This window comes from Cyprinodon tularosa, unplaced genomic scaffold (genome assembly GCF_016077235.1).
Source record: "Cyprinodon tularosa strain WSP-4 unplaced genomic scaffold, ASM1607723v1 ctg106, whole genome shotgun sequence".
NCBI lineage: Eukaryota > Metazoa > Chordata > Actinopteri > Cyprinodontiformes > Cyprinodontidae > Cyprinodon > Cyprinodon tularosa.
Window position 1 is genome coordinate 1,749,126 of NW_024037849.1, and position 110,082 is coordinate 1,859,207.

The window sequence follows — 110,082 nt, forward strand, 5'->3', positions numbered from 1 at the left end:
TTACTTTAGTTTACCTAAATAAATCTTACAGAAATATGAAGAGTTTCATTAAAAGTGACATAAAAAGGAAAAAGAACAAACAATTTTAACTGCATTTTTTTTAGACTTTTAGTTTGAAGGCTATGCGTTGCTGCCAACCGGAAGTCTCACTTTTACCACCCTCCTCATTCTTGGTAAAAATATATTTTCCCTCACACCTTCACCTCCGTCAGCGTCATTAGGACACGTCAGCAGGAGAAAAAGTTGGAGTACAAAAATTATGAAACACATGAATCACACTCTGTGTTTTTCAAATATAGAGACTTTATGGCATATTTTTTTATATATCATATAAAATGACTGAGGTTTGCAGAAATAGGTTTCCTTACATCTCCCTGAAGGTTCCAATCTAGAATTCTTTTTTTTAATTAAATTCCATTTTTCAGCCCTTTCATTAAAGATCCTCCGTTGTGTTTCAGCCACCAGACACATGTTTGTTTACTTGACTCTGACTCACTGACTCTCACTGATTTGGGCAAACCATCAGCAGCCTACAATAAATGCATGTCTTTTAACACAGTTCATAGGTCTAAAATTCTAATATTTGTTTATTGAGAATGAGAATAATATTTCTTTATTTTTTAATTTATATATGAATTTCAGACTTGCATGAAATAAAGGAAAGGGCTTGTGGTAAAACTCAACTCACATTCATAACAACCAAACAAATAAATTAAATCCTTATACCTCCTTGAAAGCTGAAAATGGGATGGAAAAAGCACCGCTTATCCAAGTCCCAGCCCCTCAGGCACAACAATACAGGATGTGTAAACAATGCCCAAAGCACAAAGCAAAGAAAGACAGAGACAAAAGCAAAGACAAAGACAGCCACCAAACACACTATCTCCAACCCAACACACCTCTCCCATTATACAGAGTATGACAATCGCATAAACAAATGCATTACAAAATGTTAATAATCACTAACAACACTAATAATCGACATTCTCTATGTATCAATATATATCAAATAAACATGTTTTATAGTCATACTTAACAGTAAACATTCAATTTGCACTACAAGATATGTAAACAATGCATTATATGCATTACTTATAAGTCTATCATACATTGTATATATATGTATAATTGTAGATATTAAAAGAATTCTCTATATACAAGATTTCAGATATATATCCATTACGCAAAACTAAACCTTCTCTTTAACAACAAGATATGTCTTTTAGTATATAGTATTCTTAATTTACCTGATCTTCAAGATTTTTAGTAATTGTGTATTACTGGAACTATGCTTTCTAACATATGTATCAGAACAACTGACCTGACCACGCTCATTACACAGAGGACTTTAGGGTTAACGCAATGACTAAAGGACTCCCAGGATTCCACTTGTGGCTGCAGAAAATATCACAAATTATCACCTTTACATCTCTGTGCTTGACAGCTGGTATCAGTTGATGTTGGGATCCTGAGGCTTGCCGACCAGAGGGCGCCGAGGATCCTCTTCTGTTATATGTTTTCTGTCAGGAACTGGGGTTACTGTTGGGATCTGGAGATCTACCATCGGTCTCCAGCAGAGAGCGCTGTGGGTCTCCTGGGCTGGAGCCTCTAGCACACCTGAAGCTCATCAACCCATCAGGAGACCTTCCTACATAAGCAGCAGTCAGACCTTCCTTCGACGCCGCAGTGTTGACCAAGTTTGGTTAGCAAACCTAAGCCTCTGTTAATATAGTGAATCACAGTAGACTCTAGAGAGAAACTGGATTCTAACCTGCCTCTGTCTTCTTTACTCACAGAAAGCCTGATTGAAGTCTGAAGCTCTGGGTGAGCTTTACCTGGAAACCTGCCTGCCTGCCCAAGGAAGCTAAACCTGAAGATCTCAGTCTGGATTCCTCCTTCAGCTCTCAGGGAAGAGCTGGGAAGCTAAACCTGAAGATCTCAGTCTGGATTCCTCCTTCAGCTCTCAGGGAAGAGCTGGGAAGCTAAACCTGAAGATCTCAGTCTGGATTCCTCCTTCAGCTCTCAGGGAAGAGCTGGGAAGCTAAACCTGAAGATCTCAGTCTGGATTCCTCCTTCAGCTCTCAGGGAAGAGCTAGGAAAACTAAACCCAAGTCTGAGACTCTCTAGCCAGAAGCTAGACGCTGCTGCTGCTGAGTTCTCTGCTACTTCCACATTCTCTGGACCCAACAGGTTCCCCATCTCAAGGATCTGTCAGAACCTCTTCAAGGTACATTCAGAAATTACTCACTCGTCAAACCATCTAACTGCCTGGCTAATCAAACTCTCCATTTCTCCAGATATCAGTGATCCCAGTCCCGGACCTGTACCAGAACCAGTCCATTTTTTCTCTGTGTGTTTTCCCCAATAAATAATAACTTTTACTCCGTCTCCAGAGGTGTTCTGCATGTGGGTTTAGTCCTATAAGCCAATCATAACAGTTGAATGGTTTTCTCCAAACATAGTGTGCCTAAAATCATTTGGTTTATTCAGATGCAAGTCAAATCATGCAGGATATATTCTCTCCAATTAGTTTGTTGTTATCATTGCTATAAAAATGTAAACATTTATAAATCTTTAATTTTATCATATAGTGTTATTTGATTAAATAAATTGTGTTAGAGATATGGTATACAAACATATGATCTTTATTCAATAAGCAATATGGATGTTTGATATAAAAAAAAGATAAAATACGGCAAAAGAAAATCAAAAGACAAAAGTTTTGTCCTTTCTGTAAGACAAAGTATTATAGAGTCAGAGTGAGAGCATTGGTCAATCAGCTGAAGCTCAGCTAAAAACTGGATAAATCACAGAACAGCTATTCAAAATGCAGGAACAGATCTACAACGGGGGTCTTAAAAAGTTTAAAAACAACATGCAAACATTATTGGACATCTGCAATGCGTAAAATGCAATCATAGAAAATGTCTTCCAAGAGACAATTAAAACAATTACAGAGTCACTGTGGGCAGAGGTAAGGTACAGTAGATGACCCAATCTCCATATCTCCTCCTCCAGCTCCAAACCCTTCGGTGTCTGTCTGGAAATAAATCAAGGGCGCTTGTGCCAAGCAATTAAAAGAAGAGGGTTACTGCTCATGAAAATAGACCTAGAGTTTAAGCTTTAAGTTCAGGACCTACATTCAGCACTGTTACTCTTGCAGGAGGTCGTTGGATAATTCTCAACCTGGGGCCTTTCTGCACGGAGTTTGCATCTTCTCCCCATACATGTGCGGATTCTCTCTGATTGTTGCGACAACATGACTCTCAGTTCAATTAGCATCGCTAACATGTGTGTGTTTTTGTTTTGTTTTTTTCTTTTTTTTCCCAAGCATTTCATTGTCATTACACTGTCACAAGTACAGCGCAATGAAACTCACTCTGCATTTAACACATCTCCTTGGGGAGCAGCTGGCTTTCATTGTGCAGCGCCTGGGGAGCGGTGTGGGGTTAAGGGTCTTGCTGAGGGACCCAGAGTGCAGGCTGTGGGTGTGGCTTTCAAACTCACAACCTCAGGATTCCAAGCTCTATTCCCACTACATTGTTGGGAATATTTTTTATAAATCATAGCCCAATGTGGGGAACAACTGCTCTTGTAGGGACCAATGCCTGGCCCCCATGAGTACACATGCTGTTTTAAGGTTTTAGATGTTAGGTTAAGGATTAAAGTGTGAAGTGAATTTAATTTGGGGGTAGGCTTAGGTAACCCATAATGGTTAGGTTTAGGGTAAGTGTTGCGGTCAGGCTGTAGAAATGGGTTAGAAATGAATGGAAGTCAATGGAAAAATCCCCACATGGATAAAGAAACGTGATTGTGTATATGTGTGTGTGTGTGTGTGCATGGCTGTATATTTATTTGATGCCTTGCAAGGAGGAGAAGACACTTGCTGTTAACAGTGTACCTCATTAAATCTTACAGAGAGTTGATTGGAAGCAAAAATTGTGAAAGACAAAGGGTGCAAGATCTACTTAATTACACTTTATTATAAGATATTTTATTACAATAGCTTTATATATAAATATGCTTTAAAACACATATTATTATATGTGATACATATTGTAATCCTTTTAAGATATTTTCTCCTTATGATGTGAAGCAGATATGATCCTGATAAGGCCAGTGTCAATAATAATATATTGACCGTTTTTTTTAACCATTTAAGAGGAACTTTGCTAATATTGTGAAGCAGAACCAAATCATTGCAGTCACTCTCAAGTTGCATTGAAATATAATCACAAGTATCACACAGAACAATAGCAACAATATAAAACAAACCAATAAAACATTAAGGATTTGGGATTTGTTTTATTTCTTATTCCTAATTACACAATAATATGGAGGAGGATTAGGGCCACTGAAAAAATAAACACATAAGTTAACTGATTTTTACATTTTATTTCAGTTCAATATGGGGGTGGTGGGGGGGGGAGTCAGAATTCTGAGATTAAAGTCAGAAATTTTTGAGAAAAAAAGTCAGAATTCTGAGATTAAAGTCAGACATTTTTAGAAAAAAGTCAGAATTCTGAGATTAAAGTCAGTATTCTAATATTAAAGCCAGAATTCTGAGAAAAAAGGTCAGAATTCTAAGATTAAAGTCAGTATTCTGAGATTAAAGTCAGTATTCTGAGATTAAAGTCGGAATTCTGAGAAAAACGGTCAGAATTCTGAGATTAAAAACAGAATTCTGAGAAAGTCAGTATTCTGAGATTAAAGTCAGAAATTCTGAGAAAAAAAGGTCAGACTTCTGAGAAAAAAAGTCAGACTTCTGATAAAAAAGTCACAATTTGGAAATTAAAGTCAGAAATTCTGAGAAAAAAGTCAGAATTCGGAGACTTTTTTCCCATATCAAACTGAAATAAAATGTAAAAATCTGTTAACTTTTTTTATTTTTTCAGTGGCCCTAAACTAATCTTAAGGGTGTCCTATATTAGATTAAAAATGAAAGCAGGCGATTATAGGTGTGTTACACCACTTCTTCCAGCAGGTAGAGTAATTGATCACAAGTAATTTAGATGGAGAGCTTTAGCGCCCTTCTGAGGTGGGGAAATATAACGACAATAAATAAATAAAAAAGGCCACGTTCTTCTAATTTTAATTTTTGCAGCGGAAATAAACAGGACACGATCAATCCGTTTAAATGATCGTGCGTTTCTGTTTAATATATGTATTTAGATGAAAAAGTCTCAGATTTCTAATAACCAGCTGGTTAAATAAACCTGCCTCTCTCCCTCCCTCCTCTTCCTCCTCTCATCTCTCCTCCTCTTCGTCATTGATCTCCAGCTCTTCTCGCAGTCATGAGGTAAGGACCGACCGCTCCTTGTTTCCTCTCATATATTTAATCTCTTTCTCTAATATGGGTTTTCGGTCCGGAACCATCTGTGGGCTCGGCTGGGTTCGGTTCTGTTGATCTCTTTAATTGCGATCTAATGAAGCAGATCATACATATCTACATTGAATAAATTTAGGTATGTATTATATTTTTCTTGTATTTTTAATGCACAGTTGGTGTAATTAAAAAAAAAAACATTGGATTTTCATTTTGGATCCCATTTTAAGGTTCAATTTAGCTGCTGGGTTTTAGATTCTGGTTCGACCTGGTTTTCTCCTTCATGGATGGAGGATGGAGGATCATGAATCATAGATGTCGTCAGAAAAATAAAAAAACAAACAGCAAAAACAGCTAAATTGAGGTCAAATATTCTTATATGATCAGTAGAACCATCTGGGTGATTCTAATTCGGTTCTGTTCAGATTCCGTTTACATTCGTCCTTCTCTCCACCTTCAGGTCACATTGAGCTGATTGTAATGCGGTATCAGGCTTTTTCCGCCTGGCTGCTGTTATAAGCGACTACTGCGGTCTGTGCCAGGCTGTGCTGGTTTCACTGGGATCACTGGTTTCATTTGATGTCAGATATTTTATTCTGCTACTGTTTCATTGCTATAAAAACATCCTGCAGATTAAACATTGCAGGTTTCTTGAATCTGGTGAGGAGCAGCAGCCCAGCTTTTCCTGATCCTTTGTTCATTTGTTCTGTTTAACAACATTATTGTTGTTATTTCTGATAGTTTAACACTTTGATGATCCCTCTTTATTTAATGCAGTCTTTTCTCTCCCTTTTTCTAATAATAAAATCTTCCTAAACCTTGTTTATATTTTGCACTTTAATGGTGACGTCGTGGAGTTTTTAGCAACGCAAACATATATCAGTATGTATTCATCTTTACATGCTTTTAAGTTGAAAGTGAAAGAATTTGAAGCAGCCTCAATGATCATTAATTGTTTTAACTTGATATATATATATATTTTTATGTACCTGTCATTTAATTCAATGTATCTCTGTTTCTTATGTAACTTTGATGCCTCTTGGCCAGGACTCCCTTGAAAAAGAAGTTTTTAATCTCAATGGGATTTTTTCCTAGTTAAATAAAGGTTAAATAAAAAAAAGTATATTAAATTATAAATACTTAATAAAATCCTTAAAATAAATGCATGAAAGGCCCATTTGTCCTAGCTGCATCAAATCCTTGGGATGCAGATGAGCTTTGCTTAAATATTTGCTTTAAGAAAATTTTAATTCAGATTGAAAATATTATGAGATACTTTTTTTTTCTCTCAGCAAATGTTTGAGCCATAAAACCAAAAGATCAACACAGGTCATATTTAGCACACGCATGTCCAAAGCATCCCTCCCCTCCCTCCTTACTGTTCTTATCCTCTTAACCATTAATGCTATCAGATAAAAATGATGACATCCCTCCATCCCTGATTTCAGCTTCTGTACAGACAAGTTTCTCGTTAATACATTTTTAAACAATAAAAATGGAAGTAGCAGGGTAGGATGAGGCCCAAACAAAACATTTATTTTTGGTTTGTGCGAGTTAGTGTAATGAAAAATGACTGGGTTCAGAAACATCAGCATTAAATAGCTGCTCAACTGCATAAAGAAAAAAATAAATAGAAATTAGGTCAAAACAGTCTACAGAAAGTTACTGCTACAGGTATATAAAAATGTGAATTGTTGGATTAATTGAGATTCTGCTTAATTTTTGTTGGTGTTGAGATTTGTGAAGCTGTAGAGTTCAGTTCTAAAGGTTACAAATGGTTTATTATTTAATCTCCTTTACATGTATCCTATTTAAAATGAGAGGCTAGATATTTTTATAACTCATAATCTTCATTCAACCATAGTAAATTTTTTGGTTTACAAATGCATTTATCTCTTACATGATGATTAGAGAAAGGTGTCAGGATTTTTATATAAAGTATATGTTCTATAAAGCAATCGTTGGGTAATAACAGGCCTAAAGATGAGCATACTGCATAGGGTTTGCAGGAGCTGAGCTGAAGCTTTGTTTCTTTGATAATGCTCGCAGCAGACAGAGATGGAGGGTGTGGCCGTCAACAAAGTGCATGTGTTTTCTTAAAAGACTATATGTTGGTCTTTGTTTTTTTGTTTTTTTAATAGGAACTGAATCATTGGGGGTTCAGTTCTAACAGAAACTGAACCCCCTAGGGGTTCAGAAACAGGCATACAGTTGCAGCCTTAAAGCATAAGACTGATATTACATGTTATTGTGGAGGTTTTCTGTTCAGGAGATCTTTGTGAGGATTTAATCTAAAACATCAAAGCAAAGATATCTGTTTTTTGTCCATGTCAGAGATCATTACTCTACAAAACTTTCAGGCTAGCTGCTAAATCAGATATGAGGAGATCTAAAAGGACAAAATAAAATCAAGATACAGATGTCTGTGAAAATCTGCCCATCCATAAAGCTTTTAGTCCATCACAGAGTTAGTTATAAGTCTATTTATGGTACTGCTGTTTGAAAACATACCATTCACTGTTAATGTGGTTTTCTACCAGTTGGAGGTTAGAGGTCTGAACCTATTACCTTCATTTTTATTCAGATAAAAGAATCTTCCGAATAATGGCATAAGGGAAACTGGAGAAAAGGATCTCTTTACAAAAACATTTACTGGGATTCTGGATCCTTAAGTTAACTGTACACTGGATGATGTCTATTGGTTAATTAGGTTGTTTTTTTTTTTTTTTTTTTTTTTTTTTTTTTTTTTTTTTTACATCAATTACAAAACAGTGAATTTATGAGAGATTATTGAAGATTTTTTTCCCTGAGGATTCATTGTTGGTTAGATGTTGACAGACAGTAGGTTCATCCGGTCAGATTTAGTATCCTTTATACACTAGAATTATTCACAGCCCCAATTATGGCTGGATTTTTGTCAGATTATTCACCGAAAATCTCTAAAAAGTAGCAAAAGGTCAAAATAATTTCCAAGAGCAAGATCTTGAAAATAATCTTAGTCTCCATTTCACTTTAATTGTGAACGAAAAAGGCAAACACATGGATGCAGCCAAATGTTCTAAAATAATAATAACATACATTTTGCATGCTAAACAATTGGATCAGACAAAATAGGTCTGCTACTTGAGTTTTAATTCATTACTGTAGAAATCTATATAGTGAGGTGAATTTCGTCTGAATGCAAATGCTTAAAGACCTATCAAACCAGCACTCTACAGAGGAATTTAAAAGCACTCCCTAGTGAATCCAGTCTTCCTGAAATTCACCACTGTAGTGAACTACTGCATTATTCCTCTGATGTTGACCGCCATGTTTCAGTATCTTCCTGCCTATAACAGTCTCACCACACCAACCTGCATCTTTACTAGCAAGTCTGCAAAGTGATTGTGTATGTCTCACTTTTTAGCATTTATGATTTAACAGCCACAGCTGAAACTAGGGCTGCAACTAACCATTATTTTGCTAATCAATTAATCTGTTGAATATTTTCTCGACTAACTGATTAACAGTGGGATAGCCAAAGGTTATTTAAAGAGGACTTTTTATGAAATTAAACCAGATTAAACTAAATAATTTTTTTGGATAGGACATATTGACAGACAAAAAAATATTTTTATCTTAAATACAAAATGTATAACTTTTTTGACAATCTTGATATAATTACTGCTCTACGTGAGTCGCTCTGTTAGCTAAAGGTATGTTTAAGAGTCTCTATACTCCATTTAAAGATTAATGGATTACTAAATTAGTTGATGATTATTTCAATAATCGATTTATCACGATTAATCCAAACTAATTGTTTCAGCCCTAGCTGAAACCAATCATCCTTGTTAAACATGTTGGATGATAGTTTGTGTACTAATAGGGTTAACATAGAAAGTAAAGCTTGTAGTAAACTAAATATTTTGATCAAAATTATGTTCACAAATGGCCCCGGTGGTCTGGTTGTTTACAGCTAAGGTTCTCGCTCTGTTCTTTTTCTGTTTTGATTACATTCCAGGAAAAAAAAAAATTCTTTATCATACAAAACTCTGTTTCATACTTTTAACTGTTCTGTATATGACTCGCCTTTTCTGTTGATAAAGCCTTTTTATGGCACATCTTGTGGTTTGTACGAATTTCTTAACTGCCTTCAAAAATAAGGAAAGAAAGTAGGATTTATTTCTTCATACACATTTCTTTTTTTTTTTTTTTTTGTCACCCGAGGCAAAGAGAAACAGTTGCCATCCAAGAGGGAGAAGCAAATTTGTGGTACAGTAGCAAAGACTCTGAACTACGAGATCCTTATGAGACTAAATGTGTCATAATTGTTTGAAGAAAAGTGGGAGGAATCTCATTCTTTAGAAAATGTTAAGAAGTCGTGCTTCAGATAATACATATTTCTCCTCTCAAGGGTATAAAGTTGTTGGGAAGTGACGCTGAATAAATGTTACATAACTGTCAAAGAGAATGTGTCACCTCTGACCTTCACACATTTCCTTTCTGGCTCTTTGGGGCGATGCAGCTTGAAACTCTACGATCAGTCTGGTTGAACGGTTCGGTAACGACGAACACATTCTCCAATGTGACAGGCTGGAAAACATGGAGGCCCATGTTTCTGCATGACCGCTCCCTGACATCATCCGGTCGTTCATTTTGATTTCCATCTGTCTCCATGTTTTCACCTCATCAGCTGCCTGTGTGAATCAGCAGCATTTTTACCTCTGCTTGCTGAACTGAGCTGTTTGTTGCTGCAGATAGGAGGTGGCTCATTGTTGCAGTGAATGAATTCATACTCAGTGTGCAGGTCTGGAAGATTCCTCCATCTGCTCGTCATGCTGAGGCTGCTGCTGGGTTCAGATGGAGTCACTTCAGGAAACAGTTAGAAAGACCAGTGTTTCAAAATCACTGCTGATGACATATTATACATGACTTTATTTCATATTGCACCAATTCTCCATGGATACATTTAGCTTTTGCTAAAGCTTCATGAGGAGCACATTTTAGTGTTTTTGCCCTCCTATTTCTTAGCTTGGTATATGAAGACCGTTTTGGCCCTCAGGAGTTGTTCTTAAAAACTTGTTTTTCTTTAACTAAACAACAAGATTTGAAGCTGCAAAGGAAACCCAACTCTGGCTGTAGGAAGGCAGGATGCAAAGTTCAAACCTTCTAAAGGATTGAGAGCTCATGAAATCCAAGACAGACTTTACAGGACCGAGAGCAACATAGGATGCAGTGTGGAAAACTACTGTACCTCTACATGATCTAGGGGGAAAATGTGCATGAGAGTCCATGTGATTGCACATGGAAGAATTTTAAGTTTTATCCAAAACTTTGGGAGGTCTTTTACACTTGCAGCCATTAATTATCTTCCTCCTTTTTTTTTTTTTTTTTTTTTTTTTGTAGGAAGTCAGTGCTCATTTTGTAAGCTCTGCTCTGTGCGTCATATTACCGCATACACTGAGTCAAGTTCTAGTTCTGCTGAAGGTTCATTCTAAGAATGGATTGTCCGTGTCCTTGCTTTTTAAATGTTGTTGCACTGATTAGCCAATATTTTGGTCAAAGTGACCAATTTGTATTGTTTTTCTTTATTTAAAAACAAATATAGTTTGGTTAAAAAATCTACGAAAGTAGATATGTTGTTTTAACCAAACGATGGACACATAACTACCAACCAGCTAAAGTACAACAAATACAGTATATAGTACAACCATAGTTGGTATTGGAGCAAAGTCAACAACACAATAGTATGAAATGTCTTCCGTAACTATTTGGTCATCCAGGAGGAGTGAATCCTATAATCATTGACTTAATGTGATCTGCTTTGACAGAAAAACTTAAGACTAAACGAGAAGCTTACGTTTTGTTTGGATTATTCAATAAAAATGTTGTAATGTATGTACTTTTCCTTACATGTCAGTTTGGTGGTATTATAATAATAGTAATTGAATATTTATTGAACTTTATTAATCTCACATTAGAGAAATTCCCCTCTGCATTTAACCCATAGCTTTGGGGAGCAGTGGGCTGCCATTGTACGGCACAGTGTGGGGTTAAGGGTCTTGCTCAGGACCCGGAGTGCCAGTCTGTGGGAGTGAGGCTAAATCTAAATGATGACAATGATGATTATATAAAAATTAAAAAAATTATTTACATGCGCTCTTTAAAAAAATATGGCACACCAAAAAGCCACATTCATTTTAACTTATCATTTTAATTTTCAGTAGTATACATTCATTTTAAGGCTACACAATTTTGTTTTATGTTTTGCAGTTTATCAAAGTAAAATGGTAATTGCAAAATCTTGGCAACCAGAATTGATAATCCAAAGTTCTATTTGAATATAATGTTGAATATAACATCCCAGGCATTTATCTTTTGCTAGAAAATTTCTGCTTGGCCAGTCGGATGCAGACTCAGCTACCTGAAACACAGCTGATATGCAGGGTAATCACTGATACAGTATATTATCCTGTAAGATCAGTAGAAGTTTAGTGAAAACAAAGCTAATGTGTAAAAAATTGGGAAAACTGCTTACAGGTCTGTGTAAAAACAAACTAAATCTGATTCTTTAAACATATCTAAAAACAGTTTAAATTTTCTTTGATGTTAGAGGATCCCTTTAAGATGAATTAGATCTTTAATTTAGTGATGTGATGTGTTTGTCCGTGAATCCTCGTTCCTCTCAGGTTGAGGAGATGATCTGCAGCCGCTGCCATGTTTTGCTCCTGTTAGCTGTTAGTTTAGGTCATATTTATAACCTTCCTGTATTGCTGTAAAACATAATGTTAAAAAAACAACAACCTGGAATGCTCCTTTAAATCAGGTATCTGACTCAGAAGGTCAGGGGAGGAATGATTCCCTGTAGCATAAAATTGGTGCAAACTGCATTGTTGTGAAGCGTCCTTGCGGCTCCTTGGGACTCATGAAATCCAGCAAAGCCAGACTCAGAGCTTAGATATGATCATTTAATTCTGTGCTGCCTGGATTATAGTGATAATTAATCTTAATGATTATTTGTTTCAGACCCACTTTAGCTCCATTTAACTCAAGTCTTTATGCGTACACAAAAATAAGAGTGTCGATCACTCCCTCCAGCTGCCCCGCCTCTCCCATCCTCCATCCTCCATCTCTCTCTGTCCTCCCAAGAGAATTCATAGTTACCATGGCAACTGCATCCAAAGAAGAAGATCAAGAGGAGTAGTATGAAGGGGAAGGAAAATGGCGCCACACCAAGAGGTTTAGGAGTGTTGTTTGAAGCAGACTGCATTTTAAAATCAAAGTGTTTTTTCATCCAGTCTGCTGCCATTTGCGTTCCTCTGTAGAAGATCAGGGGTGGGTGGATGGGTATATGTATGTGTATGCGTGGATGGGGTGGGGGTAGGGTGGTGGGGTTATTCTTAAAGCTGAAGCTCTTCCTCACACATGGATTTCCATCAATATTCAGTCCGCTGGCTCTGTGGCTACCACAATATGAGTTAATATAGAATGTATTGCATCGGCTGTCATGTTAATTGGAGAATATGGGTTCTTGTTTTACGCTTATACTATTGTACTTTATGTTATGTATAGCATTATACCGAAACAGCTTTCTGTTACTGTTTTTGCTTATTGATTGATTATGTTGTTGTATTGGTGTAGTGTCCTATGATCTGTCATTTTATGTATGCAGCTGTAGCCGTACTTCTGTGCTCAGGACAAATTTCCCTTTGTGGGAAAATAAAGTTCATCTTATCTTACTGGGATTGTATTGCAATTCTGTATATGTCTGAGAGTGTTTGGATATTTGGGATACATCTATGGGTGAGGATGTTAAGAGCTCTGGTGTTTTATTGTTGGTCTTCTGAGTGTAGGTTTGCCCCAGTCTTTAGTGTTTTTCATCATAGTGCACACCTTTATGCTTACTTTCTTTCTTTTTAGTTCATTGCCCACCTGAGTGTAAGTACTGACCCTAGATCAGTGTTTCCTCCTCTTGAATATTCGTCCCACAAAGGCTCATTATCTCAGCTTTATGCAGGCTCTGCTCTTTTTACCCCTAGTTGTTGTTTGAGGATTGTTTTCTCTCTGTTGATACATTCAAGCAATGTTTTTTTTTTATGTGCTCTGATTTGAATAAGATTCTTTTCAAGTCTCCAGTCTCTCTTATGCTCCCTTTCGTGTAGCACACTTTAATCTCTCTGCAGCTCCCTATATGTGGGTGTGTCTGTGTGGGCAACCGTTTGTGTATGGCTGACAGGGAGAGAGAGGAAAGGTACTGGCAAAGACTTTATGTGAACGTGTCACCATAGTAATAAGGCAGGGGATGCTGCCTTGTTGCCATAGCAATGATTTACATCAATATATGCAAAGTCTATGGTGTTAACACACACACCAGCTGAGCTCTGCACTATAATGCAGCTCTCAAAGAGAAATGTATACTTGTGAGAACCAATTATTCATGAGGTTAATTTATCAAGACAGTTTATTTTTTTCTTTGTTTGAAATTGTTATTATGTACAGTTGTAAACAGATCTATATACACTTTGTGTATAGACCAAAACCTTTTTATTTTAACTTTTGACCTTTATAGGAACAAAAGCTTCACCTTTCTTGGTCAGTTAGGATTGCCAAAATATTTCTGTTTACACAATCCCAGAAAGTTTTAGCTGAAAAGACACAAGAAGACAAGAGTAGAGGAAGATTTTATCACAACAGGAGCAAATAAAAAGGGAATGTAGTATATAAAGCCTTGGAAGGACTACCAATTCATGATGTCCAGTGGTTTAGAAACAAACAAAAGTTGTTAGTGTTTGGACATAACGACTTACGTTACATGTGCAGAGAAAGGGGGAATTTTCTGAACTTAAAACCAGCATCACAAAATGTTGAGTACAGAGATGTTGGGAGTGTGTTATTGGGGCTCCTTTGTGCAGTAGAGGTAGGTACACCTCACAATACATATGACAATAAAGACAAATAGGTCTTTAAAATGCACAGTAGTCATCAGGATAACATTGCGTCAGTTACATTATGGCTTAAAACTAGAAGGAAGTACCTTTTTAGGAGCTGCTATCTTAAAAGTCTTGATCTCAGTCCCATAAAAAATGTGTCTGTGTGTGTTTTGAATAACCTAACGATGTTACACCAGTTCTGACGAGGGGGATATGCCACCATTCCAGCAGTCTACTGGGAGAAATGTGGAATTAAAAAGTGACCAGAGGCTGAGACTCTGTCTCTGTATGTCATTTCGGATGAAAATATCAGAATCTATTTTTACCCATCAGTTATAATGCTAATAGTTAAAACTGTCTGAAGCATTTATTTATATTAATAATCCAGTCCAAACAAGCAGAACAGAGAATCAACATCAACCAGAAGATATAAATTGACAAAAAACAATGACTGTTGAACCTGTAATAACATAAATATCACCATTCTTGAATTATAAAAAATAATGATTACACCAAAAGCACAGGTTACCTGCTGTGGCCTGAACACAGTCCTGAATTGCAAACCCATTTTGTATAATTAAATGTCCAAACTTGTATCCCTGCAGTCTATTGTCGCAACCTTTTGGACTTTAGCCTCAGACGACTTCTGTGTTTATGTTATTCTGTACGGAGGACCTAAACTGAAAAATAAAACCAGCCATTTCAAATTTAGCATTTAAATCAGGCAATTTGAAAATGGAAAGCAGTTAAACTCTTATTGGTTAGAATTCCACAGTTGGTTTACAAAATGAAAAATGAAGGAGCTGGTTACATCTGAGGAACAACTGCGATTGGTTCAAATTATTTGCAATGTGTTCAGGGACCAGAAGGGTCACAAAAAAGGTAAATGGAGTGGGTGAAACAAAAAATAAAAATGCAGTTTGAAAAAGGATTTGAAAATGCAAGTTAAAAAAAACAAACGGAATAAGGAATAATCTTTTTAAATGTGTGGTTAGGAAAGGTATTTCGAAATAGGATGTGAAAATACGTTTTTAAATTCCATTATTTCATAAACGATTTATAAATACAATTCATCTTTAAGAATTCACTTTTAAATGGATTTAGATATTGCATGATTTATATGTTAAATTTGAAATGGCTGGTTTTCTTTTTCACTAACTCTCCAGGTCCTTCATAGTGCTGGAGGGTCATTTAGAGCTACATCGCCCCAATAGAGACTGGAATTAGCTTAAAGCGTTACTTTAGCTTAAAATTTTAAATCTGTGGGAAAAGAATCACCCAATGAGTTGATCAGAAGTCAGCAAAATTAGATGTTCCCAGATCTAGCAAGGATCTACTTAAAGCAGCTAATTATCACACTATATACCACCAAGTGGCCAGGGTGTGAATTGCTATTAAAAAAAAACATTAATTTCATAAAAAAAAAATAATAGACAAAGAGTTAAACAATGCATTTTGGGTTGATCCTGACTGACCTTAAAAATAAAACATTTAGTCTTATTCAATATCAGGCAGTAAAAGAAAGGATTTGTGGCTTTATACAGTTCATTTATATATGAAGGTTTCAGCCGTAGACAACATATAGACCACCATTCAGATCCTGCGCCCCCTCTCTGCTCTAATTTCTATTGGTTTAGCGTTCCAAATTATTCTCATATTGACACAATTGACAGTAATTTTGCAAATCCTTTCATTTACATTAACCAACAAAATATTCATCAAAGATGCACCAATCGTTTTTTTTTCCTAACCAACCACACACCTATACATGTGTTGGGCGTATTGGCCAATATCCGATCCCGATCCATTATTACTATTGAATGGATTAAACACATACCTTGCCATGTGAATAAAGGCATCATGCTTGACATAAAAATTATATTTTGAAAACAGCTATAAATCATCAGCAGCTGCTGTAGAAATGAGTAATCAGTGTCATTCATCCCATATCCGATCCAGCTAATTATTCAATAATGGAGGCAATATCCGAATTGAGTATCAGAGTGATGCATCTTTAATATTCATGGTCATGTCTATAAACAGCTGAAGACAGCCAGTATGACATTATATTTATTAGGCTACAGTTTTCATTAGTGTTGCACCGATACCAGTATCGAGCAGGGCCCCTATCCAGCACTAAAATGGTGGTATCAGCGAGTACCGACAAATAGAGCAAATAATTTTATGAAACAAAATTTAAAAATACATTGTATTTTCTTTGTTGGTTTCAAATTGAAAAACAAACCAATGAATGATATTTGGATTTAGTAATCAGTTTAACCCTTTTGCTTTTGCTTTCCTGCAGGGAGCGCTGTAGTGGGTGAAGATGGCCAATGCCGTGGTTTCCTACGACCATCTGGCCCTCCAGGTGGAGGTTCTCCGGAAGGAGAACTCCCACCTGAGGAGAGAGCTGGAGGACAACTCCCACCACCTCTGCAAACTGGAGACTGAGACATTTGGCATGAAGGTGAGTGAGAGGATAAGCAGCTGTTGGACTTCAGATATAAAGATAAACTGATTAAATCATTTTTCAAAACCATAACACTCTGGAACCAGTTTTCCTTTTTTATTTACTTTTAATTGAGCATCAATACTAAGGTTAGGGATTAGAGGTCATTTAATAGAATGCTCTTTGGTGCACAATCAAATTTAGTTCTAAAGGTGGAAACATTTTACAGCCTCTGCATTTTCTGTAGGGTTGAAATATGAATCTTTAATAGAGGGTGATGCAGCACATGTTTTCTTTCCTGGTTAAAGTATAATTTATTTGTGTTATGAATCAAATATGAATGTCATAGTTTTTAACACAATCATATATTTTTAACATGCATAGTTGAGGATTGTCAGACCTAAGAAAATGATATTAGTAAGTGATCAAAGAATTTCTGTTAAAAGTCATAAAGTAATTACATATTTTTGTAGCTTTTTTTATTTTTTGTCAAATCTGTCCATATTTCTTTAGCCGATAAGATTTTATGTTTTTATAGTGTAACCCCCCCCAAAAAAGACTGAATTAAATAAATTATTTTCAGACCAAAAATAACCAAGAAAAAAGCCATTAATCCTTCTGAAACTAAATGCCTACAGCTTTAGGCACGCTCTCACACACGTGCGTAGTCTCGTGTGCAGATGTTGAGCCACTGGATTATTCCAGCTTTATTAGAATCAGATTCAGGGAGTGCAAACAGAAACGAGACAGCAGGCTCACATGCAGATGACATCTGTTCACGATCCACCTGCAGGAGGGAGAAAGTCTGAGTCTTAACTGTTCTTCTGTTTAGATTGAGAGGGATGTTGCAGATATACAACAGGGATGATAACTGACCTTTCTTTTAGTCACATCTTAACTCTGGATTTCCTTGGATGCAGGAGATGTTAAAGCAGCTACAGAGTAAATTGGAGCAGGAAGCAGGAAACCTGGCCTCGTCCGGGAGAACTGACGTGCTACATCAACTCAAAGGTTTGACTCTGTTTTTCACTCTTATAAAGAACATTTTCTCCTCATTAACAACCAAACACACCATCAGAGGCTGAGAACTCCACTGGGACCGTTTTCCGTGTCGAAAGGAAAGAATGGACTCAATCAGCTAAACTGATTGGCTGCAACTGGCTGAGCATCATTATGACTCAGTTCAATTAAAGACCTGGTTTATCCCAATTCAATCATCTAAACCTGGATCCAGTTAATGTGAGCAAAGATTAAAAGCAGAAGGCTGTTTCCTGTCTGCAACACAAGTGAAATAATATAATCAGATGAGTTCAATTAATGCAGCAAGTGAGTCGGGTTTAGGAGAGCTGTAAATCTGAACAGAAAAGAAGTGCACAGTTGTAATTTCCATCTAAATCAATCTATCTGCTCATTATAAAAAGTTATGTTATACAAAGTGACCCTCTGCAAACTAGTGGACATCAGTCTGAATATCGTGTAACTTTCCCATATCTGGTAAAAAGGCTTTAGTGGGTGTTATTGGGGTGGGACTAAATTAGTATAATGAAAGTAAATATCTATTATTAGTTTAACGTCTTTAGCAGATTCATGATGTTAAGAGCAGATAGAAAGAAAAAATATATATATATATTGTTCAAAGCTTAACAATCAGAAGAGATAGAGTGTAAAAGCTGAGTGTTTAAGCAGTCGGTATGATTCTAAATATATAAACAAAGATGTTTTTATTTCAGTAAAGGCAAACAAAACAGATTGTGAGCAATGATTTAATTCTCAAACCCCTCGTCTAAGCAGGTTGTTTTCCTAAAAACAACACTTCATTCTCTTTGTTAAGACTGCTCCCAATTTCACATGAAAACGGTCAGATTGACTTGACAACAGATTATATAGTTGAATCATTTCTTCCATTGAAAGCTGTTTGGCAACCACAAAGTGTCTCAGAACAGGAGCAGATTGCTTATATCCGCTAAAGGTGATATGTGTAAATTCATCGCATATAATTAGAGTGATGTATTCTGTGGACGGAGTGTAAATAGAGCTGATAGGTGGAGTTAAAATAGAGCATCTGGTGCATTTTTGGATCATTTAGCTCTCAGCTCTTTAATTGTCAAATAAATGTTAATAGCCTACATTCAGAATCCTTTATAACTTTAGCAAAAAAAACAAAAACATTTTAAGACACTGCTTTTGAAAAACATGTAGATTTATCAGGTTTTATGGAACACATTTTTTCTCTCTACACTTTGCAGAAATCTAAATATTTTCTATATCTGCAGAATGTTTTATTTAAATAACAGATAGCTAATGAGTGATGCAATATTTAGTCATTCTTCTTTTGGTTGTTCAGAGCTCTACATGGACCTCACCAACTACTATGAACTGAAACACCAACCTCACAATCTGAGGCTTCTAACCTCAGGTCTGGGAGGGGCAGGGATGAGAAGCACTGGGCCAGCTTTGAGTGGAAGCGTGGAACTAGAGGACCACTTGGCCCTCGCTCCATCCTCCTGCTGCTCCTCCTCCTCATCCATGGCAGCGGCGAACAGAGCAAGGAGCCCGCTCCGAGCCGCATCTCGGCAAAGCATGGTGTCTAGTGGGGAGGTCGCCATGATGCTGCCAAATCACTTCCTGGATGGAGCTCCACCGCAGACAGCTGTGATTAGCGATGGAGATGGGCGGATGAGTGACCATCACTTTGAAGAGCTGTACAAAGAAAGGTCAGTGGAGGAAAGCTGCCAATCATTGTCCAATATCTTGAACATTTGAGCTTAAAAAAACTGATTTTAAACTATATCTACTTTTCTCATCAAATTCTTAAAATTACAAATTAGCCAACTGTCTGTTTTATTTACTAGAGTTGGTTTGGATGGTGATATTTCTGCATTTGTTGGCGAAATTCAAAAAATGTGATGTTAAAAACATGAGTGACGGACGAGGATGTATGGTGGTCAAGTTGAGAGTCTAATCAGAATTGTCTGAAATAATATGCATTTTGTATAGTAAAGAAAAGGTTTAGGTATATAAAGATGTAAACAAAGATAGAAATAACATCAACTATTCTGCTAATTAGCTGGTTAAAAACGGAACTAATTCATATAGACAACTTGATTACTACTAAACATAACAACTACTGTATTATTAGCTAATAAAATGCATGAGTATTTTCTCAATTCCTTTTTAGTAGACTGCTGCCAGTGAGATGAGTTTTATTGAATTATTTTTTAAAGAGGTTAACGGTGGGATCTAATCTCTGTAGGAACCTTTTGCTGGGTGAGATCGACCGTGAGGAGCGCGAACGCCTCGAGGTGCTTTCACATACGTGTCACAGACTGGCACAGCTACCAAGCATCGATGAGGTAACAACAACACATATAGCACAGATGGCTCCTCCCTTGATGTAACCACCTATAGTTTACCTGTGATCTCTGTGTGCCGCTGCAGATTTCTCTGCAGTTAGATCTCATCCGACAGAATCTGGAGGATAAAGTCCACCGATCTTTGATTGCGGAGCGCTACTTGGCCAGCAACGAGATGGTGCACAGAACTCAGGTGAGACCTCTGGCAGCTGCTGGACCACATGTCACACAGATTGACAGAAATGTAACGGAGAAGGTTAACGGCTGCAGTTCACTGCTGCTGCACTTGAGTTCTCGTATGAAAGAAGCTGTATAACACCACTACAAAGTAATACATGTTAATATATTGACTGCAGATTACAAAGTTAGTGTTTAAGGTAAAAGCTGCTGATATGAGATAGATATCAATATGGTTTCATTCTGGTTGTTGCGTTGCAGATGCGTGCAGCTCGCCTGGAGCAGCTGGAAAAAGAGCTGCAGGAGGTCCGGGGGAGTCAGGAGAGCCAGCTCCAGGTCAGACAGTGGTTTTGTCCCATTACTCGCTCTTCCACCCATTTTCCCCCTTATATTGTTGTTACTCATTGTGGTTTTAGAGCCTACTGTGTCCTAATTCTCCTGAGTTGTCTTTCACCCCTCCCTCTTTGGACCCTCGGTCCACACTTCAGCTAAACCTGCGTCAAAGCGGACTTCTTTAAAGTTTATTACCCACAATTCATTGGTGCTTGGGATGTTTTGAGCAGAAAGACAGAGCTATAGTGATGAGTTGTTTGTAAATAGTTAAACTATTATCATTCCTGTGCATGAATTCAGAGTAATTGTTGGCTGCAGCTTCTAAATCCTTTTTAGAAGCAAGATTTCAAAAACATATTTCCTGACACCTATATCTCAAAGGTGCAAGTTGATGACCTAACCCTTACTGTCCCGATTCTCTAAATTTGCACAAGGACTTCTACGAAGGATGCACTTCATAGAGGGGCTGCAGGATTTTGTGTGACTGTTTGAACAAATCCATTACTCACACAGATACACAATGGAAACACAGTGATGGTTTTTAGTTTATAGGGTGCTTTATTAAAGCTCTCTCTCTCATTGAGGAAAATGTTATGTAAACATGACAAAATTAATAATTATTAATTTATTATTTACCTTTTTATTGTCATTAAATAATTTTTTTTATATGATAATTTTTGTATATGATGACACAGTTTGTCCTTCATGAAAAGAAAGAAGTTTAAAGGAAGGTTAATTCCCACAGCATTTAGATGGACAGTTAAAATATTTTGCTAAATGTTAGCAATCCTTCAGTTGCACCATGAGTCTCATTACAGGAGTCGCTCCCAGCCTAGCTCCACCTGGCACAGTGTCACTGAGCCGTTATCAGCCCACACCCAGAAGCCTGGGTATAGCGGCTCTGTGAAGGTGGAGGTAAAAGTGTGCAGGTGAATCATTGTGTCTCGGGAAATGCAGAAAAAGGAGAGCTCTCCAGCAGGATAGTTGAGATAAACCCCCACCCTGTTGGTGAAGGGTTGAGGTGAGGAGGACCGGAATCTCTTGTTGTTGTGGCATGGGGTGTAGAACCCATCGGAGCACTCCAGACTCCAGGACTGCTCGTTGTGTCCCAGCAGGCAGCTCACGCTGTCTCTGGAGATATTGTTGTAGGTCACACCGATGTCGACACCGCCGCTCCACAACACCTCCCAGTAAGCTGTGTCCAACAGCCCCTCCCTGCACAGAAGCTGTGGGCATTCGTCGAATCGCTCTGGGTGGTCCACAGATAGATGTGTTAACCAGTCCCGAGTTGCCTTTCTGTTCTGGTCAGTTAAGCGAAGCTCTGAGTTGGCCGTGTTGGGGTCGAAGGTCAGATAAATGGCACCTTGTGTTAAAACAAGAAAAGAAATAGTTTCATGAGCCTCTGGCTGTAAATTTTCTCCGAAAAAGCATTAAAATCTCTTCTCCTTTTTTCAAAATGTTCATTTTAACGACAATCCCCCCCTTTAACGACCGGCCTTCAGAATTATAGACAGGTTTCAGATATTACAGGCTAACAATGGAATCAAACGACCCACTCGTCGGTTTCTATTTGCATGTTTCCGAGCAATACAAGGCCTTATCTATATAAAGACTCAAACTCACTGCGGATCCAGACATTTGAATTGAGTGTTTTTTTTTTTACTTTTACGGAACACAGAATAATGCTTAATAATAATGTAAATTACATAAAGCAAGTTCTTGGTCTAATGTTTCTGGTCCAAGTAAAAGTTTAGTGTCAGGTATTTTATGATTTTAATTACATTTGCCTTTGAGTCAGCACTTCTGCTGAAATTTTAACTGTAAGATCTGTGAAAATAACCTGTTAGCCCTGAAAACTAACAGATTCCTGAAAGATTTTCTTTACGTCTTATGACCTAAAATCGATCCTCTATGCAGATGACACTATAAGGTTAAATAAAAGGAAGAAACACATAGATGTCCTCAGAGAAATATATAAAGATGCTTCTTTACTTACAGTTTTTCAAAGACCACAGGTCTTCTGTTGGTTCAGTACTGCAAAATAAGAAACAGTCCCCACAATAAAAAAAAAAATCTAAAAAGTGGCTTAGATTTGTATAAAGAGAACCTTTTCATTTCCATCCTCCATTAAGGTGACATTATGAAATACTTTAACTTACCTCAGGTGAGTTCTTAGAGGGAATAAAGTGATATCAGAGGCCAGAGCTTTCTCTAAAGATTTGACCTCCTCCGCTGGTGGCACAGGAGATAAACTATCCTTCCAGAGGTTAGTCTTGTCTTTTTCAGGAGCTGCAGAAGAAACTAGTATCAGATGCACTTGGGTCAATTTCAACCTGAACAGACCTGCAGATAGGTCTATTAAACATGCAGGCTAGGTCATGCATATAAGAGATAATTGATCTGTTAAACAATGATCCAAACATCGACAAAGAAAATAGATGCAGAGCTAATAATACTGAGCCTTACCTGTAGCTGTTTTTGATGCAAACATCGCCTCACATTGTGGTGCTGGAGCTGAGGTTTTCTCAGTATTGTAACTAGTCAGCTGACTGACCTCAGGTGTTTCCAGACCATTTGCTGTGCTGTTAAACTTCTCATCTGTTTCTGTGTCTGTCTTTGTTTTTGTAAAATTAATTTCTAAATCTGCTTTGCTGTTTCTGTGTTCCTCCATGTGATTTCTTTGAGCCGCCTTATGGAGTGGTTTCTCCCTCCCGAAAAAGCTCTTTAAAGGTTCTTCTGCTCTCTCTGCTCTGGAGGCTTTCATGCTGGTTTCACTTCTGGAGTCCTCCTTCTCTGTTCCATTCTTGTTCTCTCTGTCTCTTGAAGGACCAATTTTAAAAACGTTCGAGAGTTCTTCCTTTAAACTATTGAGGTCCTCTTTTAATAGGGTTAACGGGTTGTTAGTCCTTTCCGCTGTCTGGCTCGCTTTGGGTTCTGAATCTTTGTCCGTGAACAGTTTTTTCACTTCCTCTTTAAGCTGGTTAAAGTCCTCTTTAATCAGAGTCAGAGGGTTGATCACTGTTCTCGCTGTTTGACTCATTTTAGGGGAATCTTTTCCCTGCTTTTCCTTGCTGTTTGCCTCCTTAGGCCAGAGATCCCCCTCCTGTGTTTCAAGTTGCTTAGGATCATTTTGAAGGGACGGTTTGCTGGGAATACTCATTTTCTATCACCTTCTGGGCTCCTTTGTTTTAATCTTCAGTTTTACAGCTCCATCTTGTTATTTTCAGATGTGCTCTGAAATGTGCAGTCAGCATGTAGTCCTGTTTAATGAGAATTATATTGAATTACCTATAAATATTAACTGCATGTTACCAGAAACTGTGAATATTAAGAATATTGAGTTGAAAATGAATGATTGATGATAATGATAATGATAATGATACATTATGATGTAATTGTAGCACGATGTGTTTTCTATACTGTTTCATACATCTAGAAAAAAACAAAATAAAAATGCAAACAAAAAGTGACCCTGATGGGATGTTAGAACTTCCCAAAGACATTCAGCAACAGTCATGTGTGTCGTCCATGTGGACACAGAAAGAGCCAAACACACAAAAAAAACAGGGGATTTTCACAGACCAAAGTCAGTTGATCATATGTATATCTGAAGCACAAACTGGTTTTGAAGAGTCACACTTTTTAAAAGTCATTATGAAATCATCAACCCATTCTTAATCTCCTCAACATTCATTGTCCTCATCAGTAAGTCTAGAATATAATAGAATAGAATAGTATAGAATAGAATAGAAATCAACTTTTTTGTCATTATAGTGTCACAGTACAAAGCGATGAAATTCACTCTCTGCATTCAACCCATCCCTTTAGGGAGCAGTGGGCTGCCATTGTGCGATGCCCAGGGAGCAGTGTGGGGTTAGGGTTTTGCTCAGGAACCCAGGGTTGAGGATGTGGGGATCGAAACAGGTACTTGCAACTTTCTCAGAGCACAAGCGCACTGCTCTAACCACTAGCATAACGCTCCCCCAAGTCTCTGTATCAAGTCTGATGCAGAAACTTTTATTTACAGCCTGACGAGGATATTGGAGCCAGAAACAATACCAAATTTCTTTGGTTTTAGAGCAACCAACACAGCCCGGCCAGAACACAGAAAAAAGAATGTGATACTTTAGGCTTTAGTATCTCCTGGTTTGTCCATCCATTCATTTTCCATCACACTTATCCCAAGCAGGGTCGCGAGGGGTGCTCGTGCTTATCTCCAGCTGTCTATAGGCGAAAGGCGTGGTACACCCTGGACAGTTCGCCAGTCCATCGCAGGGCAGGTTTCTCTATCCATAGGTTTAAAATCATTAGAGATATCACTTTAATGTTCCTTCACAGAACAAATGCGGTTACCATATAAAGATTTTAGGTCTTGATTTGACCATGTTTAAGTGTAAAGATTTTTGGAAGCCAGCTTTGATCATTTAGCCATCAGGGGACATCTTTCTCCATCTGGTCAAGCACTGGCTCAAGGGCTCTAAGGAAGCTGAATCACTGGAGGCTGGCTGCACAGACTGCAGCATCACTGATCAGATTCCACACAACCTGCTCAGCTGCAAATAATAAGGGTTTAAAAGAAATATTGCTCCTTTACTGAAATTCCCTCTAACAGAGATTTTAGGTGAGACTCTTCTGCTAGCAAGAGAAAGGACAAAAACTCTTAATATCTAGAAATTATTGTCAACATAGAGGCTTTAAGTCCAAGTTTTAAGCTTACACTGTGATTTGGTCATTTTATATTTCATCCCCCATGAGAGATAACCACACACATAATGTCAGGATTTGAGGACATTTTCGAAAAATAGATCTCTATCTTAAAAAAAACACCTTAATTTGTACCAAGATTAAAATTTGTCATTATTATACCAAAATGTGGTATGTTACTTTCAAACTTCTACTTTGTTTTTATATCAATACCCCTTAAATTGAATTGATTCAACTATAATAATATCACAAAACTAAAGAGAAGTATGAGATGTTGGGATTAGGAAACTGGAAGTAAAAGTTGTGTTCAGGGTTTTCCATAAACCTCTGACCGTGATCAGGCTAAATAAGGATTCCATTTTATCAACATAATGATAGTGTATCAGATACTCACAGCTGCTTCCCTCCTTTTTTCATCATTGTTCATGAAAACAAAAACAAAATAAAAACAAAAAAACAGACCTCAATCTGATAGAATCCAGAACTGGAACCAGCGTCTCTACCAGAAACTTGCCGTCACTAAGCTCACCTCTGCTCTTGTCTGACCTGTTTGGCTTCATATTTTAGCTACACAGAAGGACCTGATTGGCTAGAGGAAACAGCAGTTCTGGTTTCTGCTTTGAAGAGAAGGAAAATCCAACATATGTTTAGATCAGTGCTGGGTTTGTCTTCTAAAAGGCTATGGGTAGTTTCAATAGACAGGCCCCTTTAAGCTTTACATCATACTCTTTTACCTAAAGTTGAATCAGCTTAGGTAATCAAAGAGGGCATTGTCTACAATTTGGGCACCAACAGTTTACATGTTTTACATGTTTTTAATTGAAGATGTTGAAATACTGGCTTATATTTGTGAAAAAGCCCTTTGGTGTAGCACAAAACACACAACATATAAAAAATCAGATGTTTTGCTAGTTATGACAGAATCTCTGGCTGCAACTTAATATTCCTTCACCAGATATTGGTAAAAAAAAAAAAAAAAAAAGATTTTTTTTTTAATAGGACAAATTAAAAAGAATCCCTCCTAAATTTTGAATTCTGACTTAGAAGGCTTAAGGTTTTCCTCAGGATCAAGTCTTCCTGTGTCCAATCAGGTGCTGCACATATAAAACATGGTGAAAGCTGCAGAAAAACTGAACTGTTTATTTGCATTTTTGAAGCATTTATGCAGTAAAACTGCCACCAAGGCAACCGCTCAGCTTACTGAATTTGAAGATCTAATTAAAAGACCTATTGATCTTTTTTTAAGTCAAGTATCAACTAAGTGCTCTTCCTCAGGTCCAAATCTGTATACTAGCAGTCAGAACACTGATCACTAATATACACATTTGGACTCAGACCTCAAGAGAAATTAGAATTTAGTTTGTCCTCTGTCACACAGCAGAGAGAAGCCGATCAGGGCAGCAACTTTGTTCACTGGCCTCCATTTTGTCAGCTTCTTGCTGCTACTGCAGCAGCAGTCCGTCTTTTAATGGATGCGTTTGGATCGCAGCCATAGATTCAAGACGACGCCAAACATCCAGGTTTCCTTTGTTCAACTGAAGGAAAACACAACAGCTCAGCTCTTTGTGCGATCTTCATTTACAGCTCTTCATTGCAAACGCATCACAGCCGGAGGGGTTGCCATGGTGATGAGATATATGCACTCTGTGGGTGTGCGTGTGTGTATATGTGTGGAAATGTGCTTTGATATAAACTTTTAAAGGATTCCCGTCTGTGAATCCAAATGAAGTTGTTTTTAAATCCCAGTTGGTGTGAGCGAGGGTCCCTAATGGAATGTTGGGCTTGCATATGTTTAAAGTTAAAGAATGAATGAATGAGATTCCATTAAATATCTCAAACTACACATGCATGAAGGTGGTAAAATTAACATCTCCCAGTTAGTTTTGCTGCAAAGACAAGATTCCATGCTTAAAAAAAAACACAACTCAAACTTGGATCATATTCTCTGTCATATAATCTCTCAGGTTTTCTGCATCATTAATTTTTTATTGAACTGAGCTCCTGCAGTATTTCAACTTGAAGGAGTGTCCCACTGTTTAATAAAAAAAACTTAATTTAAACCTTCCCCTAAACATTCTCTTAAAACAAAGCAGAGCTGGTAAAGGAATGAAACTGGGTCAGAGAGTGTCTCACGCCTTCTGTCATTTTTGTGTGCAGCTATCTGGAGCTGAGAAGCCCCCTGCTGGAGAACCAGAGAACAGCAGTTCATCATCAGCTACGGCTGCTGGAGCTGAAGCTGCAGATGGGGGCAGCAAGGTAATAAGTCCTTTATATTCTACTAGTGATAGAAAGATTAGACATTATGAAGCATTGAGGTACTTTGGCCAAGCGCTTAAGCAAAGAGTTATATTCTCTGAGCTTCATTTACATGTGAAACCATCTTCTGACTAGTGCATAATTGCAGTAAGCAATAGGGTTTGTGATGCTTGCATGCATTTGTATCCTTTAGGGCCTCTGAAAATGAAATCATGTTGTTTAGCAAAATTTTTTTTTTTAACTTTCAGAATGTACATTTTCAAAGAAAAGTAAACATACAAAGCCTGCCTGATGTTGCAGGCTTTATACGTTTTTCGGTCACTTTAGTGAAACTTTAAAATATATGTGCTAGTTCAACTTGGAAACAGTTTTTTTATTTAGAAAAAAAGCAAAAAGAAGAAAAAATAGGATGCTATATGCACACAAAGGTTGGTGTATGTTTCCCTATAATGTGGACAAGGAGTTCGTCCATTTCTGGCTTTCTGGTGGCTGATTAAAACTGGATGAATACGGTGTATACCTGTTTGCTTCTAAATTAACAAAAGTCAATTTTGGAAAATAGTGAATGTGTATTTAAGATATTGTAATAATGTACCATGGTGGGATTTTGCTCCAGTTGTCTCTGCATTCTCATGAAAGGCACTGCAAACCCTCCATATATATATAAATATACTCAACTCTCATGGATGGGACCTTGAGTCGTCTGATTGCAGCTTTTAGCCAATTTCTATGGTTATCTCCAATTTTTTATCTGTTTACGTTTCCTTATTAGGTGGAGATGGTCTTCTGGCTGCTCTCCATGCTGGCAAACAGGGACAAAGATGAGATGTCCCGGACTCTCCTGGCCCTGTCAAGCTCTCAAGATAGCTGTATCGCCATGAGAAAATCTGGCTGTGTCCCCTTGCTTGTTCAGATCTTGCATGAAGTCCCCAGTGGAGTTCCTGAGGAGACTTCAGGTGGCTCTGTTTCCAACAGCTGCAGCCGAGACACCAAATCCAGGGCAAGCGCTGCTCTCCACAACATTATCTTCTCACAGCAGGACGAAGGCCAGGCCCACCGAGAGATGAAGGTCCTGCATATGCTGGAGCAGATCCGGACCTACTGCGACAGTGGCTGGGACTGGCTTGAGAGTCATGCTGTGACGCCTTCACCTGGAGGGACTAAAACATCTGGTGAGCCAAAAAATACTCACTCAAGTTAGGTTAAGCAAATGTTGTGGCTTCATTTACCCATATAGTGATGCATACTATCTAACCATTAGCCAATTAAATCCTCACTAATATCAAAGTAGAAGTTCTTTGTTCTGAAATTGGCAGTTTATAATTGTGGGAAAGTAGAACTAAAATAACCAAGCAGGTACCAAGCAGATACTCAAGCAGATTACACCGTGAACAGATCACCATTCCAACAGGGCTACAGAGAGACACATAATTTTGCACATACATCCACACCTAAATTACAATTACTAACCTGCATACTAAAACCAGTCTAAAAATATAAAAGATTCTGTCATTTGTTGCCTGATCTACTAAAAAAACTGGAATATAGAATGACTCCCAAATTCTTTAGTTCAGGTATTCCCAAAGTCGGTTCGAGTTTCACTCTCCTGCTGCTTTTACAGGTTTCCCTGCTTAACACAGCTGATTCTGTTGACTGTACTTCAGCAAAAGCCTGTTAATCAGCTATCAAGAAAAATCAGCTGTTCTGGAGCAGAGGGAAACCTCTAAACCATCAGGAAAGCGGCCCTTAAGGCGCAATTTTTGGCATGCTTGCTTTATTTGATGTATTTAAAACTATAAAGCTTTGATCTGGCTTGAGTTTACCTGTTTTTTTGTTTTTTTTTCCATGGATGTGTAGATATTCCTGAACCTGTGGACCCTCAGATCTGTCAGGCCATGTGTGCCATCATGAAAATGTCCTTTGAAGAGGAATACAGACGCGCCATGAATGAATTAGGTTTGTGTTAGCCTTATACTAATTATTCTAAAAATGGAGAACGTACATTATTTTTAGGCATTTTTTAAGTTGTAGTTGTGAGTTTTTAGTTGAGAGTGTGTTCTTCTCCAGGTTGTCTGCAGGTGGTGGCAGATCTCATCCACCTTGAGCATGAAATGTATGGCATGCAAAATGACCCCATCAACATGGCACTGCGTCGCTATGCAGGAATGGCTCTTACCAACCTCACCTTTGGTGACGTCGTCAATAAGGTAAGGTCAAGCAGGTGAAGAAACCCAGGCAGGCAGGATCAGGATCCAAGTCTTACTTGACCTTCAGTGTTTTATTATCCCACTGCTCACCAACAGCTGTTTTCATATTACTGCAGGGTTCCTATGCATGTTTGAAAAAGTCTGCAATCTGACTAAAGATTTTAGCCCAGGACAGCTTTGGAAAAAGAAAGCCGAGTATATATGATAAATGTGTGTATTTCTAAATCTAATGCCCTCTCTCTATCCATCAAGCAACTCTTTTTGTCCTAGGTTTTTACAGATAGAAAACCCAAATACAATAGATAAATACATTTATTCTAAGTAATTTACAATTGGGGCTGAGAATATTAGTGAAAACAGTAATGAATATGGGATTTTAAAATAACCCTTGTTATTTTAAAATGTTAGAAGAATTAGCTTGTATTTTACTTAACCTGGCACCGTGATCTTCCTTCTGCAGGCCACCCTATGTTCAAGAAAGAGCTGTCTTCAGGCTCTGGTAGCCCAGCTGTCTACAGACAGTGAAGAGCTTCATCAGGTGGTGTCCAGCATTATGAGGAACCTTTCCTGGAGGGCAGACATCAGCACCAAGAGAGTTCTGAGAGACATCGGCTGTGTGTCTGCACTCATGACCTGTGCCCTGCAGGCAACCAAGGTGGGTACAGGACATCTAAATTACTTGAACCTGGAAAGGATAAGGTTGTTAGATATTTAAAAAAAAAAAGCTTTAGATCCAGTGAACATTATCCTGTCTTAGAATCCTAACAGAAGTTAAACCACTCCTACAGTAGCACATCATCACTTCATTTTACTGTTTATGTTGATGAAATTAAGTCATTGAAATGCAAACCTTATCTGCAGATTACAGAGCTAGTATTTTGAAATTGAATGAAGTTTAATCTTTTGTTGAGATAAATCGTTTTTCTTTCACCAATTATACAGGAGTCAACCTTGAAGAGCGTTCTTAGTGCTTTGTGGAACCTCTCAGCACACAACATTGACAACAAAGTGGCGATCTGTTCGGTCGAAGGGTCTTTGGGTTTCCTTGTCAGCACACTGACATACCGCTGTCAGACTAACTCTCTTGCCATAATAGAAAGCGGAGGTGGGATACTTCGAAATGTGTCTAGTCTGATCGCCACAAGAGAGGATTACAGGTGTGTAACATTTCTTTGTGAGAACATATTTCTTTTAAACATCAGTCTATTTTCCTTTACTATTCTAGAATGTAGTGGTTTTTTTATATTTTATTTAAGTATCTGTAAAAATCTGAAATAAAATAAATTCCTATTTCTTTCTGCACAGACAAATCTTGCGTGACCACAACTGTCTACAGACTCTACTGCAGCACCTACGCTCTCACAGCTTGACCATAGTGAGCAATGCCTGCGGGACTCTCTGGAATCTTTCAGCCAGGAGTCCCAAAGACCAGGAGCTTCTATGGGACCTAGGAGCAGTTAGCATGCTGCGCAACCTCATTCACTCCAAGCACAAGATGATCGCCATGGGCAGTGCTGCAGCTTTAAGGAACCTTCTTACAAATCGACCTTTAAAATACAAGGATGCTGCAGTCATGTCCCCTGGCTCCTGTGTGCCCTCTCTCTATATGAGGAAGCAAAAAGCTTTTGAAGCTGAGTTAAATGCCAAACACCTAGCTGAGACTTTTGATACGCTTGAGAAACACAGCCCCAAACACCTTAGCCACAGCAAACCTCTTAGGCATATTGAAAGTCTAGCAAAGGATTATGCCTCGGATTCTGGTTGCTTTGATGATGACGAAGCCCCCAATAACTCCAGCAGCTTGGATACTGGTAGCTATTCTATGTTGCCCATGTATCTCACAAACTCTAACGTTGTGCAAAATCAGCTCCATAGGAGAGATAATGAACCTGAGAGAGATACAGACCTGCCTCAGATGCCTGAGAAAAAACAAGCTCCTCCTGATGATGTGGTCTCTGCTGCAGCAGAAAAGCTTGCTAAAAAGATTACCAACACAGTTGCAAAAATCGACAGGCTAGTGGATGATATCACCATGCACACATCCTCTGAGGACAGTTTTAGCCTCAGCTCTGAGGACCACCTAGCAGACTGGCCTTATGCACAAGATGATCTTAACGAAGCTCGGGCAAATTCATGCTCCCCATGCCGTCTTTCCGATGTAAGTAGCTTAGCCTACAGAGAACGCCTCAGCAGAGCTCATGCTCTTTTACGGCTCAAAACCACCCACACAAGTGTATCAACAGACAGCCTAAACAGTGGCAGCACCAGTGATGGATACTGTGGCAGCAAAGACCAGATGCGACCTGCTCCTAAGGCTTTAGCAATCCAGCAACAACGACCCAACCAACTGGACTTCAAAGTGGCTCATCAGGAACATCTCAGTGTAGGATCAGTTGGTCCGAATCAGGCAAACGAGCAGGATATTCCAGAGAGAGATTCTGTGGACAATAAAGGTATGAATATCGTGGAGCAAAACAATACAGACAACGAAAAGAACCAAGAACCACAATTACAAACCCCTGTCAGTGCATCCACTAAAGTTTCCTCTGATGTAAGCATGGCATCAATTAAACTTTCTCCTAGTTATCAACAGGTTCCACTAATTCAGAGTGTGGCAAAATTTGGAGTTGCAAAGACAGCCATTAATGTTCAGGCTGCTCAGGCAATGAGGAGGCAAGCATGGGTACCTACTGTAATGACTGGTGGAAGTATTACAAAATTTTCTCCAATGAATTCCACTAGAAGTCCAACAGTCGGGACAATGGAAACAGTCCAGAAATATTCAGTGGAAAACACTCCAATCTGCTTCTCACGCTGCAGCTCACTCTCTTCCCTTTCTTCAGGTGATGGAGGGCTTGATGGACAGAGTGAGAATGAGCTGGAGAGTGATTCATCTTTGGAAATATTTGAGGTGGATGATGAAGAAGAAGTGAAGAAAGAGCAAGAAGATGAAACTTTACAGGATCTGAGTGACAGCCAGTTGCTTAAGACAGACTCAAAAACCTTACCCAGCAATGAGAAAAATCCCATTGGGATCTCTTGTACTCCCAAAAAGGAAAAGGTTTTCCTTAGGGGAGCGTCACCTGCTATAAATGAAGACAGATCTCCTTCCAGTTCATCTGAGAACTATATCCATGATACACCATTAGTTCTAAGCCGATGTAGCTCTGTAAGTTCACTGGGAAGTTTTGAGTCTCCCTCTATTGCCAGTTCCATCCAAAGTGATCCCTGTAGTGAGATGATTGATGGAACAATAAGTCCAAGTGATCTTCCAGACAGTCCAGGACAAACCATGCCTCCTAGTCGGAGTAAAACCCCATGCTGTGTTGAGTCAAATTTACCAGAGACCCACACAACAGGGATACCAGGACAATGGGAGAACAGCCTGCGGAAGTTCATAGAGATCACAGATTCTAAGGAGAGGTTCAACCCTTCTGATCTAGAAACCATGATCTATTTTACAGTTGAAAAACCCACAGAAAATTTCTCTTGTGCTTCCAGCTTAAGTGCTTTGCCTCTTCATGAGCATTACATCCAAAAGGATGTGGAGTTGAAATTAACTCCCCTACTCCAGCAACATAATGAGTCTCTCCCCTACCCTGATGAGGATGAGGAAGGATTTGACAATGGGGAACGATACAGTGAGGGCAACTCTGAAGAAGATATTGAGATTCTGAAGGAATGCATCAACTCAGCAATGCCTTCTAAGTTTAGAAGAGTAAGAACTTCCCTGCTGACTTCTATTCCCTCCAACTTACTTAACCCCCAGACCCGAAAACAAATGCAACTACAATTGAATGTTCTTTCAAATGGCAAAACACAAATTTGCCCTAGAAGGAGAAATATAGACTTGCAAAAAGACTTGAAGTTGGATGATTCTTCCCTCACAGATTCTGCAGAGGGTACACCTGTCAACTTCTCAAGCACAACATCCTTAAGTGATGAAACACTTAAGTATCCTCTAAAGAACAGGGGGTCTAGAGACTGCACATATAAAGGCCTTAGCAAACAGGAATTGTTGGACAAGGATGCAAAGAGAATTGAAGACTTGAGGATATTTTCACATTTCCACAAACCACATGGGATGAACTACCCACCTGAGATACAAATGAGCAGAATAACCAAACACGTGATACCCACTCAGAAGCTGTTAATGCAGAGCAAAGAGGTAGCTGACAGAGTGGCTAGCCTAAAAAATAGAGATAGATCTCCCAATCAACAAAGGAGGCAAGAAGATCAAGGCTCATACAGAAAATTCGAACTTCCAGTTATAAAGCAAAACCTAGAGGCCAATGTCAAGTCCAGAACACAAAAAGATAACAAAATATTTAGACAAATGACACATTCTTCAGAGGACAGTAACGACTTCTATGGTGAAGAAATTACCAAAAGAACAAGCAGAAAACAAATTAAGGAGGCAACTAGAAACACCCTCTCCCGGAGCATGACAAATATAGGTAGGGGAGATAATTCCCAAGGAAAGCCTAGAGGATTTCAGAGATTGAAACAAAATCTTTTACGTGATGAATCCCTGGCATGTTACTCACTCAGCTCCTCTGTCAGTTCACTCAGTGAGGCCGAATATGATGACCATAAATCAAAAGCACAGCAAATGTGGCAAAAAAACAGACACAATAAAACTCTCAATACAGCACATCAAACAAAGGCTATTAATATGCACTATCAGTATGACGAACAAAGCTCTCCAAGCTCTGTCAGCATGGACTCAGAGGATGACCTCCTGCAAAAATGCATAACATCTGCCATGCCAAAGCAAAGAAGAAAAATGGCTTCCAGGAAAAAGAAAGAAAATACTCTTAAACAAAAGGACTCTGACAGATGGGATATGAATGAAGAAATTGATAGTGATGATATGGGTTGGGATAATGATTCTGACCTTAATAGTGTTGAGTGGAGAGCTATACAGGAAGGTGCTAACTGTGTTGTCACTGGACTGCAAGCCTCAAAATCTCAAGATCCATCCTCTGAAGAGACAGAGTCAATTCTGTCTTTCATGTCCACATCCAGTTTTACACCGAAAGAAAAGAAATTTGCAAAAGAGAAAAAGGCTAATAAACCCCTAGACTTTGCTCAACGCAAGCCAGTTCCCAACTTGCCAGTTGTTTTCAGAGGCAGGACAGTAACTTATACACCGCAGCAAGTGACAGCTCCATCACAACGACCACCTCCCAGAAAAATGCCAAGCTTGACAGATGCTCCAAAGAACCCAAACCTTGCTCAACACAGGTCAAAGAGCCTTCACAGACTTGGCCAGCCGCAGGAAATTGAATTGTCCCTTCCAAAGAGAAGCTCTACTCCACCACCAAGGTTACCAAAAAGCTCATCCTCTGGGTCATCACAGAGCTCAACACCATCCAAGCAGTCACAGAAGAAAACAACATACCAAAGTCAGACAAGTAAAGCAGTCCAGAAAAAGCCTGCATCATCAAGTAGTAGCTCACCAGCCAGTAGTCCCCCTGAGAGAAAAGGACGTTCCCCTGTTGTTAATAAAAATGAAAAATCTCCCCCACCTAAAACTCAAAAGTCACCTGTCCGAATACCTTTTATGCAGAATTCCACTCGACAGCCCCGACCTTTATCTCCACTGGTAACCAACCAAACATCACCCAAACAAAGTAATCATATTAATGGGAAAAGAGTGTCGCCAGCCAATCGATTTGACATGGTTAGAATGACGTCTGTTCATTCAGGAAGGGGTGAATCTGATCGAAATGGATTCCTTAGACAGCTGACTTTTATTAAGGAATCAAGGACAGCATTAAGACGGGATGGCTCTCCTCACAATTCATTGGGATCACAAAAGGGATCCCCTCGAAGAACAGCTCCTGGAGCTTCAGCTGTATTTCTGTGCTCATCACGCTGTCAAGAGCTAAAAGTTGCAGTGCAAGTCCCAAAAAGGGTGCAAGTAAAAGAGCCTGCAAAAGTACATCAACCTCAAAGGACAAACCCTGGTTCTCAAAGGCAGACTACAACTTTGTCAAGGGCAACATCTAGTGAAAGAGATCTACCTGCAAGACGACCTGGACGGAGAACTAGTTCTGAAAGTCCCTGCAGGGCAGCCCAGCGAAGTGCAACTGGTAGAGTTTCTGGAGTCAGGCACCAACAGGACCAAGACACCTTTAAGCGTCATGCTTCATCACCAAGCATAAATATACTGAGTCGTGTTACCAGCCGTTCTTCGCTCCGTTCCTCATCATCTGATTCAAGTGGAAGAGCAAAAAGTGAGGATGACACAAAGAAGAAAGGCCAGAGATCCACATCTCGACGTAATATTGGAGTTACTTGGAGAAGAATCAGAGATGAAGAGGTACCACAAATTCTGAAAAGCACGCTGCCCGCCAATGCATTACCACTGGTGCCTTCTCCTGATGGAGAAAAGCCGAAACTACCCGCTCTTCCAGGAAAACTGCCGACAATAGTACTTGCATCTCGCAAGACAACTGACGCAACAGTCCAGACAGAAGATTTATCCAATGACAAAACTAACTCAAGTACCTCTCCAACTGAAACAGCTCCATTGATCTCTGAGGAAGAGGCTAGAGTGGCTTTCCTTAGGAAATTTAGTGCTACCTCTGTGAGTAACCATCAGGATGCAGATTCAGATGGCTCACTGAAAAGCCTCAGCACTACTGGTACATCAGACAGTCATGTTGGTGGAGTTGTCACTTTCCGCCAAGGATCCCCAAGCAAGTCTGCCAGAGTCACTCCATTTAACTACATCCTAGTCCCATGGCCTGCTGTCTGCAAGACCCACAATGCCAGACAGCTACAATGACAGAAAAAGCTGGGGAAAAAGCTGAGTTGTAGGGTACGTGGTCGATTACTAATCAGCATGAATGACTGCAGACTGAAGCTCAGCACTGAGATGGAAAATGTGCTGGTCCTATACCTCAAATATTTTCCCTTTTTTCTTTCCCATTTATTCCATTCAAACTATTCTCTTTGACCAACTGATCAGAGCTTCCATTTACTATCCTACTGCATTGGATGTATGCATGGAGACAGGTTGGCCCGAATGGATCACCAAAAACTTTCAGTGATGTTCTTTAATGGACATCTTTACAGAACATTGCATCTTTTTATACTTTTTTTGTATTTGTAGACTAATTGCCTGGTAGAAAAGTAGTCAAAGCATAAAAGACAATGAACATTATTCCAGCATATACATGAAAAATCATCTCTTGGAAACAATCGGATTAAACAGTAGTGTTTGTGGATAAATGTGAACTACCATTCAGTTGGACTCATGATGAGAAGGTTTAAATTGTGGTTGCCTAAAAACCTACAACTACTCCAAATTACATGCACAAAATGACTTATGAAATATTTTTACTCACCAGAAATTAGAGCCTTTGGCAGTTGTTTTATCACTTGACAACTAAGATGCTTCAGACCATTAGACTTATGGAAGTCCAAAGAGACGTTTCTCCAAATGAATATATCTACAATTACAATGTTCTATTTGTAATCAGTCTGCACACTTATATATTACCATTTTCTTCTCAACTCATAAAATTACTGAAACATGTTTGGATGTATGTAGACAAATTAACATGACCACAGTTTTCTGACAAGATTTCAACTTTAAAAACTGAGTTACTAACAGGTAAAAAAGATCATGGTCTGCTTTTGGGGTTAAACAAATTCTGTTTCAAAAACATAGCCTCTGCCCTAATATTTTAGAGCTGTAATGTGATAAAAGTCACTTCATAAATACAAGTATTTGGTTACCACAGTACTGGTCTTGATATTACAATTCTATATTTATCAGTCATATTAAGGTGTCATTAATGAAGGGATCAAAAGTTAACCCTGAAATTCAAATATTCTATAGTCTAATTGTAGTATAATGCAGAATAGCTCATATGCACTATTGATTTCTGTTTTCATTAGGTATAATAGATTATGCTTAAACGTTAAAGTAATCCTCTACCACATATGTTCAGTATGTCAGATATTGCACCTGTTTCTTTCACTAATAATCCTGCAATGGCAGTATCAGTCTCTGTTACATTCTACAATCCTATTTCTTAATCAGGTTTGTACATAACCCACCATATATAAAGAAACCTCCCGGTGAGTGTTAACGGCTGACAGCATGCTCACATACTCACTGTGTACATACACTGGTAAACATTAAGGGTACTGAATAATGCCATGATGTAATTCAGAAGGGAAATATTTTCCAAGTCCAATGTCATCTGTATTTTTGTGACACAAAAAAACATGTAAAAATGCAAACTGTGTACTGATGAACAACACAACCAAAAGCATCTGGTAATGCATCATGTTATTTAATTTTATTGATATATTCAGGTACTGTTATTGAGTATATCAACAATATGGTATCATTAGTGGTTTGGCTTTTCCAACAGCAGAAGGTACAAAGTTAAAACAGATGAGCAGTAAGCAGAGACTTCTTAGGCTGTGCTCTTATTGAACGCAGTGCAGAAGTGGTGCAGGTGCTGCCAGGAACCCAGATCATTCAAATCAGTGTGCCCACCCTGGTGAATTTTCAGAATAAACACAGTGATCTATCTACCATCCCACACTATTTTGTTTGGGGAAAATAAGAAGGCCTTTATCTGTACAGATACGTTTTGCCTGATAACTCTGGGAAAGAATATAAACTCATATGAACTTTTCTTCTTTTGAGCGCCATTTGAATCTTGAATCGCAGCAGTGGCAGCCTGTGGTCAATGTGAGTCTCTTATTGTGTCTTATTGCTGCACGCCTGCACCGCAGCTGCACCATGATGACTGTGAGTCCAGTGCTTGGCTGGATATTTTCAGACATTTAATTCAGTCTTTTTTAGTCAACAGCCTCTCACTTCAGATAACAATCCATTCGCCGATTGCGTTCTAGAAGCTCTTCATGAGGCAGTGGCACAGATTAAGCCCTGAATTGAATTAATACATATCAAATGAGCCCTGTAAGTCTATTCCTGTGCTATTTTCCTTGTGTCTGTTCTCCATCTCACTTTCCAAAGCAGTAAAGAAGGTGTAGCATATAATTTGTATGAAATGGCCTAAAATGCTTGCAACTAAGACTATGCTTTTAATACGCATATTGATGTGCCAGTCATTACAATGATTAGCATATCAAGGCTAAGGCTTTGTCTGAATGTCTGCCCTAACCCCTAAATCCCTTAATCACTATATGGAGCTGGGACTATATAGTAGACTTTACAGTAAACTCAGTTAACTGACTGTTCGGACAGGTGATCATTGCTTTTAGCTCCCCGTTGGTCATGTAACTCCACCTCCCTGCACTCTGCCTGTGGCTTCTTTGTTATTTGTTGGCGCTGTTGGGTTGCGACAGCCATAGGCGACAATGAGGCGCTGTGACAACAAATCCCATGACCCTTAAGAGGAAATTTTCTCGCAAAGTATCCAGGATATATCTGCTCATGTAGAGACCATAGATGATCACTACTTTTCAAGATGCAATGTGGGAAATTTCAAGTCCACTAATTTTTCATCCACTAGACATTCAGACACTCATCTAAAACGGCGTAACCACTATACGGTGCCCTATATGGTGGTAAGGGTGGCTTTCGGACATAGCCTAAGTCTCCACTGTATTATTTGACCCACTAGCTAAACCTGGAGATGAATACAGTATTTTGTTTGTACTTGAAAGAATTACTGTCCTCTTAAATAGACATCTCAGCAGGGACACTACAGAAAGTCAGAATTACAAGTTGGAAAGTCGGAGCAACTGGACCTTATTTCCACTTGAATCAACGGCAGTGAAACTCTTTTTAGCGGTTCTTTATAATTTTCTCAACATTTCGTCAGCTGTACCCATACAACTTTTTAGAGTTAATAAGTAAAGATGTGGCAATATTGTTTATGTCAGGTATTTGTAAGTTTTATTATTGTAACAGTGGCCTGAGTGGCCATATACAGTACAAACAATGAAGAGAACAAATATCCACATAAGGGAAACTGGATCAAAATCTCCTAAGAGATAAAGTCAATACAACTTTCCAGTTCTGTGGTAATTGGAACGCATCAGTAGGTTTTTGGTTAGCATATTGATGCTAATAACTATCACACTTTTTTGATTATTCACAGGATTATTAGCTAAGTTTCAAGTTCTCATGAATAGGTTTTGCCTTATATGAGGTTGCTAAAGACCAGAATGTTTTGGCTTATGAAGCCTTGGAATACTCCTACTGGTTTGACATTAGCATAAACCAGGTGATGTTAATGTACTTTAACCACACACAATGTGGGATTTACAATTAGACTAAAAGTCAAAGTCAATAAAACTCATATCGTGAAAAGCCAAGCCGCACAGTTAGCTGCCATGTTGTATTCTGAGGCTGAACTCTCTTAAATCTTCCACATGCTAAAGAAACTACTCTTAACCAACAAGTACAGTATATATTACCTGCTGTCTGCTTTATGGTCTAACTTTGTACCTATTACAATAGGATTTTAGGTGGTTTTCCCAGGAGTTAATCTCTGCAACTCTGTACATGTTAATATCTGCTTAAGTGTGTTGCTGTAAAGGTAGCGATAGGTGGTGAAGATTTTACAGACAATGAATTTTCACTGTAATTGTACTTTTCCTCTGTCATGAGCCCTCGAAGAGGTTCATGGAACACACGTTAACCTTGTTTAAGTGGCTGTTATAATAAAACCACCCTATTGTACTTCTGTAGCATTGTCTTAAAAAGCAATGTAACCTCTTCTTGCTGCATTCTCATCCCCAGCAAACTTTTAAAGACTGCTTCATCTGAAATACTATCAAAGTCAAGAGTTTTTAGAAGAAAACTACAAAATTAAATAAGAATGTCTGCAGTATAACTAATAATCAGAGACATCACGGGCAAAACATGGGAAACGGCTTATTTTTGTGTATTCATTGAAAATCAGTACTGAATATGGAGCTCAAAAAGGCATGAAACCCAAGATCTTTCATCTTTCAAACCAGCTGTAACTCCTGCTGCTATATTGCAATCTACACTGAAGAATTATTTCATATTTAGATTGTTCGGCAGGTCAAAATAATAAAAAAACAAACAAACATTCGAGCAGAAGAGTCGGGAAAACAATCGGATTTTTGCTCTTGCTTTAGCAAGATGCAAACTAAAATGTGAAATACTTTTCAAATACCCAAATCTGAAGCCAAGCAGCTGGCGTTGAAGAGATACAAAGGGTGGAGTATCCCCTTAGGTTAAGAACAGCTGTGCTTAGGTCCTGAATTTTTCTTCAACAATACCATTGATGGTCTTACTCACACCTGAACTGAGAAAAGTTTATAGCTGAGATTAATTTTAATATCTTGGCTCCATTTGAAAAAGGTCTGAGAGGCATTATGTGTGCCATGTTTAACATGCAAAATAACAGAAGCGTGTTGTTTAAATGTCTTCATTCCAATAAAAAGTGATGATTCCTTAAACTGCTGCATTGTCTTTCTTTTAAACAGGAAGATTTCAAAGTTCACTTACTGTGCTCAGATTTTTTTAGGTCAACAAAACAGAAAAGAACACTAAATTGTTGGTTTGAAAATCTCAACATTACTGTGTGGTATGGAGGCTGCAGCTCCGCAGACTAGAAGAAAGTGAGAAGAGAGGTGAGAACAGCAGAGATGATCATCTGGGCTCCTCTTCCCTCCATTAAAGACATATATACCAGTGCTGCGTGTCCCAAGCCCGTAACATTATCAATGACCCCACACAGCCCCACCATGGACTGTTCTCCATACTGTCCTCTGGGAAGAGGCTTTGCAGATTCTGATACAGCTTCTTCCCCACTGCCATCGGACAGCTGAACTGTTGACAAAACTCTAAATCATGTTTTTTCCCCAGCTTTTATTGTCATTACACTGTCACAAGTACAGAGCAATGAAATTAACTCTGGATTTAACCCATCCCCTTGGGGAGCAGTAGGCTTCCATTGTGCGGCGCCTGGGGAGCAGTGTGGGGTTAAGAGGCTTTGCTCAGGAACCCAGAGCAGCAGTCTGTGGGAGTGGGGCTTGAACTCAGAACCTCTGGATTCTGAGCTCTAAGCTCTATGCCTTAATCACTAGGCTGCTAAATGCAAAAATCAAATATTGCATATTTGCATCTATATGTATTAATGCTGAACTTCAATATCAATGCGTTTTGGCACTATGTGTTTTCTCCAACAGTGTTCACATTTGACCCTGCTGCACTTTATGGAATGGAAATGTTATGAAAGCTGTACAAGTGTCAGTTTATAATGCAATCAGTTGTTCAATCAAATCACATAAGTCATATATATTCGGAAATTTAAAAAAAAAAATAATCAGATTTCACAAAAAAAAAAAAAAATCCGTCTTCAACAGCTGCCTGAACAACATGGGGCGCTATTGCCCCAGTTTCTCCTTTGTCATTGGACGGACGTCGCACGTGACGCCATGACGCACGCCTGACTTCCGGTGTCGTGGTAGATTGACTGTATTCATGTATTTTAATCCAGACTCGGCTCGGTTTCCAGCAGATTAAAGTGGGAAAAACACGATTCTGACGAGTAGAGCAGAACCCTGAACGTAACGGAAAGTTTTCTGAATACCCGGAAAACCTTGGTAAGATTTAGGTGGCTGCTTGTTTACATGTGAAAACGGAACTTAATTCAATTGTTCGCATAATTTAACAATAATCTATTTTTTTTTTACGTCACTTTAAGCACTGACATGAAACATATATTAACACAAGCGGTTCTTTTCTATTAATAAATCGGCTGACAGACTCAGTTTGTACAGATTTTATTTAATTCGTAATGGATTCAGTGTTTCAGATGGAGAAGGTGGAGCAATTCTCATGAAAATGAATATTGGTTCTAAAAGCAAGAAAAGGCTGGTTCTACCGAGCCGACCTGAGCTCCCCACTATGGATGAGATCCTGGAAGACATCAACAAAGCTGCTCCTGATGATCCAGTTTTTAACATCCTTGATACAACTGAACAAGGTGGGTCCACACAGAAGACATTAATTAATCCATGTCTCCATCTGCCATTATTCTATCATTGCCATCAAACAACTATGTGTTCAAATGAATGTGCTTGTTAAAGATAGGCTATGTGTCTGCACCTTGAAGCTCTATCTTTCCAGCTCTTTTCCCTGAAAAGAGATCACTCTGGACCAAGGGCGTAGGTTTGGGCAGGGACACTACTTGTCTTAAGTTGCATTGGTCTGATGTCATTGATCCTACGCATTATGCATGCTCCTATTTTTTTTTTTTTATGCTTGACATGAGCATCAGGGTACATTTTGTTTAAAGAGAAAACAGCATTTTTTGCTACATTTATACAAATTTTATAAGCACTACACACAATGCTGCTTATCAATGTTTGAGGCATCAGTGGCTCAGAATAATGTAAAATTGGGACAACTTAACACTTTGAAAAGGGTTACATTTGAACTTACCAGTGACTAAGGGGGAAGGTAAATATGTGCCTTTTTAACCAAGTCTAGTCTAAATATGTCTGTTATATGTGTATTTATCCTGTGTTTTCTTTTGAAGAAATAGAATTATGCAGAGGTAAAACCTACTCTTATTATTTTTATCTGATATATTGATAATTCGGGCTGTTCAGTGAGGCAGTGGGTAGCACTGCTGCCTTGCAGAAAGAAGGTTCTGGGTTCGATTCCCGGCCTGGGGTCTTTCTGCATGGAGTTTGCATGTTCTCCTCTCATGCGTGGGTTCTCTCCGGGTACTCCGGCTTCCTCCCACAGTCCAAAACATGACTGTTAGGTTAATTGACTTGTCTAAATTCTTCTTAGGTGTGTGTGTGTGAATGGTTGTTTGTCCTGTTTGTCTCTGTGTTGCCCTGGCGACCTGTCCAGGGTGTAGCCCGCCTCTCGCCCATTGACAGCTGGAGATAGGCACCAGCACCCCTCGCGACCCCACTCGGGACAAGCATGTCAGATAATGATGAATGGATGGATGCTGATATTCTCTGTATTGTAAAACAAAACAAAATAACATATTCAAGGGACTGTAAATAGATGTGTTGTATTTACATGGGCGCGGGAACTATAAGAGGAACTGACACTGAGCATTTAAAATATTAACTTTAATAAATAAGTAGTAAGAAAAGAAGCAACTGCTGCAACAACACTGTATTGTAAATTATAAACAAAATTTTGGTAGGGTCATGTCCCTATGGTCCCTATGCAAACCTACGCCCATGCTCGGGACAAACTCTTTAAATAACACTTTATAACTTAAATGTATTAAATAACCAGGAGACATGACAACAGATTCTGATAGAAATTGTAACCTTACTCAGGTCAAAGAAATTGCTTATAATATGCAGAATGGCAGCTGCTCACCTCTCAGGAAGTGGCCCCAATTAACACTTAAAAAGGCATTTTATACATCTCCAGTCTGCCACATCATCATATTTTACATCATACACATTAGCAGATGATTAGACATCCGTAGCTCCAGCCTTTTCAAAATAATACACTGTGTTCTTAGCTGAAGGACACCGCTCTCATTCTATTTCCAAATCTTTGCCACGTATAGAATGAAGATTATAACTGTATATCCGGACAGAGGAACTGTTTTAATTAGATTAAAATGTCAGTTCTGACGTGCAGCAGGCAGCCAATACCAAGGTGTAATAAACTCACACATCTGCAATGATAATTATCCTAACAAACAAACCCATTAATGTCTGCTCATGACTAGGATATTAATCATAGAAGAACATATTTAGGGACAGGAATTTTATTTGTATAGCACAATTTAGTACAAAACACTTTAAATACTATAAAGTGCCCTATATAGTGATTAAGGATGAAGTTCAGACACATTCAGAGGTTAAAGTGAAAATCCTGTATAAATGCACTCTGAACAGACTTTCAAGGTCATGAAAAAAACAGAAACCCTGGAGTAAAAATCTACATGCTTGTTTTTCATGCAAAGGAAAATAATAGTAGTATGAAAAAAAAATTATTATTTGATAATAATTGCAGTTTAGCTTTTTGGCAAAGGTGTTCAGCCCTAAGCAAACCAATGAAAAACATAAATTGTTCTTATAATTGATTTTTCCATCCTTTAACCTGCTCACCTATTTTTGGACCTTCTGTGTTCAGATTCATCCCAGCCTGCAGACAGTGAGGCGGAGCTGCGTTTCCAGCAGTGTTATCGGTATTTAGAGCTGAACAAGAGACTGAAGGAAGCTCAGGACCAGTTGCAGAAAAGGAGAGAAGAGCTCCAGGCGGCGGGTGAACAGCTGGACAGAACTGTGGAAGAGGTTAAAGGTCAAGTTTGCTGACCTAACACTCGACACCTCCTCTTTCAGTGACTCTGCCTCTGTTCACTGAACTCTTCCCCTGGAAACCCTGACAGAGCTCAGACCTGGGACTTTGAGTCAGATGGAGTCGGATGACCTTTGACCTCACATCTTGAACATTTGCATTATCCCCAATCATTTCTGAGAGTTACTACTTTGTGATGCTTTAAAGTCAGTAGTGCACATTATAAAAGAGCAAGTGGGAAATCGGCATTACAAGTAAATCTTGGAACACTAAGAGAAGGAAATAAAAAAAATCATTTATTTAAAAAAAGGAATATTTGTTTTATTTTGTCTACATTGTTTTTCATGTATGTGAAAAACTTTATTCTTAATATTTTAATGATTAGATTAAAAGCATAAAGCAGTGCACATATAATGAATTAATTCTAACAAAATCATAGTAATTAAACAAAAACTATGAAACTTAGTAGAAATAAACTGCATGATGTCTCTATGCTAGTCTTTACTTGTTTAATATCAATTTTCATGTCCTTGATTATTTGAAGCATTTATGTTTTTATTTTTCATTAATCTACTGATCTGAGAACAAGAAAACAAAAGGTGGATCCCATAGTTCATTCTGGAGTTTACAAACAATATTTGATGAAAGTTCATAAACCGGACATTAAAACACAATTAAGGTAAATCAACAGAAAAAGGTAATGTGTTTTTTAAGCACCATTTGTACAAAACTGACAATCATATTTTTGAGGTATAAACATCTGCAGAGAATACCTTTTAGATAAAAAAAAAAAAAAAATCTGTATTAGTAAAGCTACACCTCCCAGATCACCATCTGTTTGTCTCGAGAAGTGGTTTTGTATGCATGAGTTTAACCTTCTATATTAGTTGATAATACAAAAAAATATATTTATCCTTAACAGTTTAGGCTTGCATTAAATGCTTCTGGACATATCTGGACAGTCCTATTTTCTGCTCTTCCTCTAACTCTCTCCACACAGTAGATGGTGCTGTTGCAGAGACCTGAGACATCCTGCACCAAACTTTTTATGCTGTGGGACGAAAATCTCCGAGCTGAAAGGACTCTGCCGTCTTTTTTTGTTTATGCAATGAAAAAAACAAGAGTTTAATTGTGATTTATTTTTACTTGCTCAACCATGAATTAAACTTACAATATTTTTATGGAATAAAAAAATAAAAACAAATTATTGTAGGTCTGATAGTTTTTTTTTTTTTTATCTATCCTATAGATCTAGACAAGGGATCTTCAGAGTTTTTCTATGCGCTACCCCCAGATCAATGGTGCAACTCTTGGATGTGTTTTTGGGGTGACTGAGACTTTCTAACAGCTTGTTAATGGTGTGCTAATGATAACGATTCTATGGTGAGCAAAATATATCAATAATTCCACATATTAATCTGTAATTCACACACACATTAGCATTTTTTCTGAAAACTTCCACAAACCCCTCCTACAGTACTTTTGCTACCCCCTTATTGAACAGCTCTACCCTAGAAGATGATTTTAATTCATTTATAGCAGAAAAATTTGAATGTTTACTGGTCTTAGAAGAGTTAAATGAATGTCCATTTTACTATCTAAATCAAAAGCAAAAAGAAAAAAATGGCTAAAAATAAAAAGATTTGTGTTGTGCTTACATTTTCCATTCAAGGGGATATAAATTTGTAATCGGAAATCTGATCTTAATATTACAAAATGCGTCCATGTGGATTAGGTTGATTTGGTTTAGGGCCAGACTTAAAGTATTCTTCAACTCCAGACGTTATTCAAAGGACAGCAAATAAACCATGCATGATAAGGAAAGAAATTGTTTATTAATGATGAAATTCACCACATTTCAGAATTGCAAAGGAGAAAAACAGGTATGCAACGTGAACTTGTTTGTTTTTATGTGGGTGAAGTGGAACTGAAGGTCAGAATTAGATTTATCTTCCCATGTCTTGAAGTTGTTCTGGCATACAGCTCCTGGATTAGACAGCAGCTGTCAACATCTGTCAGCGCAGGTTACATGGATCAAGTGTTTCAGGAGTTGAACATCTTAAGACAACAAATCGGCTCCAAATCTCAAATCCAAGAAAGTTAAAAGAGATTCCCCTTTTCTACAGAAATATGACCCTTTAACAGAGTCTTTGTGACATAAGGAGCACTTTTTGATTGGATCATTCAGGACGAAGGGTAAAAACGTCACTCTCTCATCCTCTTCCTCACAGAGCCTCCTCTTCTTCTGCTGCTATCTGACTGACAACAAAACACAAACAAAACGTGAGTTATTCTCTGGGCATTTAAAAATTGTCATGTGAAACATTTGGCTGATAAACATGAGCTTCAGAAAAAGAGATGGGGCCAATGAAGGTTCTTAAGTGCAGGCAAAGAGTGAAACTACAACATTTTACAATAAGAGCAACTTAAGTGACACAAATATTCACAGTGGAAAAAATAATTCCCCTTCAGACTACCCTCAGTCAGGTCCTGGCAGGGATTCTGGTCCTAAAAGGTTTCTATCAGCAGCTAGCAGAGACCATTTTAGCCACCAGGGCTGTTTTCCCACATGAAATCTTCCTTCAGGGAGATCCAGAAAACTAAAACCATGGCATGTTTAGGGAACATTAAGAGTAACTGGTAATGTTAGAGGAAACTTCCTGTTCTCTTCTGGTTTATTTTAACAATGTTCTATCAGTCACATATGGTATGCTTATTTATAGACCCTTGTTAGCCCAATTAGAAAAAAACAAAAAATGGTGTTTATGTGGAGAAAAAGCTTTCCTAATTAAGCAAAAAATAAAACAAAAGAATAGTTGAATATAACTCCACCAGTTCACATTATTAAAGCCCCTCCCCTATTAAAATCCCTCTGATTACTGCTATAGGCTATAAAAATATCACTTTCATGGTTTAATTTTTAACCAAAACATTTTCAAAATAGTTCCCTTTTGGATTATTACCAAGTTAAGTTGCCCAAAGAAATAAATGATGCATGCTAAAACTGTATAGTTTATGTTTTAAAAACCTATTAATATTTGTTATTTAGAGATGATTCATCCATTTCATAAAAAATATTAAAAAATGTCAAGGGTGTGCTATTAGACTGTTTATTGGTTACTATTCTATTCCTTTATGATGACATCATTATTTAAACGTAGACTGATATGAAAAAGTCTATAAATTTTACCCTAGTGAAGTATTATTTAAATAAAAACATTTTATTAAAACACATGCCTTTTTTTTAAATGGGTGTTTCTTACAGATCATTATGTAAACCACAATTTTTAGCTTCCGGCTAACAGTGGGAAAAGATTTAAAGCCCATTTAAAATGCCTCAGCTTGCTATGTTGTGAAAACTGTAACAGGATCAGTCAGCTGCTGTTGGAGCTACAGGCTACAGAGGAGAAACAAATGCATCCAGGAGGAAGAATTTAATTTTTTAGGGTCATCACTGACAAAATTTAAGCATATTACTCACCGATTAAGTCAACCAAGAAAAGGCTGAAACAGGTGGCAAATACAGAGGGATTAGATGATGTTGTTAAAATAGGTTTCTCACAATTTTATTTAAAGTTAGTCAGTAAGGATATATACTTTTTCTGCAATGTGGAATGAAGACTTCATGGTATAGGACTACTGGTTTTCAATTAATTGGATTAAACCACAAATGCTCTTCATTGAAAAAAGGTTTTTAGAGCTTCCCTTTAGTGGCTAGAAACATGCGTTCTAAAATACTTCTAAAAATTAAAAAATATTACAGAAGTATTAAGAAAGATCATTAATTTACAAAAAGAAACTAATAATTAAAACATATAAAACATTTTAAATAAATTCTGTTAATTTTACACTTCACTGTCCACTTCTCAAAAATTAAAATCTATTTTTAAAAAAGTAATTAGAGGGAAAGAATATGTATAATTTTTTTTAACATTTGATAAAATATTAAAGTAAGATGAAACAGATTTACTTCAAATCAAAACATACAATAATTTAAAATCTATTAAAACTACAAAAATTATAAAAAAAAAAAAACATTATGCTAATGAAATGTATCAGGAAAGTAAAATCATTTAACATGAGGTAAACCCATAAAGAAGCAGACCGTTCCTATAAAATAATAAAGAATAAGAACAAATATCTCTACCCCGTGGGACTAAGTGGTTATAAATGTGTTAAATAAATTCATTAAAATCATGACAGGAATACATATTAACCACTTTCTAATTAAAGTTATACATCTCTGTTATTCACAAAGATTAAAAATTCTCATTTTGTCAGATAAGACAAGTTCTATCACAACCATTAATTTAGAGGAGGCCTGTAATGAAGCCATTTTCCTGGGTTTGTCCTTAGCATTGCTATTCCATGCTACTGATGCTGCATCCATCTCTCAGGGTTTTTTCTGGACTTATTATCCTAGTTCTGTGAGGACCATATAAATGTGATATAACAGGTTTTACTTACTCTACGCTCCTCTTCACTCGGTTCAGAAGGAGCAACTTTAGCATTTGATGTTTGTCCAGTTGAGCTTGGTAAACTCTTAGGTTCAGCCTGGGCAACCTGCTGCATGGGTGTCACTAGAGTTTTATTCTTCATCAGAGTGCATAGTACTGAGGTGGAAGATGAAGAAAAAGAGATTTAACTTCCTGAAGCAGAAGTGAATGGGTTCTACCAGTCCTGTTGGGCCTTTTAAGCCTTCCTACCTTCTCTAGTGAGGTTCTCAGCGGCACTCATGGCCTTCCCACTGAGGTCACTGACCATGTTGTCCACCGTGGCCTCATGGCGGAGGAAGATGGGCCGAACCACTTTGTTGTAAATAATCTGGGAGCCATTCCATGACATGGGAGCCATGCACCACAGCAGGAACAGACACTGGAAGCATACAGTACATATGCAGCTTCTCCACACTTTCTAGAAGTTTTCTAAAGGTTCCCAGAGAGGGAGTTGCATTAGCATGAAATACTCGAACCTTATTTTTTTATTTATTTTTTTATATATTTTTTTTAATTTTGTCCCTATTTAAAAGCATTCAAAACCCCTTTAATGTCAAAAAATGTAAAAAAAAATGGTCACTGGGTGTTTGTGGCCCTGCTCTGATAATACCATGAGACTAACAAAACAAAAACACTGCACTTTAGTTAATATATATTTTTAATGCTTTAAAGAGTTCATCTGTATTTGCTGCATTTGCTTTAGGGCCAAACTTGGACTAGTTAGAACAAAGTCCCAAAATAAATTAGATGCTGTATTTGGAATATGATGAAGTGGTTGGTTTCTAACAGCTTGTTTCCATTCTAAGCCTTTAGCAGGCAGGAGAACGAGGGTTTGGCCTCTGTCCTTGTCATTGGTCCTGGGATGTGTTCTCACTCTCACCTTAAAGAAGTAGTAAAATGGAAACCAGTAGAGGAAAATATCAGAGAAGAACTCTCCAAGGCTGAAGACACCGTACACCACCCAGTAAGTCAACCACTTAGTGTCATCTTCTTTGCAGGGACTTTCAATGGCTTTAACTCTGTAGGAACATAGAGAATTTTTTTAAGGAGTTGAATTATACATTTTCTTGATTGCTTTGTTAGAGAAGGGAGATAATTTTTTTTTACCATGTTCGGAAAACTCTACCAACCTCAGGATGATACTTTAAAGTATCCTTCAAACAAAGGGCAAAGCTGTATTTTGCTCAGGAGGATGTCTAATGCCACCACACCATCACTCCACCAGGTCTACATAAAGCAGAATGCATACACCCCCCTACTACTTGTTATTTATCGTGCAATTTTAACCACCTGCACTGTATGAGTAACATCACAGCTTACATTGGGATATATGCAATATGAACGTTTTTTTCTTTAACTTTATTTGTAAATTAGATTTTTCAGCCTGGGAACGGATACAAATTTTGCTTTAATGTTTGCAACATCTTGTAATGAAAGGCAAAAATATGCCTTATGGCTTCTTACATTAAACAGAATAAAACAGGAAATAAATATCCTTTATAGTCCCATAGAGGGAAATTCAGGTGTACGAGCAGAGAGGCAGTGTGGCAGACAAATTGAAACATACAGACACCTGCAGAGGTAATATTACCTTTGTGGGTGTCTGCATGTTTCCATTTCACAAAAAATGATCACAAAAACATAGTATTCTCATGTTTGAAGAAACTCATTGCTGTATAAGCTGATCTAGATATGTGCAAGTATATTAATGCATAAAAAAACAATAGGGTATCTAAAACAAATAAACAGCAGGGATGTGAAAATAACCTGAGTAATATTGGTAATAATGTCTGTCTCCGGATATGTCACTGAGGGAGCTCTCCATCTGCAACAGTTTAGTCAGGTAGACTGATCAAGCATCAAAACTTATTCTAGAAAAAGGAAGCATGGCAGGAATTTACAGTTGCAAAAGGGTTTTCCAGTCAGAAACATTGAGGGCATACTTTGAGTTAATATTTATGTTGTGATATACATGTGTTGTAAAGTATATATGCTACCGAATTGGAATAATCTAAGGCCAAAGTTGATTGGGTCAAAGCCTGCTGGGGCTTTCTTTTGGGCTTCCTTAGTTTAGAGAAACAGATTGAACATATTAGAGTCCCCACATGAATAATTTATCATGGTTCTTTGTGAATATTTTAAGTTGGGGCAAGGGGAATTAGCCAATTAAAATTAGTTCCCAAACAAACCGTATTTGATCAGAAAATCAGATTAATACCAAGATAAACTGTCATAATTGTGGCCTCCTTCAAGTCCTGTCGGATAAAATAAAAGTCTGATTAAAGCACCTTTCTTGCAGATGCAAGAACCTTATACATTTATAAAACCTTATACATGTATCTGACCCACAGTCAATGACGTCACAGCTGGAAAATAGTACACATTCATCACCAGGATGTGGTCTAGTCAGTATGAGACTGATTGTAACTATACAAAGCGTATGGCGTCCATTAGAACGTCAAGAGAACAAGCTGAGAAAAGAAAACTCACGAGTAATATGCTGGATAGACAAATCCAATCAGGTTGCAGAGGAGAGCAGCACCATATCCATATACCAGATAAAGTCCGGTCAGTGAGACAGCACCTGTACAGAAACACACAGCATTACATCTGACGTAGGTTTTATCACTGTCTTCAGCCAAGTCCTCTGCTTTTTAAGGCTTCCTGTGCAACAAGTTTCTCTCCTGTTTTTTTATTTTATTTTTATTATTAAATAATGTAGTCATCAATAAACATTGGGTGTATTTGCCAGATCTCCTGTAAGGACAGACCGATGGAAGTATGGCTCCTTCAATTTGCTACCTACAATATAACCTTAAAAGGTTTTTGGGAAATGTTTTAATGAAGCTTTTCAGCTTTAAAGGTAATCAAATTGTGATATAAAAGTGAAACCATTTCGTGATTATGCTTTTTATATTGATATAATGTTATCCATAGTGGTTGTCTACTGATTAATCTTCCAAAGAGCTTGTGACTGACTTCTTACGCGTTCTACATATTTAGTTTTTCTGGTAGGTGCTCCATACCAGTTGCTTATTGGTCACCACCCTGAAAGTGTAGAGACTTCATAGAGAAATGCAATATCTGTAACAAGCTAGAGGTGCAACAGCGGCTATAAACAATCTTACTTTTTTCTCTGGTTTGTTAGCAAGAAGTTGAAACTTTGGCTAAGTTTTGCAGGTTTTAAACCCTAGTTTAAACCAAACCTGAACAACAGTAAAAACAAGAGCAACATACAGCGTACTCACAGACGATAAGCACTGACAATTCCTTCCTACCTCTGATCAGCTTACGTTGCTGTTCAGTCATGGAGGCCGTCCTGCCCTGCTGCCTGTCTCTGAGGATAATCTGCTTTGACGTTGCTGCTCTGAGAGGGAGACAAACGCTGCCAGGCACCACACTGACATCATGTTCCTCTCACTGTGTCACTGATCCACTTCAGGCTCAGTATGCTGCTGTTTAATGCTCACGGGATTTATAATACAGAGCTGACCCTCAGAGAGTGCACCTGTTTTCTTTTTCTCCTCATTCTTATTCTGGTAATGCCTCAGCTGCATAGGATTTATCTATGAATGCCCAAATAGACTTGGTTCATAATAATCAACAATTTAATAGATACTATAAACTTAAAAATGATTCTTATTTTTGCTGTCCCCTTCTAAAAAGAACTAATTAATACTAGATCATATTTTGAGGCAATTTGACTGTTCATCTTTTCCTTTGCTGTGCTACCAAATTTATGGGTCTCCATAGCAAGTCATTACTACTTCCTCACAAAGTTGGCAATGTTTTTATCCCGGAAGCCCTTCCTGACTCAACAGGAAGGGCATCCAAGCAGTTATCATTTACAGTAAGTTATTTAATGTACTGTAAATTTCTGCACAGTACTTATAAACAACTTTAAGAAGTCCAAGGACCCCATTGTTGCCACTGCTGCTCTGGGGCAGGCTAACAGAAACATGGCTGCCATCCATCGGCCTAACCGTGACCTCTGTTAACCACCATTAATACAATACAGTAAAATTTACTTTTTAAGGAAGCCCAGCTTACTGCATGAAATAAGTTAAATAGTAATTGGTAGCCTTAACTAGTTTTAAGCACAGTATTTAAATTGCATTAGTGTAAAGCACTTATAGCATTCCTATATATGAAAATGCAAAGTTATACTTCTTAGTAGGAGTTTTTTTTTTTTTTTTTTTGCATTGTTAAAGATCATTAATCAGATTGCATAGATGTTGTTTTGTTAGCATGAGCTACAGCTATAGTTACTTTCAAAATAGGTATCTAGCACACTAGAATGCCCAGTTACCGTGCTGCATAATAAGCAGGCTTATTTCAAAAATATCTCACTAAACACATTTAAAAAAACAAAAATCCTTAGTAAAAGAAGTATGTTTTTAAGGATTAAATGTGAAGTCATTTTTTTGCTTCCTTAGATTTCTAAAAATTGAAATACAAATTAATTTTTTTTAAAATGACTGCCTTTTTTCTTGAATTAAGCAGGTAGGTGAGACACTTTGCCAATAGAATAAGATTATTTGCATTTAAAGCAAGAAAATACAATTTCATTGTCTTATTTTAAATGCACAATATCTAATTATCTTATTGTAAGAGTAGAAATACTTTTTAGATAGCCAGATCTGCATATTCATCTACTCAAATTCTTATTTTTAGAAATGCTTAATTATTTTTAGATAGTATTTGCAATGTATTTTATTTTGAAAATTGGATATAGCCCATGAATGACAATTGGCCTGCAAGCTGTTACAGATATAATTCTGTAGTATAATTCTGACTCTTAAAAATATAGCAGCAAATACCATGCCAAGATTAACATTAGAGGAGCAGTTAAGCAATAATTAAATGGCTTTTTAGGTCAAAATAACAAATTCTTATAACACAATCCAAGTGTCCCAGTGCTGGTTTTGCTGAATCTAACCATAATACAGAATCATATAGCTGTTTTTTTTTTTTTGTAACTGAACAAAGTAGATTACACAACAGTTTCCACTTTACCTATGGCGATGACCTTCTTCTTAATTCCTGTCTTCTCCTCTATCTTTCCAAGAAAATCAGTGACCACGTTCTTCTCGTTAAGAAACTTTTCAGCTCGATCCTTGATTGAAGTGAAGACGTTCAACAAGCCCATGTTCCTTTGGTAACCTTCAATGTGATAACAGAGAAGTCTGAGGAAACCTGCGGTGGAGGCAACCGGAAAGCTGAGGGATAATCCTCTGACAGAAACAATCTGCTTTAATCAAGAGGTAAAGCTATGATGAAGGGCAGTGGATCGTTAACAAGTGAATACAAAAGGAGAGCCTTTTTAGAACAGATATCTAAATTCTGAAAAAAATACAGTGGTGAAATAACTGCTGGGCATTACTTCCCAGTTTCAGATTAGATTATGCTGCAGTCAGTTACATTTAACTTATAAGACATAACTGGATTCATGAACCACTGGGGAAAGATGGAGAGAGTTTCCTTTTGCTTCATGGAGCAGTTGGGCTGAAACCTCACATATAGTTATTAATCAAAATGGTGTATTTCAAGATCATCTTATTAAGCTGATAGATTTGTCCTGGAAAACATGCAGGGATGTAGGGGTCTGCCCTCACTGTCTGTTTTAGTTGTTGAGTCCTCAAACAAGACACGTCCCCCATCTTGCCTGCTGTTGGTGGTCAGAGGGCCTGGTGTATTGCAGCCTTGCAGCTGTCAGTCTGCATGACCGACTGGAGGTTTATTCCTGTTAAAAGAGATTTTTTTCCTCTCCACTGTCGCTACAAGCATGCTTAGTGTGAGGGATTGCCTTCGAGTCAATGAGTCGATGCAATCAACTGGTTTTCCTTAGATAGAAAACTTTGAATTAATTTGACTGTATGATATAGTGAACTGTAAAGTGCCTTGAGATGACATGTGTTGTGAATTGGCGCTATATAAATAAACTGAAGTGAATTTATGTTAACAGTCGTCCTGGTGAACAGTCAGTTTATGATGAGTGTGAAGCAGCTCGGACAAGACAGGATCTTCAGCCACAGTAAAAGAATTAGAATAAAAACTGCACAATCCCTAAAAGTATGCAAAAGTAAGTGCTGTAAAAAGCTAGTAGTGATATTCCAAAAAGCATGTTAGCAAGTTTGTCCTGTGGCTGCAAGATCAGGTGAATACTGATGTTGTTCTGGATATTGGCCATTCTAAAGATAGGGAAACCAGCTCAACCAAATCAGGAAAAAAAATTTTTTTTTACTTTCTTGAGTAAAACTGTTCCACTGGCGTGAATTCGTTATACTAATAATAATGTTACATTCTACTTATGAACTCTTCTTTGTATTTATGTAATTAAGTTGTTGTTTAAACTTCAAAGTTTATGCAGAAATGTTTGAGTAAAATATACTTCTGTAATTTTTTTTTTAGAATCAATACTCTTCTACTCCATAACCTGCCTATGCCATTTACACTGCTCTATTTGCACTACCTTGTACATTTTACTTTTTATACTTTTTATAAATTTTTTTTTATTTATCCATATTTTTATCCTAAGTGTATATATTAGTATATTTTTGCATGCCTTATACCCCAGTGTTTTTAGAGATTTTTATAATTTTATTTACCTATTTCATATTATATGTTTCATGTTGCACGATTGTACCATAAAAAATTCCTAGTTGTGAACCCCCTTACTAACAATGGCAATAAACCCGATTCTGATTCTGAGCTGAAAAATGTCAAATCTCTTTGATAATTGGATTTAGCTTAGCTAAAATAATAATAAATGCTTTGGGTTCAATTGGAATGTAAATATATGTGGATTAAATTTTTAATGAGCACATTGGATCAGTTCTTTATAGAATAGAATAGAAAATCCCTTTATTGTCCCACAATGGGGAAACAGCAGACAAAAAAGATTATAGAAAAACTGGTCACACAAATTTGGACCTTAGAAAAATGTATAAGAATAACATAATAGTCAAAAGTTAACAAACAAAACAAGAAAATAAATAATTTGAATGGAACCAATACTGGAGTTGAGGGGGGATGAGGGAGGATGGCATCCACCTTCTTATTAAAATAATCTTAAAATTCATCCCCCATCTTAAATGACCATCCCCCCCCACCCCCCCACCCCCAACCCCTGTGACATTTTATTACTAAATGTGTAAAATGTCTTCTATTCAACAGTAATGCCAATAATATTGCCCTAACAACATTTGGCGGGCTGTTGGCTTACGAGTAGCCTGAGCAAAAAAATACAATCAAAGAAGTTGCCTACCATGAATATGAAGCTGATCACAGTGGGAAACCTGTCCTCTACATTTATCCCTAACTATGTAGGGGCAGTGATCGCCATGCCAGCGACTGACTGCAGTTATACTGTACGGTGTCTTGGTCAAGGTCAATGACCGGCGTACCTGACATTTAACAACCTTACCATGCATATTGCTTTAGGTTAATAGACTATGTTAATTAGGATATGTATGCTTCCAAAAAAAAATTTAAATCCACCATCCCACTTCTTTTTTTTTTTTTTTTTACAACTAGGCTACTGAATAGAACCAGGCTTTAAAACTTTTGATTTTTTGTGCACCTTTTTGCCACAGTGTCTTGGGGTGTTATTGTAAATTGGTTCTTTAAAGATTGAACTGAACGTAAAAGAACATTTTGCTTCTGGGGTTTATATTTCTATGAAAAATACATAATAGTAAGCTTAGGGTCATATCATTTGGAGCCGGCACATAAAGAAGACTTTGACTGCAGCATGTACAGCTCTGCTTGAACTTTAGCCTTTCAGATCAGAATGAGTCAATATGTCCTACCTCATCCAGGGTTCAGTCAGCGCTCACTCTGCTGTCAGACTTCGGACGGAAAACAAGCTTATTGCTTTGTCATTGGACCAACGTGTCAGTGAGTACCATGTTAAGAGTTTCTAATTTGTTAGAGAAGACAGACTGCTCAGTTTCAACCCATGAATAGTATGAAAATATTTACAGCAGTCCAAGAGTTGAACAATACAGCTTTTTATGGTGCCGCACCCAAACAAGCAGAACAGAAAGCAAAAATTATTTAAAACCACTGTATCTGGACAGCGGCTGCAGGATGAGGTATGTGTTTTTTTTTCATTCATTCTTCTTCCTATTAGTTTTATTACCTTCCATTCCTCAGATATCACTTTTTCAAGCTGTTGAAAAAAAAAAATTCAACTCACTACAAATCGTTTCGTACCCTTTCAGTGCTCATCAGGAACGATCAGCACTGGAATCCAAACTAGTGTCCTTGGAGTGTCATTTCACATGGGATCTGGACATCAGCAGGTCTAAACTGCTCTGCCTCCGGGAAGCTCTGGAGGACATTGGCCTCGAGGAGGGATACTGCTGGCTGGGTCACATTTATAACCTGCAGGGCTTCATTCACCATCAGCTAGGCCTCATTGAAGAGGCCCGGCGTTTCTTCTGCAGAGCTGCAGAGGCTTTTCGGCAGCTGAGGAACACCGTCTCAGATGAAGGCCCCTGGTTGGTGGTCAATTATGGGAATATGGCCTGGCTACACCTCCAAATAGGGGAGCAAACACAGACCCAAAAATACTTGACAAAGATCGAAGCCCTGATGATGGAGTACCCGTCTCCCTCTCTAGACGACCCCCATCCAGAAATCTGTGCTGAAAAAGCCTGGACTCTGATGAAGTTCGGCAGAGATAAGAAGCTTCTGGCTGTAGATTACTTCCAGAGAGCAATCAGGATGCAGCCGGATGTGGTGGAATGGCAAACCAGCAGAGTGTTAGCATTAGTAAAAGCCTTCATGCACCACAAGGAAAACTTTGACTCTGATTTATTGGAGAAAGTAAAAATTGCCAAAGAACACGACCCGGAAAACTTGTATCTTTCTGCTCTTTACCTGGAAGCTCGAGCTCAGAAAGGCACAAGAATTCAGGATGAAGCCCGAAAATTGGCCCAAAGAGTGTTAAGAAAGCCGGTCAGCAGCTATAGTGGCATGAAACCTTTACTAAGGCTCTATAGGATCTACGTCTCCATGGATGAAGCTATTGATTTAGCAGAAGAGGCTCTGGAAAGACATCCCAATGCACGTTACATGAAGAAATGTGCAGCAATCTGCTACAAAAGGAAAGTCTTCTCCCCGAACAACAATCACCTCGAGCGAAGCCTGATAGAGAGAGCCATTGGTCTTCACAAAGAGACCATTGCTCTTTATCCTCATTCTTCCCTAAAAATGCAAATATCTTTGGCCAACATATACGCAAAATCAAACCGGCGAGCCAACGCTGAGGAGTTGTTTGAGGAGCTGCTCAGAACTGAGCTGGATCCTGAAGAAGAGCAGATGGTTTCCAGCTTCTATGCTAAATATTTGCAGTACAGTCAGAAGGAGAGAAACAAATCCATCACATATTACATGAGAGCAGCCATGATTCCTCACCACAGCTTCTATAGGGAGGACAGCATCAGAAGGCTGGAGAAGATCAGTGAGGAAGAACGGCAACCAGTGAGCAGAGATATAGAAGATTTCCTGCTGCATTTATCACAATGAATGAGATCATGTTCAGTTTTTAATGTGGGTGGACTTTGATAAGCATTTGGCTCCTAATGTGGGCCACCACTAGAATATGCATGCAAGATTAAAAAAATCATAAGAAATAATGGACTGTAAATCTATAGTGTATATGGAAATATCCCTCCACATTATTATTTCTAAATGTTAAACTTTCAACATTTAGCGATTTAAGCAATTTCTAGCAGATGTTCACATTTAGGCATTTTATAGATTTAGTTTGATGTTTTTTATCATTTCGGCAAAATCCAGATGAAAAAATTTTTGCATCATACTTACAACACTACGTTTGTTGAGTGCCTTTGTCAAAATTGCTATTTTGATTTAATTAAAAAGTAACTTTTTTTTCCAGATGAGGCTTTTTTTGTAAATACAAACATACGTCGGTGTTGCTATTACAACAACGTTTTTCTTTTGAATTAATATTCCAATTACTATTTTCTCTATTCTGACTTAGAATCATTAAGTATTTCAGTCTAAAATACCAGTGTAGTAATAACGAATCAGAGCACTGTGGTCGTTTTTGGATCCTCCAGCAGAGGGCGCTGTTATTCAATTAATTTGTACATCCTCAAATGCAGAAAAATCATAGAAATAAGCTGCTGTAAATAAGAAAATATCCTTATTATTAGCTAAACCTTAATTAAACAAATCAAACTTAATTAAATACTATATAATACTAACCCTAACTGATTTACTTAGACATTTTTTTTGTTTGCTTTGTTTTCTGTTTTTTTTTTTTTTGCTGTGTCTCTCTTAATGTCTGCTTTTTTAACCTTTTTTTCATTAACTTACCCATTTTTACATATCAATTAGCTTACTTAGCATTAATAAATAATTATTGACACAAATCATTGGCTTAACTATTTAAGAGATGGGAATAATTAATAGTATTTATTAATAAAAGGCTGACTAAACGGGTATTCCACTTACCCTAATGCCCTGTGCAAGTTTAAAAATACCCTCCTTTTAACTGTTCATAATAGGGATAATAGCAGTAAATAGTTTAGCTGGCAACATGAAAACAGGATGAAAAACCTGTTGAAAAAACACCTGTGTCTTTTGTTGCAGGGATCAATAAGCCGTTTATAAAACAAACCTGGTAGAAAGTGAGAGTCACAGTAAAAGTTTATTCCATAAGTCAAAAATAGTTATAAAAAACACCTTTGCTTAAAAAAAGAGCTCTTTGGTTTAAAATGCATCTTTAAATGCTGACGTTTGAGTGGCGTTTGATCAGTGCGCTCAGAAAGCAGCAGGAGCTGCTTCCGTCTGGAGAAATTACTGTCAGAATGGAAAGGTAACGTAAGGGTTCAGTTTATGGCTGAAAAGGGCGAGTTAAAGCTCCTCCTTCTTCTTCAGGATTATTTGCCGCACCATGTCAGCGATCTTCGGGCGAATCTCTTTCACAGAAACCCTCGGCCCCCAAGCGTCCACCACTTTACCGTCAACGTCGATGAGGTACTTCCAGAAGTTCCAGTCAGGCTCTTTTCCTGACACCTCTGCACAGAATAAGAGATGAATCGTTCAGAGCAAAACTAAAACATACATTTCAGGATTTCATTTTTTAAGACAGAACTTTGACTCATGGAATAAAAGTGATCATTTCTTCCCACATCACATGTGACTCACCAACCAGGTGTTTGTAAACATTGTTGGCTCCTGTTCCAACGACTGCGATTTTGCTGAACAGAGGGAAGGAGACGCCGTAGACTCTGCGCACAAAGCTGTCGATCTCCTTGTCGCTGCCGGGCTCCTGCTGGCCAAACTGGTTGCAGGGGAAGGCGAGAACATTGAAGTGATACGGCCCAAAGTCCCGCTGCAGCTCCTGCATGTCCCTGTAGTGCTCATCGGTGAATCCGCACTCGCTGGCAACGTTCACCACCAGAGACACCTGAGTTCACAGGAAAGCTAAATCAGTGATAAGTGAATGTGGACATGGCAGTGGTAGCATCATGGTACTGTCTAGCTGTCAATTAAACAATATTGTTTATAATGAAAAGGAAATAGATGAGATATAAAGAAAAAGCATTTCGAAACTAAAAAGAGAAAACTTTAGGAAAAAATTAGATATTGGTTTGAACCCAACTGTTGACATGTCTTTGATAGTTCAAGTACTATTCTAAGTAGCTATTAGCTCGACTCCTGCTGAAGAATATCTTCTTAATAAACCTGCCTAATGTCGGTATCAGATAAAGTCTTATTAATTTCCAAATACCACACATAATCTTCTAGCAGTCACTGTAACAATCTACACATCAATTCCAAGGCTCTGGGCGGCCTTTTAAAGCAAAATAATAAACCCCAGGACAAAAAAAGAACTTTATCATTTGATAAATATCAGGGTTTTGCCCTTTGTTTAAGTTTATTTTTAGTTTCTTTGTTATTTCTGCGTCTTTGTAGTTGTTTTTTTGTCAGTTTTGTTTGACTTTAGTTACTCTCTGCTGCCCCCTGGTGCCTGTTCCTTTCCCCTTGGCTCCCTTCTAGTTACTTCTATTCACACCTGCTCTGAATTAGCTCATTAGTCCATCCTTTGTTCTTTTCCTAATATATACACCACCTCTGCAGGTCCTATTTGCTAGATTTCTTATGTTTTGTTGATTTGTCATCTCCTTGCTCTCCATGTGTGTTCACCTTGACGTTTTTAGTAAATCAGCAAAACTCATCTCTGCCTCTGGGTCCTCAAAAACCTCCACAAAAGAAAAATACTCAAACTTAATTTTTTTTCTTCTTTGCTTTATATCTTAAAAAAACAGAACATCTCTTAGAGATGGGCTGCCGTATAGAGATCCACAAATAGACAAAATACATTTTTTGAGATCCAATGATACAGGCAGCTAAATTGCACACAAACAATCCCCACACAGAAAATAAAAAATAGCATAATTAAAAACGGATTTTTCCGGGGTTATTAATATTTAGTTACAATTAAGAAAAACAATTGGATATTTGTTGAAACAGAACCTAACTATTTTAACATCACATAAAATGATTGGTCTTACAGGAAAAGAAGCAAAGACTCCAGTTATTATTTGTTAATATATGCAACAGGTTATGCCAAGACTTGCATCTAAAGACGAGCAGTTCCTCAGTGGAAACCCTTTTAGAAGTTTAGGTTTAAATGTTTTAGATGTATTATACTTTTATTTAAATCCCATGAGCATGGGCGGTTCTAGACAGGGGCCAATGGGGGCCGGTGCCCCTGCCGGTTATGTCCCGGCCCCTGTTATGGCCCCTGTACTGAGGACATAATACTCAAAGAAATTCTAATGATGATCTGCACTGGAACAGACATGGTAACTGATAGGTCCTTTGGATCTATTTCATTTTTTTTTTCTTTACAAATTCTGTTTTACCAAATATTTAAAAAAAAGATAACACGATAGCTTCAGTGGGATGTAGATAGGATCCCAGTTTTCATCTGCTAAATATTTTTTACAGCTGAATTTATCAATTTTTCTTAAGTTTTAATTCAGATTTTTATAGAAAATGGTAATTTTAACTTAAATTAAGTCAAAAATATGTAAAATCCCTAAATAGTGAATGGATATTGACCTAATAGGATATAAATTTGAAATTAAACCTAATTAAATAGAAATTTCACTTAATGCAGCTCTCTTAATATATTTGAATCCCCTGCCCTGGTTTTTTATTTTAAGCTTTTCTGGGCCCCCAGGAAAACATGCTGGCCCCCTCCTGCCCCCCCCCCCCCCACCCCCCCCCCCCCGGGGTACATTTGGTCTAGAATCGCCACTGCCCATGAGATAGAAGGAAATTGTTTGCCTTAAAACCTTTTATACTGACGTTTTATGCATTTCATTAAAGGGATGCGTGTCCAGTTAACAAACAATAATAAACAGACATGCAAAGGACATCATTCTTAAATGGTTGAAGGTAGATGTTAGTTTAATGTTTCTAGGTGAAGGTTAGTCAGATCTGGTGGTTTGAATGAAACTGATGGGGCTGTTCAGCTGCAAGGCTGCAGGTCTGCAGGCCTCCTGCCACGTAGGCTGCTGCAGGGAGGACATCCTGGGCAGGATGCAACCAATCTGAGCTGCAGCAAAGCTACTGTTGGTCATATCTACAGACGAGATTAAGGATGAACAAAGGTGCATTCACATGCAACATTCCCACATGCAGATGAGTGAGGAGACTCCCCATCTAAACTAAACAGGACTCACCGAACCGCGATACTTCTCCAAAGAAACTAGCTTTCCTCTGCTGTTGACCACTTTAAAAGTATAAAAGTCTTTCTGTTTACTTTCTGCCAGGTTAAACAGTAATAATAATGTGACTGACGTCAGTGAGAGAGCCGCGGGAAGCATCTTCACAGTAAAACTAATGAGACTGCCAACTCAACAGAAGAGAGACGCGTCAATCTCTGTCAAGCTACGAGGAGTCAAAGCATGACTTCCGGTACTTCCTAATGCCTACAAAATAAAAGGATGGGCGTTTATTACAGAATAAAAGATTTCCATTAAAAGTAATTTGTTTATTTTTAAAAGGGGAACCCTCTCTTCTACATAACTTAAAATATATTTAATATTTTATGTATTTCTTGTGGTAAATATTGCAGTTATAACAGCAATAAAGTTTTTATTTCAGAAGTAGAGGACAAGTTGTGAAAGATCTAAAACAGACAGACAGACAGAAAGAGACAGACAGACAGACAGACAGACAGACAGACAGACAGACAGACAGACAGACAGACAGACAGACAGACAGACAGATAGATAGATAGATAGATAGATAGATAGATACATAGATAGATTATCTCAATTTAATAGGATTTGAAGACACATTTTCAAATTGCAGTAATTAGTGCTTGATTAATATATACAACTTAATTTCTTCTTTTATGATCAATTGAAATGTGAGATTAAAGCAATGTTTTTATATGGATTTCTAATTGTATGATTTAAATGTTTAATTTGGAATTGCTTTATTTCTTTTTAAGGAACTCTTATGGCCCTCCATAACTAGTCCAACATTGTTGACTTTGTTAATCTCTTCTTCCTATTATAGTTATTATTGTTCTTCTTCTGCTCATAATAATAATAATATAGTATTGTTGTTGTTTAGACTAAAGTGAGTCTAAATCCAATCCCATTATCCCCCAACATAGGTGTGATGACTCTGTTCCCATTTGTTATTTCCTGCTTATTGCATAACTTTGGTTATATCTTCTTCGTTTATGTATCACTGACCCAAGCTTGATACCAGCTCACCTAAGCCTCAACCAATAATAATAATAATAATAATAATAATAATAGTAATAGTAATAGTAATAATAATAATAATAATAATAATAATAATAATAATAATAATAATAATAATAATAATAATAATAATAAATTATCTTGGTACATTACAAACTGATTTCTCCTTGTTTTAAACAGAATGTACGTTTTAATAAAAAAAAAAAAAGGCAGCAAAAAAGAAAGAAAGAGTTGTAATTTTTCCTGTAAAACAAAAACTCGAGTACACAGTGAAATAAAACTTTGTGATCGAGACAGCGGTTATTTACACAGGCCAAACGTCACTGGTATTACGTTCTAACATGCCCAGAATCAGTTTGTTTTAAGATGCAGAGTAGGAGTTGTTTCGGTATTTTCTTTACGAGTTGTACCTAAATGCAGCATATAAATACCTGTCTGGTCATGGGCATTCCGGAACTTTGTTGGGATTCAATACATTTAGCGATACTAACCCTCGAAAACTACACAAAGTAACGGGTGCTCAGTTACGTTAATAAGTAGCTTAGTTAAAATATTAAACAGTCCAAAAATTATTCTGTATCACGGGTTTGCAAAGTAGCAAATATAAGATCTTGATATCTTTTTTCTGAAATTGAACTAAATAAACACTAAGGAAAATTTTATTCAGCCTTAGTAAAATAAAATGCAATATGATTTATTTACGGTTTCTATTATTAGCCGTGTTTAGAACTGTATACTCCAACTGAATTTTTATTTGTTTGTTTTTGTTAGAGAAACATTAATTCAAATTATGAGTTGAGTAAACTAAAGCCATTATTTTCTATCCCAAACTAATTTGATCTTGCCATCCTTTTATTAGTCATCAGCTCATCTATCTTGGTGTTTAGTCGTTTATTTAGTAAAAATGTATATAATGGATATTTACGTAGCAGTTGTTTGAAAATGTGTGCTTTGCGCTGTATTTTCCATTTCTTCCAAATCCTTTTTAAGTCCACATCAGAATGTTTATTTGGAAAACACTAGCAAGTATATAATACTTTTAGTAAAATATACCTAAACACAGATACACCGTTTGCCGTTCCTTGTACCGGAGGAAGTCGGTGCCCTAATAGAGTCAGCTCATCGAACCTGTTCGGCTGCGAACCGCACAATGCTAACTCCCACAGTGCAGCGGGGTGATGTATTAACATGGCGTCAATGGTTGCTGTTTGGACCAGGGCCGTGGGGCTGGAACACCACCACGTAAAACACAACTATGGAGCCAACTAGACAATAATTTCGGATCAGCTTTTGGGCTCAAAGTAAGTAAATATCCGCTCTCTAGTGTCGTAAAGTTAAAAGTCTTCCTGTTTATCAGGTGACCTGATGCTGTGTGGCATTTGGGTGCCAGTGTTATTTACGACCCTGGTATAGCAGTTAGCATAGGTTAGCCTGTAGCTAATCCGGCTACGCAAAGATAATCCAAAAAGTCAGTTTAAATTAATTCTAGATAAGTAAAGAACCATGCTTCATTTTTAAGTTGTCTTTATTACTCTCAAAGACTTAATCCCACTCCCCACTCTTTTACTAATCTTTAGTTTCAATCATTTAAAGATAACTGGTGCAAAAACTGCTACTTAGCATCACATAAACACTTTACTTCATCTGTTTCGGTCAGGCATCAATAGTCACACCTTTCGCTTTCGTTTCCTTGGAAAACAGTTTTGCTTAATCAGTTTTTACTCTCACATGAAACCACTCATATCTTTTAATCCTTTATGTACAGATATTCTTATTTTATTATTTTATTTTGAAGGTAGGAGTTCATCTGAATCAAACTTCTGAACTATGTCTAAATTCTGACTTGTAACCATGTAGTTCTTGTTTCGTTAGAGAAACCTCCTTATTTCCCAATGCAGATCATTTATTATTGATGGAAGCAGTGAATAGCATCACTGGGGACTTACAAGTTTCCTTTGTGTCCCTGTCGCTTATCAACTCTGTTACATTGTCTTTCAGATGTAAACAATAAGAAACTTGCTTAAAAAAGTTATTTTAAACCTCATGTACAGCATCTTATTAAATCAGTAATGGCTATTCAAAGATTAAACTGTGGATTGGCAGGGGAAGCACAACTCAATATACTTCTGAGGAATTAAATAATAAAAAAAGAAAAACAAATACAAGCAGAGTAAAGGCAATCCAAGATAAAAACAGGCTGTAAAGCCAATAGAACAGTTGGAGCACAAACTTAATGATACCTTAATGGTTTAACAATCATAAGCAGTTTTGAAAAATAAATGTTTTATAACTTTGACTTAAGTGAACTTGGCCTGGGTGTGTTAAGGTTAAAATGAAGGTGTGGTAGTTGCAGGGATTCTTTTATTTATTTATTTTTTGTGGAATGTGCATTGTGCGCTGCTACATGAATACATTTCCACATGATATGGCTTTATAATTTTTTACTAAAAGAAAATTGACCAGAGTCAAGAGTTGGAGTATTCTTAGTAAATCTGTTAGTTTTGAAATAAATAATAATTGAAGTAATCATTACATTGTAGTTTGGGCTATTTGTACACTAAAGTAAAAAAAAAACAACAAACTGCTACTCCAAATGGAAAACAAAAATGTTATTGAAGTGTTTACAGATCCAGAAAACTTCTCGGTTTCACTGAAAACTCTTTAAAAAGTGTAAAAAAAAGAAAAAAAAAGTTGATTTTGATTAAAGCTACAGTGTGTAATAATTACAGGCATATAAAGTCAGAAATTTAATATATTATATATAACTATGTTATTTATCATCACCTATGAGCTCAGCCTTTTAACCATAATATTTGCGTTGCCTTAGAATTCGTTATTTATAATTACATAGGAGCGGGTCTCGCAGCCATGGAGGCTGACATCTTTGCGCTACGGCAAGCGCAGAGGCAACAAACTAGCGATTGCGAGATCTCCCATGACGCTCGAAAATAACTACGGCAAGTTGAGAGAGATGAACTGAGACGGTACTGAACAGTAGATGGCAGTATTATTCCTGAGAAGCGTTTAGTCTGCCTGAAACCAAAGAAGAAGAAGAAGCAGGTATACTGCGCCTCAGTAACAAGAAAGGTGAACAAGGCAGCAGGCGTGAGTGACTTTGCAAACTGTTTGGCACTGTGTGGCCAAACATCAGACGAATGGAGGATCATGCCTACTCTGTATCACAACGAAAAGCGGCGGACACCGAACCCCCGTCATCTAAGAAGCGGAAACACGACGAGAATAAACGCAAGCGTGACAAGAAACGACAAAAAACACGGATCAACATTGGCACAGCATTTACACGATGGAAGTCACTGATGGAGGAAAAAGGTTTTCAAAGTGACGCTCAAGTTGCCAGTTTTCTCTTGGACAGGTAATTAATCCTACACACACAATTGTCTAATATCACTGCAGTTTTTGGAGTACAGGATGCTCAGACCTGTCTAAAACAATAACATGCTGCGTGATGATGCTGTTACTCTCCAGTATACTTATTCAGCAACGTCCCTGACGTTTCATAGGTAATGATTCAGTAATTTTCTGTAAAATAATTTTCTGGATATATACCTCGGTTACTTCTCTCCGGCTCCTTTGGAGATCTTCAAGCCTTTCCTCCTCTGCTCTCACCCCGCTGGCACCCCTCCCTCGCCTGGCCCTAGCTGCACGGCCTCCCTGCCCTCGTCCTCTCCCTCTTCCTCGCGTTGTAACCCCCGTGCCACCAAAATGACTTGGACTCTGTAAACGGGGAATATATATTCTTCCAGCGAACACAATCTCGCTGTTAAACTAATGACTACAATTACTTCGTCTGTTTATATCACCATGCAAAGCAGCTCACCAAAACGTCACAACGATGTAGAAAAAATAACGGGTATATTTATTATCTTAAGTTTACATGAAATCTATACCCTACACAGACTAATGAAATACTATCTGTAAAATTATCTATGTAAACAAACCTCATCACTTGAGAAGGTGATGCGGACGTCGTGGAAGACATTTTGTCCCGTAACGCTTGCCATACTGTTGGGGGGGAGAAGCGGTGGGGGGGAGACGTTCATGTTGCTGCGGTCTGCAGTCTGACCGCTAGATGTCGCTGAAAATTACACACTGTAGCTTTAATAGCCAATATTGTTAAACACATATATTTTCTGTGATTTGTTGTGTGGGGAAAAAAAAGCATCAGTTTTTAATGGAACAAAAAAAGAAAACCAAATGCATAATAAATAACTAAAGGGTTTAAAATTCAGCCATAAACTAAGCACATACGGTAATTCCTGTGACTTTAACATTATTGATTTAAAGTACAGATACGTGCATCTTATTGACTAATGCTACATTTATTTTAAAATTTTTTTCACAGGTTTTAGTTCTTCCTAACTTTTGAACATTTTCATCTTAGTGTCGACTTTTATGGTAATGTTATTAATTAGCTATTCCTTCATGAAAAATCAAAATATCTTGTATTATCTTTTTTTTCTTCAGAATTTAATAAGCAATTACTCTCTATATGGTGGATTGGTTTCCAGGACCAAATGTCGCACAGTCTGTCTGTAAGAAATTGGATTATAACTAATATTTTTGATACTAGAGTCCAACATGATGTTCTGTCTCCTTTGTGAGATGTTAGAAATCGATACCCAAGGCGATACTGATTTTCCTTTTTTCTTAGTCTCTTAAGGTCTGACTTATTGGTTATAATTTGAACTCGTTTGAATGTTTCTTGACACTAATACACAAACAAATCTACATTGCTGCAGGATGTTTGATATATGTATTAGTTTTGAATACTAATTTCTGCATCTGAGGGGGAAACTTCTTTGTTTTGATGTATTTAAGAAGTGAAATATGAAAAACCTCATATTTAATCACTCAATCAAGAAAACATTTAAGATATTAATCTCTTGTTATTTATTTGTTCATCTTAATTTGGCCAAAATAGATATCTCATATTAATAGCATTGATAGCTGATTGGACAAATTGTGTCTTTATCCAGACTTTCGGTGGCCTGCCTGGTGTTGACAGGTGGAAAGCAGCAGGGCACCGGGGATGGAGGAGTCCGTAGGTTCAGTAAAAGCACTCAAACAGTCCCAGTCCAGAGGAGCAAAGGCGTCATCCAGTCAGAGGCCAAACAAAGAGGGTGTCAAGAGTGCGCTGCGCAGCAAAGAAAACCTCACCGCTGCTAAAGATGAAAGAAACGCAGGCAGCCTAGTGACCCGAGCGCCAGGCGGCCCGTTTTCAGACAGCTCCCTGGATAAGAAGAGAGGACGGCTGTCCAGGCTGACTGGAAGGACGAGTTCAGGGGAGAGGGCTAAAGGAAAGGTGGGAAACGCCCAACCCGCAGAGTCCAGTCTGCCTCATCCTGGAGATGGCAGCAGCAGTTCATCGGCAAACAGAGAGAAAACCGCTTCTGTTTCACCTGGAACACCTGAAAGGGCGCTCACAGAGCAAGCTAAAAGCTCAACAGGGACCCCAGCTAGAGACAAGGCCCAAGGTGGGTTACACGGTTTTCCTCAGATCTTTAAACTTCCCTGATTCTATGTGATCTCATTATGCTCTGTGATGTTGCAGTGGTGAAACCTGCAGCTCTGATGCATTCACCTGCTGAAGAGGGGGAGGAGGTAAGGCTCGCTGTGGAGGAAGGGCTCCTAGCAGAGCAGCAGCTGGGCCTCCGACAGGTCGAGGAACGCCTCCACAGAGACCACATCCACCGCCTGCTCAAAGTAAGACCCAGAACTCATCTGTGCACTAAAAGTATCACATTCTTTTATTCTATTATCTTACTGTTTGTTTTTCCGTAGATATTTACCCATGTCTCAGAATTCTGAACTGATGTCTCTTGGTGGATTATTCTACTAATTGATGATTTTTTTTCTATTAATCGATTAATAATTGGATATCAAAAGGTTTCTTAAAGAAGATTTTTTTGTCAGAATTTAAACCAAGTGGAAGTAAAATATTTCACTTGAGGATTTCTGGATAGAGCGTATTAATGGACAATTTTACAATTTTGGTGTAATTACTGCTCTAAAGTGGTTGCTCTGTCCACTAAAGGCATGTTTTAGAGTATCTATAGTCGATTAATTGCTTAAGCCCTAATAACAATGAAGACTCTTCTTAATAAAACACTCAGAAGTTTTTTCTAAGCAGTGAAAAGGGCATTATATTACAGAGAAAAGTTATTTGTTGGTGTCTTCTCAGAAAAAAAGCTTTTACATGAAAATAATTCAAGTTAATGGCAGGATAATTAGAAAACGGTTTTGGGGTAATGTATGTATTGGTCAACTCTGAGTTGCAATATCTGTATCGTATTAGAAATAAAAAAGTTGTACCTGGACACCCCAATCAGCAAGATGGGAGAGGAGTGATGATCTAGGGCTTGTTTTACAACCATAGAACCTGAACACCTTGAAATCAGTTGACCACGAATTAGTCTTGTAGTCAAGACCACACAAACCGAACCCATAGAGGCACCGCACACATTTATAGTTGATGGGGATGTAGGTGCAGTGTTCGCAAAAGCCACAGAGGGGCAGCGATCAACATAACAGGCTGAAATGCACAGAAAGAAGAAGAAACAGCCCATACAGGCCTTTTTGTCTTTTAAATAACAGATGTAAAAAAAAGAAAAAGCAAAATGCATTATATATTATATGGTTAGTTGTTTCAGACTTTATTTCTGTTATCTGTGATGGAAATGGAAACTAAAATCCTTGTTTGTACCTCGGGTTTGGCCAGTAAAGTCAGTCACTGAATGAACAGTAACAACACTGCATTCAATCATCTTTAATCAGCATCATCTAGATGAATGAAGATGTTTGAACTATCTGTGACACGTGTTTAAGGTGGCTCTATAAACTATACACTCACAGCTTTTTAGATTTAGGCCTGTTTTGGATTAATAATTTATTTTAATTTTTTTATGCCTTGGGTTTAGATTCAAATCTTCATTATAGCCTGAGGAATAGCATCTATTTGATCACGCACTGCTGTGATTTTAAACAGCCTGTATGCTATAAACTTGTTTTTTTCTATAGCCAAGTCGGTACATTCAGATTGGTCTTTTTCTTAAATTTTACATTAGTTCTTCAATTTGGAAAACCTTTTCTTCTGAACTTAAATGTTAACATTTCCTGCTGTTTTTTTCAGCCGTCCCCTGAGTACCCAAACTATCACTATTTGTGCAAAGTCTGCTCTGTGCACATCGAGAACGTCCATGGAGCTTACAAGCACATCAAAGAGAAGCGGCACAAGAAGAACATGATGGTTTGTTTTTTATCTTTTTGGGGGGGTTAAGCTGTGAAAAGCATATTAGTTGTATTATAAATTGCACATTTCTTTGGCGCTCCCTGCAGGAGAAGCAGGAGGAGGCGGAGCTTCGGGCTCTGCCAGCACCCTCTGCTGCGCAGCTCAGGGCGCTGGATGCAGTTGTCCTGGAAACCGCTAGCCAGCAGGGGATCTCGGAGCAGGATTTTGAAGTTCGTAAGGCCGTTGTGACGAGGATGGAGGAGGTCATCAAGAAGCACCTGTCAGGTTGGACTCTTCAGTGTCTACACCCGGATACTAATAGCATCAGCTGATGTATGGAGTTTTAAACCTGATCTGTGCTTCTACAGCGTGTTCTCTCCGTCTCTACGGCTCGTGTCTCACGCGGTTTGCTTTCAAGACGAGCGATGTCAACATTGATGTCACCTATCCTTCCACAGTCAGTTTTCCTCCCCATATCTTTGTCTTTATTCAGCATGAGCATACTGTAAAGCAGAGAAAGTCTCATTATGTACCTTCTTTGCTCAGATGACCCAACCTGAAGTTCTTATTCAGGTGCTGGAAATCCTCAAAAACAGCCGTAAGTTTGGCTTCATATTTTCAATCTTTGAAGTTTTGAAGCAGAATACTCGGTAATTAATGCTGTTTTTATTTATTCTATCTAATTTCCGTTTAGCTGAATTCTCTGAAGTCGAGGCAGATTTTCATGCCAAAGTTCCTGCTGTGTTTTGTCGTGATGGAAGCAGGTCAGTGCTGTCGGCTGCAGGTTAATCTGATCAGTTATGGTCTGTTTAAAAAAAAAAAAAACCTGAAGCCTTGTCCTGACATCCTCTTTTAACTGAGTATCTGTCCTTTGTCTTTGCTCAGTGGCCTGATTTGTAAAGTGAGTGCCGGCAATGATGTCGCCTGTCTCACCACCAATCATTTGGCTGCCCTGGCTAAATTGGAGCCCAGACTGGTTCCACTGGTCCTGGTGTTCCGCTACTGGGCAAAGGTAAGGCTCATAAACTGGAAATGATTGCAGTTCATAATAGTTTAAGGTGGAATGCTCCCTTTATAATGTGGGGTGGAGTTTCTGTCTCAGCTAGTTGAGGTTGTGTATATTTAATAACCCATGGAATGATGGAGTTTAGTAGACACATTAGGACCTCATCTACATTAATGCAGAGGATCTACTGGTGTTATCTGGAGTCAAACACTCAGCTTTGATGTAAACAAATAAGTCCAGAGCAATTGAGCTAGCATTAGCTAACTCTACAGTAGCAGCCATTTAAAATTGCCCTTCCCAGTCAAACGCCAGCCAACTTCCAGCCACTGGAGTGATTCCCTCCTTCTGCTGGTCATGCATATTTTCTTACTCTGACTCCACCCTTTCATTGAATTAATGGGAGATGGGGCTTCTGTTTAGATCTTAATGTCCACACATCATAAGAGAAAGAATATTTTAGTACAAAGATTGATGTTTAAAAAAGGAATCTTAAAGGACCAACCAAGGGCCCATCAAGGAAAGTGGGGAAAGTTTGAATGGCTACTACTGTATAGAGGTTTCCTGGTTAAAAAAAAGAAAATACATAGGTTTCCTTTGTTTCCTCTTTCTTGTACTACTTGAATATTTGTTTTGGCCTTTTGTCCATTTCCCCCCATCCTTTTTTCTTTTCTTTCCTTCCTTCTTTTAATTGTCCTTCGGTCTTCCTGCCAACCAAGCTAAAACAAGACAGAGGAACAAAGATATTGTGTAGTTAATGAACTACATGTCAACATCCTAGCTTAACAATTTAAAAAGTTGGAGCTGAAGGTTAAATAAGTTTGCATAACTGACTTCAGGTCTCTTTAACCTATCCTGCAGTCTTCACAGCTTACAGAAAATGCCGATAAATCAGCACTTATGAAAGTAGTCAGAAACATCTGTGATGTTGAAGCCAACTTAAACTTTGCAGTTACAAAACGTGCAGCTTCAAGTGGCTTTGGTAAAGCTATATGCTGATGATGTTTTGAGATGTTATGGAGGTTAAAGATTTAGGCTACGTTCACACTGCATGTCCTAAAGCTTAAAGGAATACAGGTGCTGGTCATAAAATTAGAATATCATGAAAAAGTAGATTGATTTCAGTAATTCCATTTAAAAAGTGAAACTTGTATATTATATTCATACATTACATACAAACTCATATATTTCAGATGTTTATTTTGTTTAATTTTGATGATTACAAATGACAACAAATGAAAATCTCAAATTCATCATATCAGAAAATTAGAATATTACTGAAGACCAATAAAAACAAAGGATTTATAGAAATGTTGGCCAACTGAAAAGTATGAACATGAAAAGTATGAGCATGTACAGCACTCAGTATTTAGTTGGGCCTCCTTTGGCCTGTATTACTGCAGCAATGCGGCGTGGCATGGAGTCGATCAGTCTGTGGCACTGCTCAGGTGTTATGATAGCCCAGGTTGCTCTAATAGTGGCTTTTAGCTCTTCTGAATTGTTGGGTCTGGTGTATTGCATCTTCTTCTTCACAATACCCCATAGATTTTCTATGGGGTTAAGGTCAGGAGAGTTTGCTGGCCAATTAAGAACAGGGATACCATGGTCCTTCAACCAGGTACTGGTAGCTTTGGCACTGTGTGCAGGTGCCAAGTCCTGTTGGAAAATGAAATCTGCATCTCCAAAAAGTTGGTCAGCTGCAGGAAGCATGAAGTGCTCTAAAACTTCCTGGTATGTGGCTGCGTTGACCCTGGACCTCAGAAAACACAATGGACCAACACCAGCAGATGACATGGCACCCCAAACCATCACTGACTGTGGAAACTTTACACTGGACTTCAAGCAACGTGGATGAAGTGCCTCTCTTCTTTTCCTCCAGACTCTGGGACCTTGATTTCCAAAGGAAATGCAAAATTTACTTTCATCAGAGAACATGACTTTGGACCACTCACCAGCAGTCCAGTCCTGTTTCTCTTTAGCCCAGGCAAGACGCTTCTGACGCTGTCTGTGGTTCAAGAGTGGCTTGACACAAGGAATGCGACAGCAGAAACCCATGTCTTTCATACGTCTGTGTGTGGTGGTTCTTGAAGCACTCACTCCAGCTGCAGTCCACTCTTTGTGAATCTCCCCCACATTTTTGAATGGGTTTTGTTTCACAATCCTCTCCAGGGTGCGGTTATCTCTCTTGCTTGTACACTTTTTTCGACCACATCTTTTCCTTCCCTTCGCCTCTCTATTAATGTGCTTGGACACTGAGCTCTGTGAACAGCCAGCCTCTTTAGCGATGACCTTTTGTGTCTTGCCCTCCTTGTGCAAGGTGTCGATGGTCGTCTTTTGGACAACTGTCAAGTCAGCAGTCTTCCCCATGATTGTGTAGCCTATAGAACTAGACTGAAAGACCATTTAAAGGCTTTTGCAGGTGGTTTGAGTTAATTAGCTGATTAGAGTGTGGCACCAGGGGCCATCAATTTTGAACCTTTTCACAATATTCTAATTTTCTGATATGATGAATTTGAGATTTTCATTTGTTGTCATTTGTAATCATCAAAATTAAACAAAATAAACATCTGAAATATATGAGTTTGTATGTAATGTATGAATATAATATACAAGTTTCACTTTTTAAATGGAATTACTGAAATCAATCTACTTTTTCATGATATTCTAATTTTATGACCAGCACCTGTAGTACACCCAAAACATGATTAGCCTTCATTTTCTACTCACCCCCATGCTGAACAACACTCTGGAGTACTTTTTTGATATCTCAAATGCATCTGGAGATCTGGGAGGCTTCTTGCTGTCTGCTGACATTCAAATAATGGAGGTCTATGGCGCCCGAGGCAGAAAGGTCCATAAAAGTCCACAAAAAACGTGTCAATATTCCTCCATACTGCTCGTCCAATGTAATCCAAGTGTCCTGAGTGGGTAGCATCCAGAATTTACTCGAAACGAAGTGATTTAGAACGTTTTAGAGCATAAACAGTAGTGTATAGGATTTCCTAATAGCGCCCCCATTCGCGCTCACGATTCTACGGAAGCCGGCAGACCAAACCAGCGCATTCAGCTCGGCAAAGAACTCATGCTCTTCCTCAACACTGAAGTCCTCAGACATTTTTCTTTCGTTGTTTCTTTCTTTGCACAGGTAAACAGCACATTTCTTCTTCTACGCTTGCATTATCGGCAGAGCAGACGCTGAATGCGCACTTTCTTCCGGTTTGGTCTGCCGGCTTCCGTAGAATCGTGAGCGCGAATGGGGGCGCTATTAGGAAATCCTATACACTACTGTTTATGCTCTAAAACGTTCTAAATCACTTCGTTTCGAGTAAATTCTGGATGCTACCCACTCAGGACACTTGGATTACATTGGACGAGCAGTATGGAGGAATATTGACACGTTTTTGTGGACTTTTATGGACCTTTCTGCCTCGGGCGCCATAGACCTCCATTATTTGAATGTCAGCAGACAGCAAGAAGCCTCCCAGATCTCCAGATGCATTTGAGATATCAAAAAAGTACTCCAGAGTGTTGTTCAGCATGGGGGTGAGTAGAAAATGAAGGCTAATCATGTTTTGGGTGTACTATTCCTTTAACTCGTTTTTTGTGTAGAATCAGATTGTTTTGGTTGTCCGCATTGATCGTTCACATTTACAAATATATGCTACTTGTATGTGACTTCCTGTGTGAACTGCCTTCATATAACTTAAGTGTTTTGCATGTGCAGTAAATGACGCAACAACGTCACAAGTAGTGAGAGTGTTGTGTTTGTGGGAGTAAATATGGATAGCAACCCTGGAGCGCAGCGATAACCCATTGAGTTTGACCTGGAAAGAGCTATTCCCCAAAATATAAATGAAATTGAAAACTCGCTTTCTCTACATTGTCTGCTCTCAACATTACCGTCCGCCATGTTTGTTATTTTTTTGTCCACACCTCCACATCTTTCAGACATTTTGATGTGTGATTAAAACAGACTAATATCAATATACCTACAAATGCAGCCTTGTGAAGAAGTCACTACATGATGCACTGTGTTTTATTACTGCCCTTTATCATTGAAGCACTGAAGAAACGTTGAAGAGTTTTTAATTTTTTTCCATGTTTATTGCCCCAGCTGTGTCACATCGACTGCCAGGCAGAAGGCGGCATCCCTTCATACTCCTTTGCCCTGATGGTCATCTTCTTCCTGCAGCAGAGGAAGGAGCCCATCCTTCCCGTCTACCTGGGATCCTGGGTGAGTGCATCCCCTCACCTAATAAAAACAATCTTAGAGAGCACTTTCCACAGCTAAAACATGGATACATATTCCGTCTTAAATATTAAGACGCCAACTAGCTGTAAAACTAATGTTTTGACAGATTCCTTTGAATAGAAATCCCACAACTAACAAAGCTCTCTAGTTAAATTGTTTAACAAATTTTACTCTTTAATGCAACCTAATTTACTGCTGTAGAAGGGAACCCCATTTCCTTTAGCTCTGTTTTGATACATATAACATTTTAAAAATGTGTAAAAATTGTTTCAGTGCTGTGAATGAATGCATTTTATATATATTAAATGCTCCGCATTTTTAAGGTAAAAAAAACGAAAGTTAAGCACTGCTTTAATTCAAGATTAACAATGAAAAATATGAACAGCTGTTAAAAACGCTCCTAAACAGCTGAAGAGGGTTTTTCAGAAAGGCCAAGCTAAGTTCGCCACCAACTCATTTGATTTTCCTCTTTCAGATCGATGGCTTCGATGTGAAGCGAGCGGATGAGTATCACCTCACTGGAATCTTTCTGGACATGTTTGTCAAGTGGGAACAGCGACCTCCGAGCTCCTCGGAGGGACGAGGGGAAAACCGGAACGAAGCCAAAGCAGAAGGAGGATCTAAACCAGAGAAGAAGAAATCTGATGATGCTGAGCGAGCAGAAGGCCTGGTGAGTCAGTGAGGCCCTAACCAACCTGTTTTCCCTTTAATAAACTGGGATGTGCAGCTCAAACTGGAAAAAAAAGGTTTGCTGTTCAACTAAATCTGGAGATGCCCTGCGTAATCTAAAACTTAATTTTTACCCTTGATTCCCAGATGGGTAAAGTCTCCATCTGTGCATAGTTTGCAGGTAAAAGAGAGGAACTGACTTGACTTCAATCTGTGGAAAAATAACTCGTCACATAATTTTGAAGTCAAGCTGGACACAATTTGAACTGACAGCTAAGTACACCCCAACGGGATGACAGCAAATGGAAAAAAAAACACTGGAAAACAATGAGCTCCAACATTAGAAACCTAAACTTATAACAACATCAAGTAAAATTAAGCTATTAGATTATAATCAACATGAATAAAAAGAGAAAAAAAAGATACATTGAACAGTTCTCAGATTGAGCATGAAGATAATGCGAGTTACTTGAATTAATGCATATTTAGCGCCCCCTTCTGGCATTGTTGTTCCTTCAAACACTAACCCTTGTTAGTTTCCACAGGAGCTTGATGCGCTCAAGCTTTAGTTGGTGTGATCAACCCTGCAATCCTCACATGGTGTCAATTAGGCTTAATAGGGAAGATGAGAAGGAAAGATGGCTGCTACGCAGAAACACTTAATTTAACCAACCCTTGTCCTTGAGAGGAGCTATGAAACCAGGAGTTTAGTTATTCCAAGGAGGACGGAGATTAGAAATAACATTTTTTATTTATTTATATTATTTACCTGTTTGAGAACCCCTTCTCGACCTGAACTTTAAAGAGAAATCTGTTGTTTTAACAACCTCAGAGGTTAGTGATGGTTAATGAGACATCTTAAGCATTTCGATAGCGAGCAGAGCTTTTTTTTATTTTTACCATGACTCCTGTTTTATTTTATAGCTGCACTCTATCTCTGGTTCTGACTAATTCAAGCTGCTTTCTCCCATAGAGCCGATTGACTCTGGATCTTGGAAAGGGAGTATCACTGGGCCAGCTGTGGTTGGAGCTGCTACGCTTCTACACTCTGGAGTTTGCATTGGAGGAATACATCATCAGCATCCGCATAAAAGAGCTCCTTTGTAGGGACGCAAAGAACTGGCCCCGCCGTAGGCTCGCTATAGAAGGTAAGAAAGAACCAAGGCAGTAAACCCATCTGGAAGAGCATCAGGAATTCACGTTTCGTCTCTTTCTAGACCCGTTTGCCTTGAAGAGAAATGTTGCCCGGAGCTTGAACAGCCAGATGGTATTCGAGTACATCCAGGAGCGCTTCCGGACTGCTTATAAATACTTTGCTTGTCCTCAGAAGAGAGGCGCAGGAGGGAGACGCCATAGGAAGAAGGAATCAGGGGGAGAGGGTGTGAAAGCGGAGCGGACCCAGGACCCGGATCTTTCTCTGAACAGAGAAATGGAGAACAAAGCAGGTGGAACGAGTCAGAGAGTGGTGCCGGTTTCAAAGGAGGACGGCGAGTCTGACAGCGAAGATGATGATGATGATGGTTCAGATATGTCTGGGGAGAAGAGCTTAGACACTGGAATTATGGATATGGTTCTGCACGATGGGAACAAATCTTCCTCATCCCCCAATGGGCTGCTGGACAGTGACAAGGAAGGGGAGGAGGAAGAGGAGGATAAGCCTGTTGCATCGCAAGATCTGCACTATGTGTTCGATAAGATGATTTTCACTGGTGGGAAGGTAAATCCTTCACTTCATGGGATTAAAATCAACCCAATCTCACAGTGGTCTGTACTCTTTTACTGAAGGGATTAATTCCTATTCTTTTCAGCCTCCGACTGTGGTGTGCAGCATCTGCAAGAGAGACGGGCACCTTAAAGACGACTGTCCTGAAGACTTTAAGAAGATCGAGCTGAAACCTCTGCCTCCCATGAACGACCGCTTCAGAAATATTCTGGACGGACTCTGCAGATTCTGCTACTGTACGCCCAACACTACATTTATCACTTTCTTTCAGACGGCATTCATTTAAATTCCCATAACTATGCTTGACTTTACAGAAACTTATTTTTCTAGTCTGACTGAATCTGCTTGTTTGCAGACGAGTTGTCACCGTCACATATTGAGCAGCAGAAGAGGGAGCAGATTCTCGCCGGCCTGGAGAGGTTCATTAGGAAGGAGTACAATGGTGAATTTTTTTTTTCTTCTGTGGACAAAGCTCCCCTCATGCTTCAGGACATGAGATTAGGGTGCCTCCATTTATTGGGAAACATCTGGAGAATGATTTATATGAATGCTGAGTATTTCCCCATTTAGCAGATTTATTCATATCTACACCAACCTGTAGTTATTACTGAAGAGTTTCCGGTTATAACTTTGCACCTGTTTATGGCCAATGAGACTTGTTTACGTAAAACTTCATCATAATAGATGAGAATATTAAGAAAGATTTAAAACATTTGCAGCCTTTGCAGGCGTTCAAAGTCAATTTACTAATAAGTGAGACAAATATTGTGCTTTTTTTCACAATTTTCTTACTTTTTTACACTGAACTTTTGGTTTCAATCATCTCTAAGCCTTAATAATGGAAATTACAAATAAAAAGGCTTGAAATATTTAACTCTGTGATGAATATATATCAAAATGCGCCTCACTAACTAGCATCATTGACAGATGTATTGATCTTGTTCATGGTATTATAAAATGTTAAGATTTACCTTTATGCTAAAAAGACATTCTGGTAAATAATTTCTGGCACAATACGAATCATTTGCTGGTGAAACCAACTTGGACTAAAGACCATCCATGACCCAGTCTCACATTTTTCCTTTAACTGCTGTGGTTTAGGGGGGCTCAGTGGAGCAGTGGGTAAAACTGCTGCTTTGCAGCAAGAAGGTCCTGAGTTTGATTCCTGGCCTGGTTCTTGCGGCATGGAGTTTGCATGTTCACCCTGTGCATGCATGGGTGTGGTTCCTCCCACTGTCCAAAAACATAACTGTTAGGTTAATTGGCGTGTCTTAACTTTCCTTAGGTGTGAGTGTGCGTGAATGGTTGTTTGTCCTGTTTGTCTCTGTGTTGCCCTGCGATGGACTGGCGATCTGTCCAGGTTGAACCCCACCTGACAGCTGGAGATAGGCACCAGCACCCATCGCAACACCAGCGGGGATAAAAGATGATGGAAAATGGATGGATGCTGTAGTTTTTTCAGACTTCTAGAGTCTGGGAAAATCACAGAAGAGCAGATTTAGACCAAATCAGATTCTAAATGTAATCAGTTTTCCATAAAGCTGGGATATTCTTCTTTCAGCAAATCCAGTGAGAAACTTCCTGGTTTTAATCTGGCTACCCTCTGCTGTTTGTAGCCTTCCCTTCACTGTTCCTGTCTTAAAGTGCTACAATGGTACTTTTAGGTGAAAATAAGACTGTCATGTTGTTTCTGATATTTTTACTGTACAGATAAAGCTCAGCTCTGCTTATTTGGCTCTTCCAAAAATGGTTTTGGTTTCCGGGACAGTGACCTCGACATCTGCATGACTCTGGAGGGTCATGATACTGCAGAAGTGGGTAGCCTCCTCATTCAGAGCACTCATTTCATTGATTCTGTCCATCATGTGAAAATATAATAATCTGGTTTGAATGTCAATTTCTCCACAGAAGCTCAACTGTAAGGAGATCATTGAAGGCCTCGCAAAGGTGCTAAAGAAGCATGTAGGTGGGTAAAGCTGATTTGATGCTTGGTTTTTCTTTCTGAAATTTGTCAAACTGCTGATGTTTAATATCTTCCTTTACTTTCAGGTTTAAGGAACATCTTGCCTATCACCACAGCTAAAGTGCCTATTGTGAAGTTTGAACACAAACAAAGTGGTTTGGAAGGAGATATCAGCCTTTATAACACATTGGTTAGTGAGGCATTCGCTGCTTTCATCACCTAATGTAAACCTGCTGCATGAATCCCAAGTTTCCAGTTTTAATTAATTTGGAGCAATCCTCTATTTAGGCCCAACACAACACCAGAATGCTGGCAACGTATGCAGCTCTAGATCCTCGGGTGCAGTTCCTGGGATACACAATGAAGGTCTTTGCAAAGGTAGGTTATATGGCTTTTAATCATTTTCTGAAAAAACATAAAAAACAAAAAAAGATGAAATGCTGTGAATAGACACAAAAAACAAACTGAAGTGATCAGTGTTGGGAACAAAAAGGAAAAGGTATCTTGTTATTGTTACTAGTTACTTCTCTCAGAGAGTAAATGAGTTAGTAACTCCTGTTACTGCACAGTCAAACTAGTTAATAGGTAAAGTAAATGTGCAGTTATTCAATTGTGTTGCTTCAGATCTGCTTTTAAATGGTTTTATAAAGCTTTGTTAAATAAAACAAGCATTTTCAGAGGAGCGGGGCAAATTGCGTTCTCATTCCCGAAGATAATCTGCATTTTCTTTGCCTGTTTTACATTTTTTTCAACTTAGCCCAAAATATTTTACTAAGTGAATGCACATCCTCTAAAAAGGAAAACATGCAACTCATTCAGACGTTCTTTTATGGTCATTATGGTGTTTACTCACCCAACACCTAGTAGCAGTATCCATGGTGGCTCATCTAACTACAGTTTTAAGGTAAAGATGTATAAAGGGGGAAATATACTTGCTTGCACCCATAAAAGCGCTGTACCCTTTTATAGTTGATACGGATGAAGGTGCAATACTAAACCCGGAGGGGCAGTGATCAACATAACAAGTAGAAATGCTGGAAAAAAAAGGCAGTTGAGAGAGAGGGAACTTCTATTAAACACGTGTGAGAGCATGCACACTCTGTTTAAAAGTTGCTGTTTGCATTGCTCATCGCAGCTTACTTTCCCAAAGAAGATTTACAAGTTTTCCACTATGTCAGACTCGCCACCGATAAGTGAAAATGTGGACGAGCAAATAGGACGGCCTGACATAAACATATCATCGGAATGATTAACAATTAGGAGAACCCCTTATTTTAATAATCCACCTGGAAAAATAACATCCTCCACTATACCTTTAAGACTTGATAATTATTGAATAATACTAGATGTGTTACACAGAAATATACGGTGGAATAAAACCGTAGGTTTACCTGCTGCACACAGAGAAATGTGACGATGGGGAATCTGGTGCATGGTCAAGTTACCAAAATTCACGCGGCAAGTATAAACCAAGCTTAAAGTTGCATTAGTAGCACTGAAATTGAAATGTCCACAGCGTAATGCTGCTTTTACCATCCTGACAGGTACTACATTTTTGGGGTTTTTTTTTTAGATGTAAAAGTTTTCCCTAGACTTCTAGCTTACATGCATCTTGTTGTCTTGACCAAACGGTTCAGTCTTTGTTAAAATAAAACTTAACCATCTGTAGATTTATGTCTAGCTTGCAGGTGCTTTGGTGCAGGAGTGAAAACCTTTATAGTTCAGGGCAAACTAAAACGGCCTCAGGCTTCCAGAGCTTGGAATGTTGAGACTCATTTGCTTTTACAAACTTGTTTGAAATAGCTGTCTTGCATGTATTTCTGCATCCTTTCCCTGTAGGTCCTTTTTCTGTATTACAGTTATTGGAAACCAACCGTACTCTTCTCTTTACAGCGCTGCGACATTGGAGATGCCTCCAGAGGAAGCCTGTCATCTTATGCCTACATCCTGATGGTGCTTTATTTCCTGCAGCAGAGACAGCCTCCAGTGATCCCCGTCCTGCAGGAGGTATCCTCCTCAGATTACTGACTCATACATTTGTGTTTTTAACATAAAATATTGTTTGGCTTTGATTTTAATCAAAACATTTTTCCAGATCTTTGATGGTAAGACTGTTCCTGAGCGGATGGTAGACGGCTGGAATGCGTTCTTTTTTGATGACATTGACAAGCTGGTGAGATTATTGAACTGAGAGCTGATGGATTTCTCTATCATATCAATTTCATGCTTCGGATTTGTGATGTTAGTTTTTCTACCTGCGCAGCGTCAGCACCTCTCGGACCGGCAGCCAAACACGGAGTCGGTGGGGGAGTTATGGCTTGGGCTCCTTCGATTTTACACTGAAGAGTTCGACTTCAAGGAGCACGTCATCAGCATTCGCCAGCAGAAACGCCTCACCACGTTTGAAAAACAGTGGACCAGTAAATGCATCGCCATCGAAGGTGCACAAAGAGCTCTGCTTTAACTGTATCTGTTGCTGATGCGTCTATCCTTTAATTAAACTTTTCATGTTTTCTATTCTCAGATCCCTTTGATTTGAATCATAATCTGGGTGCCGGAGTGTCACGCAAAAGTAAGTATGATCAGAATATGGTGCTGACTTATAAGCTTGGGCATTTTTTTGCAAAAATAAGCCACTTAAAAAAATTTGAGAAACCTTATTCAAAGGTTATTGTCTGAGTTGAAAATAAGCCATTAAATCTGTAGTTCATCAATTGCAACCTTTCATCGTCTGAAATATTTTAGGGGTAGAGTCTGGACAAACCAGTTAAACATCAGCAGCACAGATACATTAAAACTTAGAATAGTGAAACCCAAAGATATTTAGCACCAAAGAGGCAAACATTACCCTATACAAAAAAAACAAAAACAAATTTAAGCTATACCTTTTCACCCACAGTTGGATATATTTGTGGTAATTAAACTGATAAAACTAACATTACCAGAAGACCCTAAACCTTCCAGCTTTTTGCTGCTCACTTTTCCTTTTTTTGGATCCATATATAATATTACAACATTTATTACAATCCAAAGAGCTTCTTAAAGCTACAGTGTGTAATTTTCAGCGACATCTAGCGGTCAGACTGCAGACTGCAGCAACATGAACGTCTCCCCCCCACCGCTTCTCCCCCCCAACAGTACGGCGAGCGTTACGGGACAAAATGTCTTCCACGACGTCCGCATCACCTACCTTCTCAAGTGATGAGGTTTGTTTACATAGATAATTTTACAGATAGTATTTCATTAGTCTGTGTAGGGTATAGATTTCATGTAGACTTAAGATAATAAATATACCCGTTATTTTTTCTACGTCGTTGTGACGTTTTGGTGAGCTGCTTTGCATGGTGATATAAACAGACGAAGTAATTGTAGTCATTAGTTTAACAGCGAGATTGTGTTCGCTGGAAGAATATATATTCCCCGTTTACAGAGTCCAAGTCTTGTTTGTGGCACGGGGGTTACAAGGCAAGGAAGAGGGAAAGGAAGAGGGCAGAGAGGCCGGGGTGAGCGTGCAGCTGGGGCCAGGCGAGAGAGGGGAGCCAGCGGGGTGAGAGCAGAGGAGGAAAGGCTTGAAGATCTCCAAAGGAGCCGGAGAGAAGTAACCGAGGTATATATCCAGAAAATTATTTTACAGAAAATTACTGAATCATTACCTGTGAAACGTCAGGGACGTTGCTGAATAAGTATACTGGAGAGTAACAGCATCATCACGCAGCATGTTATTGTTTTAGACAGGTCTGAGCATCCTGTACTCCAAAAACTGCAGTGATATTAGACAATTGTGTGTATAGGATTAATTACCTGTCCAAGAGAAAACTGGCAACTTGAGCGTCACTTTGAAAACCTTTTTCCTCCATCAGTGACTTCCATCGTGTAAATGCCGTGCCAATGTTGATCCGTGTTTTTTGTCGTTTCTTGTCACTCTTGCGTTTATTCTCGTCGTGTTTCCGCTTCTTAGATGACGGGGGTTCGGTGTCCGCCGCTTTTCGTTGTGATACAGAGTAGACATGATCCTCCATTCGTCTGATGTTTGGCCACACAGTGCCAAACAGTTTGCAAAGTCACTCACGCCTGCCGCCTTGTTTACCTTTCTTGTTACCGAGGCGCAGTATACCTGCTTCTTCTTCTTCTTTGGTTTCAGGCAGACTAAACGCTTCTCAGGCATAATACTGCCATCTACTGTTCAGTACCGTCTCAGTTCATCTCTCTCAACTTGCCGTAGTTATTTTCGAGCGTCATGGGAGATCTCGCAATCGCTAGTTTGTTGCCTCTGCGCTGCCGTAGCGCAAAGATGTCAGCCTCCATGGCTGCGAGACCCGCTCCTATGTAATTATAAATAACGAATTCTAAGGCAACGCAAATGTTATGGTTAAAAGGCTGAGCTCATAGGTGATGATAAATAACATAGTTATGTATAATATATTAAATTTCTGAATTTATATGCCTGTAATTATTACACACTGTAGCTTTAAAATAGATTTAAACTTATAAATGGAAAAACTATCACCAGTAAATTACAGTTTAAACAATGAGGTTTTCAGTTTTGATTTTAAAGGAGCCAACTATTTTTATACCCCTCATAAGGACGAATGCTGCTTTCCCTTATTTACTTTTTGAGTCAACAGGTTTCGGGCAAACTCCGGTTTCATCTCTGTTTAGATCTGACAGACAAGACCCATACGTTTTTAAGTTTTCAATATCAAACCTTTTAGATCCAAAACACCTGATTGACTCTTTTATTTTATAGAACTGGTAAGACTGTAAATCAAAATATTATTGTCTTATTCCCTAAATTTGGAATTCTTTTTAAGGTTCCTGATGGTTCTGATTCAATTAATGATGATGATGAGGATGGTCTATGTTGTGAAGTCCATAATTGCACTCATGTATTTTGTGGTTGTAATTTTGGACGGTGGTTTGTGGCCAGTATGGCTGAAAAATCCAATATTCAGTTTTTTTTCTCTTCCTTAATTTCAATTTCATAATAAAAAGTGACAGATGACATATATTCCAGAACTGATCAGTTGCTAGGCCTTACCAAGATTTGAAACGACAATGAACGTTCTCTGCTCTAAAAATCTCTGGTCGATCATTTCTATGATATTTTAAACCCATCCTCACTCGATTACTTAAAGAGCATTTGGCTCTTGTTCTTGGTGAGAGATATTGTAATGTAGCCAAGCATATAGAATTAAACTGGTCCAAGGATGGAGCCTTGAGGAACCCCACATCAGATTTTTGTTTGCTTTGTTTAATGACCATACAAAGCAAACCTGAGGTCCAATTTAACACTTGGTATCTTTTTAACACTCTTTAACATATAATAGTTATTTGTAGATGTAGTCTCGGGTTGACCTTGTTTACAAATCATTGTATATTGATCGATCACAATATAGATCTTGTCCATTGCCCTAAACTCCTTATTTTTTTGGCTCCTCCAGTGACAAATTTCATCATGAAGGCCTTCATAAATGGGCGGAAGCTGTTTGGAACTCCCTTCTTTCCCATCCCTGGTACTGAAGTGGTATGTCCCTCATTACTTTTTTTCTCACAATTATGTGGTGATTTTTGCTGATAATACATTGTTTTTAATCATCACCTTTTTCTGTCTGTGCAGGAATACTTCTTTGATTCAAAGGTGTTGACGGACGGCGAGCTGGCGCCCAATGACAGGTGCTGCAGGATCTGTGGGAAGATCGGGCATTACATGAAGGACTGTCCAAAGAGACGCAGGTTCAGTTATTTTGTCATTTAAGCTAATGCAATATGTGATACAACAGCATTTTCTACAAAAAAAATCTCCTTCTATATTATATTTTATGTGGGATCCAACTCTGACTAGTGAAAACAGATCAAGACTTTGTTGAATCTTGGTCACCAATTCAAAATTATTCATTGATTGGACATCATGGTCTATAGAAGGAAGTGTGTTTAGAGGTGTTTGTCCTTCATCAGTTGCTTATCTCGTTTTTTATTTATTTGTTGTCAAGAAACATTTAGATTGTGCAGCTGCATTTTTCCTTTCTTCAATTTGTGTTAATAGATATCATATTATGGTTTCCCATAATGTATTTGATAGCTACTGATTTTCATGGTTAAGTAAAGAACAAATCAACACAATGAAGATATAATTCCTACCCTTTTACTCGTACTCGTTGATTCATGCTTAAAGATTCGCCGTATGGGCCAATCCTGTTAGATGGTTTGCATCATGTCCAAAGCTAATTGGGGCTTAGGATGTCACTCAAGGACTTCAAACGATAGTGGGCAACTTAGCCAGCAGCACCTCAGCCCAATGGTTCCATATTACTTATTCATCCATTCAGATATTAAACGACCTATACAAACTGCAGTTTATTTATTTATTTTTTCTTCAATTTTTGTTAAACCAGGGTAAAGAAGAAGGAAAACGAAAAGGATGAGGACAGTAAAGAAGAAGATCGAGAACCGAAGGATAGGCGTTGCTTCCAGTGTGGAGACATAGGACATGTACGGAGAGACTGCCCTGAGAACCGCCACCTCAAACAGAGGAACACGGGGGCCCCAGGTTAGTACACTACTTCTTTTGGCTTTAAATAAAGATTTTTTTGCGCATTAGAGCATTGTAGGTAATTATTGTTCATATCTAATTCAAAATAGAAACCCATTTTTAAGCCTATGAAGTTAAATATTTGATTTAGTCTATTTGTAAAAGACTTTTTGTGCATCTCAACCAATGGTTCCAGTAAGCAAAGATGGCTTTGTCCATATGGATACTAGTTTAGTAATGTACTGGTTCTTCCTTCGTAATGGTTAACAGCATCCAATTAATTAATTAATGTCACATAGATGTGTTCTGATCTGATAAACATGTAGAAATAACTTTCTTTGAAAAACATATTAGGTTGATAGTAGTCATTGGACTCTGTTTGTTATATCATGTGTCAGTAGGATTGAAAATAATATTTTCTTCTTCTGCTACAGCTTCTCACATGGTGCGAGGTGTGGCGAACTCTCAGTCCATCCCCATCCCTCAGACAGCTGCAGACTCTCCTGGAAGGACCAGGCAACCTTCTGAAAGTGTGAGTTCATTAGTCAGACCGCTAACGGTCAGTTTTCAGTAAAATGGGAACATTTGCATGAGATTTGGATTAGTTGTTTAGATGTTTGCTGTTGTAGTTTTTAAAATGCTAATGTGCTATAATTATGGAAAGAAGTGTCTGGTTGTATAGCTCATAATCCTTGCTTATATCTTTATTTTGCTTCCTGTCAACAGTCGGACAGTCGGCAGACTCCGCCCTACTCCCCACAGCCCACTGCTGGCCCACAGAGCTCCCCCCTCTCCTCCAGCTCCCCTCAGACCTCCCTCAGTAAAGCCACTTCGGTTGGTCCACAGAAGCCGCCTGCACACTCGCAGGTTCCACTGCCTCTCTTCAGCTTTCCCACCACCCATCCGGGCCAGTTTCATCCTGCGACTCTCACTGCACTGGGGCTTCTTCCCACCCACCAGTCTCAGGGGCAGCCTCACCACCCTGTCCACATCCCCTCCACCTCCTGGCCCATCCACGGGCCAGTCCTCACTTCGTCCTCTGCCACCGTCCCCTCTCCGCCCGGCCTTAAATTCGCCCTGCGCTCCGTGTCGGGGAACGGGAGCCCCACGGGAACCGCGGGCAGCCCCAGCTCCGTGAGCCTGAATGACCCGAGCATCATCTTCGCCCAGCCAGCGGGAAGACTGGGCATGGGGGGGCCGGGACGGGAGGGGCACTGGCACAACAGCGTGGGAAAGCCCGGGTCACTGATGGGCAATGGCACAGTGGTGAAGTCAGGTATTCACTGGGGGACGTTTGGTGGCACCAGTCTGTGGGGGGCTCTGTCTTGTTATTTCTGTGTCTTTAAAGAACAACTTCATACTAATTCCGCTTCTGTTATTCTGAGGCTCAGCTTCACAGGAAGTTCCAGGTTGATGTTTTTGAAAACAACAGGAATCAATCAACAGCAAACAGGCTTCTTTTTCTGGCATTTTCAAGTCTTTGCACAACCATGAAGGAACCATTTCCTGTTTAAAAATCCAGTTCAGTTTCTTTCTTTATTTGTTGAATTTCAGACAAGCTAAGCTAACCTGGAGTTACTAACAGATACTAACAGATGAATATATGCACTAAACTCCTACCTGGGTTATATCTGTGGGAGTGTTAGCCTAGTGTTTAGAGCAGTGCGCTTGTGCTCTGAGAAGGTTGCAAGTACCCGGTTCAATCCCCACAGCCTCCACTCTGGGTTCCTGAGCAAGATCATTAACCCCACACTGCTCCCCGGGCGCCACACAATGGCAGCCCACTGCTCCCCAAGGGGATGAGTTAAATGCAGAGTGTGAATTTCTCCAGTGTGAGATCAATAAAGTTCAATTATCAATATTATAAATATTGATAATATTATTAATAATATTGGATCATGTTATTATAGTCGTGTTTGTTTCCTAATGTTGGCACCTCAGTTCATAATCCAACTAGCCTGATTATCTGTACCAAGGAAAATGTGTAACTACGGGGACAGCTTCAATCCGAAAAACATGCTGAACAAGTTGCATCTTTACTCTTGAGATTCCGCAGATATAAACACAGAAAAACATGATTTGGCCCACAAATATCACAACGATCACAATTGTGTGCAAAACTCTTGCTAGAAAATCACTGTTATGCTTGGATGATGTGAAGAAGCTTTGAAAATGTTGGAAACTTCTTCTGTACGTAGTGTGGCTACAGAGAGTAAAAGCCATGCGGCGTATAAAAGCTGCAAAGGCTTTTTTCCACTAATTTCTTTTTGAAGAAAACACCTTCCACCTCTTTAGGTGAACAGAACTTCCAATAACTTGATTTTAGCAGGGGATGTCTTCCTGTCCCTCTTTCATAAATACCCAAATTGTGAAATAGCTGCCCTTTCAACAGTTTTCCCACCTGATTTGATTCATCTAGTGACAAAATGTAAAAACTGTTTGTATGTCTTGGGAAAGAAAGCCAATGATCTTTAGACAGTTTAATCAAGCATTGCTTTTTTTTTGCATCTTTAAGTTGGAATTGGTTTAATATAATTGCTTTTTAGATATCCTTTGTCCTTTATTCAGGTAACAGCCAACGCTATCCATATTCTGGGTTGGGGGCAACACTGCTACACCGATTTGTTGCCAGCAGAGCAGCAGCGCCTTTACAAACATGTACTTTGTAGATTTGGAAATAGGGGAAAAAAAACTGATTTGGGTTTGCTGAGTTAAGGTTGCAAGCAAACATTTGCTTCTTCACTTGCAAAAATGTTTCCTTGTTAGGGGAAAACATATTTGATCTTTTTATGCTTTTTTTTTTTCTAAACTAGTCTCGCAGGCTGCTGGTTTATCCCTTAAACTGAAGGGAGTTTATATTGTAGGTTGAAATTAAAGGAAAAGGAGCAGTTGATGTGCTTTAAAAGACTTTCTGATAGAGAAAAACTGTCGATCAAGATTATAAGAAAGTATGACGATAACACGAAAGGAAGCAAGGAGCAATCAGAGAAATAAAACAGGTAGAAAACTTTGTAAATGAGAAGTTTCTGATATTTTTCTAATTCATTTTCCTTATCAGAACCCAACCACCAAGTCCAGTTTGAAGGTGTGAGCCAAGGTTCACGAATGTGGGAGCACAACAAACCCCCCCACTACACTCTTTCTCCATCTTGGCCCTACAGGATGCCCCAGAACTTCATCCAACAGGGCAGCGTGCAGCCGGGGAAATCCTTCATGGGCCCAGGTGAGAACAGACATGCCGATGATTGATGGCGCAGGGAAAAACATGTTCTGATTCTGACTTTTCTCATTAAAGCAGGTTCTGTGGTGCATCACAATCCGAACTTCCCTCTCGTTCCTCATGTTCAGCATCCAGTCAACCGGAATTTTATCCAGCAGAAGAAATAAGTCTTTTTTTTTTTTTTTTTTATTCGATTTCTGGTCAGTAATAGACAAAATAATAGTGTACCCTCTGCTTCAATTGATCACAACTTTAAAAAGAAGAAAAAAAATAATTTTATCATTTTTGTACAGTTTTTAAGTTTAAATTTTTGAGTCTCGTTACAATGATTTGTGATACAAATGTCAAATATTTTAAATGCCCCCGTTTTTGAGGGGGTCCAAAAAAGTGTTTTTATGTGTAAAGTAAGGAGGATGAATTGTAAACCTTTATTTTTATTAGCTGTACTCATACTTTGCTTGCTGAAAGATGAAGGCTTCGATTAGATGTTTGTTTTGAAAACAGCCTAACGTATCAGTATGTAGTACCAAAAGAAAGAAAAAAGGGGGAAAAAAGGAAAATGTTTAAAAAAAGCTTCAAAAAAATAAAGAAAAAAGCAAACATTTCTGGTGTTCCTCTTTATTTTTAACAGCATTCAGTTATTTCCGAAACACCTTTACAAAAACAGGACAGTAATTGAATTAGAACCGGACATCAAACCTGGATCTAAGAAACTAAACGGGAAGCTCCTGACCATTTAAATGTGTCCTCCAACTTAACCATGAGTTCATTGGTCCAAGTAGATTAAAACACTCAAGTAACAATGCAGATTTTAATGTTTCATAATCAACACCAAGGCTAAATATGTATATAACATCATAGATATATCAAATATGTATCAAATCCACTTTATTTATATAGCACATTTTAACAACAAAATGTTTCCAAAGTGCTGCGCATGCAATAATAAATACAATAAAATGAACACAGCCACAGGGAACCAAACAACTTCTGCAATGCTAAAAGCTAGAGAATAAAAGTGAGTCTTAAGATGAGATCAGAACACTACACAATGGGGGCCATGCGTATATTGAGAGGTAGAGCCCTCCACAGCTTACATCTGACAACTGAGGACGCTCTGTTCCCTCTGGTTTTACTATTTGTAGTAAGGGGTCACAAGCTGGAGCTGGCCGCCAGGCCTCAAAGCAAACGGGACAGTAAATTTGGACGTGGTCTGTGATGTACTGAGGTGCCAGTTCATTTAAGGCCTTAAAAACAAACAATTATTTAAAATAGATTCTAAAGTTAACAGGGAGCCAGTGCAAAGATGCAAGGATTGGGGTGATGTGTTCACGTTTTTGGTGCCTGTTAAAAGGCGTGCCTGCAGCGTCCTGGAATAATTGCGCGCAGGAAAGTGCTTTGTGGCTGATGCCCGAATAAAGTGCATTGCAGTAGTTCAGACGACTTAAAAGAAATGCATAAACGACTTAAAAGATCAAAGATAAAAATGACTCTAATTTGGATAAAATACATATTTAGTAACTTAGGAGATCCTCCAAGAATGATTATGGAAATGGGCAGAAATATAAAAAGCACAAAAGAACATCCATCTTTTACCTTTGTCATCGGTGAACTACTCCAGGATGACAGAAACAGATTGTCAAAAGAATGGCTGCTGGCTGTAGAAAGGCCTAACATGTTATAATTTCTTGTTTTTTTGTTTTTTTTATAAGAAGGCTTTCTTATTTTTTGATACTTTTCTTATGACGTTCAGCTCAATGTAAACTTTATGCTGGGACAGTTTTAGGCTTCTCAAATGTTGCTGTTTTTCCATCCAATATGGGTAAACAAAGTCAGTGTATATATTAAAAAAAAAAACAACAGGCACCAAAAACAACAAATCTGGTTGACGACAAAGTAGATAAAACCAAAAGGACCAAAACATCTTTAAAAAAAACTGAATGGAAAACTCTTGAGCTGTGCTTTAAAAAAAACGGGTTCAGTCATACATTGTGGATCAAGTGGAAGCTGATTCTAGAATTGAGGTTTGACTGCAGAAAAATATTGGGCAGTGTACTACTTTGTAGGGGGAACCACAAGTATTTGTTAAATGACCTTAAGGACCTGGTGGAAATAGAAATGATAAACTAGGGGAGGGGGTAAGGTGGTTAAAGCTTTAAAAACAAAAGTTTAGAGTTCTGCAGCATCAACTTAAGGAGCGATGTACAACTAGCAATAAACAACGGAGCTATCTTTAAAACACAACAAATCATCAGAATTTTTCAGCTACAACTCAAACATAAAAAAAAAAATTTATTGTAAGAAAAATGTTTCATATGAAATTTGACCAGATTTTAGGCCCAAAGTTCTATCAATCCTTCCAGTCTGGGTTTTTCTGTTTTCTGCTTCAGACAGCTTTTCTTTTTCAGTCTCAAGGGTGAGAGTATTCTTTCAAACTGCGGATTAAATTACCTGAACTATTGCAGAGAGTTTTAAACTGCTGTATAAACTGGTCCAGTAGTCGGATAGGATGTTTTAGCATTTCCAGTCAGAAGATTTTCTCTGACAGCTTATTTTTTGTCAGCCACCCTCCATCATGGTGAGGCTTTTCTAGTCTGGGTTTAGTTCTGTTTGCCTGCTGTGATGAACAGTTTCTTTAAAAAAAAAAAAAGATTTTATTTGGATCCTAAATCAGCTCTATAGAAAATGGCTAACTCCTAAAATTTTGATTTCATGACTGGTGTAATCAACTCTCAGTAAGTTTACTATGAGTCCTGTGCTTGTGCACAAACTATAAAAAGCCATCATTAATGGAACCCCCTTGCAAGGAGTCACACCATTTCACACCATCTCGGAGACTTTGATGCTATGAAAGGTGCTGCCCTTACATTTCAGGGGGAAAAAGAGAGAGTGGCAAATGGCCTGTACTTGTATAGCACTTTTTCAAGTCAGAGGACTTGACTTAAGCACTTTACATTACATTTACCCATTCACGCATACACTGATGGTGACAAGCTACATTGTAGCCACAGCTGCCCTGGGGCTCACTGACAGAAGCGGGCTGCCATACACAACACTGGGCCCTCTGACCACCATCAGTTGGCAATGCGGTTGAAGTGTCTTGCCCAAGGACAAAAAACTGAAAGCTGGAGCCGGGCCCTGAACCGACAACCTTCTGTTTGTAAGGCAGCTCCTACAGCTTTTAGGTGTTTTACTTTTTTCTGTTTTAGTCACATATACACAGGAGTTATTAATTGATAAACCCCAAAAAAATCCAATAAAATTAAAAAGAAGAAAACTGATTGTTTTTCTCATGTCTGTATTTACTTGCACTTTGCATATTTAGACAAGCATTTATTTTCCTTTCATGCCCCCCCCTTCTTTTTTTTTTTTTTTACACATTGATGTCCCTATTAACCAAAATTGAGCATGTGCCACAATAATGAGAGCCAGTAAATTAAGAATATTTAAAAGTTTGTAATTACCCAGAGAAAGCCTAAATAATTTGGCTCTATCAAGTACACTGCTGCATTGTATCTATCTTTTTTTCTTTTCAACATGTGTCATGCCTGGATTTATGCTTTTAGAATGATAAAGGATGTAGATTAAAACAATAATGTTTAACGACTTGTAGTTTCTCTCATACGACAGCAGATGTCAGTATAATGTTGAAATCCTGAGCCTTAGATTAAATCTAAATCTTACTCCAAAAGCTATGAATTGATTTTTAAACATTTATTTACTGTGTTTTTTTCTTGTTACGATCGTCATCTGGGATCTACTGGCTGTGTCTACCCTTGCAGTGAACTGACTGGGTAAAATACCTGGTAATCTAATGCCTGAACAATTCTAGGACAGCCTCTTCATGAGAAAATATGCAGAAAAATCCACAATATGTTATTTGGATGCAAGTGTTTTCCTTTAGGCCTGGAAGAACCAAACTATATCTGATATAAAATGAATACTCACATAGTGCTAAAGGCAGTTTTTCATCATAGATTTACCAATAGGTGACTTCGAAAGGCTTAAAAAAAATCATAAATAACAATATTTTACAGTGTGAAGCACAGGTGTGGAAATATATCTATACTGGATGATTAAATGGTGCAGCTCGGAAATTAGTAGCCATAGCAGTGAAAAAAACAACAGCAAAATCTAAGCAGCATTTTAACATATACCTTAAGAACCTTGCATGATAAAAACCCCAAGCAAACTAATACATTTGTGACAGATTGACCTATGGAAAATATAGTCATTGTATCAGAAAATACTGGTCTATTTTCTGCAAAACTTTTTTTTTTTGTCCAGAACTGATAAATTGGGTATAAGCAAGGTAGCTGGTAAGAGCGGCTCACTAAATCATATTCTATCCCCAGAAACCAACCAAAACTAATGGGAAAAGTTTGCAGAAGAATGCACAATAAAGTTACACCTGACACCAGGCTCAGATTGGGAACGATTTTCGGCCCTGGCATTTTTTCATTTACACCAGCATAAAACAATAAAATATAGAGGCAAACAAGCAGTTCAAGAATATTTACATGAATACTCAGTGGTGTGTCAGCATTCACTGTGAGTCTAGGTGGCATTTGGGCAATGAAATGGAATAATGTAAACAGACTCCAAACCCCATCATACACCGCAACATATTCTTGCAAAATATTCGAACATTAATTTGCCAAATATAAAAGGAGCATCATAGTTTGGTTTAAAGAAAGAGTTTTAGTTTTATTAGAATTTAGTTTGTTGCAAGGATTTTACAGTTTGAAGAAATAGAAAATTACACCATATGCCAACCGTCATAAGGATGTGCATGACAAGGAAGGGCTATATATACTGCATGCATCAATTAGGTAGTTACTATTGTATTACTTCTTGAGCTCCTTGAGTTATTTACTGTTACAGGCCGGTATGATTTAAGAAGGGCTGGCCCTCGCACGCTGACATTAGGACCGGCCCACAGATTACCGGTCAGAGCCTGCCTGACACTGTTTATAGGAAGTTCCATAAAATACCAAAAGGTTCGAAAAATCCTAAATATGATGAAGGACATAATTAATTTGCTCATCTTGGCATTTAGCAATTTTTTTTTTCTTTTTTCTAACTGGAGAGTTATCCCATTCAATAGCAGGCAGTTAGAAAAGCAGTTAGATGCCTTTACACAGGCTGGTTAAATAGCTGATTCTCACAAAGTCTTATGACCAATATAGATAGTTTCTTTTATCATGTGCCTCAAATAAATTGCAATATGTGTTTAAAATGATAAATTGTGCAGTCAAGCTCCATGGAAACTGAATAATGTACCTTATATTTAATGTTCAAGTGTTAGACTATAATTTTCCACATTTATTTTTCAGATTTTTATGACCACTGGAGTAAATATAATGGTTTTCCAAGTGTTGAAAATGTTTTACCTTCTCAACAGTTTAGTGATCAGAGGGATTCCTGCCCTATCTGTCATCACAGGTTGACATGAAGTGCTGGTAAATATGCTTCTGATAAAATTCCAGCCTCTGGGTATGTGCCTGGCCTTGTCTACCTGTGCCTGAGCGACTGCAGGGCCGTGATTTTTATCAGTCATATTTACGAACAAATAACTTTCCTCCGTGGACCGACTGTGAGCAGCGGCCGGCGGCTAGGCCGCTGTGGGAGTTAATCATCTCCATGTCAGTCTCTGAGCTGGAAAATTCCCAGATGGATGCTTTGAAAGGCGATGTGACCTGAATGCTGTGATTTTCCTGCTGGTGAATTGTTACTGTCTTTGATATAATACCCAGTGCATTCTCAGACTGTAGGCTCTTTGTTTAGTTCAGATCAAATCACAAGAGGAAAGCATTTTAACCCCCCCTGGATGTTACACATGACTGACCTTTTCTTCCAGTTTACTTAGAGAACATCTTGGTGTTCTGTTTCACTTAAAAAGATAAAACTGAGTCGAATTTAAAAAAACAAACTGCGGTGTCATTTAATCAAAGGGAACTGTGCGTTGTTTGTTAAATTAAAATGCATTTCCTCTGCTCTCTTGCTGTGAAATAAATGAGTCACCCTGACACATTTACTTGAAGGTCAAGACCTCGTCTCCACTGATTATTAAGGGATCTTTATGCCAGCAGCCAACATCTGCTGCTGTTTAACTTAGGACTCTGTCTCACAATTCACATAATGTTGCAGTATTTATGTAAAAGCTGTCTACTTTTGTAGTAGAATACAATCCCTGCTATTTTAACTTAAAACAATATATTTTGTACCCCTCCTCTCGCCCATTCACTGCTGGATATAGGCACCAGCACCCCTCGCGACCCCACTCGGGACAAGCGTGTCAGATAATGGATGGATGGAATATGATATTTTTTTCATGCTACTGACTATTAAAAAGTATTTCTAACCAGAAGTGAGCAGAATAGCTCTAGGTGGTCTTTTTTTTTCCTCAAGGAAAAGTAAAAAGTAGCTGTCCAAAAAAAATTATCAAGATTAAAAAACAAAAATATGATAAAAGGTTTCTCAAGTTCTGAGTAACTGATGAGAATATCTAAACGTAATATTTACATAAGATATAATCAAACAGAGAAAAATATCAAGTTAAACTCAATATAAATCCAGTTAAAATAGCCAATATAAGCAGTAAATACTTTTCCAGATCTATTTTTTAATCAAACTTATGAAGCAAGTACTTACAGAAGGTATTGTTTGTATGTAAGAACAGGGTAAAATACCTCCAAAGACAATATCTACTGTTTGCATGGTTTTTATGTGATCTCCTAAATGGCTTAGCAGGCTGCCCAAGTAACTTCAGCTGTTGGTCTTGGTGCATTGATAGTTAAAACAAGTGTCTTCTTCATTGAGGGAAGTTTCATGTGATGGGTGGAGAAGCCAGAAAATCCAATTAAGTAAGCGTAGAAATACTTCATGGTAATGAAAATTAAAAAGAGCAATGCAGTAACATTACTCCTAAACACTACTACTGTCTCTACATCTTGTCCACGATTCAATGCAATTAGTTGGGTTTCCTTTAGATAGAAAACTTTGAACCAATCTGTGTATAATTTGACTAAACCATTTCTAAAGGTTGTCCAGGTGATATATGTTGTAAAAAAAATAAATAAACTGAATTGAAATAAAAACTTAACTGAAATTAACCCTACTGGTCATTTTAAATGTTCTTGACGGGGGACTTTTAAATGCAACCATTGGACTGCATTTCCAAATGCTAAATGAAAGGCTTGGTAGCTTAGTAAATTCTGTGGAATGTAAGCCCAAATGTTTAAGACATTTGTTATTTACACAGAGCAGCTGCTTTAACATGATTGATGTGTCCTTAAAATTTTTTTTTCTTTCAAGTTGCAGTTTGGAGTCCTTATGATTATATTTTAAAATATGGCTTGTTTGTTGACAGATATTCTGGAGTAAGAGTTGCTCCATCTAGAGTCCACTAGATGAGTGCAGGCTGTGGGGATTGAACCAGTTACCTGCAACCTTCTCAAAGCACAAGTACACTGCTGTAACCACTAAGCCAACACTTCCCTGCTAGTAGTTCTTAAATGTAATTTCTAACATGTGTTGCCTGACACTTTCAGGCAACACATTTGTATCCAAATCTATAGAGATCGGTAACATCTGAAGGCAATTCACTGAACTACAAAACTAGACTGATCAGAAAAGGCAGCTGAAAGCAAATTTGTGGCACACATCGGATTAATGTTGTTTAAAAAAAACTTGGTATTTTAAAAGAAAAATCCAATAAATCCATAAAACAGACAATTCAAAAATGCTGAAGGGATAAAAGTGTAAAATACTTTTGCACAACACTGCATTTTTACTTAGCAGGTATTTATTGGCGTCTACAGCTCCAGCAGTTTCTCACATTCTAAGTTGTTTTCTTGGGGCAAACAGTCGTTTTTCGCACCGTCAGTCTGCGTGACCATGTGAAACAGATGTTTAGGAGAAAAGAAAGCCTCTCTGGAGTGGGAAACAAATAGTTCCCCTGTCATAAGTACTTTTTCTTAGATAGGTATAACACCTTCTGCACCCATTAGCACCCTTGGTAAAGATGTGTAGAAGTCTAAAATTTGTGAATATTTAATTACATTAGTATAAAAACCCAATCCATGCTTTAATTACATATATACAGTATTTTAAACCAATTAAAATAATGATCAAGCAGAGCTTAAGTATTGTTTAATACTGATACAGTAGTGTGGCAGCAAACAAATGAATCTATCAACACTCCTTGTTTGCACAATGCCTTAATACTCCAAAGTTTTGTATCCCCTTTTTTGTTTGCTCTTCTTTTAACTACTTCACCATTTTTATTCCTCTACTGGAGGCTTACTTTGCTCTGTAGTCTGGTAAAACATTTTGATATTAATTTGGGTTCATTTTGTAGTTAAAAGACCCAGTAATTGACCAGTATTCTTTTTTTCTGATAGAGCTCTGGCCCACAGCATAACAGACCCTCTGCCATACTGAGCAGTCATCCCATGAGATGATTTTTGGAAAAATACACACATAGACAAAAACTGTGAGTTAATGAAAAAAAAACCTGCATTGATTACAGAAATAAATGGTTTGATGGATGCTGTTTCAAGACAGCATGTTTGAGCTATTTTCAAAGAGCTCAATAGGGATTAGGTCAGGGCTCATAGAAGGCCACTTCAGAATAGTCAAATGTTCTCCTCTTAGCCATTATAGAGTGTTTCCAGTTGTGTGTTTTGGGTCATCATCCTGTCAAAAATGCATGAGCTATGACTTAGACCAAGCTTTCTGACACTGGGCATCACATTTCTCTCTCTAGATTCCCTTGATAGTCTTCAGATTTTTTTTGTACCCTGCAGAGATTCAACACCCTGTTCCAGATGAAGCCAATCAGCCCCAGAACAAGACAGCTTCCTCCATGTTTCACAGTAGGGACAGCACTCTCTACTAGATATGCTTCAGCTTTCTGTCTGTGAACATAGAGCTAATGGGCCTCTCATATATCCATAGGACATTCTCCCAGGAACTATGTGGTTTGTCAACATGTAGTTTGTCAAATTCCAGACTGGCTTTTTATGGTTTGTTTTCGACAACGGCTTCCTCCTTGGTTGTCTCCTATTAAGTCAACTTTGGCTTAAATCAAGGCGAAAGGTGTGATCTGACACTGATGTTCCTTGAGCTTGAAGTTCTCCTTCAATCTCTTTAAGAGTTTATCCGTGCACTTCTGTTACCATTCCTATTATCCGTCTCGTCATCGCTAACCCAACCTATATTTGTCATCAATTTTCCTTTTCTGGCCACATCTAGGAAGGATGGCTACCTTCCCATGGATCTTACATTTCTGAATAATACGCGCATCTGTATTAACAGGACTTTGGAGATGGTCCAAGCAGTCTCATCCATCAGACTGACACACTTAACTGTGTTTATAATTGCATCAGTCAACGGGATGCATCTGCTAAAATAATCTCTGATCTTTTGCAGTTCATTATCAAATTCATGAAGAAATATGTAGCAGCACCAAGCCAAAAGAACGCTTTCAGCCGTGTGGAACCATTTTGATCTCATATTTGTTAAAATTTTCTCGTTGTGTCATCCTGTTCCTATCAGTAATCACTCAAGTTATCTGAATATAAATAAAATTTAAATTGACTTTTAGTTTACTGTACTTACTATACTCATATTGTATTTTTTTTTTAATGGTAGTCCACATGTATCCTCATTCACACGTTCACCTTAATTTTCACCTTAGGATATATGTTCACATCACTTGTAGACTGAATCTATAAAAATTAACCTTTAACTTTAACATTCTTGTCTATAATTTTCTTTTTACTCTCCTGAGACAACTCTTTCTTTAGCTTTTCTGGTTCGTGTCGAGTGTGGTACACACCATGTCACCAAACTGCAGTGACAACCTGTAGTCCTATATATAGGCCGCTAATTGACTGACTGATTGTAAGCAATTGTGATGCTAATCAGTGGACAAACCTTGATTTAAATGTCCCTTTGGTCACTTTATTATTTTTTTCTATAGGTACCATCATTTTTGAACAGGCTGATAATTGTTTTTTAAATTAGTTTATTTTTCTTTTATCTTTCTGTAGAAACATGATTGAAAAGCAGTGTCAGAAATTCATTAGTTAATTTTAAAAGAATTAGATTCATGTTATTTCTGTGACAATTGTTGTTTTTATTTCATTGGAAAAGTGGTACCAACCAATGAAATTTTATCCACGTATATTGCTGGTTTCACAGCATGTCCTTTTTTTAAGTTAGGAGAAGTACAGTAGGTTTCTGCCTTGTGTCATATTCATGCCGTAGGGAAACATTGAGCCATTGACTACTGGTATAAAGTCTTAATAGCCCTACTTTTGATCCAATTGTTTGGGGTTAAAAATAAAAACACTTTAAAAGCTTTTTGTTATTATTTGATATTATGAATTTCCTATAATAAGGGTTCCGAAAACCTTTTTTTCCCCCTATTCTTAAAGTTTTTTTTTTTGCCAGGGTGGAAATTTCCAATCTTTGGTCAGACAGGAACATAACACTGCAAATCGCAGAGCCATTGTGGTTCAAGCTGCTGATTACAGCCAATGATTCCCAAACCCTTCCTCTTCTTTGATGCTGACATGAAAGTTTTACTTTTCCATACCACCCAAGTTCATCTGGGATGTACATTAAGCTAGAAGTAGCGACAAAGTAATGATTAAACAGCAGTGGCAAACAGTAATTAACAGGAGTAGATGTAGAGAACAAGAGAAGAGGTTTCATAGTTCTGTCGACATAAAATAAACTAGAATTAAAAGTTTATATCATATCGATCTTTTAGAGAAAGTGGTTAAGGTAACAGAAAGCTCTGGATTTGCCTGTAGGAATGGAAAACCTTCAGCTGCCTCAATAAGAATGTATTTAATGCCTATAACCACAACATACCAACTTAGAGGAAAACAGTGAGAAGAAATAAGAGAGTGACAGCAGTTTTCACATAGGAGATATTTATGTAACTTATAGACATAGCTTGCTGAGGGAAAGGATCATTATGTTTTATTTTTGGATAAAAGAGAACAGCAGGGAGGGACAAGAAGCCTGAACTCATTTCCCAGTAAACATGTCAGCAGTTGTCTCTTGATAATGATATGAACCAGACCCATAGCCTAGACTTTGTGTGTGTGTGTGTGTCTGAATTAGACTTTAAGATAAAGTGAACTAGTCGGAATGAAGGTGATACTAGCTGAGTGAATCCTGTTATCTATACCATTTTCCTGCGCTTTAAAGACATGCTTTGAAAAGAACAAGTACATTGTCTTTTGATTTCATTGTTTCCAATGTTTACATGTCAGGGAATAATCCACAAAAACTGATCATACTGTTTCAAAAAAAATAATTTTCTTCGTAAATATTGTGGGGTTTCAAATATTTCAAATTTCTCAAGGCTTTTTTCAATTTTTTGATTTATGCGAACATGTGATGACCTTAAATATTAAACTATTACCCCTCCAAAAAAAGAGTTGAAAACCTAATTATTATTTAGACCTTTAGAAAATGGAAATATAGATGGCAGTTCTAACTGTGCTGAAATAAAACTTTATTAGGAAATGATGTCAAATAGTAAGAATCATATGGCTGCATTTTTTATATGTTTTATTTAAACCTCTTTAAGCTGCATTTACACTACAGCTCTCTGAAACTGTTGTCACATCTTTAAAATGTCCTTCGATTGTAAATTTTTAGCATCTTGGAGTGGTTGCACTGTTGGAGGAAACTTCAGCCCCACTTTATTCGTCAGACATACAGTATGGTCTTGAACACTGCTATGCATCAGAAATTAATAGTAGTGTAAGTATTTTTTAGTTAATATAGATATTGCATGAAACAAATTACAAAAGCTGCTAAAACAGTTTTTCGCCATCTTTTCTCTTTAAAACATAATTCGGGCCTATATCCTCATATCATGGAAAGTCAGTGTGTTGAGTTTGGTTCCAGGTGTTCATGAAATACACTAAATAGATATATCCTAAATACTATTAGGATCTGCACACATTGATATCTGAGGGATACCTGCTGATCTTGAAGCTTTTTGTTTGCTAATTTTGTTTGCCTGTTGTCTTTTTTTCTGTTATGTTCTCTGTTTTCCGTCCCTCTCGTCTCACACGGGTGCGGAAGCAGACTTCTAGTAGTTACTGTATATCTTCTGTTGAGCTGTCATCTAGATCTGTGACATCAATTCCCAAAGCTATATTGGCAAAAAATTCAACTCTAATCTAGACTGCATCAGACTTCTAAACATCATATTTGCATTACCAACGTGGCTAATTTTTTATACATTTTTTTTAATAATCCCTCTAAATGGGACAGGACTCAATGTTCTACTGCATTTTGCACCACATTTATTTATTTTGCACTGCACTGAACCTTTCCATATCAATGCCTTTTGCACCTTGACTGTTGAACTGGTTTTTCCTTTTCTCCTACACTGCTGCACTTTATAAATGGTAATGTTAATTTCAGTTCACTGTTGTAAGCTGTATGCATTGAACTTTCCTTCTGTATACACCCTGTGTATCCAAAAGGACAATAAAGTTTGTCTAAGTCTAAAAGAAGACACTAGAAACAAAAAAATGGAGGAACACGTTGAACCCAAAGGGTTATATGTGGGCTACTTTTTTCAAGTTTTACATGGAACGATCTAAAGACGATTCTTTTCCTTTCTAGTAGTATTATTTCTTCTCTTTTAATACTGTGATTTTATTCTACTGGTGAAAAGTATATATTTATGGAGAAAATTCAGTTCAGTATTCCAGCTTTGTTGGCAGGTGTATGGCAGGTGGCACTGGGGCTTATCTGTGTTTCTTTATAACCAGATATAAAGAACTGCTGATGTTTGCACAACATTTAATCTCTATTAGCCATTTAATAAAGCCTGGCTAGTAGGTGCAAGCTGTATAATTTATTGTTTAGTAGTTTGCTTACAAAGATACACTATAAAACATACTGTATATATGATATATATATATTTTTTTCATTTTAATACTTGAAGAAAAAAAAAGAAAATATGCTGGACAAGCAAAGTCCAAAAAAAGTTAATTGATATGCTAATAAGAATACTTTATAATTAATTAAAACGGTCGTATCTTTTCTGTTTCTATCCAAAATGGATGCATAAAAATGAACAGTTTATTTTTTTTTTTTTTTTTTAAGTTTTTTAATGTTTTGTTACTTTCCCTCTAATAAGTTACCTGTTAGTGTTTAAACACTGTACAAATGGATTTTCTAACTCCACAATAACTATGTTTTTGCTGTTAGCAGCATTAAATATGTCATGCTTATAAAGTATTTGTCTTTGAAAAATATGTCAAAAGCTGCAATAAAAATAATAAAATATCAAAGACAAACATTTGAGAGGATATCCTGCCAGAAAGGCAGAGCTGGGGATGCTTTGGATGTTGTGTGAGTAGTAAAATGGAAGTGAATGAAAAGAATGCAGTTCTCTGGAACTAAGAGCAGCAAGCTTTTGGCAAAGCTACGCTGACAAGGATCCTCCAGCCTAATTTATACCTTGAGAAAGGCTTGTGTCCACAGGCATACATTTAGCTCTGAGAAATAAAAAAAAAAAAAAAAACGGAAGCCCATAAACAAGCTGGGAAAGACTTGAGGAACAATGGAAAACCATAGGAAGGCGAGGACCAACAGCTGCAAAGCCCCTTCCCAATATAAACTTCCAGAGACGTAAATATGCACGTATGTTCACATATTCACACTGAATCCTTTTATTTTCCTATCACACCTTCTCTTTTACCCTTACACACACTGTCCTCCACCTCTTTTAACATTTCCTGACGATACCATCTGAAAGGGGGCCAGCCAAGCAGATGTTTGGTTACCGCATGCACAGAGCACAAATGACTGATCGAAGAAAGAAAAACAACGAGGAAACAAAAGAAGAAGCGTTTCTTTAATTCTCTTGCATAGTTGATTTCTCACAGAGTTCTGAGTTGGAAATGCTGTTAGAAGTTCTGACTGATGTGAACGTCTATAGCTATTTGGTTCTATAAACACAACAAAGTGTTTTTCCTTTTCCTCTGTGAGGATTTTGAAAAAACAAACATTTTCCTATACTACCTGAGCTATAGGATTTGGTAAATCATGCTAAAGTGAAAGCAAGTATATATATAAACATGTACTTTTAAGCCGATAAGCTTCTGTAGCCATGGTGATAAATCATCACAAAGTTAGTTGCTAATCATTTTCCTTTTCTAGCACTAAATAAGGTTCATGCAACCAACTGCCACCAGAAGTCGTGTAATTAGTAAGCTGAGGTCCACATTTGTCTAACAATGAAAAGCTGGAGTATAAACCTCCATGTTCTGTAAAGGTCTCAGAGGTATGTCGCAGATGCTGTTGACTCAGCAAATATTAGCCATGGATGCAGAAATGTGTCCTTTGTGAAAAAGTAACAAGAAGAAAGCCTCTGTTGAATGAAAGTCAAAAGGCCTATTTGCTGTGTGTCATAAGCCATGTAAATGTCACAAAGAACACAGAATAGGCTCTGGTCAAATGAGGCTAACAATCAAACTTTGGGGCCTACATGCAAACTGCTATGCGTGGTGACGGCACATCCCCTAAACACACCATGCCCACAATTGGCCTTATAGATGTTGATTCTCAGCATGGAGAATTAAGATACCGTGGTAGAAGTGTTTCTGGAAGATTGTGTTAGGATTAACACAATGACATCTAAATGACGTCTGGTGTTTGAGTGGATAAATTATAACAAGAGTCAAATTCAAAATATATGTATCAATCTCTTCCCTACCAGGCTAAGATCCAATTTATTTTGGAAAGAAGTTTTTTTTCAGTATTTTAGCCTCATTGTCACAGGTGGAAGAAAATGTTAAACAGACTTGCTGTTCTAAAGGAGAGGAGCAGCGGGGAGCTGAAAACTATTGCCTCAAGGTGGCTTTATTTATAACAAAAAAAATTTTTCTCCTCATTTTAAAATTTTGGAGAGTTTGTTTTTTATTTCCATTTGAGGTCAGAATGAAATGCGTTGATTGGTAGTGGGTTTAGTATTACACAATTTGCAAAAGTTCAAGGGGTAAGTCAAAAAAACAACTCAAAAAACAATTAGCATGCTTGCACAGTGCAGACGGTCCTTGTATCCCTGGTACCCCCACCATCCCAGCCTTCTCATCCCTCTCTACACACAAAAACACCCTATGTACCTGCAGGTTTTGACCTGTGAATAACTGCCCAGACAAGGTTTAGTCAGACAGTCGGGGAGACAGGAAAAAGATTCAGGGGCCGACATGGCTCATACAGGCCAATAGTAGATGCTTATCATGTTTTAATGGGAGTTAAGCTGTGGGAGTAAAGGGTCATGTTAACAAATGGATGTGATTCTAAATATTTCTAATCCTGGTGTATTTCTGCCTGGAAAAAGTGGATAGGGTCATAACGGATTCAGATTCAGTCCGAGCGTATGAAAGTGTCTTACAGGGAAAGGATTAGATGGGCATGTGTGCTCATACACCCGCTGCACCTTCCCAGCAGCTCATCTTCTTGCACATTCCTAGGAGAGGCAACGGCAAACAAACAGTTTAGAGTTCAAGTGAAACATGCTCCGTTCTGTCCTCAACTTTCTTAGATGGTCTTAAAATCTCAGGTGGTTCTGCACGCACAGACATACACTGTATATAAGTTAGGTTAAAGATGAAAGTTTAAAAAAAGGAGGGGATTACTTTAAATAAGCTTCCAGTGATCCATCGCAAGGGCAGGCCACGCATTTATGGTTGCCGTTGTCACTGGGAGGGATAAAACATGTCCTTTGCAATGGCTTTATAATGAAGATAAAACTATGAGGTGGTTAATTCCACATGACAGACATAATCCTGATCATTTGGAAAAAGAGTAAGAGTGGTATGTGGCGTGGATAGTTAATCACCATCCTCCTTATTGTTTCCTGCTGAGACAGACATTTTTCTTTTCTCTCAGCAGAGTGTAAGCACATATTTCCCCCTGAGATCGAGATTGTTCTCACTGCGGTCTGCTAAAATGCATTAGCGGCTACAAGTGAAGGTGGTAATTTAAAGTCCTGACTCAACTGCTCCCACTCTAATTTTGATTCAAGTTTCAGGGGAAAGATCTGTGCTGAATGTTTGTGGAATAATGACCATCTGTTCTTTTGCTTGCTGAATTACACTGAATGCAAGACTGAAAACCTTTTTAAGCGATCTATCTATCTATCTATCTATCTATCTATCTATCTATCTATCTATCTATCTATCTATCTATCTATCTATCTATCTATCTATCTATCTATCTATCTATCTATATATATATATATATATATATACATATATATATATATATACATATATATATATATATATATATATACAAATTCTATATATACATACAAATGTATATATACATACAAATTCTTTTCTAATTTGAACTAGATTTTAGTTGTTTTTGAAGCAACAAACAAACTAAAACAGGAGTTTAGTGCCAGAAACATGAATGAAGTCTTGGCTACTTTTATAGGGATAACAGTAATAACAGTGATGGAAGTGATTGAAGTTCCTTTTTAATTTTTTAACTTACGTTTTACCCTTTAAAGCATTAATCCAGTATTTAAAGAGATAAAGGGGGTGTTGATATTTCACACTTTGTGTTTTTTTTTTTTTTGTCTGAGGATTTTTTTTTTTACATTTTGGTCATGTCTCCTCTAAGGATTTCCTGTTTCTATGTTCTTAATTTGTGTCTACATATAATATGTGCACACTGAGCCAGTGTCTCTCCAAAGTTTCACCATGGTTGCATAACAATAATATGTCGTTATGTATACTCATATGCACACAATACCATATCTACTGTCCCTTCTGATTCCTTGGAACCACCCTTTCTTGAAACCTGAGCTGGACACAATCCAACAGAGACTATGCCGTACAACCTGAAACCTGCTGGTCTTCTCTAGTGGTTCCCAACTCTGCTCCAATTACCCATCCTACATTTTTTAGGTGTCTCATTGCTGCTTGCAACTGACTTATATGAATAATTGATTCATTTGCAGCACTTAATGCATGCTGAAGTCATTTAATCATTTGAATCGGGTATTTTGGAACAGATGCTTATCTAAAAATGCAGGACAGGGGTTCTTGAGGACCAGAGTTGGGATCCAATATACAGGCATTATTTAAACTGTCTTATGCAAACTTATTTCTGTGCTGGTTGGCAGTCAGACAAGAGAGTTGGACCAGACTACAATCAATTATTAGCAATGCAGAGAAGATCATAGGGTGTAAAAAAACCTGAGGAGTATGTAAATATTAAGCATGTGTGATTGAATGAAACTGATGATGGTGGCTGACAGTAAAAGACTAAGGCTAAACATAAGCAAAACTGAACAGAAATATAGGGGGGAAAACTATTATATAACTATTATATGTGGAAATAATATCCATATAGACAGAGATTTATAAGAAAGCTGTAAAAGTCCCCTTGTGAATAACAATATCTTTGACAGGGGAAATTAGAAAGTACCTTCCTTATATTACTAATAATACTATTTTAATTAATTAGGTTTGATCCGATTCAATAACTATGAACTGGTCCTTTAATTCTTCACTAACCTTGATGCTATGAATCAGACACCAGAGGCAGCCTTTTTGTTTTGTCTGTGTGTGGCCCCATATTTTTATAGTACTTAATCCTTACATTTTATGGGTGGTGCCTAATCTAACAAGACAAGTAAATGTATAACAGAGCTTTTGTTGAGGTGTAGGTAAAACATGACTTTAAAGAAGAAAGTATAGATATAAAGAATAAAATAGTTTTTTTAAGTGGGTATCCTGCACCTTGGGGCTCTGCCGCCCTGGGGAGAGAGCCATAGCAGCCAACCAATGAGCTCAGAAATGCTCCTAAACTTAGAATTATAAAGTCAGGCATGAATATAGCTTTATAGATGTAGCAGTCCTGTTAAATCTTAAAGTAGCCTATAGAGGTGAGCAGATCATCCTAGTATTGATAATATTGATACCATTGCTGATACTGATATTGACCAATACTTGTTTTCTTCTCCTTATGCATTGACTGCTGCAGATTAAACAAAATGTGCCTGTCTGTAGCTGTTTCCCTCTAATTGAAGTTCAAACTTCAGTTTGAAACAAACAAAATGTGAATCTGTTAATATATCTGGTAATATATCAAATATATCTGTTTCTGTTTGGTTTGAAGTGAATCAACCAAGCATGGCTGTAGTAAACATGAAGTAGAGGCTGCATTCTAGCATGAAATAATGAAGGAAAGTTTTGATGGTTCTAATGTGATCAGGGAAGTTTTTCTTAGGTAAATATGTCAGCTATAAATTGTGATGCTGCTTCCAGCCATGTTTATGTGCATTACAGGAACATCCAGGAAGAAGCCCACAGCAGAGACAGCTGATTAGTCATGTGATTTATAGAGCTAATTCGAAAAAAGTGTTTCCATTTTCCAGTTTGTGCATCAACCCTTTTCTGCAAAAGCCATAAACCACCCCAAACAAGCACAAAACTTTCTTGTAATTTTATGTGATTTTATTAAAAATTTGTGTTTCCATCAGCCTTTCTGATGAGATACTTCAAAATGTGCATTAAAAGCAGAAATGCGCCCTTTTTCCCAGTGCTTTGCTGCTCTGCTTGCTTTTCCATTGTTCATCTGTAATAATAAAGTAGTAATCCCCAAAATACTGAAATGTAATCAGTTTATCTGATACACTAAGCTTAAATATAAAAAGTATTGTATCATGTATTGATATCACTATCAGCGATCCCTTACTTTACTTTAATCTCAGAATTCTGACTTTTTTCTCAGAATTCTGATAGCTAACAAACCTGTTACCATCAAGCCGTAGCCATGTCTGTTTTAAAGACTAAACTAGCTCTAGTTTAGTTTAATCCCCTTCTGCTCTTCCATTAATGAAAAATCATCACTTTGAGCATCCTCGAGCACTTGAAAAGTCACCTAATTGCGCCATTCTTTGTCAGTGAAGCTGAGTTCTCCCACATCTCTTCCTTCATGGTACCCATCTATATTAAGATCCAAAATTCTGAAATTAAAGTCAGAATTCTGAGTTTAAATTAAAAATTTTGAGATTAAACTCAGAATTCTGAGGAAAAAAAGTCAAAAATGTTTATTTTAATCTCAGAATTCTGACTCAAAATTTTGACTTTTTTCTCAGAATTATGACTTTTTTCTCAGAGTTATGGCTCAGAATTCTGACTTTTTTCTCAGAGTT

The 110,082-nt window shown here is 38.0% G+C and overlaps 7 protein-coding genes across 14 annotated transcripts; 4 read left to right on the forward strand and 3 right to left on the reverse strand.

Annotated features, from left to right (window-relative positions):
• Window positions 1–5,148: 5,148 nt before the first annotated feature.
• Window positions 5,149–41,147, forward strand: apc2 (APC regulator of WNT signaling pathway 2). 3 transcript variants are annotated; one of them, XM_038286948.1, is made up of 14 exons: window positions 5,149–5,299; window positions 16,541–16,702; window positions 17,605–17,695; window positions 19,029–19,398; window positions 19,938–20,037; window positions 20,123–20,230; window positions 20,476–20,550; window positions 27,409–27,507; window positions 28,280–28,679; window positions 29,365–29,463; window positions 29,575–29,714; window positions 30,175–30,369; window positions 30,657–30,871; window positions 31,020–36,510. In XM_038286948.1, the coding sequence occupies exons 2-14, from the start codon at window positions 16,562–16,564 to the stop codon at window positions 36,508–36,510; spliced, it is 7,524 nt and encodes a 2,507-aa protein (XP_038142876.1). In that variant the 5' UTR covers window positions 5,149–5,299; window positions 16,541–16,561. The 3 variants fall into 3 exon arrangements, with proteins under 3 accessions (XP_038142876.1, XP_038142882.1, XP_038142889.1); XM_038286954.1 differs by lacking the exon at window positions 5,149–5,299 and adding an exon at window positions 5,310–5,465; XM_038286961.1 differs by lacking the exon at window positions 5,149–5,299 and having other exon boundaries at window positions 16,562–16,702; window positions 31,020–41,147.
• Window positions 21,089–25,799, reverse strand: LOC119784759 (E3 ubiquitin/ISG15 ligase TRIM25-like). 3 transcript variants are annotated; one of them, XM_038286984.1, is made up of 6 exons: window positions 25,646–25,794; window positions 23,931–23,979; window positions 23,014–23,808; window positions 22,707–22,848; window positions 22,544–22,581; window positions 21,089–21,910 (listed from the first exon to the last, which is right to left on the reverse strand). In XM_038286984.1, exons 3-6 carry the CDS (start codon window positions 23,705–23,707, stop codon window positions 21,360–21,362), a joined length of 1,425 nt encoding a protein of 474 aa, XP_038142912.1. In that variant the 5' UTR covers window positions 23,708–23,808; window positions 23,931–23,979; window positions 25,646–25,794; the 3' UTR covers window positions 21,089–21,359. The 3 variants fall into 3 exon arrangements, with proteins under 3 accessions (XP_038142912.1, XP_038142918.1, XP_038142902.1); XM_038286990.1 differs by lacking the exon at window positions 23,931–23,979 and having other exon boundaries at window positions 22,707–22,836; window positions 23,014–23,807; window positions 25,646–25,799; XM_038286974.1 differs by lacking the exon at window positions 23,931–23,979 and having other exon boundaries at window positions 23,014–23,807; window positions 25,646–25,799.
• Window positions 41,148–42,126: 979 nt separating the features above from the next.
• cunh19orf25 (chromosome unknown C19orf25 homolog) lies at window positions 42,127–45,471 on the forward strand. Its single transcript, XM_038287003.1, has 3 exons — window positions 42,127–42,296; window positions 42,501–42,679; window positions 44,815–45,471. Exons 2-3 carry the CDS (start codon window positions 42,532–42,534, stop codon window positions 44,994–44,996), a joined length of 330 nt encoding a protein of 109 aa, XP_038142931.1. The 5' UTR covers window positions 42,127–42,296; window positions 42,501–42,531; the 3' UTR covers window positions 44,997–45,471.
• A 1,407-nt stretch (window positions 45,472–46,878) lies between these two features.
• reep6 (receptor accessory protein 6) lies at window positions 46,879–57,545 on the reverse strand. Of its 3 annotated transcripts, none has more exons than XM_038287024.1 (7): window positions 57,287–57,545; window positions 54,492–54,671; window positions 51,966–52,059; window positions 50,356–50,494; window positions 49,686–49,854; window positions 49,447–49,592; window positions 46,879–47,238 (listed from the first exon to the last, which is right to left on the reverse strand). In XM_038287024.1, the coding sequence occupies exons 2-7, from the start codon at window positions 54,622–54,624 to the stop codon at window positions 47,185–47,187; spliced, it is 735 nt and encodes a 244-aa protein (XP_038142952.1). In that variant the 5' UTR covers window positions 54,625–54,671; window positions 57,287–57,545; the 3' UTR covers window positions 46,879–47,184. The 3 variants fall into 3 exon arrangements, with proteins under 3 accessions (XP_038142952.1, XP_038142961.1, XP_038142959.1); XM_038287033.1 differs by lacking the exon at window positions 57,287–57,545 and adding an exon at window positions 48,461–48,483 and having other exon boundaries at window positions 46,879–47,234; window positions 54,492–54,703; XM_038287031.1 differs by lacking the exon at window positions 57,287–57,545 and adding an exon at window positions 48,461–48,483 and having other exon boundaries at window positions 54,492–54,703.
• Window positions 57,310–59,097, forward strand: LOC119784779 (interferon-induced protein with tetratricopeptide repeats 1B-like). Its single transcript, XM_038287013.1, has 3 exons — window positions 57,310–57,374; window positions 57,461–57,571; window positions 57,701–59,097. Exons 2-3 carry the CDS (start codon window positions 57,567–57,569, stop codon window positions 59,007–59,009), a joined length of 1,314 nt encoding a protein of 437 aa, XP_038142941.1. The 5' UTR covers window positions 57,310–57,374; window positions 57,461–57,566; the 3' UTR covers window positions 59,010–59,097.
• Window positions 59,098–60,140: 1,043 nt separating this feature from the next.
• gpx7 (glutathione peroxidase 7) lies at window positions 60,141–63,429 on the reverse strand. Its single transcript, XM_038287044.1, has 3 exons — window positions 63,209–63,429; window positions 60,660–60,921; window positions 60,141–60,529 (listed from the first exon to the last, which is right to left on the reverse strand). The coding sequence occupies exons 1-3, from the start codon at window positions 63,350–63,352 to the stop codon at window positions 60,366–60,368; spliced, it is 570 nt and encodes a 189-aa protein (XP_038142972.1). The 5' UTR covers window positions 63,353–63,429; the 3' UTR covers window positions 60,141–60,365.
• Window positions 63,430–65,389: 1,960 nt separating this feature from the next.
• tut4 (terminal uridylyl transferase 4) lies at window positions 65,390–91,458 on the forward strand. Of its 2 annotated transcripts, none has more exons than XM_038287057.1 (30): window positions 65,390–65,547; window positions 69,244–69,741; window positions 69,819–69,970; window positions 71,397–71,513; window positions 71,603–71,780; window positions 71,864–71,952; window positions 72,042–72,093; window positions 72,190–72,259; window positions 72,381–72,507; window positions 76,613–76,732; window positions 77,226–77,420; window positions 78,393–78,567; window positions 78,637–79,136; window positions 79,228–79,378; window positions 79,498–79,584; window positions 80,853–80,956; window positions 81,051–81,108; window positions 81,192–81,295; window positions 81,394–81,483; window positions 82,999–83,112; window positions 83,201–83,278; window positions 83,369–83,546; window positions 83,630–83,677; window positions 86,547–86,629; window positions 86,723–86,838; window positions 87,498–87,652; window positions 88,069–88,166; window positions 88,361–88,910; window positions 90,693–90,857; window positions 90,930–91,458. In XM_038287057.1, exons 2-30 carry the CDS (start codon window positions 69,297–69,299, stop codon window positions 91,019–91,021), a joined length of 4,491 nt encoding a protein of 1,496 aa, XP_038142985.1. In that variant the 5' UTR covers window positions 65,390–65,547; window positions 69,244–69,296; the 3' UTR covers window positions 91,022–91,458. The 2 variants fall into 2 exon arrangements, with proteins under 2 accessions (XP_038142985.1, XP_038142993.1); XM_038287065.1 differs by having other exon boundaries at window positions 90,933–91,458.
• Window positions 91,459–110,082: the final 18,624 nt, after the last annotated feature.

What these genes read in the sequence shown, in the direction of transcription:
- apc2 (XM_038286948.1), top strand. Translation starts at nt 16,562, where the DNA reads ATGGCCAATGCCGTGGTTTCCTACGACCATCTGGCCCTCCAGGTGGAG. An exon ending in GTCAGGAGAGCCAGCTCCAG is followed by an intron (nt 20,551 to 27,408) that starts GTCAGACAGTGG and finishes TTTTGTGTGCAG; the next exon opens with CTATCTGGAGCTGAGAAGCC. An exon ending in TTGGTGACGTCGTCAATAAG is followed by an intron (nt 29,715 to 30,174) that starts GTAAGGTCAAGC and finishes TTCCTTCTGCAG; the next exon opens with GCCACCCTATGTTCAAGAAA.
- LOC119784759 (XM_038286974.1), bottom strand. Translation starts at nt 23,707, where the DNA reads ATGAGTATTCCCAGCAAACCGTCCCTTCAAAATGATCCTAAGCAACTT. An exon ending in TGCATCAAAAACAGCTACAG is followed by an intron (nt 22,849 to 23,013) that starts GTAAGGCTCAGT and finishes ATCTGATACTAG; the next exon opens with TTTCTTCTGCAGCTCCTGAA. An exon ending in CCTCTAAGAACTCACCTGAG is followed by an intron (nt 22,582 to 22,706) that starts GTAAGTTAAAGT and finishes CTTATTTTGCAG; the next exon opens with TACTGAACCAACAGAAGACC.
- cunh19orf25 (XM_038287003.1), top strand. Translation starts at nt 42,532, where the DNA reads ATGAAAATGAATATTGGTTCTAAAAGCAAGAAAAGGCTGGTTCTACCG. An exon ending in CCTTGATACAACTGAACAAG is followed by an intron (nt 42,680 to 44,814) that starts GTGGGTCCACAC and finishes TTCTGTGTTCAG; the next exon opens with ATTCATCCCAGCCTGCAGAC.
- reep6 (XM_038287024.1), bottom strand. Translation starts at nt 54,624, where the DNA reads ATGGGCTTGTTGAACGTCTTCACTTCAATCAAGGATCGAGCTGAAAAG. An exon ending in GAAGAAGGTCATCGCCATAG is followed by an intron (nt 52,060 to 54,491) that starts GTAAAGTGGAAA and finishes GTTTCTGTACAG; the next exon opens with GTGCTGTCTCACTGACCGGA. An exon ending in CATTTTACTACTTCTTTAAG is followed by an intron (nt 49,855 to 50,355) that starts GTGAGAGTGAGA and finishes GTATGCTTCCAG; the next exon opens with TGTCTGTTCCTGCTGTGGTG.
- gpx7 (XM_038287044.1), bottom strand. Translation starts at nt 63,352, where the DNA reads ATGCTTCCCGCGGCTCTCTCACTGACGTCAGTCACATTATTATTACTG. An exon ending in TGGAGAAGTATCGCGGTTCG is followed by an intron (nt 60,922 to 63,208) that starts GTGAGTCCTGTT and finishes CTGTGAACTCAG; the next exon opens with GTGTCTCTGGTGGTGAACGT. An exon ending in TGTTTACAAACACCTGGTTG is followed by an intron (nt 60,530 to 60,659) that starts GTGAGTCACATG and finishes TATTCTGTGCAG; the next exon opens with AGGTGTCAGGAAAAGAGCCT.
- tut4 (XM_038287057.1), top strand. Translation starts at nt 69,297, where the DNA reads ATGGAGGAGTCCGTAGGTTCAGTAAAAGCACTCAAACAGTCCCAGTCC. An exon ending in CAATGAAGGTCTTTGCAAAG is followed by an intron (nt 81,484 to 82,998) that starts GTAGGTTATATG and finishes TTCTCTTTACAG; the next exon opens with CGCTGCGACATTGGAGATGC. An exon ending in TGATCCCCGTCCTGCAGGAG is followed by an intron (nt 83,113 to 83,200) that starts GTATCCTCCTCA and finishes ACATTTTTCCAG; the next exon opens with ATCTTTGATGGTAAGACTGT.